Source organism: Cinclus cinclus, chromosome 4 (genome assembly GCF_963662255.1).
Source record: "Cinclus cinclus chromosome 4, bCinCin1.1, whole genome shotgun sequence".
Classification (NCBI taxonomy): Eukaryota; Metazoa; Chordata; class Aves; order Passeriformes; family Cinclidae; genus Cinclus; species Cinclus cinclus.
Window position 1 is genome coordinate 56,591,793 of NC_085049.1, and position 141,626 is coordinate 56,733,418.

Genomic DNA, 141,626 nt, shown 5'->3' on the forward strand with positions numbered 1-141,626 from the left:
TCTACATGAACCATGCAGGCAGTGTTCTGTGGGGAATCTGTGAGCTATCTACCATGTTACTGGCTGGTATAACTAATAATGCCAGCACAGAATTCCCCTTAGGATAACCTTTGTGCTGTCTCTCTGATGCCTCACATGGATCATGGCATTGAAGGACTTGTAGAGGGTATTATGGGAGAGGGCTGCCATCAGGTATCCTCTGTCTCGAAGCATACATGAACAGGTCTGAGACCACAGCTGGGAGACATAGACTTTTTTTACCTTTAGAGGTTAGTTTTATTTTTATGACAGCACTGGAATATTATCTTAGACACTGATGACAGTCAAGATCACCTGAAAAATGTCTGGAAGTACTCACCTCTCAAATGCAGTTCCATGTGTTTCCCAGGCCCTCTCTTAACCAGCACCAATGTTTCTTTACATTATCATATAGATTTCAACAGCAGCTGAATTCCCCCTATGACACCAATCCCCTGGACCACTGCCTCATCTGCAGAATCAGAAGCAAGAAAATTAAAGCCTCAAAAGAAAGTACATGCCAGACAAATGCATCTTGTTCTGTACCACAGGTGTACAGGGAAGGAGTAGAGGTGACAGTGGACACCTACGGCATAGTCAAGGACAGCAGTGAGGCTCCTGACCTTTCTATCCAATGCCTTATTTGTTAGGTTATTCTTTCACTTTCAAACATCTCACTATGGGATAAAACCTTCAGGCAGCTATAAGAAGAAGTTTTACTATTATGCGTTCTTTCAGGGCAGAACAGCTCTGCTTAATACATTTTTAAAGACTATTAATAATTAAGAAGAAAACAATATTATTATGGAAATTAAGGCACCTCTGGGTCTGTGAGAACATGATATTTCCTGATGACTTACTGGCATCCCTTCTAGCTCCTGGACAAACAGCATGAAGAACAGGAGACATCTGTACCCTAGAGGGACCACTCTGTTTAGTCAAGGTCAATGCACAGGGCTGATGCTCTAATTAAAGACAAGCTGTCAAATGATTTTTCACAATTTTTCAGTCTTTCTTTGCTGTTTGCATTAAGGCAGTGAGAGAACCTTCCTCCCTCCTTGTCCTGTCATTACAGGGTCACTAAAGAGGCACCAGCTGTGATGGACTAGCAGGAATGACACCAGCTCTCCCACCGTGGGCTGAAAGAAATTCCAGGCCTCTGCAGACCTCAACATGCAGGACTGCATTGTCAGACGTAGTTGTAGAAGTGAATATCTTGCTGGACATCAGTTCTGAACACGCTCTGCAAGTGCTAAATGGCCTGTACTGGACCTGAGAAATGGGGGACTGGCCCTTGCCTGTATTTTACAAGAACCACTGGCACAGTTAGGGTTACACACAGTCCTGCAGCCAGCATATGTGACTGTTCCTCCAACAGGAGTTGGCCCTACCCATCTGGAGAGATCTGTGCTGCAGGGATCACTGCATACCAGACAGAATTTGGCTGTTTTGGACATGAGTAGCTATGTAGCCTTGGCAACATCCGAGTTTCCCCGGGGCCTTCCTGGAGAGTACTTAGAGCTGATTTCCCTTTCATTGAGGGCCAGAGTGGTCCCTGGACATGCTGGGAGGTGCTAGTGACAGAAGAAGGTCATTGATGCTTTGATGCCCATAAGTGAAGGTTAAATATTAGGCAATGGAGCAATACCATAGGAAAAAGATGGCTTACTTCTCTGAAATTCTTAAAATCAGATAATTTTCTTTGGACTGAGCAGTGCTTATCAGATCTAAGAAGGAAAATGCCTTCTCCTTTTCCCAGTGAAGAACCACTGGTGAGCCAGTACCCCACTGCCCACAGGGATAAGGGGTACCAACAAACACTGCTTCCCCTCTTTCTTTCACATGTCCTGATTCCCTCTCCTTCAAAGGAGTGGTGGGATGAGCAGTATATCTGCAGTATGTCTGTGGCAGAGTGGCCACCAGAAATGAAATTGCTACTCATCAGCTGAATAGCAGGTTGGACTCAGGTATTCATTACTCAGTCCAGAAAGGAAATAAAATTTTTTGTCCTGGGTGACATCCATAAAGTCACTGAGCTACAGTGACTACAGTGAGCTACAGACTAAGCTACAACTCACTTGCCTATGCTCCCAGAGTTTGCAAGGATAAACTGTTTCAGCTTTTTGCCCATCTCTGCACCTACAGAAACTTTTCCTGGAGTCTCCTCTACCTGGAGAGCTACAAATAAGTTTAACAAGTTTTAGATAAAAAAAAAAAAATAAGACTTTCCTTTCCTCCAATGTTTTCATTAAACACCAGTGCCCTCAGCTCAGACTGGGAGAGGTTACTAAGTGACTCCAGTTTCAGCTCAGGCTCGTTTTCCTGTGAGCAAATAAGAATTAGTGTACAATACCCCCTTCTCTGCAGTGCACTGTGTGCTAGAGGGGTGCTTTATGGTCAGTGAGTGGCTTCAGCGCTACTCTCAGTGCTGCTTCATTTATTTGCTATCAGAAAGACAGAGAAACAAATTGTCTGTCAGTGCCTACCTATTCTTTAGGGTTCATCCTGGAGAGAGAAATCAATGACTCGATCTCTTCTTGAAGCATCTACATTAAAACATGGGGAGTGAAGTCTGGCACTGTGTGTGTGTGTGTGTGTGTGTGTCTGTGTCCATGGATGGTTCAGCATTGCCATTCATCTTCACTCTCCAAATCAACAATTATCTGGAGTCCCCCAGGAGGGAAATGCACTCCTCTCATAAGCCTGGAGTAATGACTAGGAAGCAGTGGTGTGTAACAGGATCCCCAGTGCTAAGCTTTCCCTGATAACCACATACACTAATAAAATAACCCTAAGTTGGTTCCAGTCCTTAGCGTTTCCTTATTACTATTCCATGGGGCCTGTGTTAGGAAGAGAAACATCACTTCCCTGCAAACTAATATCCAAATGTAAGTCGTGCTTAGCATCTTACATAGGTCCTCATAAATCTGAGTGAGTTCCCTGTGTCTTCCATCTCATTGACCTGACAGGATGAGCACTCCCTGCTAACGCACCGGCTGTGTCCCTTGTCAATAGCCTGTGAGGAAATATTCCACACTGATGTATTTCCTTCCTAATTTATTGGTCTATAACTTTCTTTCACCCTTCTTCCTTGCCTAACTCTGACCACTTTTGGAAGAAAAGATCAGTAACCCTTGAGATTTTTTCTATGAATGCCAGATCCAATTTTTGTCAGAAGGCCAGAGAAAAAGTTGAAGGAGGTTAACATAAGAAATCCATGAGAACTTTGCAATAAAAATTTCTTGACTTTGGGATGAGACGGTACAGTTCTGAAAACATACCTAAAAAAGAATGAGCTACTAAAATCTGGTTTACATGCAGCCCAGCCTGACATGGGCAGTCCTTTTCCATACCTCCTTGTTCTGTGTGTACAAGCTCACATAAATGGAGGGAGCAGGAGTTTGTGTAGTTGCTCCATGATATTATTCATATTGATAATGAACTCTTCACTCTACATAAAAAGTTATACTATTCATGCCAGTTTTTAGTTATATATTAAAATATGTCTGTCTCTCACTCAGGAGACCTTGACACTGGTTAAAATTGCAACCTACAAACACAGAACAGGTCCAGAGTATGAAGGATACAGAATTCATCATGTGGTCCAATAGGCTGTGGATTCTTATATGCCTGTGTGCATATGCCTTTGCTCTAGCCAGACCCTGCTTGGGTATGATAACAGCAGCAGAAGCCCAGATAAAGACAAGGGTTGAGAAGCAGGCAGAAGCAGAGAAGAGATTGTAGAGAAAGCAGGGGAGAAGAAGGGACAGCAGAAAGAAAAAAAGAAGACAAATAATATATTCATGTGTATCTGCTCTCATGTACAGACCACAGAGCTCCCTGCCAAGAAACGCCCCCCATTTTGCTTGCATCCAAGAGGGAAACACTTGTTCAGGGTTGCTCCCCAGGCACCAGGCAAAGCTGCCAGACACAATGTCACCTCCTGTGCCCCAGCATCCCAGCCACAGCAATGAGGAAATCCTTAGCTTTTGCCACCCACAGCTGGGATGCACTTCCCAGGAGCATGGCTCCACCAGAGACTCCAGCTCTGGTCCAAAAATCCCACACAGTGAAGAACAGGACCATGGTATGGAGCAGAAGAAAGGCATTGTGTGGGGCTGCTGGGAGCAAAGTGGGTAGTGTGCTCAAGAAATCAGGGCAACATTCCTGACTGTGTGTAATGACACCAGGGAGGCTGGGGGGCACCTTCTGAGTATGGCAGGTGGCAGGGAGTGAGGACCCAGCCTTGTCCTGCCCTGTGCTGCTTTGATTACAGCTACAGCTCTCTGTACTACAAAGGTTAATTTTCCGTTAACTCCTCAAGCAGCAGGGAATTTCCACAGGACTGACAGAGATCTTGTGTTGAGCTAATATTTTAAAAGGGTAAAGGAGACAACCCAGGTAATTATAGGCCTGTCAAGCTGACATCGATCCCAGGTAAAATAATGGAGCAGCTAATAGGGGAAATATAATTCATGCCCATCAGCAGGGGTTTATGGAAAACAGACCCTGTCAAATGAACTTAGTATCTTTCTTTGCTGTGATTACAAGTTTACTTGATGAGGTCAGTGGTGTTGATGGCAAAAAAAAAATTAAGATTTTCCAAAGCATTCAACGTGATGCCACACACTAGCCAGATTTAAATCCTAGAACAATACAAATCCAACAGAGTATGTAGTAAATTAATTAAATGACTGACTCTGAAAAACCTGACTGATGCTGACTCTGATGGAAACCAGAAAGCTGTCATCATGGCAATTGTCTTATGGATTGGATCCCACAAGGTGAGGTGGGTTGCATTATGGTATTTTACTTTCATACCTGTGATCTACTGAAATCTGTGACTAAAATCCATCATACTAAGATTGGAAGGCTAAGAAGTTGTGAGGAGATGTCACTGATACAAATAACTTTGTAATTTCTTGGTGATCTTGGAGGAACAAGTATGGTAGAACTATAAGTGTTTCAGTTGAGTCCAGTGTGAAGTATGCATATCTAAGAACAGAAAATGTAGGTGATATCTACAGGACAGAGAACAGGCAAGAATGCCTTCAAAAATGAGAGGTGAACCCCAGTTAGTCATACATAAATATCCAGTGTAATACTGTCAACAAAGGTCTGGTAGAGCACCTGATCAGGGCTACCTCAGACCAGTAAGAAGATGATTTCACTTTTTTCTTTGAAACTTGCAACCACACCAGGGACCCAGACTGTTCAGCTCAAGAAACAGTTTGATGAGGTAAAGATGCTCCAGAGAAGATCCAGGCCAATATTCCTGGAATTTGCAAACCTGCCTTTCTAGGCATGACTCCAAGAGCCAAACTGCTCAGTTGACCAGGGTGATGGCTGTGGGGGTGATCTGACCATCATCTTTTGACATCCAACAGAGAGGAAAGCATCAATAGCAAAAGTACCTTTGATTTTGGTGGGGTAGCTACTTGTTGAGTGATGCCTGCTCTGAAGCTGGTCCTTGATTAATAACTCTACTCCCAGTATTTATCTCTTCTATCTTTAAGTAAGGAACATTACTTGTCTGCTTGTCAGGACATTGCAACAACTGAGATAACAGCTGAAAAGCACTCCCTCAGTGCCAGCTCACAATATAGCTCCATACATTTCATTATTGAGTCTGCTCTGCACTGAGCAGACTGCAAAGTCTCTCTTTTGCCCCACATGGCTTCCTTTGCCTCAGAGGTACCAGGAAAGCCTCAAAATAGCCAGAGAGGCTCTCACAAAACCTTCCTGCTGGGAATACCAATGTGCACCATGCACTGCCTAAGTGCACAGCCTGTCCTGTGGTTTAAGCCATGATATTGAGTTGAGCTAGTACAGATGGCTGTGCACCATTAATTGATTGCTAACAGTAATAAATGGCTCCATAGTGTGGACTTGTAGTCTTATAAATAAAGTCCCTGGCATTTGTATTGACAGTAGGCAGCATGTGGAAATGTTCTGGAGAGAGGTGAGCTCCCAGCCCCTGTGGAATACAAGCTGCCACCCTGCATCTTGGCCAAGCAACTATTTATTTTTTATTTCAATTAGAAAAAAACTCATCAGATCCTTTTGGGGAAAAAAGAAATTAAAAATAAGGCTGATTTCTAAGATAACTCTGGGGGCTAGATTTTCTTGTTTGCTTAACATTTCCCAGGTCCAGAAATAGAAAGGGTGGCTGACTAATAGACTTAAGATCTCTGAGGTGAAATGATGCTACTGACTGAAGAATATGCATTAGCTGGCATCAGCACAGCCAGGAAAAAAAAAGGGGGTGGGGAAATCCACTTAGAGCTGCTTTTCCTGTAAGATTATCCCCAGGTCCACAGAGTGAGATGCCTTCTCCCTGCTGCAGCAGTGAATTAAGTTTGTCATTTGTTATTGTGTCTTGCCTGTGCACAAAATAGCAGCCCTGGGCTGTAATCTCCACTCATCTGAGTCTACACAGTAATTGCTGGCAGCCATGGAAACCAAACTTCCCACAGTCATTTATAAACTTGACCCTCCTTGCTTCCTTATTGCTGTATTCAGCCAAGCCCTTGATGGGGGTAAGTGAAGAGAGAGGAAACCGTGAACTGCTAGAAAATCCAAACGTTTGGCGGCAGAGCACAGAGAACTGGCCAAGAGCCCGTCGTGTGAGTGGGAGCCTTTCCAATGTCACTGCTGGCTTTGCAGCAGGCTCCTGGTGAAGAAGGTGGAGCAGTGCCATCTGCTGTGATAAGCTCCAGTGAATGACTAACGGGCCTTTATCTGCATCGTGTGGGATGTGAAGATATCTCCTGGCTTCCAAATCCCACCGCCAGCTTTCCAGGGAGCCTTGGCCATGCCCCATGACTTGCCTTCTCTCTGCAGCTGAGACATCCCAGCTGTAAACTGGGGATAGCCTATTTCACAAGATCATGATTAAGGTGAAATGATGAAGGCCTCTCAGTAGATCAAAGATGTGGACCATAGAAGGCCGAAGAACTCATGCTTCTCTTTTCTTCAAGGGTACAGCAAAGATTCTAAAACTTTATCCAGCTCAGATGAAGATGGAGAATCTTGCCTAGTTGACATCCCTCTGGAAAACTCAATCAGCCACTGAATACTCACTACACACACAGTCTTTGGATGGCTGAAGCCAGGTGAGACCTCTGGCATCACTGTTAATTACACAACTTTGCGGCCATCCGAAAACCCGATCATCTTATAATTGCTGTGAAATACCTATTGCAGCAGCAAAAAAAAAAAAGAAATCACTGAGTGGAGTTTCAAAAATGGCTAGATTTTATCTAGTTTAATTATTCAAGAATCCTCAACTGTCACAGTTCAGGAACAGCAATGACTGAATACTGGCAGGAGTTTCAGCACTACTGAAAAACACGTCATTGACCTTTGGGACCACCAGATTACACCACCTGACAAATAGCTACATCTCATTCCTACAATCCACTCGCAAGGGTTTCTTTTCTTTCCCCAGTACTTCTATGTCAATATTATTTGATCTAAAGCCCAGTCCAAAAGGATGACTTTTTCTTCTTGACATGCCACACCAGGTTATGATATCTTGTCAAAACATGTTAAGCCAGGCTTAGTTATGTTAAAAAGTGACACATCTATAACAGCTGCAGCATTCAAAGATGGTCTTTTCTTGCATGGTGAATTAAAAATATACCACCTCATTTAATTTTTTTTTTCCTTTGGGAAGAGGAAATCTAATTAAGATATGATTAGCTTGGTCATTTTTTTCCTAAAAGACGGACCTCTGTAACTATTTGGACCTTATTTAAAAGGAAAGGAATGTGCTTTGGTGTCATTTTTTACTCAAGAGCTGTGTGCTAGCCATAGGTTTTGGATCTAGAGGTTAAATTTTCTTGTGTTCAGATTTGTTTAGAGCCAAGATTTTCAGATTGAAAGTGTTACACCTCTTAGAAGGATTTAGTCTCTTCCTTCCTCTTTAAGTACTGCCTGATGCAACATGCTTCTCCTAATCATAGGAAAGAACAGCAGCTGCACAACACTCTTTTCTTTTCCTAAATCCTTGTAACCAGTTCATCTGTATCTTCCCACAACATCCTTATTTAAATTTCCCATCCCTCTGCATTGTTAAAAAGCCTACATGGAGCTTGTAGGAGATTTGCACCTCTGTGCTGTACATCACAGACTGGAAATATTGCAGGAGAGGAGTTCAAGCAGCAGAATTTGCTGTGCCCAGTTGCACCTGCTCAAATTTGTCCTATTAAAACCACTTGAATATCAACTTCTACCATCTATGCTTTCCTCTGCAGCTTGCTAGCAAGCAGCTGGTTACTAAACTTAGTAATGAGAAATGGTGCACAAAGGCATCTGTAAAAAATAGGTGATCATGATAATCAATAAGTGCACCATAATGAACTGACATGAAAGATTGGGCTTAAGCATGGAGAGAAATCTATTTCATATTTTCAGCATCCAGGGTATTTGCCTTAACATGCTGAGTGTATCTTTGGCATGATTTGCTTTAAAAGGAGACAAAGATCTAATTAGATAAGTCCACTACCCCTAAATCTCTGGGTAGTTATGAGTCTGCACTAAGTTAACCTGCTCTAAAGCTGCACACATGCAAGTCAAACTCATGGACCAGAAGTGCTTTCATAGCTGGAAGTCTTTAATGGGACAGCATGTGAGCAAGCTCATCAGGTCAAGAAACATACTTGCAGCACCTTTCTTACAGGTTCCAGACCCACCTAGACCCTCTCTGCCCAGGGTGAGGTCCTGCCTGCCCCTGGAATCAGCTCCACTTCACGTGGTCACCACCTCCTTATCTGCAGCACTGCCCACAGCCTGGGTAGTGATACCACCTGGGATTTGTCCTAACAAATGTACTTTCAGGGGCTTCAGGTGCAACACCAAACAAAACAGAATAAAACTACAACTTTCTCAGCACCCACTTAATTCAGCTGCTGTGATTTCTGTGTATTGACTTGACCTAAATTATTTAACAGGTGATGTTTATTAGAAAGAGCAGCACATACACTTGCCCTGCTCTTATTCTTCTCCAGAAGAATATGATTTCCAGAAGAAATGCTGCCACTGTCTTTGGCAGCAGTTTGGGGGGGAAGGAGAGGAAGGAACGGAAAGAAAGCTGCTGATTTTTGTTTGGAGTTGTTTTTTTCCAGGCTGACAAATTCTCTGGTGACTACAAAAGATATTTTGTGGGTGAGTTGGAAAAAGGCCCACTGAAATGTCCCGTTTGCTGTAGATTGTGGGATCTAGGCAGACAGCATTGCCCCACTGTTCTCCCTTTCCAGCCAGGCCCGTGAAGGTGCTGTTTGCCTGCTGGCTCTGCCAGTTCACCCCATTGTAGGGAGCTACAGGTGCACTGGTGCTCTGTGGCACAAAGGCTGGATGCAGTGGGAGGGAGCTACTCAGGCAGAAAGGCAGCAATATTCTTTTCAGACAAGAGGGGAGGAGCTGGGGGTCAGCACCAGTGTCATGGGGTCTCAGGCTTGAAGATCTGGAAGAGCACTGTCAGCCTCACAGCACCAGGCACAGACCCCACAACTACAGACAGCAAATAAGCAATATGAAGTCCTGACATTTTCTCCCAAAACTCTTCTAGTGATATTTTCACACATCCCAAACCACCAATCCCTTCCCCCAGAATCTAGCTATGGCAGGATCCTTGTACACTGGGAATAGTATGGTGTTTGTTGTTTTGCTCTCCTTGGAGGATTAGATACTTTACTGCCAGTCTTTATGCTGCCAGCTGCTCTAACCAAAAGTAGTACCTGGGATTTGACTTCTAAAAGCTGTTTCTGGGGGCACACAGCACTCTGGTGGCAATGCCTCCATGAGGTTTTTCACATGTACTGCTTCTGAAGTCCATCTATTCTCCTCAGAGGGGCTGGGCTGCACTGATGCTCACATCGAAGAATCAAGAGAAATGAAGGAAAATGCAATGACTCGTCTGGACCCATTCTTCAGTAGGAGGTAGGAAAGATGCAAGTGGGAAGCTGCTAGTTCTGTTTCCTCCAAAATCTAACTGCACATGACAAATTGGACAGGCAGAGCATGACTTGTTACATCCTGTAGGACAAACAGGATTAACAGCCCTGGTGGTAGCCAAACACAGAATTATAAAAAACAGGGATGGAAAGGCTCAAACAATATCTTGTCCACCCCAATTCCACAAGACACCATCTGCTGTTTGCCTAGTCAGCTCTTAAAAGCCTCCCACAATGGAGAGGTCACTGCCTTTCCAGGCAATTTTCTCTGCTTCTTTTTCTGCCATTGCTGTCAGGAAGTTTTGTTCTCATGCCAAACTTAAATCTCTCTTTCTACAATGCAAGGCCATTATTCCTTACGCTCACCAAAGCAGTCAGAGAAAAAAAAATAGAAAATATTGTGTTTCTTTACTGTGGCTTATTGTGGTTTTAGAAACCATTATCAGCTCTGTCTTTAGTCATCTCTCAGTTGAGCCTAGCTCTTTCACTCTTCTCCCCACAACATGTTTTCTACCATCTATGCTCTCTATATGTCACCAATTGGCTCAGGACTCTTGGAGCATGTCCAAAAGAGGACCTCGCAGTCTTCCAACTGGTGATGTTCATCTTTGAACCATAAACTACTTTTCAGGGCCACTTTTTCCATAAGGCATTTCAAATCCTGCCTTCCAGATGTATGTAGAGCCCTTTCCAGATGTGTGTAGAGCTCACCCTCAGCTGCAGATTTAATAATGCTGTAGCCCACCCACCAAGCTGTCTTAATGAAAACATGGTATTACAGAGCACCCACTCAAAAAGTCTTCACAGTCTGACAGATCATTGAAAACTTATCTCTAGATCTGTTTATCCTTTTTCCATTGGACTGTTCTCTAGTTTGTGTAGCCCCATGTCTATGGCAGACTGACTTCCTTGTTTTGCCCAGTTTGTACAGTGAAAGCACCAGCAGTGTAGCACCAGCATGAGTTTCCAAAGGGGGTCACGGTAGGTGCAGCCTCTAAGAGGTGGATTTTTCACTTGCAGGAGCTCCCAGCACAGCAATGTGACTATAGATGGTTGAGCCCCACTTATGGTAACTGCAGTAAATGAAAGACCGGCTCCACAATGTGTTTAGGAAGGGAAAGCTTTCCAGAGCCATTAAGTCACTAACGTCCGTGTAGTCAGACCTGAAAGAAAGGTGCTGCATTGATGGATGTACTTGTCATATTTATGGTTTGTAGCAGAGTGATGAATGTGCTTTGTGGTTTATAATGTGATGCTCATTTAACTCTCCATTTTAAGATCTGGCTGATTTATAGAAGCCAGTGTTACTATTGCATTTCAGTGGGTGACAGTAGAACACAGAGGTTTGTCAATTAGTCTCGTATGACAAAGCCAAGCTCCAAATGGCTGCCTCTGATTGGGAATATTTAACCCTGGAGAAAATGGATCTATTTTAAAGACCTCTCTGGTGCTGGAGTGACCCATTGATTTATGTTCTTACCCAGCATTTTCTGGAAGTCCTAATTTATGAGGCTACAGCTCCAGCTGCCTCAGTGAGGCAATTCACAGAGGTGTGTTCCAGCACACAGCACATCTCTGGCTGCAGCAGATGTCAGGTACCACTGCCCAGCTGCAACAGAACACCCCAGAGCCATCCCTTCCCTACTTTTCCTATCATGGCTACTGCTTTGGAATACATTTGTTTTTATTACCATGGAGAAGCACTTGATTTTCAGGAGTTGGGGGTTCAGCATGCACCAGAAAGGGTGGGTGTAAGATCTCTATCACGTGAGTCAAGGCAGGCATATAGTACTGCTGAGAGCTTTGATTTATCAGACTTAACACTCATCAGTATCCGTATTTTCAACCTCTACTCTGCCATGGACTCTCTGCTGACTTTTTTAGCAAGCCTCTTCCTCCATCAGCCTCATCTTTTCCCCATTTTAAAACTAATGGAAATACTTGGCTCACACATGTAATTTGCACTAAAGCAGCACTCTAAAACCACCAGGCACATATGTGTTTTAAGCTTTTTCACTCCAGGAAGGCAAATGCCTATGTGTAACACAAAATCACATCATAGTGTTTCTGGTAGGATCTTCCATGTTCATTTATCTCAAAATGCTTTGCCAGGCTACTGGAAATGCAGTTAGTTATCAAGCTAAATATAGCAAAACATCTGAGGTAGAGGCAAGACATTTAGAAAAGTGAAAATGTGTGCAGACAGAGAAGCCAAGATCACCCATTTAAATCAGTCAACCCACCTAGTTGTTTTTCATTTGCTGTCTTGGACCTTCTGGATTTTGTTTACTCCTGCAGAATTTTATGACAGCTGCCCCTTGGGAGTGCATTGCACACTGAATTTTGTCCCTGGGACAGAGACATTTTAAGCAGATGGTGCGAGAAACAAAAAGTTGGATACACAGGTGCTTGCTGCTGCACAGGTGCATGGAGGCCAGGATGAGAAGTGGGGACAGCTTTGTTCTGGTAGGGGAGGAGCAGACCTAAGCAGAGGTGCTGTCAGGGATGGGGTGGAGAGGTGCCTGCCTGCTGACAGGGGTTCCAGGGCCAGAACTGGTACAGGGCTGGTAATGTGAGGATATGGTTGGGTTTGGGGAGGAACCTCATCTGTTGGCTCAAATAAAACCAAGCCCTCATGACCTAGAGTGCTTCTGAAGGCTGCTGAGAGTACCTCAGCTCCAGCACCTCCTGAGACAGCCCTGGAAAAATGCCTCCCTCCCATGGAAAATGATCTCAGTAAACCATATGTTAGCAGTGATGTGTCAGTCAGGCTCTGTCACTAGAAAGGCCACAGACAGCATATATACTGCTCTGAAGTGGATCTCCTGCTGGTTAGTCCTTACTGCTATTTTTAGGCTGAGGCACTTTATGCCTTCAACTTTCCCCCCCCTTTTTTTTCACCATCAAATGGCCATGAACTCTCTCACAGTTGACAGAAATTTGTATCCTTCAGAAGTAATAGATCCATCAAGACTAGGCTGAGGTAACTGAATGCAGAAATGTATATTTGAGATGATGTTTATTTTAATGAACTACACTGCATGAGTGGAATAGATATTGAATTTAACATATACTGGCATGAAATAATTCTTACTAAGTGGTGTGTGGAGTCAGTTTTCAGTCTAATTTACCCTTTGTAGATTTTTTTTTTTTTGCATCAATAGATTTTATAAAGATCAGCAAATTAATTCTTGGTCATGTAGCAAGTTTTCCTTATGAGGAAGAGGACAAGTATGGTTAAGCATCCACCTGTACACTTAAGGGACTGAGATTGTTTGCTGGCTCCAATACACTGAAACTCATCTGAATGCATCTCATCAGAGAAAAAATTGAATTTTTCAGAGATGCAGCAGACTTTTGAAAAGCTAAGGCTTGTGTCAAGGTTAATTAGGAGATAACTTTGGAATGACACCAAGGTATCTGGCCCAACATGGAAGACAGAGCCATCAGGCTGGCCCTCACCCAACCCTGTGAGGCTCTGGAGACTGGATGCAGCCACGCAGCCAGAGAGGCTCCTGCCCATGCCTTGGGGTGAGCTGGTGGGAGGGATGGCTTTGCAAAGATGAAAGGCAGCTCTCCATGAAGAGAGCCCTCTACACCTCTGCCTTTGTCCCCACTGTGTCCTTCAAAATGGGGCTCAGGCTGGAAAGTAAGAGCTCCATACAGACATGGTTTATTTCTCCAGATATCATTATTATTATTATTGTTATTGTTATTGTTATTGTTATTGTTATTATTGTTGTCATTATTATTGTTATTGCCATAAATTGTACAGGTACAAAGCCAAGAGGAACCTCATCATTACCCAGCCTGCCTGAGATGGGCAGTAGGAACAAAGGTGATGTTCATCCTCATCACCAGCCTTCAGAGAGGAGGCCAGTGCACAGATGGACAGGTTTGGTAGATGTTTCCTATTAAAGCAGGGGGAGGACAATATAATATATTGCAGTCATTAAGAAGAGAAAGATGCTGATTTCCCCAAGGGCTTTACTGCAGGACTTCAGCTCAAAGTAGCTGGCACCTTGTGCCACATGACCATCATCTGTCATCTGTCATTTCACCCCTTCATTGGAGCCAGCCTATCTGAGCAAATTCCTCTTCCTGGCTGCTGCTTCTCCAGTGAAGTGGGAGCCAGCCTTTTGCTCCATGACAACATGATGAATCCAGCCCAGCTTCTCAGCAGCCAGAGCTCTTGCCATCTGGTGGGTGGTTTGCCTCAGCTTGGTTCCATGCTGGGGGAAAACAAGCACATCTCACCACTGGACTCCCCAGCTTTTGGCAGAGCCCTGAAGATGATACAGCATGTGGAGCACCACCTCATCCCCTGCAGATGTACCTCTAGGTCCAGACCACTGCAGGGATGCATCGTCCCACTCACCTCTGTGCAGAGAGCAAGGACACTCCAGCTCTGCCCACCAGCAGATTCCTCAAACTGACTCCTTCTATGAAGAATATGGGCATATTAGGCTTAATCCACTGCTCATGGGACTTATAGCACACCTAACCTTTCAGTCAAGGTATAGCCTTGACAGGTCAGAGCAGGCTCAAGTGAAAAAAGACCTCTACACTGCTCTAAATTCCTGCAGCTCCAAGCCAACCACACAGCCATGGTGAGCAGCAGAGACCAGGCTGCAGGCATGTTAGCAAATAACTGCTGTACAGACTGCTTATTGTCCACTTGGTGCCAGTCCTTGTCAGCATCAATATCCCAATTTCTCTTGCTACAAACAAAGGTTAAGTGAGTCCAATTACTCTAGTAAGGTAATATCAATAATGTTTCTAATTACAGCAATCGCCTTATGGATCATTAGTTGGTGATTATGACTTTGTCAAGTGCTTTGGCAATTTTATGCAAGAATCACTCACAATGTGTCATGGAAAAGAAATATCTTCTTGGCATTGCTAGGCTCCTCTCTGTATAAATGATCCTAAAAGTTTGTATGAAGTCTGCCAGAAGCTTCTTAGGAAAAGAGATGTCTGTTTAGTATTTGCAGCTCCACAGCACACAGTAGGAAGAGGGTAATGGCAAGAGAGGGGTGGAGGGGTTCTACCTTATGCAAATGGAAATTCATTGTTTTGAGTCCTGAAGAATTTCAGAAACAGGATCCCATGCAAATAAAATGGACCCAGGTTGTGTGAGATAATGACATGTTTTTCTAATAAGAGGCATTATTTTCCTTACAGCCTCCCTAGAGAGTCCTGGCATGTCTTATTTTATTTGAATAAATAATTAATTTAGTTTAATTAAGATCATCCAACAGGCTGGAGATAGGTTTTACTAATTCAAAATGCATGGGAGGGTCTAAGTATGTAGATGGTATCCACGGAAACTGATTTTTCTCTTTCAGTTCAAGGTGGTTGAAAGCTCTCTCTGTCCTGTACATTTTCCTTTGCCCATAGCTCTGCTGTCAGAGCAGTGGTGACCAGAGACAGGATGTTCTAGAAAACATCCAATAGGAACCCTTGTGTGACCCCTTCTTTGGTTGCAAACAAGTGAGCTCCTAGCCCACATCACATGGAGGAATTTTTGGTCATTTAACAGCTTTTCCAGGGCTTTTCCCAAGACCCTCTCCACATGATCATATTCCACATTTTCAACCCCTTGCTTAAGTGAGTAGCAAAATCATTGAAACACAACTTTAATTAAAAATAAAAGGGAAATAGTATTTAAAGTATTAAAAAGTATTTAAAAGTATTTAAAGATCATTATAATCCACTAACCTCACTCATGCACATGACAGATCATAAATTTCACCCTCTACTTCTTGCACCAATATGCAGTAGAATTAAAATTTTTGTTCTAGAAAAGGTCCTTGTCTGGAAGATGATAAGCTTCTTCAACTCATCATCCCATTAACAAATTCAAGGACTCTTTAGCATTTTAAAGGATCATATGAAGGTCTGAAAGCCTTATGAAGCTAAAGCAAACAGCTGGAAGTGAGATTTATTCACAGACAATCCCAGGGTGCTAGAATAGCCCTGGAACATGTAGGCATCTTGTCTACACTTGCTCTTCACTGTTGCTCTGGACCTGCTATAGGAGTCAAACTGGCGAAATAACCATTATGGAAGTCCAGCACACAAGAATGATAGAACCCACTGCTACTCACTAAATTTTCAGAAACTGGAAAAAGTCTTTCTTTACAGCTCCAGCTTTAACAGTGAAACTTATGGCTAAATGTCTGCCAAGTTGCACAGCTGGACAAATGGTTTCAAAATCCAGGGACCTCAAAGAGCATGAGAAGGTAAATCTCAGATGAACGTGACCATAGAAAAATGGCATCCAGAAAATGCAGCATCCCAGACTGATTTCTGCCACATTCTGCCAAAACTAGTTTGATAGGCACTAGAACTTTGTTGGCCATAAAGATGCAGTAAAAACAATGATATGCTTAAACTGCTTCTGTCAGGGTTAGAGCAAACCAAAGCAGTAGGTGGGAAAAGCATCTCCTCACGTATGTTGAACATACCACAATGAAAACTGAGAAGACAAGGACTTGACCTCATTTCTCACTGCATACCCTCTTAGACTTAGGAAGATGGCTCAGGCAAGGCTGAAAGCAATATTCAATCCATAATCATGTGAAATATTTAACAGAGAAAGCAGATGCTTAATAAGATTTTAAATTACTCATTAGAGGAAACCTTAAGCAAGAGACAATATACACAAGCACATTAAACAGGACAGCATCATGGTGTTTTCTATTCCGTTTTTAATGTACAAGCAGGCAACTGAAGAGAAAAAATCCTTTAAACTATTGTAATAATGCAGCTCCTGTCCACATTGCTGGGATACCAGCTGGAAAAAGATAGACAATTCACCTCCATTTTCATTTGGCAAGATGAAAAGATCAGCTGAATTGTGATGGTGCACAGCTTTGGGTCGCAAGAGTAAAATCTGCACTGTTTGTTCTCCATGGTTGGCATTGATTTACCCTCACTTGAACTGAGAGGTTATTTAAGCAGTAATTTCAGCTTTCCACAACCCAGAAGCAATAAATGGATTCTCTCACGCATTTGAGACATTTTTACTAAGCACATTCATGGGAAGACAACTGTTGATTATTCTCCAAAGACAACTGAAATAATAATTATTATAACAAAATGTCAGAGGAAAAGCACGGCTTCAAGCACACTTACCATTTGTGTATCCCTGACACGCTCATAAATATCCACCTTTCTTTTTTTTCTTAGGGCTTCAGGAAGAGAGGTGGCAGGGTGGGGAGAAGGGAGTGAGACGCAAGCAGCAAGGCTGTTTGTGGCATTCCTGGTGACTGAGGCCCTTGTCATTCATTAGTATATGTTGAGCAGCTTCATGGAAATGGGAAGTGATACCATACAAAATCATAGGGAGTTGATTACCTTTTCCTCATGAGAACATTTGGCCTGTCCTGAAGACCCTACATTGCTTGGCTATGCTTTCAGCAAATCAAGAAGCCCAGCCCAGACTTGATGTTCCTGTTTTCCTCTGCCTACAAGGGCACAGAAAGGACCATAGCCTAGTTCTAGTGTCAATGTGTCCGACTGCATGACAGGTGGCAGGAGACCACTGTTATCCCACCTCTTGCTTTGTGGTTTGTGCTACCTGATTTTTGCCAGTCCCATCAGCAGGGGTACAAGAGGGCTCATCCACCTGATCCATGAGAGTGCACCAAGGAGACATCAGCACCAACAATTCCCATCCAAGCAGTAAGGGCATGGTTTAGTGTCAAGCTTGGTAGTGTCAGGTTAATAGTTGGACTCAATGATCTTAAGGATCTTTTCCAAGATCCTTAAATGCACAAGGAGCAGCCCTTAGGCAGGAACAGACTCTTGCTCACTGGGCTGCAGCATTTCCATGACCTTATCCCCTTGGAAATGTGCTACATGGATACAGGGAGCTCAGTTAAATGCTGCCTCTGAGAGAAGAAAACTGACTCTCTTCACTCTGCTGCTCCCTGTGTGAGTACCCCATTACCTCAGTCAGACACAAAACAAGTGTCTGAGCACTGCACAAGTGTAGGATCCCCTTCCACCTACTCCCTCTAGTCCAAAAATGATGCCTTTTCCCAAGGAAGTCAAAATGTGCCTCATGTAGCTGATTTAGGGCTGTGAAAATTCACAAAGCTGCCACTCCATCCCCAGCATTAGGAGTATGCACCACACAGCTCAAAGAGGAGGTGCAGCTGACTGATTCCTGCTTCCTCAGTGCCTCCATTCCTGAGCAAAGCATCCTTTGCTCATACTGTGCTAGAATTAGTTCCCTGGCTGAATAAAACACTACAGCCTGCAGAGCTGTAATTTTGGCACTGCTCACCAGCACTAAAAACAACTTTGAGAAAGAGAAAACAAAAAGGAATAACATATCTGTCAGTTCTTGGCACTAATCAGTGAAAATGGCTTCACTTCAGTGGCACCAAATGAACGTAAAGGTAATTGAAATGCAACAGCCAGCAGGCTGACCACTTTTAACAATATAGTCTCTGTGCCAATTTAAGAATTATTTGGATTTTTCTCAGGGGATTTTCATATGTATAATTCCATTAACATATAGGACCCCTGTAATATGCCAAGCCAACAGCCCTAAAAATGTCTGTCCTCTCTTTACAAACAAACCAAATTCAATCCAGGGAACAGATGCTTCCCTCTCAGGGAGCCTCATCCTGTCCATCAGAGATGCAGTTACTCTAGATCATTGTACAGTTACTGACCAGCACTGGTACAGGCACTAGAGCAATCCAAACAAAGACATCTATCCCCATGTCTGTACCTCCGACCTTTAATCAGGAGCCACCAGCCTGTGGTTTTGAGTTAGGACTCAGAAACAATTCAAGTGCATCTCAAATGTAGGATCTGTCCCATGACCGAGGCACGGCAGTGCAGGAGCTGCAAGTAATCTAAATCCCCAGCTGTGATGGGAAATGGATTAAACCACCACAGTCCCATCCTCACATCTGAGTCAGAACAGTTCCTGTGGCTGAGTAGTGGAGAGAAGGCTCTCAGCTGGGTGTGAGAAGTAGGACACAGGGATTATATGGAAAATTATGATTAAATTAATTACTAACACAGTATCTAAATATTGCCAATGCAGTATCCAAACAACAGCTTTATCATCTATTACAATGGATTACAGTATTATCAGGTCATGGTCCCTCCTGTTGAGTCAAGAGCTTCATTGAGACCCCCATGTTGTCTAAACTTCTCAGAGAAATCTAGGTGCAGCTAGGCCCACTTAATGTCCAATTTGGTCAACAGTTTAAAGAGTTATACGCAGATTTGACTAGAAATGTACATGTTTACAGTCTTTGGCCCTGCAGAATTCCCAATTACAAAACAACAAAGCACCTATGTAGCTATTTTAGGATTTTATCTCTGTATTTGACCAGATATTAGTGCTTTTTAGTCATCTGTCCAAAAGTGAGTGTTCCCTGCCTTCAGACTGGATGGACCCTTCAGGCTGCAACTTCGGGAAACCAATTTGCCGAGTTTTCCCAGTCTCCACCGGTATTTTATGCCTTTCTGTAAGCCAGTTATGCTCCAAAGTCAAATGAAAACATCTCAACACCCCCATCACTGAAATGCATTAATTATGCAAGCAAGCAGAGAGTTCCTCCTGCAATACTCACCTGGTGCTCTTATCTTAGGACACATTACCATCAGAGAAAGGCATGTGTGAGGGGGGGAACAAATTCAAAGACCCAACTAGCTGTTCTTGCAGTCACAGTCCCCTCTCACCATGAAGAAACAGGATTTCTGGCCTGTCTTTGTCAATCCCTGCCTGTAAATCTCTCCCAAAATTCTCCCAGACTTGGCTTCAGGAAGCACATGGTGTCTGCTGACCCTTGGCTGTCAAAAGTTGTTGACATGATTTTGTTGGGTCAGGAAAGCTGGACACACCTATACCATAGGTAGTATTAGGTGGTCTGAAGTATTCCTAAAGAATAAAGTCCCTTGGAGGCAGGGGACTGCCCAGGCAGCAGTCCTCCTGCCTAGCTCTTGGCCACAGTGTCCAATCTGCTCCTACACAAGATGCAAGTGTTTCTCCCATGACTGAAGAGTTAACAAAGCACCTGCCCCAAACACAGAGGCTTATGGATCACAGATGATTTGCTGTGACTGTCTGTGATGAAGAGCAGTGCCAGCCTCACCCAGGTCACTGGTTCATCTCCTTCACACACATCTGGATGTGGCCTTTGTTGATTTGAACCAGCACATCTCACTGCTTCACACCAAGCCAGCCCAGGCCAAGTCATGTCTCCTTAGAAAAGAGCTGGGTGGAGTACAGATGCTGTGTGTGAAATGAGGAAACAAGGACCCAAGGGCTGACGAGACTGACTAGCAGCACCAGTGATGTAATTTCATAAAACCTTGGTCACCTCCAGTCTCCTCTGAATCCGAGCCAGTTTTGGTTTTCATTCTGCATTCCTCAGACCCTACCTTTCAGTGAGTCTCCATATGAGATTTCTTGCTTTGCAGACTGAAAAAACTGTCTTGTTAAAACATTTAGTTGGGGAGGGTTAAGACCATATCCTCTATCTGTAATTCAGGCACAGAACAGAGGGTGCAACCACATGGCACATCAGAGCACACTGATTATTCTGTCAGGAGCAACTTAAGATGGCAAATTTTAAGCTCTTATTTCTGATCATGAAATGCTTGCAAGCACATCAAGACTTTTGCACCTGCACTCATTATTCAAAATAATTTGATGAGCAGTATGTGCAAACATGTTTAACTGCACATGGATCATCTACAAATCACTTGATGTGACCTTCCTTCACTCAAGAGTTCAACATTCACATACTGCCAAGGGACCTGTCAGCCACACCATTCTCTTCAGCCTTGGCTTCTTAGGGCTGAAAAAGGGGAAACATTCTTTGCAAGAAGCATCAGAGAAGACCAGTGGGACATTTTATTTTTCTGTGAGGTAAAATTCAGACAATGAAAACAGGGTTCAAATTTAGAAATATTTTCATCATTTCCTGTCCAAAGTATCAAGAAAGGCATAAGCCTGATCAATGGACTGTTTGGAAAACTTCACGTCACGTTTTCTCTTCATGGTCTCAAAAAGTAATCGCATTTGCACACATGAGGGTGATTCTCTTTTCAGTGGAATATCTTTCTCCCTGATTTCACATCTGATAATTGCTTTAGCATTGCAGGCCTGGATAGAGCTATTCAGTGGCTGTAGTGTCACACGGTCCACTTTGTAACACAGGTAACACAGATGCACCAGTTCTCCTCTATTTGCCTGTTTTAAGTTTGCTCTCTTTCTCCTGCAGCCAAAAAGGGGGGAAAGAGGAAAGAACCAGTGACAGACACCACTGAATTGCTTGATAAAAGGAACTCCTACACTGCAGCGATGGGTGAGAAGAACCTAGGAAAAATCAAATTTGACTGACAGCCTCAGTTCTGGATCTCTTGCCTGAGGTATTGGCATGATAGTGCTAAAGGTCTTCTCTCTAACACAATAGTATTTCACATACCTGCCAAGAACGCTGATTTGAATGTATTCATCTCCCAGTTTCTGTCACCACCTATCATGGTTCATCACAATCACTGCTGCATTATGAATAATCCTTCCTCTATGAATATGTGTATGTTTGTAGCCCAGATGGAAAAGAGCTCCACCTGATCAACAGCAATCTCAGCGGAGGGCACCGTGTGGGGATTTGGAAAAAATTCACAAGTCTGCTCTTCTATGTCAGTTTAAGAAACACTCCATCACTGCTTAAAGCATCCTCTCCAACTGGCCAGGCAGGATACAGGTGAAGGATGAAGTGACAGGGAAGAGAACAAGGGCTTACTTATTTTAATGGAACTAATCAGGAAGCTATCCTGATAAGATCAGAATGTGAAGAGTGTACAGGTGAAGGGGGATTTCACCCCAAAACTCATCAGGAAACCATGAAGGTAACAGCTTTGCCTGGCTAAAGTCCTCACTGGGAGGACATCATGCAACATTTTAGTGAGCTGACAGCACTGTCAATATAATGACATTTCCCTATTTTAAATGATGAAGTAGGAAAACTGTGTCTGGTGGTACAGCAGAGCAATAAAGAACCTCATCTATTAGCCATGGCTCCTGTTGGAAAAAAAAAAAAGGAAATTACTGGCACAAAAAGGGCCAAGGGACACTGACATGTAATCCCTACTTCAGAAAATTCTGGGAAAGGGCATTAAGAGCCTTGTGTTTCCCATAGCACTAGAAATGTCTGATGACTCTCCAGGATGCAGGAAGGTGAGCACTGATATTTCCAGAGAAGGATCCTCTAATAAATGCTAATAAACCCTAATCTGTGTTTTGCCAGAGGGCAGCTCTCTTTCAAACAAACATGTATGTTCATCACCATCTTCCCTTGAAAACAGAATGGCAAACAAAACTCTATCCCAGGCCCAAAAGATAACACCCAGCCCATTATTTCCTCTATGTGAGCCATAATGGCACTTTAGAAGGCTCTAATTTTACCTGTAGGGCCCAGGTGGTGAAATGGGGAGTCCATCCTTGGCAGAATCACCCTGGGACTCATGTCACAGCAGATTTGCAGCTTTATCTGTCCTTTTTTCCCTAGTAGATGGAGTTCCATGGCCAATGAATAATGAAACCATCTCTTTCCAAAGTACTAAACATGATGGTTGGTATCTTCCTCAAGAAAAGACAAGGCCAAATGAGCCTGCGAGTTGAATCTGTCCTTCAGCACTGAACACAGTTACTCTGGAGAGCACTCAAAAGCCATGCACTGGGCTTGGCATATATTTATTTCTTTGACAGAAGGCTTATCTTGTCAGTCTGACAATAATGTTTGATTCTCACAAGCGCTTCTCAAAGCAGCATGTACATCATTAACATCCCTCCCATCCGGCCCTTCCCACCCTGCAGTGACTCTTCCTTGGCTGCAGAATTGCTGCTCCCCTGCATCTGCAACCTCCTGCAGCGTGGTGGAACTGGGGCGTGGGGTGCACTAATTCTTGGCTTGCAGCAGCTGAGAAGGTGAATCTTTGTTAAGATCCCATCCTGGGAATGAGAGAAGCTGAGCTGAGCTCCATGGTCCCTTCAAGTGCTTCCAGAGGGAGGCAGAAACCCCTCACAAGAGAGTGTGGCACAGAGTGAACATGTTTAAGCTCACTTCAGCTGCCCAACAAACAGATGTGCATCTTGCCTGAGGAGGAGGATTTTACAGGTTTAACCCCAAAACATGTGATCCAATACCTGCCCTTTTTGCCTTGCCTCAGGTATGTTGTAAAGGGTTTTGAAATTAGTGCAGCCTCTTTAAAATCCAGCCACAGCCTTTGCGTCCATGACCTCAGGGAGAGGGGCAATACATTACATGGATAAACTACATGCAGCGTTAAAAAAAGAAAATCGTCAGCTCTAAAGCTGCTGCCCTTTAATTTCAGTGAATGACCTCTTGTTCCCATGTTGCAGGACAGAGTTTAAAGAGAAAAAAAAAAGAGAGAGAGAGAGAAAGAAAGGAAGAAGCAATCAATTTCACTTTCCATCTTTAATCATTGTGAATGTCTCAGACAAGGCTCCCTCCACTAGTCATCATTTCTGGCTAAAGAGTCCCTGCAATCTCTCATCATCTGTAAATTCAATGACACTTGTATCTTCACTGACCTTCTCTGGACCTTTCAATATCTCCTACATTTTTCTTCACCTGACAAACAATGATTTCTGACCTCTCATCAGCTTGATCCTTCCTGTTGTCCTCTAAAAGGGAGCCTGTTGCATTATTCAGCCAGTCCCTGACTATTGCTTGCTTTCTGCTTATTTAAAGTGGTACTGGAGTTCCTGTTTCCAAAGCAAAGTTCTTTATTTTAGGCAGATTGTCAGTGCAAGAACACTTTGAAAAAATCTTTACACAAACCTCAGAAGAAAGCTTCCAAAGTGAGTTATCCACTTATTTCTACTCCTAACACACACAGAGCTGGATATTGCTGTTGACAAGCCTGGAGAGAACAACAGAAGCAGTTTTTATTGTTATGGTATCGACTTGCTTTGGAAGCTGCTTATAGTTTAGCTCTTTGGGGCTTTTTTTTCCCCTTAAAATAAGCTGTAGTTTTGGAGTAGGGCTCAAGATGGGTCTTGGAAAACACAGTGTCTGCTGCTAGCAGAAACTGTGAGTGCACTGGTCTGTGTACTCTCATGCCTCTTTGTCCCTCTCTATAAAACAGTCAGTGATGCTGTTGACCTGCTTTGCAAGAATGTTGATGGCTGCTAATGAAGAGCTCTAGGAAAGAGCTGGCTGTTATCCTACACCAGTAATTTCCCTTTGTTTTGGACTGGCCTGTTTGGGCATGCGAAGGGCCCCTCCTCCAGAACATTCCATCTCCTCATCCTCACAGGACGTGAAAGCAAGGACATGTTCTCCCCCAGCCATACCCACTGCTGTCCTACAGTCCAAAACATTCCCTAGGCCACTGGCTTGCCTGAGAAGAACACATGAATCTCTGTGAGCCCAGCTTTCTCCTTCTTATCCCCAGACCTCTTTGGGCATCAACAAAACTTTCCATGCTGAAGACACTGCAAGTGTCAGCCATGGCTTTGAGGAAACAAACCAAAACAAACCAGTGACATTCCCACACCACAGCTGGTCCTGCAGCTGTCTGCAAACTTCTTCAGTGCTGCAATACTAGGCCACTTCTTTCTTTCAAATTTTGCTGCAGAGCCCGCACCTTTTTTTTTTTTTTCTCTTTCTGAAACCTGAGATGCTGAAAAGCAGCTAGAGGCTTCTGCCAATCCTTCCCTTTCATCTTCTTGCTAAGGCTTCCTGCTTCCCACAATACTATTGCACTCATGCTCAAACTACCCCAGCTTAACTGGTTTCTGCTGCCAGCTCTCCAGAGGACAGGGTAGTGCAGGGATGGGATGAGAAGAAAAGGTTTATTTTCTATGCTGGGTTTCTTTCTTATGCTTGGTTTCTTTTCCACTTAGAAAAGTGACTGAAGTGATGATTATCAGGTGTGTGCTAGCAAAGGCTGGAAATCCTAGAAATCCTGTGCTCTATCCTTTTCATGCTGTGAATCACTGACCTTGAGTAGAAAATAATCTGCTGATGCCTTAAGTTTTAGTTTTCATATTTTTCAGATTCTGTACTGCCTTGATGTGTAACTCTGAACTTCATGTATAGTGTTGGCAAGTTCTCTTCAATATTTAGTTAGACAAAACAATCCTTTTCCAGCCTAAGATCCAAGGACATCACTGCAGCTTCAAGCCCAAAAGTGTAAACAATAACAAAGCAATCTCAGAGGATGTGACTTCATAACCTGAAGCTGTAATTGGACAATTAACCCAAATATATAAATGGACCAAAATTATAAAAGTGTAAAAATTCATGATTTGCATCCATCTTAGGTATAGCCACAGCCAGGCTCTTGTACTGCCCAAGGTGTGTCCTTTAAAGGTCTTTTAATAAACACCTACTTTATTCCTTTAACACTATCTAGCCTCTGTTCCAGGTCAGCCTCTCAAGGCATCACTGCTGTTGAGCCACATTATAATGGAGTACATGCAATGTGGACAGCTCTGCTGATATTTGTCTCTCTTTGTTTTACTATTTATATCTGTAATTGTCCTGAAGAGAGAAATTAATTACAGCCTGTCTCCTTATCCAGAGATTTTGTTCATATTACAAACCCCTGAAAGCACAACTCAAGCAGTTTCTGATTACCAGTGAAAGCCTCAAACTAGAACACAAGCTTCTTAATTAATCTCTCCCTCTTTCCCTCTTTTCAAATAATGATTTCATGGTGTTTATGGAAAAAAATGAGAAGAAGAAAAAAGCATGAGTTAGAGACTGAGAGCAGAGAAACCATTTTTCTTCCATATAGAAGATAATTGCAGGGGAGAAGCTGGAGGAAGATTCGGGCTTCATATGTGGCATTTCTCCTTCTCTAGAACAGTGATGGAAGCTGGACAATAAAAACTGAGCATCCCATTTGCACAGTCCTTCATGTCCCCAAGGCTCTTAGGGTCTTCCTCTTGCTGAAAAATCAGATATTTTCTACAGAAATGGGATTCAAACATTTATGCTTTGTGCAGATGAGTTAATGCACATGCGTCTGTCCAGTTGTCTGCCTTTCTTTTCCTCACTCCCCTGAGCTCACAGGGACATTTTAGCTGATTTTAACTGGAATGACAGGCATAAATGAAAGGCTTCATAGAAAAAAGAGGATGTCTGGGTAGAGGACACAGTCTCCATGTCCTAAATTATGGAAAGTTTGCAGGCTGAACTCACAGCTCATTAGACTCAAGACAGTCCGTATGGATAGGAAACTTTTTAAATGCCCCAACCACAGAAAAAGTTTCATTTGGAGTGACTTGACCCTGGTCTCATTAGTTCCACTTGTCATCAACTATTCACTTCTGTTCCTCTTACAGGCTTCCAGCAGGTTTGCAGTACCTTTTGGGCCATCAGCAGTCTCCTCTCCAGGCACTAAATCCCCTCCCTCTTTTCAATTCTTAATGGTGAATAGGGGAAGGAAAGAATTTCCACCTCTGCTTCTCCAACATCCACTTGTCCCTCTGGATGCTTAGGCAGAACAGAGGCTCTGTTTTCCCTATTTCTCTTGTAATGATTTAAAAGGAAGAAACTATTCTTTGCTCTCACCTTCCTCTAAACTGCCCTTGAGTGAGAGGATAACTATTTTTCTTTATGACTATTACTTCCCAGGTGACTTCCCTCTTCCTACGTTACTACTAATCCGCTGATCTACAGCCACTCACAGGGATGAGATCTTGTCAGGGCCCAAGGACAGCAATGGAGGTCATCAAGGGCCATTTATGGACTGCACAGCCAGCACAGGGGCCAGGGAGCACCATTACCAGAACTAAGCACATGCAGCTGGGGATGCTGGCAAAGGCAGCAGTCCTCAAGCCCCAGCTGACCATCAAGCCTGTGGAAGTGAGGCAGCACAGCAAGGGCAGGGAGTCCCTGTGTCAGAGCAGTGCCAACAGCCTAGAGAACCTGCCTAAGGCTGCTGGGGTGGCTAAGTAGAGTAGTTTATGCTGTATCAGTCTCTCTTGCTGGGGGGCTCACAATTTGACTGCTTGTTTTGGAAGGGAAGCCTGTGATGGAGTACCTCCTGAGGGGTTCCTGTACAAAGCCCTGCTCAGCATAGCAGCTTGTATCTGAAGGCAGTGTTTATGTCAGAGTTAATTCCTCTCCCTTAGAGGTTATGGAGGGATTTGAGCAGTTGATTCTCAGAAAAAGCAAGGGAGAGTCTCTCCCCATGGTGATACCTGTGGGAACCCTCTAAGAAGCTGGGTGGTTCCTGTCATGCACCTGTCTGATCTCCAAGTAAGAGAAAGCTGCACAGCTACAGGTAAGGAAAATTAATTTTCTGGTTTTGGAAAGTCAAGCTCACTGCCTCCTGGAGACCCCTCTTTTGACAACAGGGCTGAAGTCTCAGCATGTGTCCATCTGTGCCTGACTGCTGAAACAAGAGGAAAACCTCCACAAAAGGAGGGGAAAGAAAGGAGGACAGGTAGGAGTCAGCTATCTAGGAGAGCTAAATAAGACCCCGAAGGCCCAGTCAGTAACTACTGAAAAGGAATTAACAGGGCACAGCAGTGAAAGTGTGCTCAGCTTTTCTGACAGATGTTTCTGACAGATGTATTCAATACCCCACATCTCACTTCACTTGGCTTCCCTCTCATCTGTTAGCCAGGGATGTTGATTCATGCAGGCACAAGCAGATGTGCACCCTTTGGTGTCTGATGGTGCTTTTTATCCATCCCCAGGAGCCTAAGGCTGGACAGACCTTTGAGACCAGACACCAAAAGAAGGAGGCCATACCACAGCTACCTATGAGCTGCCTTACCTTGAAATGCAGCTCAACCTAAATGATGCTGGGCAGGGAAGGTATAGCTGGCTTATATAAAAAAGCAAATACTGTGGTGAATGCTCCAGCAGTAGAGCAGGTGAGATAACGAGGGCTGCCCAAACATAGTGGAAAACATGACATGAAATCTTTCATGTATCAGTTATCCTCTTTGAGTTGACATGGAAGAACAATCTATCTTTCTTCACTGAACCCATCTTGAGCTGAGAAACAGAAGGAAAAGGTCATCTTGCTTGAATAGAAGAAAGCATCCTTCCATTACAGTGCACACTTGCAGGCCAAGAAAGCCAACCTTATCTTGGGGCACATCAAGAGCAATGTGGCAGCAGGACAAGGGAGGAGTTTCTGCCCCTCTGCTCTGGTCTGTTGAGATCCCACCTGCATCCAACTCTAGGGCACCCAATGTAAGAAGGAACATGCACCTGTTGGAGCAAGTCCAGAGGAGGCTAAAGATGATCAGAGGGATGGAGCACTGCTCCTATGAAGACAGGCTGAGAAAGCTGGGGTTGTTCAGCCTGGGGAAGAGAAGGCTCTGGGGAGACCTTATTGCACCTGTATGTATTTAAAGGGGTTACAAGAGAGCTGAAGAGGGACTTTTTACAGGGTCATCTAGTGGTAGGACAAGGGCTAATGTCTTTCAATTTAAAGAGGATACAAATAAGATTAGACACTAGGAATAAATTACTGTGAGGGTGGTGAGGCAGTGGAACAGGCTGTCCAGAGAAACAGTGGATGCTCCATCCCTGGAGGTGTTCAAGGCCAGGTTGGATGGGGCTATAAACAACCTGGTCTAGTGGAAGAAGTGCCTGCCCATGGCAGGGAGGTTGGAATGAGATGAGCTTTAACACATACCCTTCTAACACATACCACTACAATTCTATGATCTTCTTTTAAGCACAATGATATGACAAGGACTAGAACAATTGAATAAACATAGAGCCACACAATGAGTTTCACAGCCTGCTTTTCAGAGCAGGATTGCATTTGAAGGCAAACCTCATGGAGTTCTGCAGACCTGACAGTGCAGCTATTTGAATGCAATGTGTGATGATGTTTACAACATGCAGAGTGGCTGAGTAGTGTGGTATTTGTTGCATTTGAATGCATTACTTTGCATTGCTAACTCATTCTTAATTTCTTTCTGATGTGTGGTCAGAAAATTATTTGTAAATGTACTATCAAAAATGCTATCATGAGCTATTCTATATGTTAAGTAAGTTGGGCTGAAGTGAACACAAATCATCCCTATGATCAAAGCTTTTAAAGTTCAAATAGTTATTTAACCATGTTTCCTAGGAAGCTCTTGCCTTCCCATAGATAATAAACTGTTATGCTGACGCCCTCAAGCAGCAGCAATCAGGCTTGAAATCATAGGCAATGTTTCTTTTTGTGTTGGTACATCCTGTACAGTGAGAAGATTTCAACTTGATGTGTGTGTTGCTTCACTCACTACTTCAGTGTCACTCCTCACCCTCTGCCTAGTTCCCTGTTCCAACAACCAACCTGGCATCCTGCTTCATATGGCACCATGTCTTAGGCCTGTCACCTTTTCCCACACATTGTGATATTTCCCTTCCTTCCCACAATACTGCTGCTCATGCCAGTGTTGTCTGCTTGACTGTATGAATTTGGAGAGACTATAACAGGTGATGACATATGCCAAACTCCAGAAAATTTGTCTGTGCTCTTTTAACCTCATTAGGAGGTTTTCAATCACATGCAAGATGGCAGATGCTCAAAGTTATTAATCCTCTGACACCTACTGTGGTATTTAAGCAGCTAAAAACCAATAAGGACCAGAAGCATTATCCTTTTGCACTCTTATAAATCCTTTTGTATGCTTACTCATGATGTGGGCTTCCAGGCTGTCCTGGACTCTCACCTTTTATAAATCAGTTCCCTGGTGGTTTGCAGAGCTAAAGACCTGAGTCAATGAATCAACAGCTTGTTTTTCTTAACCTAAAATTTCAGTTAGAATGAGGAGTCTACACAGACCCCTGCCTGAGTATCTTGTAAAGCTTTGGAATATTAAATCAAAAGCCCTTCTAAATTCAGCACTTCCCTTGTCTCTTTTCCCTTTGAGTGGACCAGGGACACATAATACAGCATAGTCCTGCAGCAGGAAGTTTGTGGCTAGCAGCTGGCTAAGCCTCCTCTAGCCACAAATTAAGGGGTCCAGGGCCTGATGCAGAGGGAATTAGTTTGACTTTTGAACATAGTCCAGCTTTGTTTTATCAAGAACTATTTGTACAAAGCTCACAGTTGAAGCAGCACAGGCATCAACAAAGTAGTTCAACCCCTGTTTTGATCCTGAGGCACTGACACAGGCAAAGCAGGAGGTACCAGCCTAGAGTTCGCCTTCAGGAGTGGCCTTTTGCACCATCCAGATGGGGCTCACCTGGGTGCTCTGTGTATGCCAGCCGAGTTGCCATTCTGGAGGGACTCCATGCAAAGGCTGTTTGTGAGGGGACTCTACCAGTCCTCTTCCAAGCTGGTCCTGCACAGCAGCACAAACCCCAGAAATTTCCACAGCCATGGGAGGTGAGGGTGTGGTGACAACGTGCAGCTGCTCAGGGGAAAGCACACTGGAGGTCTTCAAATTGTGGAAGACATGGAAAGAACTGGGCTGAGAAACACGGGCCATCACTGGAGTCATTGCAGTTCTTAAATGACATCCACATGAGGGCAAACACACCTGGAATCCTGTTAATCCTGGAAACACTGGAGATGCCACTGGGAATGCCACTGAGACAGCAGGATCACTGTGGTGCCAAATGTGATAGGGGCTTCATTTTTGCTTATGACAATATCCTGAGAGGTGAGATTCTTCTGGACCAGCACTCTCTGGAGACAGAAAGCTGACATCGTGCAAAATCCTCATGCCTCTCTCCGGCCAAAGTCCTTATTAGATGTGCCAGACCTGGCTGTTTCTGTGTTACACTTCTCCTTTTGTGGCTTGGTCCATGCAACTCAGTTCTCAGCTACGTCATCCCCTGTTTTATTCAAACCTGGTAGTATCTGCACAGCAGTGACAGTACTTCTAATTTTGCTCCCATATATTTTAATTCTGAGCACAGATTGCCACAAGCTATTGCCAGTCCTATCCTCCCTTTCTTTTTCCCTGCAAAACCAGATTATGCTGCAACAGAAAAGCATTCCACCTCAGTCTGAAGATCAACTTCTTGTCACAAAGGGAGTAACTGTGGTTGCAAGGCATCTCCCAAGGCCCTGGTTCAGCAGTTTGTCTCTGATCAGCAAAACATTTAAGCACATGTTTACCTGCAGGCTGATGATTATATCCCTTAGACTTGCCAGAGCCTTGCTTTTCTGTGTCTGGTTTATGCACCCCTAGAGACACATGAACTACTTCTAAGGGGGCCTGAAAGGTACTTAGGAAGAGCAAGCTTCTCACCAAGAGGCTTGTTTGCTACAGAGAAGGTCCAGACTTGTGCTTAGGGAATTTAGAGACCAAGGACCACTGCTTGAGAGCAGAACACGTCTGACAGGGTGAGGCCATGGGCCTGAACAAAGGGCTGAGATCCCACCACCTCTAGGTACATCTTCATGGTATCTTGCAAACCAACGCCAACTTGCTCTGGAGCCAGTCTGACAGGGTGCCATCAGCTCCAGACTGAACCTGGAGCAGAGGTGTTGAGCACAGGGCTGAGTCTGAGCTAAAACACTGATATGAGAGCCAGGCATTAACAAAAGCCTTCAGTTTGGGGCTTGTGTCAGCTGGTTTGGAGCAAAATCAGGGCATACGTGTGTCTGCCTGAAAAATATCTTACAGATACTTCCTTAGATTGAAAGCTGTGCAAAGCTTGGTGTTTCTTATCCTCTCCACCATCTGTACAAAAATGACATGAACTGCCCATTTTTTCTGGGACAAGACTGTCAGATTCTTTTCTCACAAAGCTGACCAGAAATAGGCGCCTGATTTCAGCCCAGGGGACATTTCTGCTCTTGCTTCATCACCCCACGCAGCCACAGCAAAATAAAGAAGCCTACAAGTGGTGAATAACCTGGGCCCATCCAATCTTACAAAGTAAATGTCCCATGTCTGCCCTTTATCGATCCATCTGCAAATGTGCATATGAAAGCAGGTAATTCATGCTGAGATTTACTAAAAATATCTCTAACTCACCTTGTGTTTTAACCAGCCATTCAAATTACTTTCAGAAATCTATTATGTGCATTATCATTTTTATTTTCAGCACAAAGGGGATTTTTTTCCCAGCCAGTCAAGTTACTGTCTACTTTTATACAATAAATTGCTATAAATTAAGTTAGCAGCAGTATAAACAGAGGAAAAAGATCCCTGTCTCTGTAATGGCAGCTGACAGCATTATGGAAATGTAGAATGTCTATTTCTGAGTTTATTCTAATGCTGATGAGTTTGCACTGATGTTCATCTCTCTCATTTCTCATTTTATCACCTCTAATGCAGTGATTTCCCCCCTGCAAGCTTCTCTTTCCTGAGGTTTGATTTAGTCAAATAAATCCTAAAGGCTAATTTAAAAATGAGCTGTAGAAAAATGCTTAGAGTTGGCATAGTAGGTACCACTTAGGCTTTTGTTTCAATAACAAAACTTTGTTTCAAAATAATAAAAGTTGCTGCAATTGAATGCATTCAGTCCAATAAAAATACAATCCTTTTTCCCCTTGAAATATGCTCATAATAAAACAGAGCATGTATTTTTGTTTTAAATCCATTTCAAAATTCCAACCCCTGCTGAAGGACAGCATGGAGCAAGTGAAGTGGGAAGGAGAATGAGAAAGTGAAAATCTGTAGCCCAAAATGTGTATTTGGGTGTGCAAACACATGAGATGGTCTCCTTTTCTACTTACCTTTCCACAACTCTGGCTGTGTAAAGAGGGCCTCAAAAATGCATGGATCAGCACCAGTTTGAAGGATTCTTTTCACCACCAAATTGTAATAGGAACTTGTGGGAATACGAATTAAGCCCTTAATCCTGTGAGAGTTTCCAGATGCACCAACCCCCAGTATCAATTTAGGAAAAGAAATCAGTACTTTCATAAATTACAGAGGAGGTGACCTTGGAAGAATCTCCATCCAGAATTATGTTTGATATCCCTCAGTTTTGAAACCCACATCTGCCTTTTTGCAGAGCACAGCAGCACTTTTTTGACTTTGTGAAAATTTGATGAAGGTGGTCTTAAAATCTGTGACAAGAGCCAAGAGCAATGTCCTTCCCAGTATGTTTGAACACAGTTGCTTTGGTTTGTTTCCAGACCTAAACCTCCATTGAAAATAGCTATTTTATGAGGAATAAAACTACGGGTTGGTTTTTGGTTCGGGGAGGGGGGTGGGGGGAGGATTGTTAAAGAAAAGCAAGCCAGAAGAATCACAATAACCTTTCATTCTTGCCCCTGCCCCAGAGTTCAGCTTGTCATTGAAGCAGACAGGGAAGGAGCTACTGAACCCACAAAGACCAGATTGAGACCACCAAAGGAAACTTCTCCTGTTTTTTTTACATGGAGATCTGAAGGATTCCTGGAGACTGCTTAAGTTTGGTGAGACTTTTTTGGAAAGCAAGCAAAACAACCACCAACCAGACTATGCACCCATTCATCACACTGCTATGGACCCTCAGAGTCTAATGGTTGTAGCTGGGGAACTGACTGGAATTATTCCTTCTCCCTGGAAATTCCTGAATTGGGAAACTTGAGGATTGTTCAATACCAAAATTATTCTGATTTTTTTAATTCTCCAGTGTATTTCTCTCCTTTTAGCACTTTGCTTTTAGCATTTTGTTGAGCAAAGCCAACTGCAACAGTGCAATAACAACAAACAGTGCAGTTAACAAATTCCTGTTGCCAGTTTCATACCTGAGCCATGGAGTCGACCTCTGTTGGTTCCAGGGATATTCTCTGCTCTCAGCCAAAGCTAAGTTAGTTACCTTGCACTACCTTGGAAGCATGTAACATATCATAACCACACAACCATTAGCATGTGCGCATACCAGCGTCTGCAAGCTACAAACTGGGGCAATTTCAGAGAAAAATAAGGAATCTGAGGAAAAAATAGGGAATCATCCATTAAAACTCAGTATTTGTGAAGGCACCAAATGGAGAACACAAATCTCTTGCTGAGGAAGAGGCAAGTATTTTCTTGGTAGGCATAGCTGCTCTTGCACACCCTGCAAAGCTGAGAACTGGCTACAAGGAGCACCCCAGAGCACACAGCTGTGACCAGGAGTTCAGGGCAACAGGAGACCAAAATGGCACTGCTGCCATCTAGTGATCTTTATAACCATTTGAGCTTAAGGGAAGATGCTGTAAATCTTGGCAGGTAGCGCTAGCTTAGCAGCGCAGAATAGTACAGCCATAAACTGTGAACTTACCTGTGGTAAAGAGAGGAATATGGTGAAAAATACAGTGCTGGATGTCTTCAGCACATAATGAAAATAATGTTGTGCAGATCCACATTCAGCCCAAAAGATATTGCTGAGACATGACCGCTAGCAATGACCAGAGCAAGAACATTTAAGAAATTATGCATTTGACATTTATGTGATAATTTTTCTCCCGTGAGCATTACTTGACAGATTCTCAGAATTCAAATTTGATTTCTGACCTGGAATATGGCAGGGCTCTGTTTCCCAGAATGGAAGAGTTTAAATAAAAATTGTATTTTCAACAAGAGTAATTACGCTAGAATTAACACAGAAATTTCCATCTTTGTTTAAAATTGTGCTCCTGTACTCCAAGAAACCTGAAAGCAGGGATTTCCACTGCCTCCTTTTTTCACAGCACAGAGCTTACATTAACCAGTCACTTCCCTCTCCACTAAATTCTCCTTTCTCCTTTCACAAAAAATCCTCAGTGATTACTGATCACATCTTCTGCACTCTGCCTTACATGGTGCACATTTTCCATCCCTTCTCCATCTTGTCACTGATGTTTCAATCTTTCTTCTTCTTTTTCCATGCATAGTCTCATCCCAGCGGTCAGACTAAAACACACTCTCCTCCTCCTTTGGAGTAGAACTAAATTGAACTGAAGACTTCTGCTGAAGACATAGCACCAATTTGCATAAATAGCACTGTAATATCCCACACACCATATTTGGTGCACTTTGTTTCTCTTTAGCCACTAATTTTGTCCAAGCACAGAACTATTCATTTGTTGAATGTGCTGAAAATATGCAAACACACATAATAGGAAGAATCTGTTACTTTTCTTCTTGTTAGAGCTTAGACCCTATCCTCATTCTCTCACCTATCAGAGCTTGTAATTTACCAGCACTGTTTCCAGGACAAATGTGTCTTAAAAGTCCTAAATTATAGCTCAGTAATAGGATTGCTAAATGCAAATATAGAATGATCCAAATAAATATATAGAGGTTTTGGCCCAGCCTCACTCATTTTACTAGAACACTGCTGTGGGGGTGTTTTGAGCTGTGCTAATTTGTAAATTTCTTGGTAATAATCATCTTTTCTTCCGGTTCCTTCAACTGGAAAGTAATGAATTTCAAGGAGGAAAATGTGAAGAAAACAGCAACAACTGAAATAGACTCAGTGGGGGAGGTTTCAGATTTGGTTTTTATTTGGTCATTTATTTCTTCAGAAAAAGCAAGCAGCTCAACTAAATAAAAAAAACCTCCTTGCTTATGAAATCTAGCAGACAATACAGTGCTCTCGAGTGATGTGGTAAACACTTCCATTACCTGAGACATTTAACCATGAATTGAATCCAGGACTGTAAAACATCCCATTCTTTCTGTGCTCCAAGTGCAGCACCAATACTCAATAGCCTTCCCTGGCTGGTACTGTTAACAAAAGAAATGAGTTATGACTGGGATATACACTGATATAATCTCTCAGCTTCTCTCTATATAAGTACACTGTTATATCTTACATAGGAACAAATAACAAGTTTTATGTAGGTTTTTTTTTATTTTTTACAATTCCCCCATTCTGAAATCATTATTGAAACCCACCAAACCCTTCCCTAGGTCTCTCACCAAAATAAATGTGGGGCACACAGATCCATGTGCCTTATTTGGGACCAGCACTTCTTGGGAGAACAATTTATCTCCCTTGTGCACAAATGATCAGTACACAGCCCAGGCACATGATAAGGATTTGAGAATCACTGGGAGGTTGGTCAAAACTGCTTCTCAGACTGTGACAGCTTCAGCATCCCCAGACAATACTGAAAACCCTCAACTTCCATCTGGAGAGAAATTGATGAAAGAAAAGAAGAAATTTCAAAATGTTGTTGCATGGTGCAGTGAGCAATGAGCTGAAGGATCTTCCACTCTGATTCATTTTGAAACACCTTAACTTCTTCTGAAGGTTTGTGATGTGCATTACAAAGAAAATGTTCTCATTTCAAGTGTATCCCATGTTTGTACTTACGCTTCAGACCGATACTGTATTCACAAAAAAATTTAAGCTCAGCTTTATGACTCTTCTGTCTGCTTGGTGCAAAGCACAACTAAAATTCATTTTATAGAGGACTTTCATTCCTCCATCTTTCCCAGCATGAGCTCAGCCACTGCCTAGACTGCAGAATTCCCCATTAGATAGTTCTCTTGTACCCAGTTGAGATGCCACAGGTCATTATTTTTAGATTCTCCTGTAACGCAGAAAAGTGAGCTTGATTTAATTTTATTTCAGATTGTGGCACAATGAGAGGTGAGGCTTCTTTAAGCAAGTTTGCAAACAAACAATAGTTCAATCACAAAAAACAGTCACTGTATTTCCTGACCAGCTATATTTACCTCCATACCAAGGGCTAACTGCTTTTACAAATTTGGGGAAAGAGGAGTTGATGTTTCCATGCAGTATAGTCTTTCTTTCCTTTGAGCAACATATTCTATTTGCAACATGAGAATGAGTGCAGGTATGACAGCTCTCTATAAATACTTCTGAGCAAAAACAGCAACACAAGGTAATAATTATATTAGCTAAAATAAGATGTTAGCACAAGAACAAATGAATGCAAGCTAACCATGTATACATTTAAGCTGGTAATTAGGACATGTTTCCTAACCATCAGACAAAAGAGCCTCTGGAACACTCTCCCAGTGAGCATTGTGGGGGAATGAGATTTGATTACTTTAAAGATTGATCAGTTTACAATAAGAGATTGAATGACAGTGGGCCTACAATAGCAGGGAACAGCTCTTGATGACCCAGATCATGTTGTCTTATCCAGTGACCCTGAAAGCATTGAAAATTACCTGTTATGTAAAACACATAAAATGTCCTGCAACACCACTAACTTCTCCCAAAACTCTGCAATTCACATTTCTTATTCCTCACCTCTCATCACATCAGTACCTCTCCTTGCCTTTACTGTGACTCCAGCCTTGGTGAGTCTGGAGCCCTTTCCACAGTCACCCCTTGCCCATATTTTTGCAGCACCTCCATAGACCATGGCACACTAGAGTCACAAGCTTGGCATTACCCCAGCTGGCATCTCAAGACTTTTGCAGGCAGCACTGTCCTGTTGCCAGCCTCTGCAAACTCAACTGCCACTTTCTAGCTGTTCAGGTAACAGTGAAATCTCCTGCTTTTCCCAAAAGTTCTGATCTCCAGCAATGGCTTCTGTAGCCAGAAGCAGAGGCAATATGCAGGCTTGGTCCACAGAAATAGCCATGAGCCATCTACATTATCTGGAGAGAAATATTACTAATATGGTCATTTCTGCTACCCAATACAGGATAGATTTCAACACTGTGGATCTGTCATAAACAGAAAACCGCAGGAAGGAAGCACTCCAGAGTTACAGGCTTTTTTTCCTAAAGGTGAAGGGTCATGTTACAATGTCTAAAAAGAGAAGAGCAGGTTAGTCTGACCTGTACAGAAGAGGACTGTAATGGAATCAAGGAATGAGAGGAGGGATTTAAATAAATTAACAGATTCAAGGGGGGGGGAAAGGAAAATGCAAACCAAGAATACAGATAGAGCTGAATTCCTACTGTTTTATGGGACCAGGGCTGTGAGCAGACACCAGCAAGGTTTCCAGGGAACAGGCATGGAAGATGACTTCAGTGCTGAAAGCAATGCAATAGGCCTTGCATGGCTCTTTGAAATTCAGATTAAACCAATTCTACCTCCCTAGCAGGTGATGAGAAGGGAGACAGCAAAATCAGTGAAAAGAAGCAAATTCAGTGCTGACTGATTGCCTGCATTTAGCCTTTCCTTTTTGTGTATCAGCCCGGTATAGTTCTTTCCTCTTTGCTTAACCACTTCCAGGAACAGGCTTTTCCTCCAGACCTCACAGATCCTACTGTAGCTCACTGTACTTTTCCCCTACCAGATGGACACTGAGCTCTCATCTCACCTTAGCTCTCTCAGCATGAATACAGAGGATGCAGCACGAGGAGCAGGGAGAGAAGCTGTGTTCCCACTGTGACAGATGCTGTGGCTTCATGGAACATTCAGGGTGCTGTGTTGACATTATAAATGAATGCACACACCTTTGTGGTTTCATTAATGACTGAACTGAAAGATGAAGAGGCATGAAAATGAATGCATCCTATAAATAAGCAAAGACAAATGGGAAGTAATTTAAATAAAGCCCCAACACTGAAACAAGGCACGTAACAATTTTTTTGAAGTTTTGATTCTCTAAGGAAGCAAGTCTTTGTATCCAAAGAGGAGTCACCAGCATTGTTTATAAATAAGATTATGGAAATTATATGGATGAAGCAATTGGCAAGCAAGCAAGCAACGTTCATTACACCTAAAGTCACTGTGACATTGTGGTCACTTCTTCCACTTTCCTGTTGAAGGGCGGCTTGGTGGCTGGTAACACACAAGTCTTGTAATGTGCACAGAGAAGAGTAACACTGTCTGCGCAAAACAAGCAACAAAACTAACATGTGCTGTAAGACTAGCCCTGCCTGTGTGCTGCTTTTCTTTGATAGGTAGAGAGCAGAGGTTTTATACCAGGTCCCATTCCAGTTAATGCCAAATCATCTCGGAATCTAGGGAAAAAAATATAAGAAACTGGGACAGGAGTGAAAAGAGATTTATGAGTTGCAAAACTATGATAGGTAAAATTGATAATTGTTCACACAGCTCTAAGTGCTGAATTTAATTCAGTACATAACTTGGTTGTAAGCTTGTGCTCATGTTATTATTCATTCCTCTTATACTCATTGCACTTCAGACACCACAAAACTAAGGACTAAACCCCAATGAAACGAAAGAGGACTACTAAATCCAGCAGCTTGGACTGTTGTTCAGTCAGGAGAAAATAAGCAGATGAGGATGCATGGTGGAAATAAAGAGAGAAAGGAAAGGCCAGATTGGGTGGCTTCATGGGCAGTAGGTCCCTAGTACACAGCTAATCTTGCATTAAGCACAGGGAACTATATACACATCCTAAAATGTTCTGCCCTGCCAAGAGCATTTTATACAATATGTAATTCACAGCCAAGAGGACACCTGAGGGAATGTATCCTTTTGCAGTTTCTTTCCCAGGGATGCAGGCAAACGAATGCAAGATGCTCTGAGCAAAAGGAATAAGCAATATTGTCACAACAGTCTGACACTGACTGAAGCTGCACTTCAGGTCTTAAAAGCTATAGGGACTGTTTGATTTTCTGATTCCTCCACTACAACCTCTCCTATTCCAGAGTACAAAGAAACAATTCTGTCAAGTATTAAGGATTTGAAGGGGTTGTGACTCTCTTGAATTTGCTGTCAGCATTCTAACATTTTTTGTACCTGACCTGTTTGATCTAGGTGTATACTCAAAAGAGATTCCTGGATTTTCTAGAAAAGCAAAAGGCTAAGCTGTCTGAAAGCACCCAATAAATGGCAGTGTTTTGTGCTGGCTGGTTCCCTTTATGAGCTCTGAAGAATGGGAATGATTGAAATTAGTTTTTCTGAGCATTTCTCTGCTGATGAGAAGTGCAGTAGAAGGGACTGTATGTTATTGTTGTTACTGTTACAATTCCTATTATTATTACTATTATGTTTGTTCTGTGGGAGGAAAGAAACTTGGATGGATCTCAACAGGGGAAGTCTGAATGATTGGTGCTTCAGTGCCTTTATATGCAAGTATCCTGCTAGATGCTAATTTTTGCAAATTCACCTCCAAATTCATTCTCTCTCATACACACAGAGCCATGGCACAATCCAATACCTACGAACCATACAGCACTAAAAACAAGAAACTGCAGGGGAGCTCAAATGCTTTCTCTTTCTAGGGTGCAGAATATTAAACATAACAACCCCACACATTTACTACCTATCATTACCAGATGCTTGTTATCATCAAATACCAGGCTAATTTAAGCTCTCAATTTTCAAAGTAATCTGAATCCCTGTTTCTTTGGGTTTCACATGGCCTGTCCCAGCCATGCTCACGGCTTCTTCTGACTTGCTCCCATTCTGCCTCCACCTGACCCATAGGCCAGGAGTTCCCAGGAATTTACTGATGTTTCTGTTATGTCCACAGATGTTTTTGTACAGTCTGTAATACGAGCAAGAAAGCTGAAGACCATAAAAATACAGAAACTGTGATTTTGTTGTGCTGTGCATTGTCAAATGGGGTATTAATTCACCCCACTGTGACCCTTAGAAACATCATCAATAAGCAGAAGTAAATGAGCAGGTCATGTCAGGTTCAGCTCTGGCAAGATCCTGGTCATAAATTTGCAGAGGCACTTGTCCACTTTGGTGACTCCCTCAGTTATGGTCTGGAGGACAAGGAGTGATTTTGGTTTCCCCAGTAGCACATGTGTACATGCATGAGAACATCTGCACAGGCTTTGTGCTTAACCTGGGGGCTGGTGAGTTTTTACCCTGATGTTTTACAACTGCTGCATTTGCAGACATTGATCTGTGTGTACAGGCTGTACCCCTCACTTTGGATCAAACTACACTTTCACACAGCATAACAGGCATAGGCCTCTATTATCTTCAAATTCCTCTAGGCCCTACTGGACTGCAAATAATTACTGTCATCATTCTGTACTTGTTAGGACACAAAAGCATCAGCAGGACCGGAAGGCACATCTGTAAGGGCTGGGAATGTCCTGCCTGTGATGGGTCAGGTCTAACCTCAGGCATGGCTGGGAATCGTAGTCTGCAGACAGCATGTGACTGTGAGCAGCCTCTGCCAAAAGTCATGGGCGTATCTGCTGGCACCTAAATAAAAAGACAGCTCTTGCATCAGTGGAGATTATGGGATTTAAGATAACAGTGAAATGAGGTTTGTTGTACCTCCCAGTAGGTGAGAGTGAAGAAGGACTAACCTAGTGGGGAAAAGGACTCTTTTCTGACATGGCTGTTTCCTGAGATTTTTTTTTTAACCTCTGTCCTGAAGCCTTTGCAATAACGAATGAGCCCTTTAGAAGATGCTGGGGGCGATTTGCATTTCTCTTGGCTGCCCCATTCGACAGTAAGAATGGGTGCGAGGGTTACGTGATGCCTTCACAGGCAGTAGTGCCGAGTGTGCTGTTCAGTCGTGCTTATCTCTGCCCCAGCTGGTCCCAGATCCCCAGCTGTGCGGTGCATCCCTCAGCTCCTCGGGGAACCTGGTAGTCTTGAGGGAGACGTGCCCATTCACGCGCGTGTGTGACTAATCTCACGGAAGCGTGCCGGCTCTGGAAACGTTTAATGACAGGATTTCACGCTTTCCCACCGACCCACCGCGGCGGCAACGAGCAGCCCGGGCAGCGATCCCAGCCAGCTCAGTCTCTTACAGACACGGCCGGCCAGAGAGGGGAAGCTGTGCCAGGACCGCGCAGCACCCGCGCACACGGAGAGGAGGCTGCGCCAAGCCAGGGGGTTCGCTGGGCACCCCTCCACTGGTGGCGGTCGGGATCAGAGCCGGGGCCGGGCACAGGAACCCCGTGGCTGCGTCACCCGCGTGTGGCACGGCTCCGCGGGGACACGCCGCCCACGGAGAGCCGCGCCGGCCATCGATGCGCTCGGCAAGCCGCAGCCCCGCCCCGCGGGTGCCGCGTTGGAGGCGCTCGGCGCTCGGCTGGCCGGCTCTGCCGCGGGTCCCTTGTCTCCCTGGGCAAGATGGCGGCCGCAGGCGGCGGCGCGGCGGGAAGCGGCGGGGCCGAGTGAGGTGGCCGCGGCTCGTCCCCACACGGCGGCCGCGGCTCGGCGCCGACGGGCCTTGTCGCCGCTGGGCGGCCCCGCACTCGGGGCACGCCCGGGCCTGCTGCAGGGGCGGAGCCGCGGGCTGGCGCGAGGCTGGAGCCCGCTCGGGTGAGGGGACGCGCGGGCGGGAGCGGGGCGGACGAGCTCGCTTTGAACGGAGGCGGTGGCGGGGCCCGGGCTCCGGGGGGTGTCGGGGCGCATGCGCAGGGCCCGCGGACGGGCCGGTGCCGGGGTTCGCGCCCTCGGCTGCGCGCGGAGTTCCCGGCGGTCCCGTGTGCCCTCACGGCCCCGGCTGGGAGCGATGGCGGAACATGGAGCTAGGGAAACACCTCCGCGGGCAGTCGGAGCGGGACCGAGGAGCGGGAGGCCGCGCGGGGCCCCGGGATTGCAGCGGAGCAAGGCTGGGCCTTGAAGCTGCAGGCATGTGCGCTGAGGAATGGGACGCGTGAAGGGAGAGCTTCCTCGCTGAGCCTGTGCCATCGCTGCTGAAACCCGGGAATTTGAAGCGGGAGAACCTAATTGAGGTTTGCAAGATGAGAGTAGTTAAGGGTATCTTTTGTATTTGCCGGATTGGAGGTCTGGGCTGTGAGTGCCTTTGAGCGTTTTCTACCATCTTTGTACCTGCCAAGCAGATAACATTTAAAAAGAGACTAAAAGGTATGCATGTCGGTGAAAACAAATCTTAGACTCTCCAAGTCATCCATTCATGCATGACCGTCTTAAACTTTGTTTTGCTGAGCAGTGTTTGGATTAGGCCCTTACCGTGTTGAGCACAATGCTCTGGTGTTGTGTGTCTTCCCACTTAAGTCTCTGACAAACAGCACAAAATGTCTGGTTTAAGATCACGAGCCGTAAGTGGCAAGATGCTTTTTTTTAATGTACATGCAGTGCTCTTGTGTGTAGGTAGAATCCTTGTGTTTTGCTACCATCAATATGTAGTGGTCAGAATACTGGCTTGTTGTTCTGCAGTGGCTGTTTTCCCAAAACCTGAGGGTATAACATGTATTCCTATGAATTTAAACAGAAACATCTCCTGTGTACCCACAAGCCTGATTTAGTTGTGACTTTGTTGTATCAGTTAAGTAACCACTATAGGATGAATAAATTGTACATTGTCAACATCAGCCCGTTGTTTATAAAATCGAGTTGCATGGGGAATGTACAAGCACAAGTTCCCTGCTCACAAAGTATTCTCATGTAGCTTCAGTGTGGCGAGCTTACCATGACAGCTGGGATGAGCAGAGTGCATGGTCTTTGTGGCTGGGTGTTTACACATGTGCATGTGTAACACACAAAGGCAGCTGTGAGCGATTGGATTAATCCCCATAGGAGCAGCACGTGGATTGTTTCTTGCTGAGCTGGCCACTGGCTGAGGAACAAAAGCTGTTTGCTCTGGGAGAAGCAGACTGTGGCCATTCCATGGCAGCACTGTCCTGCTCTATGCCCCGAGCTGGCACAGTGAGAGGACTGAAAGCTGGGCGACAGAGTTTGGGTTGCTGCAGGCCTAACTAAAAGGAGTGCTCTCTCTTCCATCCCCTCTCCCAGGCTGGCATTCACAATGGCTGCAGTGGGAAACACATCAGAAGGATACACACCTCTAATACAAAATGTGTGATCCTCTAGTAAAAGAGAAAAAGCAAACCAATAGTAATTATTTTGTAATTTAATTCCTTCTGCTTGGTCCCTTGTTTTCCTTCGCTTCATCTGAGTTGCAAGGGTTTGAAATCTCTTTAAACACCCCACTCTTTGCTACAGTGCCTCCTGACAAAAATGGCTTTGACACAGTTTGGGTACAGTTTTGTGTGTCATGAAAATCAGTTGTCTTCTCACCCTCTTTCTATTTTTGTAAATAAATTAGTTCAGTGATTCAGATGTTTTATTAGAAAAAGGTGGTATTTTCTATCTCTAAAATAATACAACATCCATTTTTATTAAAAAACCCAAATCTGTCAAGCCTGACGAGTGACCACTCATTGCCTCTCCCTTTCCCACTGTCTTCCAAAGAATCCTTATTTATTTCAGAAAAAGTTTCCCCACTTACATAGTCATTCTTCTTTATTGGAGCGTTATTGTCATTCTCTGTTTCTCAGACCTTTTCCTATAGATGGGAACGGGGGAAGGAGCCCAGACCTGGCAACTCATTCACAGGCTCCTGCAGGACCACCATGGCTTATGATGGCACCAAGAAGAAAGAAGGTATGACTGCTTCATAATCTCAGAGGGATTTGCACCAAAAAAAAAAAAAATTAAGGGTGCCCTTTGCGGCGCTTGCTAGGCCATGCAGTCAGAGTGGGAAAGAAGTTAGGGTGCTGTGGAACCCTTAAATTTAACCTGGCCAAATTATTGGAGGATCCCAAGATGTTGACTTCCAGGTGTAAAGTACTGGGATTAGAACTTGAGAGAAAGGGGTGGTGTTTCCTAGTGCAGACCCCCTGATTGGGAACTCTGCCACTGCAGCTGTTCTTCCTGCCAAGTCAGTGGGACAGGGGATGCAGGATAAAGATACATGTAGTCATGGTAACATTTCTAGGTCCACTTGTCTTCAGGAAGGAACATATTGGCATTAGAGATTAAATCTTGTGTTAGAACCTCTGGTCAGACAGAACAGACTGTTTATTACCTTTCAGACCTCTGGGCTTGTTGGATTTTGTGCATCACTCTGTGCCAATGTCCTCTGTTAGCTTATTTTATGAATGGTCCACTTGTCTTAATGTGGTATTTAATTTCCTCCCTTTTTTCCCATTTCACATGAATCACAGAGTTCCTAGAGAGTCACCGAAGTGTTGATGACGGGCTGGCACCTGGCAGGATACAGCGAGAGAAAAAGCGCTCGTACAAGGATCTTCTGCAAGAGGAAAACGAGATCACAACTCAGGTAGAAACCCTCAGAGGAATGGGATGGAATGGGTTTCTTGTCCTTTTTTTTTTATTTAGAAATGCATGTAAAAGACAGCAAGAGCAGCTAATGGTGTCCTGTATTGTTCAGTAACTTTCCCGGGGAAAAGGAAAGGGATCAATCCCTGATTCCAATTTTTCTGGTCTCAGAAAATGAGGTAGTAGGAGTGTTGTCCTAGTGTTGATGTAGAACCTTGTAAGAAAATGCTATGAGCAACTTCTTACACACATTTTAAAAAATAGCATTTACAGTTGTATAAATAGCCAGCATGGATGGATGGAAGTATTACCTGATGCACTGTTGTCTTCCTGATTCTGCAGACAGCCTCAAAAGATAGCTCTTGGGAAAAATGAACTTGCCCTTTTTACCTCTTTGGGGCCTTAACTCTTGAAATCATATTGTGGCAATTTAAGTTTCTTCAAAGCTTTACTCTTCGAGCTACAATTTCTGCTGTTAGGTCACAGGTGTTTTTCACCTTGAAAGCAAGTTCTTGTTTAAAATTAAAATATTCTGCCATGCAGTTGGAATTCTTTAGAAGAGTTTCAGATTTATAAATTGATCAAGACACACATAATAATTGGGTGACATGGCATATTAAGGACATATTTTTGTCCCATCATTCTAGTTGTCACCTCTTTTTATCTCCTGTTACTACTTTTTCAGCATAGTAAGAATGAAATGCTCTCCTTTGTTTTCAAGGCTTGACAGTCTATGCATCTGAAGTTATTTCTTAGCTGGTAGATGTCTTTTACCAACTTACCAGCTGATCTCCAAGTGATGGCTTTCACTGCCCATATTTCAACACTGCAAATGGGCTTTTTCTTTTAAGTTGCTCCTCTCACTTGGGGGTCTCCCTAGAGAGATCTGTCTTTCAGTTTTCTTGGAGCCCTGTTGTGCTGTAGTGCCTACAGAAAGCTTGATGTCAATTAGGTGACCATTGTGCTGAAACCAGTCCTGACTAATGATATTTGTTGTATTCTCACACCTATCTGTAAGATATGTTTTGTCTTAAACCTGCACTGTGTGGTCTTGGGGATAGAGTAGGTTTTGTTTTACCACCTAGAATAATGATCCTGGTTTATATGTACAGTTCCTTGATGTTACAGTAGTACAAATAACTTTTGGCACCTCGTACGAATTCTTATCTATGTTAATAGTCTGTGTGACTCTTACATTATTTCCCTCCTTTTTGTCAGCAACTTTTTTTTCTTATTCCAGGACAGTGAGTATTTTCCAGGGACAGAAGCTCACAAAAAGAAGAGAAAACACTCCTCCGATGAATTCTGCTACAGAGGTAAGGTAGTAATCAAGCAGGGGAAGGGGCTAACTGATCATGACTTTAAGGAAAGGATACACTTAAGCCAGCATCATCAGCTTTGTGGTTAGCATTTTATAGGAGGAGAGTACATCAACCTGCATTAGAACAGGTAATCAGAAACCTGACACTGATCAGCACCAGACAACAGAAGACTAGGGAATTATATTTTCAGAGCCTATTTTAACAAATTGCCATTGTAGGGGGTAGAGATCTTCCATCCCATTCTCACTGACAAGTTGTAGTTTTCTAATTCATGCCTTCACATTTGACATTTGCTTTTCTTGTTTTCCTGTTGCATTGCAAACTAATTATACTTACAGGTAGTGTAACTTTCTCTGAATTCATAAAAATAGAATGTCTGAGGTTGAAAAATAAATGATTTTCTGTTCAGTTATTCTCACAATTAATAAGTTGGCCAGAAAATGACAATTCAGCTCGTAGATGCTTAACACATTTATGATTTATTATTGGCACTATAGAAGGAGAAAATCAAGGTAAAATTTCATCTTTCAGCAAAATCTGTCTACAGAATGAAAAAGCTCATATTTTCACCTCATTGGTCTCACCTTGGCTAAAAATGTCCTGAAAACCTTGCACTTGAGATTCAGTTAGATGTATTTTTATCAAAACATTTTATTTCTCAACAAATGGAGTTTCACAAAACTTCAAGAACTTTGCTACTGTCTCTCCGTTCCTTTAATTATTGGAGCAGCTCAGGTGTCTCAGCCTCTGAATTGTATCAGTAAGGCTGTGCTGAGCTACTGTGGTTCTGTTTAAGCCAGGATGGAAATCTGTTACCTGTAATTTTCAGGTTCACAGGATTCTCACTTCCCTTCTTTGCTGTCTTTAAGGGAATCATCTCAATGTACGTTTCATTTGATCTTTTTCAGGTGTCTCACCTTTGGATCTACCATCAAAGAAGAAGAAAAAAGCATCTTCTAGCCCATCCTCAGCTGATACAACCATGGATTTAGTCAAGGCTATCAACTCACCTTTGGCCACAAGCTCAAAGTCTTCAAAAAGGACCTCTGAAAAATCATCTCATTCTTCTTCTGGCCATTCTGAAAGCAGAAAGGAGCATCCTAAGAAGAAGCCAAGTGGGAGCAGTGGGGAGCACTCAGTGGATGACAGCAGTTCCCACAAATCTAAAAAAATGAAACCTCTTTACGTGAACACAGAGACGCTTACGCTTCGTGAACCTGACGGCTTGAAGATGAAGCTCATCCTTTCACCAAAAGAGAAAAGTAGTGCAGCAGATGATGATTCTTTATCCTACTCTTCAGCACCAGCAGCTGCAAAGAAATCTTCAAAGAAATCAGCTCGAGATGAGCAAGGCTCATTCCTGCTGGGGCACGATCTGCAGAGCTTCCTGAAGTCATCCCGGAAAAAGCACAAAGCACCTCCAGACTCGCATGCACCTTCTGAGAGTTTTGGTGCTGACACCTCCCTTCATTCAGAGGGCCACGGAAGTGAGTACGAGGTGTCAGGTGTGGAGGCGCCGCCAGAATCCGGTTCTTCTTCTGGTGGAGAGTTGGAGGCTGGAGAGCTGGTGATAGACGACTCCTACCGGGAAATCAAGAAGAAGAAGAAGTCAAAAAAAAGTAAGAAAAAAAAGGACAAGGAGAAACACAGAGAGAAGAAGCACTCCAAGTCTAAAAAGACTTCTGGGCACTCTCCTGTGGCGGTAACAGAAGTAAGAGTGTCACCACCACCTTCCAGTACCCCCTATGTTGTCCCTCCACCTCCTCCTGCTGCTTTTCACTCAGATGGTCAAGGTGAGAAGAGGAGGAAAAAGGAAGACAAGGAGAAGGACAAGGCTGAAAAATGGGAAAAGGAAAAGGAAAGAGAGAAGGAAAAGGAAAGAGAGAAGGAAAAGGAAAGAGAGAAAGAAAAGGAAAGAGAGAAGGAGAAGGAAAGAGAAAAAGAAAAGGAAAGAGAGAAGGAGAAGGAAAAGGAAAAAGAAAAGGAAAGAGAGAAGGAGAAGGAAAGAGAAAAAGAAAAGGAAAGAGAAAAAGAAAAGGAAAGAGAAAGAGACAAAGTAAGGAGAAATTGGAGGGAAAATAGAAATTGGGTGGTGGGTAATGGTGAATTAGGCACTCCATTACAAAGTCATGTTAAATTGAAACAAAGGATAACTGTTACCAATTATCAATGGTTTAACTGAAGCTTGTTTGGAAAATGTGTCAGCTACTGTGATTTCTCTTTGTAGCAAAAGGAATATATGTTCTGGCTTTGTGGAACGGACAGTCCTTAGCCAGCAGAGGTTCTCTGGGAAAGTTATACTTAATTTTGCTTGGTGCAGGTCGTGTACCAAGCACATCTGCATCTTTTTCTAATGTTGACTGGCTCTAGCTATTCCCAGGCAGACTTTTGGACTAGCGATCAAAGTTCCTGTAACAAGGAATCAAGCTGTTACCTGAAAATTGAAGATATTTACCCATTTACTCCTGTGTTCAAATGAAAATCTAATTCTAAATAGACTACCATGTTCCCAGTTTTGTCCTGTCCTTTCGTATTCAGTTTTCCATGGTTACAGCATAAAGATACGAGTAGCAGAAACGGTAGCTAGCATATGAACAAGTTTACAAATGAGATAACTGTAGCTGTGTAAGTAAATGGGGGAAAGCAGCTTGTGCATGGTCAGATAGAGAAATAATGCTTTGTGTGAGGAAATGGGCAGACAGAGCCCAAATCTGTTCAGCCATTATCCTATTCTGTTGGGGAATTTTTCCCTGATCACAGCTCAGCAATTGCAATACCTTTGCTGTCAATGTACTACACAGTCTCTTTTCCTGCCAAATGGAAGTACTTTGTAAGGATGCAAGGAATGGAACAAAACATTGTCATGAGGACTAAATTGTTTTGACAGATCCGTAATAACTACTGTGAATAGTATAACAGATACTGGGTTTTATGATAGGTTTTGACACTGAGATACATTAACAAACTTGTATGTTGGTCATGAATTTAGAATAGCAACTTGTTAAGTTTTGCAAGATAAGCCTTGTACTAAGACTTATTCTTGCTGATTCCTGTGCTTTCATAAAGATTAAATTCAGCCAGAAGATCTAAAGGACTGCTTTTTGAGGTTCCTGATCTAATACCATATCTTTATTTAAGTCTTTAGTGAATGCCAAATTCTTATTAAATTGGAGAAGGTCTCATCATAATTAAAAATCTTTGTTTCCTTTCTTCTTCTGACTAGCCAAAGAAGAAAAACATGTCTGCTTATCAAGTGTTCTGTAAGGAATATCGTACAACTATTGTGTCTGAGCACCCTGGAATAGGTAAGGGAATAATCCAGCCTTCTTTTCTATTGATTTTACAACAGTCAGATTGATTAGCAGAACATATTGTCTCTGTTTCAGACCAACTTCTTAATTTTATATGAATTTATTTTTATATGTATATATTTTTATATAAATATAAATATTATTTTATTTATATATTATATCTATTCATTGATATTTTTATTATTTATATTTTTATTTATATCTTTTTATAAATTTATATTAAATAATGCAAAGAATCTGCCAATGTAATTTAGAGTAAGAGGTGGCAAAGGGGACAGGGTGGATTTCATGATTGTATTATAATTTAATTTTAAGCAAGTTGTGAATTTAGATAAAGAACTTGCTAGCTCTTTCTTTTCTTAAAGAGTTACCTTCATTGTGTTGCTTTCCTGTAGATGCACTGTGACTTCATCTTCCTGCTATCAGCTTTTTCTATTTCATTTTAAAGAGTAACAGGAATGCACATTTTCAGGATAGTGTGAAGAGTTCTAGTTGTAAGATGGTTTGCTTCCTAAATGTGTATGGATGGGCCAGTAAATTTCCTGTGTTCTCTCCAGGATTTTATGATTAAATTTGTTTGAAACATATTTCTTCTTTCTTTCTTTCTGCCAGATTTTGGAGAGCTAAGTAAAAAACTGGCAGAAGTGTGGAAGCAGCTACCTGAGAAGGATAAACTGGTGAGTGTTGATGTGAGATGTTCTGTAAAATGATTTCTGTGAACTAGGTGCTTTGATCAGAATGCGCTGGCAGCATTGCCACAATGCCTTGGAATATGTTACCTGTATCCTTAAAGCATGTAAAGGTGGAAAGTATGGAAATCTTGCCCTTGAGAACATAAAAGCATTCATTTTCTTCTCATGGGATTGCTTCACCTCCTAGCTATGTAACATCATTCTGCCTTCAGGTCCTGGGATCAGGTAACAATTAACTAATATTATGAATCTTTCTTTCTTACTGTGGCAACTACAGGTCTGGAAACAGAAAGCTCAGTATCTCCAACACAAGCAGAATAAAGCAGAGGCCACCACTGTGAAGAGAAAGGCATCATCTTCAGATAGTGCACCAAAAATGAAAGGTAACTGTTGCAGTTTATTTGTCTCATCTCTTTTCTTGTACAGGGAAGGTAATGCCACTGTGGAATAAAAAACAAAGGTCCTTACCTGCTTCACCTCCCTACCTGCTTTCTCACAAAGCATGACATTTAAATCCCTAGTCAAATCAACTTTTCTATGAGAGCAAGAGTGATGTCAGCATTTTTCACAAAGATTTCCTTATCTGATTTGTAGAATGGTATTGTTTTTAGGGATTGAAATGTAAAAGAAGAGGCAGAAAGGAGGTTCTGGTGGGATTAGTTTGCTGCTAGAGGGAAAATGGGTTGTTCCTGGTTTAGCATCTCTGATACCTGCACTCCCCAATTGCATTCAGCTGAGGTAGATATTCTGTACATGTCAAAACAAAGTTTCAACTCCAAAGACTATGGGACTGGGGCAACAGAACTATTTAAGCATCTCATACCTATGAGATTTGAACTTTAGTAAATAAATAGGCTTGTGAGTAAAAGAGGGAAAACAAGGAATATGGAATTTTGTGTATCTTCCAGCTTCTCCAACAGGAGTGATTTCTCCTCACAAAAAATCCCCCACCAGCACTGTGGTGGTGCCTTCCTCACCAGCCAAAGTCCCTGAGACAGATCCCATTGATGTAGCTGCACATTTACAGTTGCTGGGTGAATCTCTGAGCCTCATTGGACACCGACTGCAGGAAACAGAGGTGAGGTTGTTACCAACAATGTCACAGTGATGTCCTGTGATCGACACAATGCGTTCAGGGGGATGATTATTTTATTTTTTTTTAAAGTTTAACCAGTGGTTTTCTGTTAGGAAGAGAAACTAGAGGTGGCAGGCCTTGTTTCTTTGCTGCATCACTCTTTTATTTTCAGTGAAATAAAAAGACTCAGTAAACAGTAGGCATCAAAGAGAGACAGGTGCAGTCTTTGGTCCTTGAAAGCAACTGTAGTTCAGCAGACTCTTCACTCTTTTCTTAGTGTATGTTCACCTTGGACTTGGTACTTCGTTGCTATTTTGTCAGTCTCTGGACCTTTCCCAATAATTTTTTTGCATGTCCTCTAGTTTTCTGTCAGTATCATATTGCCAGTGCTTTGGGTTGGGGCTACAATTGTTTCAACTTACCTGGTAACATGTCACATTTTAATGTTTTCCTGCTGTTAAATGACAGTGACTCTGAATTCACATGTGTTCACTCTGAGAACTCAGCCCAGCCTCTGAGGAGAGACATATTTGTCTCAAATAATATCACTGTGTTTTATGAGTAGCATGATAATCTCACCCCACTATGCTTGCTTATTTTATCAACAATGAGATAAATGTTCTTGCATTTTGTTTTTTGTATGACTGATTGAGATCATGAGAGGAACAACCAGAGCCCAGAATAGCACACAGACGAATTCCCTTTTCTGAAAGTATATAAATGACTAAAGCATTTGTTATAGGCCTAGCATTTCATAACTTCAAAAATAAAACTACTATTGTCATTAGGACTCCTGTAGTTAACAAATAGATGGTACAAAATTGCACAGAAAATATATTACAAAACTTTGTGGAATCAGTTTTTTTATACAACTGACAAGTTTTTGATGTTTTTTGTCAATTCCTATCTTTATCTTGCACCAGTTCATTGCCTACTGAACTCTCAATTTTTTGAGCCAGCAGTCTCTCAAGGCACAGTTCTGCTACTGTGTAAATAATGAAAGTGGACTGGAGGAGATGAAGATACAATGTCTGCATGACAGTGGATACAGTTGAGAAAGGAGCACAATTTCCAGTAGTCATCCCAGTCCAATTTTTTTTTCTTTCCTCACTACCAGGGAATGGTGGCTGTTTCAGGAAGTTTGTCAGTACTCCTAGATTCAATCATCTGTGCTTTGGGCCCGTTGGCATGTCTGACCACACAACTGCCTGAGTTGAATGGCTGCCCAAGGCATGTTTTGGTGAGTTCGTTGTGGTTATTTTCTTTCTAGCCCTGTTAATTTCAGTAGAGTCCAAATAGAGCCTTTTTTATTAACCAATGTAGCATTATTATAATTCCAATGCAATAAGAAAGTTTGTCTTGGTCATGGGCTTTTATAGAGGAATATTTACTGAAATTCTTACAGATGTTATCAGTGTACAACATTGTGCAACCTTTTTTTCTCCCACTGGCATCTGACCTAATAATTGTAGCATTGATTGCAGTGTGGGTAGTGTTTTAGTCATGATGGGAGTCAATCAATCTGAATCAAATAAAAGTATACCAGTATTTTTGAAAGTTCTAATTTTCCATAAAAATAAAACCAACCTTCTAGCTGCTGTGTATCACACAAGCTGTTTTTCCTTCAGTAGCATAAAAAACAACATGTGATCTCAGGATTCCTAATGTGATTAGGTAGGACCTTTGGCAAGTGGCTGAAACCTCCTCTGAGGAAAGAAAAATAGTCTGTTTTAAGGAGCTGCAGTTTCTTTTCCACTTTAAGCTACTCTTAATATTGAGCCCTGATTTAGCAGCAGCTCGTGACATCCATGTAGCCTGATGTGGACATAGGTTACGATGGCAGCAGCCACGAGGGGTCATACTTCCTACAGGAGACATGAATAAAGCAACTAAGGAGAGGAACAAAAATAAAAAAATACAGTCTTTAAGGGACTAAAGCCAAATCTGGCAGAGGGGGCAACAAAAATGGAGTATGAATTGACATGTCATAATAGGACAGCCCAAACGTTTATTCGAGAATGGACTGTCAACAACAGGAACAAAGTTGACAGTTTAGTCTGTGAACACCCACAAGCTGGCTCTGTGCACAAAAGCTGAGTCAGTGGGGTGTTCCCATCTTAAGCCATTGAAAAACTCGGATGCTTTTTTTCCTTCCTGCTTGCCAAGTTTATTCAGAGCAGTGACGTGACATGACCAGTGGTGCATTTATTAGAAACTCGATCAACTTATTGTTATAAGGAGTAGTGGAGCTTTAGGTGAATTATGGCAGCTACCTTTCACTTCTGGAAACCAGTGTTCAGGAGCTGATGATAAATCTGATTTTCACAGTCAGATACATAACGACAGTGGTGTTCTAAGAGACTGATAAACCCCAGTGGTTGTGCTGCAATTTATATTTGAGACAGTAGGTGGCATTGCTAAATCCCAGAATCGCAACTGGTGCCCGTCCAGCTCCTCCATCTCTCAGTTAAAGGTGCTGTTCCTAAGGCCTCCTTCAGCTATCCAGCCACGGGATAGTTGGAGCTTACTGAAACACTGCATCTGAAAAACGTCCAGCTGGGTCTGTTTTTCTGATGTGCATGAGAAGGATTCCTATGCTCAGAATTCTGTTATGTTTTCCAAGAAAATATGAAGGGCACTTCTTTTTGACTGACACCCTATTAGAGGTGATCGATAGGCAGATTTGGTTGTCTCATCCTATGATAACTTGTAACACAAGTGACTGTGCTTAGTACCCTCACCTGTGCCATTTTTTAAGGACTTTGAGTCATTGCCTGACACTAAAAAACACCGAATTTCTTTTCCCAGTCAAACACACTAGACAACATTGCCTACATCATGCCTGGACTTTGATGGGAAAGGATCCTGGGATGTATTCAACTTCTGTGCAACTGGCCTACGTACATGCACTACACTGGCGCCCATGTGGAGGCTTTTTAAGTTTTATATATGTATAGTGTATACATAGGATTGTAACTATTTGACTTCTGTTTTATGAAAAGTTGTGAAGTTAAGCTGAGAAGACCCTTTTGTGTTGGTGGTTGAAATGTCCTCCAATCTGAAAGTGTTTTGTATGAAGAATTTAGAAAGCTTTTGAGATATTCGCCTTAAATTCAAATTTAGTGGGGGAAGCAAACAGAGAATGGACTTGTTGATATAAAGAAGAAAGCTGTCACCATGAGAGAGGTCATTGAAACAGGTGGCCCAGAGAGGTTCTTGACTCTGCTTCCTTGATGATATTCAAAAACTGAATGAGCAGCCTTCTCTAGCTGGACTTGCTTTTAGCAGGGAGATGGACCAGATGATCATCTGATATCCCTGCCTCAACTAAAGCATTCTGATATTCTGTGGGCAGGTAGAGATGATAATATATTTTGGACCAAGGAATAGAACTGAATTCTTCACCAGCCCTATTTGTAACTCTTTTTCTGTTTAAAACCCACTTTCTGAGGGGAAAGCTGAATAGCTTTTTGCCTCTTGGTCACTTTCTCCAACCCCTACTCCTCAATCAGTTACTACTGAAAGTTGTCAGTGTTGGCTGGCTGGTCTGGTAGCTGGCATTTGAAGTGAAGGTGACAAGTTAAATTTTTCCTTGTGGACTCATGTTGAAATCATCATTAGCACAATGTATCAACCCATTGCATTGGCTTGAGAGAATGATCCTCCTGCTGCATGGTCAGCCTGCTTTGATGGAAAGGAGTAGAGAAGCAGATGGGAAAAACTTGGATTGTTTCTGCCCATCTTGCACCTGTTTTGTGAAATGGCTCATCCCCCATCTCTCTCACCAGCACTATTGCAGTAGCTGTGGTACTGCTGCAAGTCAGTGACCAGTGGCCAGTTTGAAGCAGTTATGGCCAAGTAAGGCACATGTGGGTTGATTGGACTGGTTTCCCTTCCTTCCAGCCACATACTTGGGAGTTTGGTTTTCCTCTGGAAGAGGAGCAGCAGGAGAACACTTGATTCCTGTTTAGGCTTTTGTCTGTGTGTATGTATGTGTATGTGGTGTTCATATCACATGTATTTAACTTTTACCAATATCTATAGCAGATTTTAATTTATCCTGTATATTTCTCTCTGTGTGTGTGTATATATTTATATATATATACATAATTTAAAAGCAAAAATTCCTCCCTCAGCCAACAGTGTGTGGAAAATGTGAATCAAGTTTGCCTCACCTCACTTCCTGCAGGAATCAACTCTATATATAGTAGTAAGCGTGGGCATTGTGTAAGGAAACACCAGGAAGATTCTAAGTGTTTGTTAGAAGCAGGATATCTTGTGAAGGTAGGCAGAACAACTGACATACCATTTGACTCAGGCCTTATTAGCTCTGTAACAGAAAAGTTTTAAAATTACAGAAGAGGCATTTTTTACTTCCAAGTAAGTCTAGCTTCTGTTTTTTAGGACAGCTGTCCTTCATTGTGGCTGAGCCCCAAATCAGAAGTAAATTAAATCCTGGGGTGTGGAGGAGGGTTTTTCTCCCCACACCTCTTTGCCACGTATTCCCCAGATGTGCCTGTACAAGGTAATCTGTCTCTTAGAGATCTTTTTTCTCAGCAGAGGAGGCGCAGAAGGTTCTCAGACCACCAGGCCAGAACACGTTTTAACAGCTTAGGACAAATCCCAGTGAGCCTGGAAACAGGAGGGGCCCAGGAGGGAGGCAGTTCAATCCTGCTTCAGATCCTGGCCCGTATTAAAGCCTCTGCTGCTGTGAGCAGCGCAAAATAACTGGCTCTTTGCAACCCTTCACAGTTGAGAACACATTGTGGTGAAGGGGTAGATCTGCATTTGAAGAAACAGAAGGGGATCAGCTTTAGCTTTGTCCTCTGTACAACAGAAAACTCTTGAAGAGTGAAAAACTTAAATGACCCTGGTGTATTGTATTTTTATTAAAATTTGTACACTTTGTATAATCTGTATCTTGTGGTATTTGGTACTATAGGGAAAACTTTGCCAAGACTTAGCAGGTTTTATATTTTTGTTATTTCTTTGCTGTTTGGTCCTGATTACATTACAATTATGCACAGACTTTTTTGTACTGTACTTACAATATATTTTTTTTTTAACTTCTGGAGTATTGTCGTTCATTTCTGGCATGTGCTATTTTCTGCAGCTGTCGTTACCACTTGTATTTAGTGTTTCTCAGCAAAACACATGCAATCTTAACCCTGCTAAATTCACTCACTTGGCAGGCAAGCTGTACTTTTTCCAGCAGCACCAGTCACCCAAATTATCGCTCAGGTTCCTGACTGCTTGGGACCCCCCCAGAAGGGAGCTGCAGCATGGAGCACTGCAGCTAACACCAGGGCATTTGCCTTCCCTGCTGCCTCACCGCAGTTGAGGTTCGTGGCGTTCAGGTGACACCAATACCCAGGACTCGAGCGTGCTGTGCAGGACCTCAGGCGTGGCAGCGTTAGAGCGGGATTTGTGCTGGTATTAACACGTCCCTATTTTTCGGGTATGGGTGTTGGTTGATAGCAGCCTCAGATTGGGCAGGGCAGTTGCTTAGGCTGGGAGCATGTCCCAGAACGTGCCTACCACCCTGTCTAGAATCACAGGTTTGGGTTGGAAGGGATCTTAAAGATCATTTCCTACCTTCCCCCCCCCCCCCCCGCCCACAGACAGGGACACCTTCCACAAAAGATTTGCTCAAAGCCCCATCCAACCTGGCCTAGAACACTTGCAAGGATAGGGCATCCACAATTTTTGGCAACCTGTCCCAGTGCTTCACCGTCACAGTAAAGAATTTCTTCCTAACTCCTACGAGTACGCTCCCACACCGGGCTATGGAAAACTAAAAACCCATCGCCACGGTCTTTCCAGGGTTTGAGCACCGCTCAGGCTCGCGGGTGCTCGGCGTGGCTGCAGAAAGGGGCGGAGGCTCCCGGCGGCGGGAACCGTTCGGTTCGTGCGGCCGCGGCCGAAGGGCCAGCGGGACCAGGGACCGGTCGGCTTGCACAGCGCCCTGTCCCGGCAGCCGCCGCCCCTCCGCGGCCGCTCCGCGCGTCCCTCAGCCCGCGGCGCGGCGGGGCCGGTCCGGGCGGCGGCCGGTGGCGTCACAGCGGGGCCCGGCGGGGCCCGCCCCGGCCGGCGCGCGGGTCACGTGGGCGGCGGCGGCGTCAGCTGATCGCGGCGCGGCGGCGGCGGCGGCGATGGACTTTCTGCTGGGGAACCCCTTCAGCTCCCCCGTGGGGCAGCGCATCGGTGAGAGCCGCACCCGCGCCCCCCGACCCTCCCCGTGTCCCCGCTCGCCCGTTCGGCCCCGCGCCCCCGGAGGCGTCCGCCGGACCCTTCCTCGGGGAAACGGCGGCCCCCGCCTCCGCGGCGGGACCAGCAGCGCGCCGACCAATCAGGGGAGAGTTTTTCTCTGACTGACGGGTGCCGCTGGCCAATAGTGGGCGCGCAGCCCGAGGCGGCTCCGTCGGGGGGCCCCGGCAGCCAATCCGGGCGCAAGGGGGTCTTGGGGTAGCGAGGTGAAGTTTGCTCACTTAAAGGGGCAGCGTGCCGGTGGTCCGCGCCACGCCCCCCGGCTCCGCCGAGCCCCGTGATTGGCTTGGGGCCATTCCCGCCCGCGCCTCTTCGGGGGCTTCAGGAGCTGCTGATTGGCTGGGCTCCAGCCAGGGCGGCCTATCGTGTCTGGGGGAGAATGGGGTGCGTGACCCGCGGTGGCACGGGGGGCGGCCGCGAGACCCCGGGGTGTGGGATGGGGTCAGCGAGAGCTGCGGGGTCAGCAGCATCAGGCTGGGCTGGCTCTGGGGCACACGGGTCGCCCCGTCAGACCAGTGTTCCCTACCCGAAGGACTCGCATTGGGCAGCTGGGGGTGTTTCCCGCACTGAGCTGTGCCACAAGCGGTGCCTGGCAGGGCCATGCCCTGGCTCCTGCAGCAGGAGCTGGCTCACAGCACGGAGCAATGAACAGCACCCACACTGTGACCTGGCAGGCCCACGGACACGTGGTGTCCCGCAGTCCCTGTGCTCAGGGCAGCTTGGGGAACATGGGAGAAGGATGTGGCCTGAGAAAGTGGAGCAGAGATGCCACGGCTAGAGAGAAGACCGCCACAGCTGCACTGGTGTCAGAACAGGGATGCAGTTCTTAAAATGCTTAGAATGAAGACTCACTTCCCACGTTGTGTTATCTAAGGGCCTTGAAGTTGTGCTTGCAGACTGATGCCCATTTAAACTCTCTACTTGTAGGTTTATGCACCTTCTCGTTATTGCTGTTCATTGCTTGTCAGACCTTTGCTCTTTGCTGTGAGCATCCAGTCCCCCATTCAGACTTTTTGGTGTCCTTGAGTGGGTGAATAGGAGGCTATGCCTGGGGTGAAGAGAACAAGCAACTGCTTTAAGTAATGCTTTTATTATAATGATTTTAGAGGGTACCCTAATACTGTCCCAAAATATGTCAGGAACATTTTGATGTCCCCTGGTTTTGGAACAGGTCGGTGAGATGCAATACAGCCAGGTAGTAGAAGGATCATCAGGGAAGACTTTGTGTTACCAAAATCCTCCAGATGATCTTCGACATATCCCCAGAAGAACATCACGTTTCATCACACGTTCCGGGAGAAGCCATCTCCTGCCCTTTGCTGAATGAATGCCCTTTGTTCCCTCAGTGAGTGCATCAGATATGTCCTTGTGTTTGGGTAGAGGCAATCTGAAGGTTGCCTCACAGATCTTCTGGTCAGTTTAGTAACCAGATTGTAAATGGGTTATACCTCTAGCCTTTGTTTCAATTAAATAAGGGATTCCCAAGCAACAAACCAACAGCAAAGAGGAAAAAAGAAAAGGTATTTCAGAAATGTTATCAGAGAGGAGTTGAGAAGCAGAGGTGTGATACTAGGGAGATCTTACTGACTGGGATTGATTTGGGTTATGGGAGTCCAAAGAGATGGAGGAATTACAGCATGTGAGAAAAGAACTCTGGAGGACTTGAAAGGGCTGGCGATTGAAAATACGAATATGTTCTCCTTTTGAACATTACCTATCAACATCCTGGGGGGCATGGATAAATGCTATCTTCACTGCTTAATTTAGGACGCAAACATGACTTCCCCAAACTCGTTTGGTTAGGTCTGTGGCATCTTCGTGTCCAACCCATGAGCCTGATCACCAAACCTGCACAGTGCTGCTGCCCTGGGCTGTCTGCAGAAAGATAATGCTGCATCCTTGTAAATTGTTTGGGCAAAGTCATGTATGCTTGATATAGCTTATGAAGTCTAAAATAGCTTTAGATGAAGGCTAAGGAATTAAAAAGAAATCCTTTGTGGCACACTGCAGCAGCATTCTCAAATTCCTTCATTAATGTTAATCTTGTAAGACCCATTTATTTTGCTGACTAGGAAAGCAATGCTCAGATAACCTCAGTGATCTGTAACAGAATGAGTCAGTTGCAGAGGAGTAGGTTTTCTAGTTTCTTACTCACAGTTATGAAATTTAGTCACGAAAGTTGCCTCTGTCCTGGTTTTGCACTGTGATGTTTCTTCCCAAGAAAGAGGAATACAGACTTACTTGTTTGGGGTTTTTTTGTATTTGTTTCTGTTGTGTGGTGGGGTTTTTTAAACATCAGTGGGAACATTTCCAAAAAGTGATGAAGCATCATAGTTCAGATTCCCCCCTCGAAAGGGAAATCCACTACACCTCCATCTAGGAGCAAAGAGAAGCTTTTTTCCCACTTTCAAAATGTAAAATCTACTTTCAAGGAGGTGAGTTCTCTCTGAGTGAGAGAATGGAGAAGAAGCCACCAATGCTCTCTCCTCACCCTGGAAGTTTAAAATAACTAGTAATTATAGCAATACCAAAAAGAGAGGCAGGTTATTTCAGTGAGTGAGGGCAGGCAAGAGATAGAAGTAACGGTGTAGCACAGAGATGACACAGATTTTTTTTTATGGATGGGGGTTATTTTAAGCATGAGGACCAGGAAAAGTTGAGACTGTAAAGATGGCTTTCCTGTAACAAAGGTTCCTGGGTGAGGAAGAGAGGCAGATGCAAAACAGTATGCCAGAAAAATCCCCAAAATCTTTTTGATCCCATCATGTGGGTGTTCCTGCACTCTTCTGTGGGTCCCTGCAACGCTGTGCTTCTCAAAAAGGCATTGCTTTGTCTTCTGTGGCTCCTCTGTCTGGAGGAAAAGGAGCAAAGGAAGCAGTTGAAGAGTCACTTGATCCCCGAGAATTTGAGCTGGTTAACAGGAAAGGAGCAGAATTCAGAGACACAAATATCCACACCACTATGTCAGCGCAGTTTGTGTCCATCACCATCCTTGAATTAGGTTTGGAGTTGTAGTTCTGGTCTCTCTAGAATGCACATTGTCCTCTCAGGCTCTGGGGGAAAGATACAGCTAAATGGTGAAGTCCTGACAGGGGGATGATGCTGAAGTTTCCTCAAAGGAAGTAAAAGCATGAGGCTTGTACAGGATGCTGATTTGGGCCTGTGAGTTTGTGAACTGAAGTTGGGAGAAGGGGCATCTTGCATTGCCTTCTGCTGAACCTAAGCTGTCTCATGCAATAAACTGCTGGTGCCCTCAAATGCCTGTTGAAATGGGTAAGAAGGTGCTTGATGCTTTGCTGAGGAATTTAGAGCCAACAAGAAGCACTACAGGGAGCACTTTTTGAAGGCTTCACTTGGAGGAGGGGAAGAACATATCACAGGCAAAGGATTTCTGAGTAGCATCTGGCTGGTTATGGGTGCTTCAGGTCTGGAATGGGGAGCAAAGGGGACAGAAGCCTGCACAGGACCTTCTGTCCCTGGCTCCTGACACTACTGACTGCAGTGCTGGTGTGCAGGGACAGATGAGTGGGATCCCCAGCCCCACAGGGAGCTCTCCCCTGCCACCAGGGCAGAGACAATAACCTTGTAAAGAAGCAAAGTTGTGAAATGTGCTCATAGCACAAAACAATGTACAGCTCCTTTGTGCCAAGTGTTTGGATTTCTTTGTTATCTGCTGATTCCAAATAATTTTTATCACCTACTACAGTCAGCAGCACATCCAGTGCCATGAAGGAGAGGAGCTGATGCCCTGGTCCAACCCATACCACAGTTCTGTGCGCTTCTGAGCAATTTGTGAGCCAGCAGACTGGAATCACACGAGCCCCAATGCTGTCACACTCGAGGAGCTGGACTGGCTGCCAAAACAATGTGGTTTTGGAGCAGCCCCATGAAGGGCCTCCTGTATATTCAGCAGCCAGTTGGTTTGGGGCTTGGAGGGGGATGGCATTCGCAGGCTCACAATAACCTCTGCCAGGGAATTCTCTGCTGCAGGTCAGGCTCAGCTGGTAACACACAGAAGTAGATGCTGCCTGATGAGTCCCAGGTCTGTGGCAGTGCCCTGCCTCCTGTGCTTGCTCTTTTTAGGGACTTGTTGCTGTCCCCAGCCATCCCAGGCTCAGATTTCATGCGGAGCAGACAGCTCATGTGCTAATTACAGCTCATGAAATGGGGCCAGCCACCCTGATCCTTCATGTGACTAATTAGACTTTGTTTCCTTCCCTTCTGCAGGCTTTACAAAAGGGCAAATTCAGGATTTTGGAGAAAACTCCATATTTTACTAGGCTTGGACAGTCCCTTACAGCTTAGATGAGAGCAAGGAGGATTAGAAGGGCATTCAATCCAGCTTTCCCAATGCCAGCTAGGCCAGGTCTTAATTTGTACTGGGTAAATTCAAGCATTTTGTCCTTGGAATTGCCTCAGGGTCACATTCCTGTTTTCCATATGGTCTAATACTGCTCTTCCAGCTTTGCATTTTGTGATCCTGTGTTTTGTTTACGGCAGGTTTGCTGCTTTCCTGCAGCTCTCCCTTGATGAGTGTGTGAACTGGGGTGACAGTAGCAGGATGACCCCCATATTGTGGGGTAACAGGGCGGGGTGTATCACTTCTGAGGAAGTCCATTTTTCCCCTAAATGGCCAGCCAGGTGAAGGAGCACACATGATTTATTTACATTCCTTTTTGAAAAGCAAACCTGCTGCTCGACCTTGGCACGATTGGTGCACTTGGAGAGAAAGGGTGGTGGAAAGCAGGTTACAGTGTGCCACCAAACATTGGGAAGCAAGGAAGGGGTGTTTGCAGATTCAATTCAAGTTTGTGTACAATGTGAAGGAAGGTTAGGGAGATTTAAACAGCAAGGATTGATGGTTAAATGAAGGTTTTATTTTGTCCTTTGTTTCTTCTGTAGCTCAGAGCTTCCAAGCAGGCTCAGCCCTGTTCCTAAGTTGTGGATTTTTCCTTCAATGTGCAGAGAGAAGAGTGGATGTAGGCTTTCCTGTCAGCAGAGCAATCCCTGTGTAGTGGATTTCTGTGATTCATTGACAGTGGCAGCAAATAGTGCAGGGAAACTTCTGGCTTGTTCAAACCATTATGTGTCGTGAGCAAGGAATCCCAGAGGAGAGCACAAGTGAGGGGGGCTTTGTGACCACATGAGCCAAACCCATCAGACTGACCTGAGCTGCAACCTACCTGCCAGCAAGGCTGGTGTCCCAGAGCAGGAGGAAACCTGGAGCTCTGACATTGTACTGAGTCCTGATCCCATAGGAGCCTCAATGGAACCCATTTTCCCTCATGTGTTCCCAGTTTCCCCCATTGACTGGTACATGCCCTGGTGCACCAGACACGCCTATTACCCCAGATGTATTCTCCACCACATCACCCAGTGCAATCCTTCCTCCTGTGCCTCACTGAGGAAGCTTGGATCTGCCAGAGATCAGGATCCCTATGTAAAATTAATAGTCAAAGTGACAAAAGTTTATCTGAATCAAGGAGCCTTAAGGTTATTCCAGTAATAGCCAGCCCTTTAGAAAGGTGGAAGAGTATCATGAACATTCTGCCACTCTCCTTCCCTGTCTGCTGTCTTCCATCTGGCTGTGGCTACAATGTCATCAGCATAATCACTGTGTAATCAATGCATTCTGTAGCCAACAGAAAAGGTGGTGGCTGGATTGTGATAAGGTGCAGATAACTTCACACTGTGGTGTGCAGTCTGTGGGAGGGACACGTGTATAAGAGGCTGCATTGCCCAGTAATGTGAATAGCTCTGTGCCTGATCCTTAGCAGGACATGATGGATGTGCTTACCCAGGCAGGAGTTAAAAAATAATCTTCTTCCTGTATTATGGTCTTATCCCATTACTGCATGAACAGGCATTTAATTTCATTCCCACACAGTGATCATTAACTGCTGGGTCAAGAGAAAAAGGCAGCTCTGCAGAGGCAGGACCTCTCAAAAGGGGTAGAGGACCCACAGCAGCTAGGGACAGCCATAGATTTTGCAGGGACAGAAGTTTTAAAAAATGCAGTCACTTCTGTAAATGCCTTGCTGGGACTGAGCTCTCCTGAAGGGCATCAGTCCTGATGTGCTAAACCGGTCTGGCCAGTTTTAATTCTCTCACTCCAGTGCTAAGTCAAGTGTTTTGTAGGATGAGAGAGTTGAAAAGGATGGTTCTTGCCCTCTGCTTGCCATTTGCTATGTCCCTGTGTTTCCCTGTAGTCTCGGGAGTGCCTGGGTCCTGCTGGCCCCACTGGCAGTTCTCTTTCCCCCAGCTACCGGTGGTGTCCCTGAAGGCATGAGTCAGTGGCATGGCTACCACTGAGACATGGATGATTATAGGGTGGAGACACTGGTGTTCCCAGTAATAGCTGCTCGTTTCCCAAATCTCTGCCTTGAATAAATAACATCAAGGCTGACTGAGGAATTCCTAATTAAAGGGGAGACAATCAAAGCTGGAACAATATTGCTTTGACTTCAGCCTGCAGTTTGCTTCTGCCCACACTCCCTAGAGGCCAGAAGTTCAGGGGAGATGTGTAAATGTTAAACAAGAGAAATCCTGCTTTGGTATTCTATGTTTGCTTGTTTGTTTTTACAGAGCTGGTGTAAAAAAAAAAAAAAGAGCGGGGGAGTTGATTCTTTTGTCTCTTTAGGTAGTACAAAAACAAGAATTGGAGTTATTGGCGTTAGATCCGTATCAGTGTGAGCAGGCTGATCTCACGTTTTCTGGCCTTGCAGTAACAAAGCAAATAAGCCCCCTTTTCCTTAGCTGTGGAACTGAAGTCATGCTGAGCCCCTTCCCTTCGTGTGCAGGACACCAGAGGTGACATACAGTGTGTTTGTGTGTCAGTAGTGTTGGTGGCGTGGGCGAAGCTGGGTACCCACCACTCCAGCAGTGTGCTCTGCCATGGTGACACCTAGTGGGGGACGCCTGGTGACCCGGAATTCACATTTGGATTTGCCTCCTTGCATGTTGTAGTGGCAGCCAGGGAGAAGCAGGGGCTGGGGTCTGGGGTCCTGTGAGATCTTAACTTAATAATGCCAGGGCTGCTCTTAACCTTATCTTGGTTTCTGTTTTCCAGAGAGAGCTACTGATGGGTCCCTGCGGAGTGAGGACTGGGCTCTCAACATGGAGATCTGTGACATCATTAACGAGACTGAAGAAGGGTAAGGGGGCTGGCAAGGGCCCATATCCAACAGCAAGTCCCTGCATTCCCTGTAACACCTCATCTCTAGGTTGCAGTGGCAGCATGCACTGGTGGAGGTAATAAGCTAGGCTTCCCTGCAATCCCTGAGACAAGGCTCTGCTGGGAGATCTAGAGACATAGCAAAGCTCTCAGAGCATTTATTAGATGCTTCTCTATAATCTTGGTGAGTGCTAGAAGCCATTCAAACAGGCCTTCAAGGTCCCCAGACAATCCTCTGTTCAAGCCAGGCTGCCTCCCATCTCCAGAAGGCATATTTGCATTTCTTCCACTTTGATTTATTCCCCCTTCATACCCTTCTCTTTCTCTCCTCTGGGAATGTAAAAATCTAAAGGCTGGTGACTGAGAAGAGGGGAAGATCTCAGGCTGCTATTCAGTCCTCTCACTGTGCCAGTCTTTCTTGGGTTTCTTCTGAAGTATTTTCATGTACAGTCACTCAACACACACATAGTGGCTGGAGGAGCTCTTGTCTCCCTCTTCCTGCAGAGAGATGTTCATCAATCTGTCATCAATTGTTAGCTCAGGAGCTGGGGATTTGCCAGTGAATTCAATGCTCCTTCTCACAGTGGAGATGTCAAGAGCAGCATATAAAAAAGAAGGTGCTACATGGAATAAAACATATAGGTTTCACTCCTGCTGTCCTCCCCACAGTGATGTTGACAGAGGATTAGCAAGCCCAGTTTTCAGCTTCACAGTTGTATGGAAACAAAGTCAAACATATCTACTTAGAGGTCTGTCACCACTCCTTTTCCACTATTCCCACATGCGAATACACCTGTCTCTGTCCGCAGTGCTCAGGCCTGAGTCATGGCCACTTCTTTCAGGTCTGGGCACCTCTAACACAGCTGGACAGGCTCTCCCATTGCCCTGCTAATGCCCATCCATTGACACCATGCTGCCCCACAGGCCAGTACACTTCTGCCCTCCTCACTGCCTCAGTGTCTCCACCCCACTTTTCTCCTCTGGCACTGCTGCTCTGCCAGCTCAGTTTCTTTTCCTGTGCTCTGCAGGAGCATGTTGGTTCATTTGTGTCCCCTTAAGGCCACAGTGGTCTGAGACCATGGTGTTTCTCCTCTGAGAATGGTTAATGAGGCCCTGCTATGCTGTTGCTCCCTTACCCACCTGCAGTATAGGCAAGATTTTGCCACTGTGTCTCCCCTGCAGCTTTTGAACCTCCTTCTCCCCAGGGAAATGTTAAACAGCTCCTCTTTGAGTAACAGAGGATTTTCTGCAGCTTGGTCTCTTCTTCCTGTTTCTAACCCATGCCAAGCTTTTCTATCATCTCCTCTTCAGTCTCTCTGCCATGGGATTTTACTCTACCCCCCAGGTGTGTGTTTCTAACATTGTTGTTAATCTATTCTCTGTTGCATCCTGAACACCTTGAGCTGTTGCAGACATAAGAACAGAGGCATCTAATTTCAGTAACAGCACTCGAGGACATGATTTAAAGGTGGACTTCACAGTGTTAGGTTTATGGTTGGACTCAATGACCTTAAGAGGTCTTTTCCAACCTGAATGGTTCTATGATCAGCCAACCTCACTCCTCTTGCAGAACCACAAGCAAAAGCTGCTTTACCAGTCACTGCTTCAAGCCATCCTGAAAACATGGTGAGGAGGGACACCCGCTGAGTATGAGGCATCCAGAACCCGTGGCTGTTTTGCTTTGTCTCAACCTCCTGATGGTCTTCCTTCATCTAATTTCTCCTTCAGGCCCAAAGATGCCTTCCGAGCCATTAAGAAGAGAATTGTAGGGAATAAGAACTTCCATGAAGTTATGCTGGCTTTGACGGTGAGTGGTCAGGGCTCTCTCTCTGCTCTGTGATACTGTGCTGTAAAGCTGAGTGCTGAACACAATTTTTAGTACACATGCTGAACAGACACATGTACCTAAAGCCAACAAGGCTAACACATGAGGGCAGAGAAGGCTACACCTAATGCTTTATTGCCCTTGAAGGTCCTGGAAACCTGCGTCAAGAACTGCGGCCATCGCTTCCACGTCCTTGTGTCCAGCCAGGACTTTGTAGAAGGTGTCCTGGTGAGAACAATCCTGCCAAAGAACAATCCACCTGCCATAGTGCATGACAAGGTGCTGACCCTCATCCAGGTGAGCCAAGAAGTGTGAGCATCTGCAGCAGTCCAGAGTATATGTCTTTGGGTGTTTGTACAGAAGGCTGTCATATGTGGTGATGGGCTGTACTGTCTCCTTCTCCCCAGTCCTGGGCAGACGCCTTCCGCAGCTCTCCAGACTTGACTGGTGTCGTTGCTGTCTATGAAGACCTGAGACGGAAGGGTTTGGAGTTCCCCATGACTGATCTGGACATGCTGTCACCCATCCACACACCACAGAGGGTATGGAAGTATTGCTGAAGAGAAGAATGTTGGGCAGCTGCCATTCTGGAGCAGTGAGGAGATTTCAGGAACTCTTTCCTGAATTTAGAGGGTTTTCGGTTGGTGAGAAGCTCCAGGACAGCCAAGAGCTGTTGAAACCAGATGGGGAGTTGCCATCAATATTTCTCCTCTAGTTGCACTGCCCTGTCAAGTGTGAGTGTCTAACATCTCCTTCTCTCTGTCACTTTCCCCATCTTTGTCTGTAGACTGTTTATAGCTCCAACTCTCAATCTGGACAGAACTCACCTGCAGTCAACTCCCCTCAGCAGATGGAGTCCATCCTCCACCCTGTCACCCTGCCCCCCAGGAGAGGCACATCCAGCGACGTGCCCATCACACCCACACCAGAACAGGTGAGTTGGACACAAGTCCCAGGATGTTCTTGACTCTTCCTGTGTTTGAGGCTATTTTAAAAACACTGTTCTAGGACTGCAATATGGGGCCTTTCCTGGCCCCTGTCTTCAAGGAGCTGTTCCTCTAAAGCACAGTCCTTCAAGAACTCCCTAGAGCTCCATTGTGGTCACAGTAATGAACTGGGATACTGCAACCATGGAGTGGTTATGTACCCCCTAAGACAGGGGTGCTTGCAGGGGAGCTGAGACATGATGCCTCCTTTATCATCTTTGTTTATATTGCCTCACTGCTTATTTTCTATGAATCAACCCTGTTTGGCTATGTGGTTTCCAAAGGCTAGTGCTTCCTCACTTGTTACCCCAACTCTTTTCTCCTTCCTTGCCCTGACTTCATATGACACCATGTTCAGCACCAAACTCCTAGCTGTCCGTATTTTGTATTCCCTTGCAGAACAGAGGGTAGAAACTGTTCTAAAGAGGCTCATTAGCAGCTTGTAAACTAGAGGGCTAAAGCTTCAACTGCACAATTAGCTGAGGCCCTCCTGTTGAATGGGAATTAATTGTTTTCCCCTCTTACACCACTGTGGAAATTAAATAATTTAAATGGCTACCACATGGGAGCTGTTAGCTGAGGAGAGATTTGAATCATACCAGCAGCCTGTGCTGGCTATTAAAAATCAAGGCTTGACTAGTGGCCAAAGATCCCACATGAGGCCCTAGCATATGCTACCAGCAAATGAATTTGATGGTAAGTAATGGAGGGGTTTTCTGCTGGGAGCTCCTGAGAGCTAAAATGAGTTGTGACAATGAAGTTACCAGTGGCTGTTCACTCCAGCTCTGTGAACAGGCATGCACACGTGGTGCCATTCCCTGCCATTCAGAGCTCCCCCAGCTATGCCCCAAGCCTCCCCTGGCAGAGCTGTCACTTCACTTCACTTTTGCAGATCGGGAAGCTGCGCAGTGAGCTGGAAGTGGTGAATGGGAACACAAAGGTTATGTCGGAAATGTTGACGGAACTGGTGCCGTCCCAGGCTGAGCCTTCTGACCTGGAGCTGCTGCAAGTAAGGAACATGGGGCAGGGTGGAGGGCTGGCACGTGGCAGCACAATTTAGCAGTGACTTCATGGACTAAGGCCCAATGCATGCCAGGTGTGGGGAACGACTAGACAGTTTAGTGTGGGGCTTATCAGGGAGTGCAGGGATAAGGGAGAGACAAGGAAGGTAGAGTTTCAATGGTGGATGGAAATCGCATTATCAAGGCTGGAATTATCTCATAAGGGAACTTTTAGTCCCCAAGGGCCTTTCTTTCTGAGTGATGTGTTATATAAAAAGTATACAATTATTCCATGTAAAGCTCAGACTCAATTTACCTCTCACACCAATATTTGTTGCCCATCAACAGTTCCTGATAGATCCCAGTAGCCTCTGGAGTCTGTGTTCCAGTCAGAATTCCAATTTTGTGAGTGCTCAGCCATAGTGTGACCTTTGTGGTGACTTGCCCTGCTTTGAACAGGAGTTGAATCGGACATGCAGAGCTATGCAGCAGCGAGTCCTGGAGCTGATTCCCCGTGTCCTCCATGAGCAACTCACCGAGGAGCTGCTCCTCATCAATGACAACCTCAATAACGTGTTTCTGCGCCATGAAAGGTACCTGTCTCCTCCCTTTTCTTCCCTGCTCTCCCACAAGACTTTACTGCCCTTGAAGGTTGCCTATCCCACCTTTTGGATCTGCCCATGAGTATCAGTCCAAGATGTATCAGTCTGTATCATCCATCTTTGAGAACAAAGCCTGTTCTCAGTTTTTGCTGACTAATGCCTGTCTCTTCAAAGCTGCTGTGTTAAGTTCCTGATAGGATATAAAGATGTCTCCGTGGCATAACCCAAAAGAAGGAGGCAAGTGCCTTTTCTAGCTCTGAGGCAGAAAGGAACAAAATAAATAGCCCTGCTTTTTTTTTCCTTCCATTTCAACAAGTACGTCTTTGCCAGTTCATCCCCAGATGAACTGTAAGGAGAGCTGTTGGTTACAAGTAACTGTGGAAGATCCTAAGGAGCTTTCTCACACCACCTCTCAGGAGACATGAACTCTGTGGGTCTTGCTGGGATGTCTTGAGGGGAAATAGGGCCCTGAGCCATAGCTCCCTTTCTTGTGAGTAGGAAAGTGCAGACTGTTCCAAGTCTTATAAAAAAACTCTTTGGGTGAATGAGCCCACCCTACTGCATCCTCTCACCTTTCTTGCAGGTTCGAGCGACTTCGAACAGGACAGCCTGTTAAGGTAACTTGGAGCAACTGCCCCTCTGTGCAGCTTGGTTTGCATTCTGCAGTGCCCTGCTGACTTGGAGGGAGGTTCTGTCTGCCCACCCCCCCCCCCCCCCCGAGGAATGGTGGGCTTTGCTGTCCCAGCCAAGCTGCATCAGAGCACCTGGTGTGCAGGACACCTCATTTCCCACTGCAAACCTCTCCTGCCCTGCCCAAAGAGCAAGAGCAGAGTAGCAGCAGTTATAGTTATTGAATAGCAAGAGTCCAATTCCCATATAAGCCTTCTCTGAGCACTACCCTGTCCTCTGAACCAGTATCTAGCCTATCTACTGACATCTAGCAGAGCTGGGAGGATGGCTACCAAGGCATATGCTGCCCTGGGACACTATTCCCAGCCAGTTCTCTGATCACTGTCCCTCTTTTCTTCACTGCTGATACCTTTCGATGGGTGCAGAAGGGCTTTCCTCTCCAGTATCAGTGAGCTAGGATTGTAGGATCAGGGTGTCCAAGTTTCAGAAGCTCTCTACCATCTTCTTTTTTCTTCTTCCAAAGGCAACAAATGAGGCAGAGAACAGCTTGATTGATCTGGGACCCAGTACTCCTTCAGCACTGAGACAGCCTGAAGTCACTAGCAGCCTTTCCTCTCAGCTGGCTGGAATGAGTACGTTGCCATGTGGTTTTCCCCTCAGTCTTTCTCCTGTGCTGCTTTGAAAATCCTTTCCTGCCCTTGAATCATCTCCCAAAATTATTTAGTCAGGTTCCTAGAGTAACCTAGACAAATGCCATGTGTTTTCAACTAATAAACTCATGAAGAAACTTGTATATGTCCCAAGGCACTCAAGCATATGTCTTGGTGTCCTCACCTCACGTTATGCAGGAGGTGACCATGTCTTAAGAAGGACCTCAGCGTTAGTCTGTGGCTAAGCACCTGGCCTTCCAGCAGGATTGGGAATAAAGTTGCTCCCTCTGCAATGCCTGGCAGCATTGCCTACTTGCCTCTCTTGCTGTGTGTTGTCAGGCCAACCACTGATGTCTGGGAGAAGCAGAGCAGCTGAAGCTATGCTGCAAAGGCAGCCATAAGCATCTTGGGCTCAGGACCCAGGATGTGACAACAGAACCTGAGGTGTCCTGGGGGTTCTTCAAGACATACTGACAGCCTACATAGCACTGCCTGGATGCAGTTGCAGAAAATTGGCACCACACTGGTTTTGTAGATGAGCCAGCTGAGATATTTTTCAAGTCAAGTTTTTTTTTTTATGATGCCTGAGTCATGAAAATCCACTTATCTGTCTCAGAGGTGCTTGCCCAGAAGTACAGGTTATTTTCTTCCACAGGTTATGGAGCAATTCCCTCCAGAGTTGTCTAAGATGGTGAGAAACATCTAGCCTTCAGCATCAGTAAATTGATGCTGCTGCTTCTGCCTGAAGCTGAGCCAAAAATATCTACTGAGTGGGCAAAGGAACAGCTTCTGTTACTTCACCCACAACTGCACACATGCATAGACTGTGCTGCAGCTGAGGAGCAGGATGGAGAGGTGGGCCTAGAGTAGTTTAGCCTGTTCTGACAGTAGTTTTCTATCTAGCACTCTCCAAGCCCATAATCCTCTATTTACTGTTCTGTGCTGCTTGCTCACCCTGCTGTCTCTCCCACAGACCTGGGCTCAGGCAGTGTAAGTGCAGGACTGCACTCCCTCGACACTTCTGGCAAGCTGGAAGAAGACTTTGACATGTTTGCCCTGACCCGTGGCAGCTCACTGGCTGAGCAGCGCAGAGGGTGAGTGGAGCAGCTCACTCTGTCCTGTCCTGCCTTCTTGCAAAGGACGAGGTCTAAGGGAAAATGGGGCCATGACCCGACCAGCAGCAGTTCCTGGGAGACAGTAGGACGAAACAGAAATGCACTCTTCACATGCACGGTGTTTGTAGGATGAGCTCCATGCTCCCAGTCCTTTTTCCTGCTGCCATAATCTCCCCTTCAGAGCATCCTCCTGGGTATGGGGAGAAGGAATTGGTCTTGCATGTGAGCATTGCAGTGTCATATGTTCTGGGAGATTCAGTGTCTGGGGATGAAGGTGTGAAGTGGGACTGGCTGAGTTTTCTTGTCTGCTACTGAAGTCATGTGCTCTGATGGGGATGATGGTGAATTTGGGAATTGCTGAGTACTGATTCAGCCTAACAGACAGAGTACTGAGCTGGACTGCAGGAAGAGTGCAGTCAGTTGTGGCTTGCAAGAAAGTACTGCTCTGTGCCTCAGCTTCCCTGTTGGCAAGTGGGTCTGATGTTTCTTCCTCCCTGGTGTGTTTGAGACCTCCTGGTATAAAGCAGTAAGAGTTGGGTCTCCGTAGTACTGGCTGAACTGAAGAGGCCTTCTCCACTGCAGAGTGGATTCCTGAATCCTTGTTCTGGAGGATCTGCCAAGAGCTGTGCTGACCAGATGCCCTGGGTTTAGAGACTGTGGCTGATCTCATGCTGCTTTGCCTGGAAAAGCCATTTGCTGCTCTCCATAGAGTACCAAGCAGTTGAGCCCACGGACACATCACTGCCTCCAGCCCTCCAAGGCCTGTGCTCCTGCATTCCTTCAGACACTGGAGTGGCTTGTTCTGCAGCTGACCAGTAGCAAGTTAAGGTCTCTTACACATATCATGTTAAGGTCTCCTAACAATATCTCCTTCCATTCCTCTGCCTCAGACTGCTTCTGGAAAATGTGGTGGGGAAACCCATGGCCTACGCATGACTTCATGTTTTTTATCCTGGGTTTCCCCACTGCTTTTACTGTGGGTTGTGCTGCCTGAGGACAGAGGCAGTCCAGCACAAAAACAGTTGTGTCCAATCTGGGGCTGAAACCAGAGCCACTGGTATGTGCTCAGTGCTGGAGTTCTGGACAGAGGTGGAATTGTATCCTCTCTGCTGTAGCACAGTCCTTAACAGGCTGAGGCTTATGATCTCTGCACAAGTAACAAGACATCTTCTATTTATTCCTCACTGCCCTTCATCTGCCTGCACTTGCACTCCTGCCAAGTAACCTCTAGTGGCTCAGGCTTCACATTTCACTCACAAGCCTCTGCTCTCAGTGTCTCCCTCCACTTCAACAGACCCATTCCTCTACAGCTCCCGAACAGGACGTGCTGCCAGAGCCTCTGGGGTTTGTTCCTGACCCCCATGCTTCATTTGTGCCTTGATGAGGCAGTGCTTGAGGCACTTCAAGCCTTTCCTGCCATTCTTCCTCATCAGTGGCATGATAGCAGTGCTGTACTTCATCCTGGATGCCATTATCCACAGCGGCCCCTTCACTGATGAGCACTTCTTTGAGAAGTTTGAGCAGCGGTGGCCCAAGCCCCTGGCCCCCAACAAAAACGGCTCCACTTGATGGTCTGCTGGATCTGTGGGAATGGGCCTGGGAGCAGCTGGAGAGGAAACTTGTGGAGAGTTTATGTGAAAGGCTTCATTTTCCTAGCATGGAGAGTTTTCCCCATTCGGCATGGATCAAATGGTGACGTGTGGCATTGTCAAGTGTGGTAGCAGCCTAGAGGGGACACAGGATTGGGATGAGGGAAATTATGGATGAGACATGTCTGTGTGTGGAACAAGGTTGCTGTAATGGTGCATTTGGAGACCTGGAAGCAACCCTAGGCTCTTCTGGTCATCCAGCATAGGCCAGTAAGCCTCTCCCACCATCACTTCTTGTATGGTATTAGTTAAAGAAATGTTTTTGAGCTGTATGTGTCTGCAAAGATAGGTGAGTATGTAGGGGTTTGTTGCTCAAATCCTTTCTAAAATGTCTGTAATATTCTGGTCATTCTGTGTTAGTTTTCTCTCTTTATAGTCCACCCCAAAGAAGGTGAGTGTCGTGGTTAATACACCTAGCTCTATAAGTCTGTGTCTTAGTTTTCCTATAAGTCCTTGTCATCATTCTGTGTCAGGGCTGTCCTGGTGCATCCCACAATGTTCCAGCTGTTTTGTGGTGGGCTACACCTTTAATAAAGGCTTTGCACACCTTTCTAGAAGCTCTTGGTAGCAGAATGACAAGGCATGAAAAGTTGTGCAGTCAGAAGAACTGAGTATGTGGTTAGGAGCTCCTGCTCTTCACTCTCAGGCATCTCATCAGCCTGCTGTCTCTCTTTCTGCTTCCAGGGTAAAGTATGAAGACCCCCAAGCTACCAAGGGCCTTGCTGGTGCCCTGGATGCCCGGCAGCAGAACACAGGAGCGGTAAGTGGCCACAGCTTTTACTGCATCACCAGGAATGGGAGTAATCTCCTGGCTCACCAAGGCAGTAAGGGTGCTGTCTGTTTGGAGATGGTAACTTCCAGTCTCCACCAACCTGCATTTCCTGGCTGGGCTGCATACCTCATTCTTTAAAGCCCAGGTGAGGAGCTGTGGATAATCTGGGGTTGCCTCAGGCAACTTGAGGATGTCCCTCCCTAGGGAAATTTCCACCTGGAAATATATGTTTTATTCCTCTCCAGCAAATTTCCAAGTCCAGTCACCTTCTCTCTGCAATCAGAGCAGTAGGCCACCAGAATTAGTATATTCTTTCCCTCACCTTAAACCCACTGCCTCCCCTCTCCCTTACACTGCAATGCAGACTCTTCTGTCATCCAGGGGGAGTCTGATGCCTCTAGTGATGGAGCCCAGCTGACAAAGTGGATGATGCGTCAAGGAATGGTGAGATCTGAGGTCGTGGAGCACCAGCAGGGAGGAAGGAGGCTGGGGCTGCTGAAACAGAGTGTCACTGCCACAGCACGTGAGGATGCACAGCAGACATCAGCAGACACTGCTGAAATAGAGCAACCCTGGGCTGGGCCAGTAGTGGAAACCAGCTTTGGGAAGGAAGCGGGCAGTGTGCCAGCCTTTCCTCAAGTAAACATATGTGTAGAAAAAAAAATCCTAGGAACTCTGAGGCCAAGAGCCTAAGCCACTCTGAGCTAGAGGATGGCCTGTTTTGGGGTGGGTGTCTGAGGCAGAGGGAATAGCTGGTGACATCATAGAGGCAGCTTCTGCCATTCATTCTCCTTACAGTCTCTCCTCCTTACCATGAGGTGCCTCATTTAAAGGAAGACACATTCTGACTTTAACCCTGTTGAAGGCCTCCTCCTGTAGCTAGTTTAGTGATTGAGCTTTCAGGCTCTGTTAATTTGGTCTTTCAACTTTGCAGGCATTCCTGCTATCACATTCCCTCAGGCACACAGAGGCTTTGACAGCTTGTGGGTCTGAAGCTTGTTAGCTTGTCTTCCTGTAATGGGCACAGCCAGGCTGATGTCTGCTCTAGGAAGTTTCCCCACATGCTGTACAGTTAGCACTTCTACCCCAAAGAGAGCCTCTCTGGGTAGGCAAGGCCAGCTTGCTTTGAAACTTCCCTAATCTCACACATCCTCTTCCATTCCCATTCATCCATTTGCCAGCTGTGATAACTGTCTGTGTTTGCTCCCTGGTTTGAGGAAATCTGCCTGTCTTTGGTACAAAGATGTTGCTCCTTTTCCTGGTCTTGGTGTTTTCCTGAGGGCAAGAAAGATATATATATATAGATATAGATATATATAGATATAGATATAGATATATATATGTTAGAAAACTAATAAGTAAGTTCCCACAAATGCTCTCTCATTCTTCAGCTTGGGGAGCCCCTAGCAAGGGCTGCTTCTTGCTCAGCTTTGTCCAGGAGCTCATGACTTGAGAAAAGGATCTGGGATTTTAAATCAGACTTTGTTTCTTTCAAGGTTATCTCTGATCACTAGGAATATGTCGCTTTGGTGTTTAAATTGACCATGGCCATGAATTCTTCTGAGCTAGCCTCATTCTTCCTGGAAGTAAAATTTAATTGTAGATGACTTTCTCTTTGATGCGTCTGTTTCAGTAGTTTGGTGTGATATCAAATCCTGCTGTGCTCCATAGTCATACCAGAGAATCTATTCTTGGCAGATGTCTTTCCCCCTTACTGTGCTGTCAGACCAGGCACCTCCAATATCTTCAGCATTGCAGATTTTGACATCAGACTGTCACTGGTTTGTAGAGGGAGAAGGTGTAGGGAAATGCATATCTCTTGTTTTCTGGCTGCCTACACAAGCAGCCAACTTCCACCTAGTGGGTCCTCACCAAAAAGCAAAGTCTGGTCCAGTCCTAATACCCCAAAGCCAACCACCAAACCACAGATGCTTTTAATGGCATGTATCCTGGAAACTGCATGTCTGGGCATGGATGGGACAGAGGAAGTAGGTAAGCAATGGCTAATGCTAAAATCCTCTACATAGATTAGTGCATTAGCCAAGAAATATCAAATTGGCAAACCAAAACCACTACACACTGGTAGCTGGAAGGGTTTTGCAGTGGCACTAGCTGGATTTGGATGGGCCTGAGCTGACCGAACAGTGGAATGAGAGGCTGAGCTTCTGGGTTAGGCTTTCTTTTTGCATAGTGGATTTACTGGAACATCCTCTATTTTCTTGGCCTCACTGACCTTTTTTTGTGTCACAGGTACCAGTTCCTCAGGGCAATTTCATGGAAGACATAGAAAAGTGGCTCTCCACTGATGTGGTAAGTGAGAGGCTGCCTTTTTGGAGCCAGCAGTCCTGCCAGAGTTGTCTGTGGGGCTGGACTTCAGGCAGTGTATAACAGTGCTGGCATCACTGAATGTGTGACACAGGCTGCTGGGAGGGACCAGGGAAGGCAAAGCCAGGAACACAGGCTTTGGGATACCACAACAGTATCATCAGCCTTCTGGGAGCCCTAGCTAATGAACCTAGCCCCTCTAACAAGTCAGTACTGTGGAAGAAGAGGGAACACTATCCTGTCTCTCTGTGTGCAAAGAATCACATCTGTGAGATGCCTTTTCCTACCTTCCTTCTAACCAAGCCCTTCCCTTTCTTTGCTAGGGAGAATCAGAGGATCCAAAAGGTGTCACTAGTGAAGGTGAGACGTGCCAACCAGTCCTTTTCTTTAACTGCTCCTGGCAGCACCTTGGCTCTTCCACAGACTTCCCTCTTTGGTAATGCTCTGCTCTTCTCTTCCTCTCAGAGTTTGACAAATTTCTGGAAGAGCGAGCGAAAGTTGCAGACCGCCTCCCCACTTTGTCCAGCTCCTCAGCAGGGATGTCTGTCTCCCCTCCTGCTGCCAGCCATCATCAGAAGCAAGCAAAGGAAGATGATGCCATGTTTGCCTTGTGAATGCTATGGACCCGTGTGCTGTGGAGCAAGAGGCTGTGTGTGCTGTTTTGCTTGCCTCCAACCAGGGGCCAGCAGAGGAAGGACTCTGTCCCCTTCCTCCACTCCCTTTCTGTTTATCCTTTGAATTGTTTTTATTTTTAAGCTGCTTTCAGACTTCAGACAATCTTTGTTGTGTTTAGGGATATCATACAGTAGAATTGTGAAGGGGGGTTTCAAAGCTGCTAGAGAATGTGGGAGTTCAGTGGGCTTTTCTTTTCATGGTACATTGTGGGCAAAGCAGAAGAAGCTCTGGAAGAAGCACCCCCATCCTACTCTCCAGAGAGGTAGTTAGGAGATCTTGCCCAAGAAACAGTAGAGGTTGCAGTCTGCACCTGAAATCATTCCTGCCTGCCTCTTTCCTCACCCCTCCCCTAGAATGTATCTCTCAGCCCTCTGCCTGCCAGTGTTAGACTGGAAAGCACTGGGATGTGAAGCATTACTGGTGGCTGAGGAGGAACACTAATGGTAGAGGAATCCCGTTGCTCTAATCTCTCTTACACAAGTGCTTGTGGTATGCAACACCTTCCCACTCACAACCGCTTCTCTTCCTCTGCTCCCTTTCCCCATCAGTTTATCTAGAATCCTACCCCCAGCCCCGATGTTTCCATTGCATGACAGCCAGTCGTCCAAGCCCGTGGCAGCACACAGGACTGCAAGCGGTACTCCAGGCTGAAGGGGCTGTCTCCCATGGGGTAGGATGTGCCTTGAGCAAACTATTTGCAGTTAATTTAATTCTCCATTATCATGCTTTTCTCCCAAGGTGATCCTACCTCCCTCTCTCACTTCCAATGATGCCTTCCACCATATCATGCTGTGGTGTGGGGAGTCCCCCTGAGCTAGGCCAATGTCACAGGGTGGCTGTGCAGGCCGGGGCTACAGAGCTGCGTCCCCCTAAAGCAGGTGGCCCTTCCATCAGCACTGTTACACCAGTGGAAATGTGCTGTTGCTGCAGAAGCTTGTTCTGCTGGTGAGCACAGAGGGGAAACCAAGTTTCAGTCATCTCGTGCTGGTAAAGCAGCCCTGCGGCAGTCAAAAGTTCCTCTGCACACAGGGAGAAAAACCCTTCAGAGCAAACTGCACATGCTGCCCACTTGTAAATGAAAGCCAGGGAGGAGGGTGCCAAGCTCAGGGCTCCTGCTTGTGGGATTTCTTGTTGAGTGTGGAAGAGTTGCCTTTTTTTACTGCACATTAAAAGAGCAAAGACTTGAGCCTCCCTTGAAGATATGGTGTGTGCTGTCAGTGCTGGTGTGGGGAGGGGAGGATGCTGTGAGGAGAAGAGGGATGAAACCATACAGCCACATTTTCTCTCCATGAAAATGCCAGGGCACTGGTGCTGAGAGGAAAAGAGCATGGGGGCTGAGGGTGCTAGGAGCCAAGGCAGGTGTTCTCTGCTTTTTATTACAGTCTTGGGGGGAGGTGATTACAGGCCATCTCAAAATAGCAAGAGAGTGAGCTGCTTCCTCTTCTTTCCCTCTCTGCCCTGTGACCAGATCTGAATACCCACCTTGTAGCCCTTAAGCCACTTAAAGGCATGCAAGAAATACAGTTTCTACTAAAGGGCCCTCTGCTATCCACAAGACATTCATAAAGTTGTCTTTATACCATCTCTCCAGTCTCTGAGTGGGAGCTGTGGGAAGGATTCTTAAAATTAGGTTGAGTGGATTTGGAAATGTCATCCAAAGCAGGCAAAAGGACCAAGTGGCTGAGCTTCCCCTGCTGGAGCACATGCAAGAGAGGAAGCAAGAACAGGGTCATGATGGAACACAGGCTGGTAACTGTGGCCTCCAGAACAAGCAAGGCCAAGTCCTCTGGCCAGTGCCTGGCCTTGGGCTGCCTGACTCACCTGGGAAGGAAGGGCTTCTGCTGCCCCATCAGCATTTATGAAGGGTACCAGCCCCTTCACACTGGTGATAGTTTAACACTGGTTCATGCCTCAGCTGGCAATTAAAGTTCTCAGCGCCTCCAGCTCCCTCAGAGCCCTGCCTGCAAATTCCCCAAAAGGAGAAACTAAGACATCCCTGAATGAATATCTGGAGTAGAGGGAGTTCAATCTCCTTGTTACTGCCTCTGGGATGCCCCGGGCCCACCTCAAGATAAAGATCCCATCTTCACCCTCACCTTGTTTTTCTAAGTCCCTGAACGGCTGGCCTAGGACCTGGCAAAGCCAAGAGGGAACTGTCCCCAAGGAAGACTTGAGTGCAGCAGAAATGAGTTGCCTCTATTTTCGTCAAGGCACAAACAGATGGAAAGCATTTTTGGTGTCTGCCAAGTGAGGTCAGTTTGAATCCATGGCCAACAGGTGAAAATTCAGAGAGCTGCTCACCCTGGGGTGAGCCTGTCCCTTCCTGACCATGCAGCCAGGCATGGTCACAGTGCTTTTCACTGAGATCTATCCAACAGTGACAAGGTATCTCCTTTCCAAATAACTGAAAATATGAAGAATGGGGATGAAGGCATGGAAAGATCCCAAATCAGTACTGTTGTACTTGTTATAGACTATACCGGTAATAGCTTGAATAATTTTGTAAGGTTTCTTTTGAGAAGAAACTTGGTGGAAAAGAATCCTGCTAGTTCCGTGAGGGATCATTTTAAGTAGAGGCACTTCACATTGGCAAACAACTGCTTCATGGTTGCAAAAAAAAAGCAAACAAAAAAACCCAAACAAACAAACAAAAAACCACAACGCTGTGGGGAATTCTTTTAAATGCTTTTCCCTTTTAAAAATTTTTCTGGTGTTGTTTTAAAAAGAACAGCGCTGCGTGCTCGCTCTGACCACCAGATGGCTGTGGTCCCTCGCACACTCAGCCCAGGCTTCTTGAGGGCAGAGGACGGCCCCTTCCTTAACAGTGACCTGCTTAGCAGGCTCTGCCACCCCCGGGGACAGAAACAAAACAAAGTTTTTCAGTTTTTCCTTTTTCTAGTATTAGGCTGCAGCCATCAGCCCTGTGCAGCCCCGCACAGCCACCATTCCGGGAAATGCATTCATTCACACTTTGTGACTGTACGGAGCACGGGAAGGAGTGCTTGTGCTCTGCCTAGGCACCCATTAATAAGTTCCCACACTGGGAACAGGATCCTGATCTGGACAGGTATTTTGCGTGATCCAGAAGCACTGTTGCTATGGCAGATGAAGAAAGACAACTTCCTTGTACTGGGTCAGAGTTGCTTGACATCTTTAAAAACTAAATATACACGAAAAGTTAATGAGAATTTCCATGATGTTTGGGTAGTGTGATACTTGGCACACCAGCATTACATTCATACAGGCAAAAATTACATGTCTCTCTTTTACCAACCACTAACCTCCAAATAGTACATGAATTTTTTTTAAAGGGTGATAACAAAAATATATCCTGATTTCCTACAGCACTGTCTCACAAAGGCAGCACAGAAGTGTCCTGAACCAGTACACTGAGAAGGCTGTTCTCCATTCCACAGGACTTTCACATTGCTTTGCCCTGTCAAAACTTCCTCAAAGCTTATTTTGAGAATAATAGCAAAATTCTCCCTCCCTTCACAAAATGAGAATAAAGCCACTTCGCCTTTCCTCTAGATTACTGTTGTTGTTGCTAAGGGTGGATGAAGACTACATAAACAAATGAGAGGAAAGGTAGATGCTCCAGTGCTCAGGAGCAAGGGAATGGAGATGGCCATTGACAGGATCACTCCCCATGAGTACAAGTTTGCTGCAGTGCTGTCTCCAGCAACCTTCCTGCAAGACTGGACATTGGCCCTTGCCAGGAATTCTTAGATGGGGTATGCAGGGGTGCTGTACTGTGCAACAGAGAGGTTGGGGGCTCAGCCCTGCCAAGAAGACTCCTGGGGACTGCAGCAAGGATTTTCTTGGGGGGGAACAGAAATTCCCTTGCAGCACAGAGAAGCTACACGTACCTGTATCCAGGCACTTGTTTTCCTGGCCAGTCTAGGCAGAAAAGCATGGATCAGGCACAAAGCAAATTTGACAGCTGGGTGAGGCTAGAGAAGAAAAGGAAAAAAAATTAAAAAGCCAAGGTGTGGTGATCTGCCAGCAGTGCCCCGCTGCCCCTGGGCAGGGAGATGTTTTGTGCTGGCACGAGCACCATGAACCACCAGCTCCAGCAGGGCAGTCAGGAGCTGGCTCACCCCACACCAGGCACCTTCAGTCTCACCACCTGCCGAGTACCTTTGGTCCCGCTCGGCCTCTGCCAGACACACCCGGCAATCGAACACTTCAATTCAAAGCCCACGTCGCCTTGTTAATGATTACTTAGCTAAAGAGGTCCTGCTATGCCCAGCACTGCTCAGGGGAAGAGCTGAGCCCAAAGCCCTGATTCCTCGGTGCTGGGCTGCTAGGGAATGCATGCCCCGAAAAAGGGGGGTGTTCTGGCTCCTTTGCTGTGCCGGCTGCAGTCCGTAAGCTTCAAAGTGCACAGGGCTCTCCAATGCTGAGCCCACTCTGCCCTGAACTAAGATCTTTGAAGTAACATCTGCCCTTTCTAATCCTTCTTTGGTTTATTTCTGCTCGTCAGTGTGTACCTGACACCCTCTCACAACAGACAGCAGCTCGGTGGGGTAAATAAGGTCCTGCCTGCCTGCCTGCCTGCCCTGGAGCACCTGGATCTTTGGTAGCGAGTGAGGGAGGGAGCACACTCTAAGCCATAGACACCCTGTGTGTGTCTGGAGTAAGTCACTTACATTTGGCACATCCTGAATGCCAGGATCTATAATGGATTCATTCCCACACACTGTTCCTGGGTTTGCTGTTTTCCACCAGCACAGGTGAAAGCTGGGTGCCCATCCGAGCACCCCAATGTTCCCATGCCTTGATTCCCCCGTATGGAGCAGAGAGACTGTCCCGGTCCCACAGCAGACGGACACAGCAATCCTCCTCGGCCCCGGGTCAGAGAGGCGCTCAGCTTTCCCAGCTTGGAACTCCAGCTTTTCCACCCTTTCCTGCCTCACCGGGTGTGGCTCTGGGAAGGACAGCTGAAAGGGGAACATTTTGTGACTGCAAGTGATGCCGCACGTTCCGCCAGGGCATGAGCCCCAAAACCCGCAGCCGCCTCCCGTTAGTGCTAAGTCACCCTTTTCCCAGCGTGGGCGTCCTGCTGAGTCAGGGTCAGGCCGGGACGCAGGAACTGCTGAGTAAAGGCTGTGAGAGAGGCTTTTTGCTGAGTCACGGCGGAGCGGGCTCCACGTGAGCCCGTTTATGGCAGGGCGGTCCCTGCGCAGCGCTGAGATTCCAGCTGCTGCTCTTGGCCCCCGTCCCAGTGCTCCGCACAACTGGAGAAATCTCCAGAAACAGCCTCTTCCTTCGGCCCAGCCTTTCTCCTGTACCCTGGACCAGGGAACCGCGCAGAGGCGATTTGGAAACTTTGCGGGGAGGGGGGATTTGGGTCTCACTTTCTGCGCAAAACTTGGCTTCCCCTTCCTCCTTCTCGTCAGAAAAGGATGTGAGCCGTGCGGTTCAAGGTCCTCTTTGTTGCATACGTGTGATTTTTCGAATCCAAATATTCATGGTTTGTTCCATCTCGCAGTCAGGGCACACTTTGTTTTCCACGGTTATGGCGCTGAAACAAAGGAGGCGCCGGCTCTGACAAACATTTGTGCAAATGGGGTTTTTACTTTGTAGCTCTGCCCCATTCCCTTCCACATCTTCCTTTGGCTGCCACAGCAGCTCCTAGCTGGACACAGGATTGATTCCCATAACCACCAAGACTCTAGGAAGCATGGTGGGCTCTATGCACCCTCTCCCGAAATTTCAGCCCAGTGTACCTATAACCTGCTGTGTTCTCCTTCCCTCTCTCTGCCCTGTTTCCAGACAGTCCAGGCTCTCTCCTTGCTCATAGCTATGTGCTGGAGATACCAATGTGCTGCAGCACACATATACCCATACACCTATGAAAATATTTATTGCAATCTGCATTTCCCATTTTTGTCATGCTCCAAAGGTACTAGCAATTCCAGCCCCATGCACAGCTGCAGTGCCTGAGCTCTCCATAGGGATTTCCAGTGCATTGGACATTTGACCTCCTTTTTTTTCCACCTGTATCTTTGATCTAGACTGGGATTTTTGGCTGCTGAGAGCAGTGAGTCAGTTCTGCAAGGTGGGGCTGGGAGAGGTAATCTCACAAATTAACACACAGGTTATCCCTGTACACTCAGGCACAGATTCTTTTCTCCAGCAAGTCATTTTAAGCAATTACTGTAACGCCTTTTCCCCTACCATTACACAGCAAATCCTGGTCACTGAATCAGCTTTTCCAGTGCAAACCAGGCAGCCGCATTTTGCTGTGTCACGGTTTGAGAGAGCCCATTAACCCCTCTGAGCTGGCTAAGGCTGGTTTTCCCCACAGAAGCCAAGCTGAGCTGCTGGGGGCTGCCTGCCAGAGCCCAGTGTGGAACAGTGCTGCCCACAAGGGACTCAGGAGAGCTGACTTTGCATCCCATGACTGCCTGTGTAACTAGACATTTCTGGCCATAAATCTACTGGCAAAATAGGCTGTTAATGTACAAAGAAGAGAAAATTCCCCTTTCCACATGGAAACACTGACCCCTCAATAACTTTCTGTTGTTTTTAACCATTCATCTCCCATCTCGTGACTAAGCATTTTCTCAGGTGTTGGGATTTGCAGACAAGCTTTTAAGCCCAGCAGGAACTTCTACAAATATCTTGCCTGAGGCTACTTTATTCATCTTTCCTAGAAATCCCCTGGGCAGTTTTGCTGGTGTCCTCAGAGTGAGTAGCTCATGCACCACCAGACACAGCTCACTGGAAGGGCAGGAGACATCAAGGGCTTCTGGCAAGCACAGTGCAGACCACAGCTCTGATACTTTAGTGGTATTCAAGCAGAATTTCCTAGTGACCTGGATGCAGGCTGGGCTCTGATTTCCCATGGCCCGCTGTGCTCTGGGAACCAGTTTGCTCCTTCCACTAAATGCACCCACCTCCCACCCCCTTCATTGCTCCCAAGTGCTGACTTCCAAAGTTCTCTTTGAGGAAGAGATAGTACCTCACAAATCCCTGCTGGCACATTGGCTTGCTCAGTGTCACTGACCTCCCACCCACCATTAAGCAACAGCACAGCAGAAGCAATTCAAGCCTTTGCTGCAGAACACTGGAGGGACCAGAAATGCTCCAGACCAGCAACTGCAAAGATGATGACACCCCACTTTCAGTTCTCCTTCCATCTTGCTGCGGGGCATTTGGGCCTTTCCAGAGAGCCAGGCTCAGTCTCACAACTGCTCCATCCCAAGAAACCCAAATCAGAGGGCAATCAGACAGCATAAATCACTCATGTGGTGTGGCTTGCTTGTCTGCACCTTTGCAAATCCCCTGGCAGAGGTGAGCTGTATCTCTTGTGGCCTGCTCAGGGGAAGGTAAATCCCCAAGAGCCAGAGAAGGTACTTCTCCATGTCCTGGGGCAGTATGGTTACAAGCCAGAAAACCTAACTGCAATGATAGCAACATGACTAGAGACCCTCTCTTTCTTCCCCCCAGTCTCATTCAGACCTACTACAATCCTGGATGGAAGGGGAAAGCCTTTTGGATAGATCTTTTATAGGGCCTCCAAGCATGCAGCTTCTTGGAAGAAGGCAGGCTGGGGACAAAATCATTGGCTTGAAAGCACCCAGAAAGTCTTTGGGAAGAACTGGGTGCATTTCCAGGGCAGCAGGTGAAAGGAGGGGCAGGGATTGAGAACTGGATTTTCTTCAAATTATTTCACAAAATATACTCTCATAATATAACTCCTCATATAATTTTCCTATAATTCTCATATATTTCCTACCCCCCTCCACTAGAACTAAAGGTTCAATTTGTGCCCCAGCTTCCCCTCTCAGAATAGAACACACTGAAAATGACAGAAGAAGAGAACTTTAAGGAGTTATGCCAGAGGGAAACATTGATTTTGGGGCCATTCCTCTGGCAAACTGGTATCAATGTTTTCAGGAGGGACTGGCCATGGGGCTGCCTGCTCTACAAGTGGACTCTGCACTCTCAGGAGATGTCTGGGGCTTTGTCACACTTGCTTTGAAGATTCAGACATCCTGATAAATTTATTTTACCTTCCAGAAAAGCCAGCAAGCTGTCTGCAGCAGCATGGGGGTAAGAATGGGACGTGTCAGCTTTTGCCAGCGTGCACTGTTGCTTTAAAAGACAAAAGCAAGACAGGAAAAGTCTGGCTGAGTCAGGATGGAAATGCTGACTAATCCTTCCTGAACGCTGCATGCCAGATGTCTGCTGGAATTAAAAAAAAAAAAAAAAAAAAAAAAGCATTTTTCTAGAATAGCTTTTTAACCTACAGCCCCCAACCCTGCTGGGGCTGGTGTGGGTGCAGTGACAGGGAGACAGGCAGGGTGCTGGCTTGGATGGCAGCATCCACAGAGAGGGCTGGCTGCAGTGGGACAGCAGATGCCACAGTCCTTCCTTCTCTTTTCTCCCAGGCTCTGCCTCCCCAGAACCCCCTGCACGAGTCTACCAGGAATTTCTCACACCCACAGCAGCAGGGGAATCATGGCTCTAAGTGCCCTGCTCTTTTGTGCTCAGCACAAATGTGTGCTTTTCCAAAGTACAGCCAGCCAGTGCATCATCTGTCCCTGCTAGCCTAGCTTCATCTGTTGGCTACTTCACTGACCACTTTATTAAAAAAATAAAAACAAAAAACCCCCAAAAAAACAAAACAAAACAAAAATACCAACAACAACAAAAAACCCCACTAACAATAACAGAGAAAAAGAAAAAAAAAAAACAACAGCAGAGCACCAGCTACTGGCAGAAGCACCATGTCCAACTCTTTTCCCAAATCAAAGAAATTATTGCCTTTGAAAGTCTCTGCAGACTTCCTCAGTTTCCCTCAAGTCTTGTATGGTATCTTTTGAGCTACCTCAGCCTTCTGGATATCTAGGAGATGGAGTGATATTTTCCTAAATTGCCCTGCACACTGCTGTGGTGACAACAGGAGCCAGCTGTCAAACAAATCAGATGCCATTGTTTCCATGAGCAAGAGAGCATGGAATGGATTTCTCTGCACATCGGTGCTGGCACACCTGTGTTAGCTCTGTGCAAAGTGTCAGGGTTTGCTGCCCAGTGCCAGGGGAATGGGGGAGCTGCACGAGGGCAGGTTTGGCACCTGCAGGCCACAGCTGGTGCATGCAGGAGCACAGACACGGGAGATGGGATGTTTACACCTGAGCTGTGCTGGAGCAGGTGATGCCGAGTGCTGGATTAGCTCTCCCGGCAGGGTGCTAGGCACACAGACTGGGATGTAGGGCAAGGAGGCTGCCCTCTGTGCCCCAGGAATCAGCCCTGTAAATCCACCCTCCTCATCCAACCCTGCTGTCCCCAGGACAACGAGCACCTCAGTGAGCACCGGGCTGTGCCTGCCACAGGCAAGGCACTGAAAGGGTTACAGAGCCAGGCACCCTTAAAAGAGAAGTTTCTGGACATCCTCTTGTTTTTGCTTAGCTATCAAGATACATCAGGTGACTTCCTTCTGGCTCCTTGGGGCTGCAGGGAGGCGAGGGTGGCAGCCAGGCTGGGAAGGGAAGTGCTGTTGTGTTGCAAGAAGTTTGTACTCACACTGAGGTCAGCTGCTCACGTGGCCTGGCAGTATAAAGCTGGATGTGCGAGTCAGGCTGCCCAGCTCTGAGCTTCACTGTCCTGGGAGCTGAAAGGACGGAGGGAAGCAGGAACAACAACAGCTGGGAAGCAGAGGAGCGAAAGACGTGGAGAAACATGGAAACTTCCCAGTCACAAAACTCCGAAAGGTGAGAGTAGGACGGGAATGAGAGAGAAGCGTTTTGTCAGAGGAGTGTTGTGTTTCTCCCCTTGCTTTTAGACACGCTGTTGCTGTTGCTGTTCCTGCTCTGCGGGGAAAGGCACGCTGCTGCCTCCACCTCTGGATGGAGTCTGTCAGTCTTCCCTGCTCGGGACAGTGTTTGGAAAGCTGGTGCTCTCTGCTTACCATCCACATCTCTCGGGAATGCTCTGCTCCTTTTTCTGCCATCCCAGGCTCCCTCTTTTGCCCTAGAGAGCTAAGATCCGTTTTGTCAGAGGAGATGGCACTAATACCTGTTTCACTGTTCTTGCCCAGAATGTCCACAGACCTGTCAGAGCTGTTGAAGGAAGCTACCAAGGAGGTGCACGAGCAGGCAGAGAACACACCGTTCATGAGGAATTTCCAAAAGGGACAGGTGTCACTCCAGGAGTTTAAGGTACTTCATAGCAGCATTGCTCAGGGATGGGATTTCCTCACCAGTTAGATCAGATGGGCTGTGAGAGGACTAAAGGGGGGAGGATGGGGACACGATGTATCAGCATCTCCTACAAAAAACATGAAAAGCATCAAACTTCTGTGCTCCTGCACCATTCACATCCTACTTGCTCCTCCTGCAGAAGGTGGGGAAGGACTGTGCATACCACAGTGGGCAGCCAAGCTGAAACGGGAGAAAAAGGACAAAGAGGTTGATGGGACTAATGCTATTGTTTTTCTCTTTCTTCATAAACGCCTGCATGTTAATTATTGCCATACAGTTAATGGAGATAGAACTATCAGATAGTTAAGATACTTGAGCAGCTGAAATGCCCAAAAGAGGGGGAATTCTATATTTAAAATGCTCCAGGCAGCTGCAGGTAGAAATAATGATGGGATGGTGAGAAAGTGAGGATGTGGGATCATTGCTGGCACTGAGCTTTGCATTGTCACTTGAGTTATACCACAGCTGAGATCATAAGCAATAACTCAAAAGCAGACTGAGTTTGAACAATCTGTGTCTGCTGCTAACAAGCAGGAGCCTGCTGCTTTTTTTGAGATAAAAAGAGATATATTTCCACATATTAGCCTAACCTGGCTAGATACAATTCCTGGGGTCTGAGCCACATAACAAAGCCATGAGCAAAATCAAAGCAAACACCTGGGCAAGAAATTCCTGAGAGGCTATAGGATGTGACGCATGGACTTGCAAATAACAGCAACCAATTCAACCTGTGGCTTAATTACTTTGTTGTTGAATTGTTCCTTGGTAAATAAATCCAGCGAAGTAGAAAGAGACTACTTATTTCTGACAGGTGGCATTCAGAATCCTTAGCCAAGCATAAATTCAGTCTCAGGTGCTGACTTTCTGCGTTTAGAAATACGGCATTGGTTAGGCAATGGACTTTGAGACAGGTAAGTGTGTAAAAAGACCTTCAGGAATAAAACTCCATTTCTTAGATGATTTTTACATGCTGTCAGGCAAATGAGATGGGGCATGTATTTTAAAAATTAACAAGTTTTTTAAAAACATGTTGTTCATTAAACCACTACCTGCCTCTGAAAACAATTGACCTATAATTTTGCTTAATTTGTAAGGCAGTTTTCCCGTATTTTGTTCCTTTTCCAGTAAGCTGGGTAACAGGTTACTCTTTAAAAAACTGTTTTTGTTTACTCCCTTGGCAGACCTATATATCTGGCCTGCTACGTGACTCCCCAGATGGTGGATATTTGTTTCCACAACCAGTCACTGCCCGTGTGCTTATCAAAGTCCTATTTGCTGGCACGGTGGGGAAAGGTTGAACAGGAACTCTCTCACTTCAGAACTGATTGCTTTGTGAGAAAGTAAACTATTTTCTCTCCTGTGAGCAGCATAATCCCCCTACCCAAACCTGACTCACCTCTACTGCAACACCTTCATCCCTTACCACTGGCTTCTCTCAAGGGGTGCCAGGGTAAGGAAGGGGTGGTGTAGGCGTGACAGCCTCTGAAAACAGAATGCCTGGGGAAGGAAAGAACACAGCTATATTGTCTCAGACCACGTGGAAAAGCTGGCAGATAGAAGAAAGTATCACATAAGCTGGGAAAAACAACAATAACAATGGTTTCAAAAGAGAGGGGGGAACACAGCTTCACAAGAACTCCTTCACAAAGGCATCTTTCAGAGGCAGGCTGTGCTTCCAGATCCCTTTTATCTTGTCTCCCTGGGGCAACCGAGGAGGCAACCCCACTTGCATGCCTGAGTGAGCAGAGTGGTGGTGCCTTGGTTCCCAGGATGGTGGGATGCTGACAGGATGAATATGTTGAAAAATAACCAGTGTGTGTCATCATCTCACAGGGCCCCACAGAGGGAAGCCACATTTTGGAGTATTCAAATTTGAACAATGTACCAAAAAGGATACCTTTGGGAATACCCTCTCTATTGACTCAGGGAATCGGAAGAAACCAGGAATGCTTAAATAGGGCTCCAGTTTACATTACATCAAGATGCGGGACTTTAACTTGAAGGCAAGGCAGTGACTTTAGGAGCAAGTAAGACCAATACCTGCTGGAAAGGACACATCTGATTGCTGTCTCAAGCAGAAGGGAAAGGGCTAAACAGTGTCTGCCTGTACCTAGCACTGTTTTCCACCTGGGAAAGCTGCAACATCACAGAAATTCGTGACTCATAGTGGGTGTGCCCACGAGTACCTTTTTTCTTAGTACAGTTTGTCCCACAGACTTGAAAAAGACAAGCAGATACCCCTATAGCTCATGCTCTTTCTTCTCTTTCAGCTGGTTACAGCATCCCTGTACTTTGTCTACTCTGCTCTGGAGGAAGAGATTGAACGGAACAAGAACAATCCAGTTTATGCCCCTGTGTATTTCCCGGCGGAGCTGCACCGCAAAGCTGCCCTGGAGGAAGACTTGAAGTACTTCTATGGCAGAAACTGGAGGGAAGAGATCCCATGTCCTGAGGCTACTCGGAAATATGTCGAGAGGCTCCACTACGTAGGCAAGAACGAGCCAGAGCTCCTGGTGGCCCATGCCTACACTCGGTATTTGGGAGACCTGTCTGGGGGGCAGGTGCTGAAGAAAATTGCCCAGAAGGCTCTCCAGCTGCCCAGCACTGGGGAAGGGCTGGCTTTCTTCACCTTTGATGGGGTGTCCAATGCCACCAAGTTCAAGCAGCTCTATCGTTCCCGCATGAATGCTCTCGAGATGGACCTTGCCACCAAGAAAAGAGTCATGGAGGAGGCCAAGAAAGCATTCCAGTTAAATATACAGGTGAGTAACAACCAGCCAGCACTGCCAGCCCACACCCTCTCTCAAACAAGAAAATAGCTACAGGGGAAATACAAGGCCAGTATTTCCACTGGGGAGTTATTGAGAAGTTGTGGATCAGGGCGAGCTCACAGAGGTGGATGGCCGTGCTTCTTCAACCTGGGAGCTGAATAAAACAATGGTCTCTGAAGAGCTCTTCTCCCTCCCTTAGTGTTTGAATCCAGTCTCTTCCATGTGCCGCCATTCAGATATGAATGAGGGTTAATGCTGGCAGTGGGGATTACCATCTGGTATCTGTCCTGCTTCTGTGGTGAAGTTCCACAGGTCCCCCATGCATTCTGACTAGGTGACAGGTACCTTGCTTTCCTTCCCATCAGAAGATGGGGAATAGTCTTCTCCTTAGCTGAAATCTTCAGGGAGAACCTGTAAAACAAACAAGGAGTTTGAAAGACATCCTCTTGACCTTACAGGCAACTTTTGTTCTATGCAAAATGTGCCAGGAGACTTAGACTGAAGCCTCATGTTTTCCTCTGGTTCCTAAAGTGCCTGGGGAAGGGGCAAGTGGTCCAGTGAAAGAACAAGAGGAGGCCACACACTGAGACAGTGTTCCTTCTTCTCAGGTGTTTGAGGCACTGCAGGAGCTGGTGTCCAAAAGCCAGGAGAATGGTCACCCTGTGCAGCCAAAGGCAGAACTTCTTCGCACGAGGAACATCAACAAATCACACGAGCATGGTGAGACACTTCTAAGGGCGGGTGCTTCACAGGGCTCCTTCCTTTCCTCCTCCTCCCTTCCTCTGTTTGTGTTTGTAAAAGCCATTGGGAAACAAGCTTGCCCCATGTCCTCTCTAGCCATCAGCAGGTAGTGCAAGGAGAGGCACTGCAGTGTGCAAAGCTTCTTCTCGACGTGACAGAGCAAGGGTAACACACGTGGGCTCTCCAGAAAGTGTGTCAGCGAGGAAGCTTTTAAAAAAGAGACTCTTCTCTAGGGCTTTAACAAATGTAAAGTTCAGTCAACACAGGGAAAGCTGACCTTGAATTCACAGAAGCAAAGGCATCAGTTTTGGGTGCTACAGATCAGCTGTGGTGCTGTGATGCTGACAAAGTTCTTCTGGACACAGTCCTATCCAGCAGCCTCTCCTTTTGGACTGTACACCCCTCTGATAATTTTCCTGCCTTCCAAAAGTATTTACTGAAAACAGTCCAGAGAGTGTGCTGGTTTGTAGTGAGGACTGCTCTGGATGGTGGAATGTAATCAGCTTTTAAGACAGGCTTGTACCTTAGTGAGGAGCAAGCTCAGATGTTCACAGAGCAGAGTGGTTTCCATGATGCAATTCAAATAAAAAAACCCTTACAGCCTATCCATTCTGAAACCAAAATGGAGATTTGTATTCAGGCATCCTGGATTGAACCACAGTTTTTCCATGGCAAATATGAAAAGCAAAGCTTGCCTTAAGCATCTCTAGATAGTGAAGCTTAAAGCAGTTTCTGTGGGAAAGGCATTAAAAGTTCTCTGTGAAACTTTGCCAGTCCTCTCCCAATACATGCATGCAAGTAAGATTTTCAGAAAAATTTGGTGTTGGATGAGAAAACCCATCCTGAAGTTGTACTGTGAAAACTGCTTAGAGTGCTGAAGACTGTTCAAGGTCTTTAGATGCCTAACTAATTAAATCAGTGAGAAGTACGAGACAAAATGCCTTTTAAGATTCTATCTTCAGTATTTGTCTTCTGCACACATCAGGGGTTTGATGGAGCTGGGCAGTGCACGTATAAGCTGTAAGGAGACAAGGGGAGAGGCTGGTAGTCATCTACAGGCAGAGGGGCTGTGGGCCTTTGTGATTCCCAGATCAAGTGTGCTGCTTCCCTTCTCCACCGGGAGAGCAGAACCTGCTGCCCCTGTTTCTCCCAGCTGGGCTCTGGACCTTCTCCTTCTTCGCTGGACAACTCCAGCAGGGTGTGCTCTGGCACTGCTGAGAGCAAGCACGGCACATTAACAGCTTCTTGCCAGAGCCTCCTCTCACTTGTCTTTATTTGCTTTTTCTCTATTTGCTCTAGGTCCAGCAGCTGGGAAGGAAAGTGAGAGGACAAAGATGATAAACACAGCCACGACACCCACCACTTCCCTGGTGAGGTGGATCGTGGCTCTCAGCTTCCTCGCCATGACAGTCGCCGTGGGCTTATTTGCCATGTGAGAAAGCAGGATCTTCACCTTCTCTTTGTGACTTCCCTCACCCTGAACTAATCCACCTTCCCCAGTCCTTGTGAGAGAAACTCCTGACTGGGTACCATGATCTTGGTTCTGCCACTAATACTAGGAGACTTTTCTCCCCAGAAATCAAAGAGTGCTGTAAGTGGGTTCAGGCAAAGTCTCTCCTATGCTCAGTGTGCGCTCTTCTCAGAGAATGACTTTATCACCAAAAGCCAAGGGTAGAAAAGGCTAAAAACTATGGCCAAGAGTTGCCATTGCTTTACAGAGTGCCTACAAAAATCTTACAGGATCAGAAACACAGATTTGACATCTGTCTTTCCGCAGAAAGATGGAGCTCATTGGAGCTGTTTGCTCAGTTTTTTTATACTGCTGGATAATACTGTGATCATTTTCTCTGTGGAGCCACATAGCTCCCATGGGTTACAGACAGTTTTACATGACACTAGTAGTCTTTGTTATTTCTTTTTCCAATCATTTTTGGTCTTTGAAAAACAAAAGACAGAAGTTGCTGAAGATAGAGTGTCATTCTTGTCTGGTTGTATAATTTATGCACATAATAAATTTCAATGTAAAGCCTTCAGGCCTGGTGTTTCCTATTGTTAAAGCCTTACATGGGGAGAAGGGAGGTGTCTTTCTTCCTCCTGGTTATATGTATTTTGGAGCTGCTGCCTGCATAGACATGACAATAGACAGAAGTGGGAGCTATCATCAGAGCCAGACTCTGCTCCCACTCAGTGCTAACAATAACCTGTTATAAGCTGAGGCAGGTTCCTTGGGCTCCTACACACTGCTCTCTATTTCTAGAAACAGCCTGAAATTCAGTGAGGGTGCAAAGGATTCTTAAGGGGTGGAAGTGGTACATAAGAGCTGGTTGCTATTCCATCACAAGCAAAAGGTGATGGGACCCTCAGCTGGTCAAAACCAGGACAGCTCTCCCTGAACTGCCAGCAAAGGGCTTCATTACTAGGCTGCCTTTGCAAGAATTTTCAGCGTGAATCAGAACTGCAAGTATGTTTTCACCACCCAAAAGTTAAAGGCATCCTAGGTTTTGGTCCAGGCAGCTGAATGGGAGGCATCAAGCACACAACCACTGCCCTCAGCAAGTGACAAACCAACCCTCTGCTCCCAGGACACAGCACACGTGTGGCATTGCTAAAGGCACTCCAAACACACAGCACTGCTGCAGCAGCCCGTGCACACAGCTTGCTTTCCTTGTCTTTTGCTGAGGCGCAGCTGGAGGGCTGGCTTTGTGTCCAGCCACAGCCCTGCCTGCTCCGGGGGCTCTCCCAGCACAGGAGAGACTGCAGTTCGGGTATGGCATTGCAGGTACTGACAAAACTGCCGAGTTACCACCTCAGAGTCCTCTCTTTCCACCAGAAAGCCTCTGTGATCAGTGTGTCTCCACGGTCTGCCTGTTCTGGCTGTGACCTTAATCCCAAAGACGTGTGTTCCTACCAGTCTGTTTTAATGGCCTTCACTGAACCTGCTCAAAGAACAAGAATCAGAAGGCAGGTCCCGCTGAGAATGAGCAGGACTGTCATCATTCTCAGGCTCTTTTCTACTCTGCATCCCTTCCCCAACCCTCTTTAATAATTCTCTCTTTGGATCTACCTGCCAGAAAAAAAAAAAAAAAACCCAGTTAATTCTTGAAAAAGACAGTTGGGTGTTTGAAAAGCTGGGATATGAGGCTTAATAGCTATTTAAATGCAATAACTTGTTCATTCAGATTTAAGTTCCAATGTGGAGTTCCTCTAAACCACCCCAACTAAACAATTTTGTTCATTCAAACACGTTGAGGTAACTAAGATCCCAAAGAGACAAACAAATGCCCAGGAGCTCAGAATCATACTGCACTACACTCAGCCCCTCTCCACTGCTCAGAGAGCCTGACTGCAAGCTCAAAGTTGGAAAATATGAGTCCTGACAGGTATCTTACCATCCCTGCTCATGGCAGGAGAGAGATGGTGCTTTGGGTATCTCACAGCCACTGTGGTCACACACTGAACACCCCAGCCTCAAGTCCGCAGAGGTGGAGACTAAGGCTTTGTTTATACCTGTCTGTGATCAATATGAATACATCTGTGTTATAAATGAGAAACAAAAGTCTTGATATTTAGCAAAATTTAGATTGCTTTATTTGATGTAGATGGAGCAAGCAGCGCTGGGGAACGTGAGCTGTCACCAACCACTCCAGGCTCCGTCCAACCTTGGTTTGCAGCTCCTTTTTATAGCACGGTTTTCCTTGTAGTAATCAATAATTTTTATTTTTTCGTTGTTATAATTTTGCTAGGTAAGCAGTGGTGGTCAAAAAACATCCGCGGGACTGCTGTGTGAAATCTCCGGACAGTTTGTCAAGTGACCATCTGATTTGGTAGATAAAGAACAGCAGGAGTGGGAAGTCTGGTCTTAGCAGATAGGTTGCAATTGGCAGGAAATCTGATTTTGCAAAATCTCTCAGGCCGTGGGAAACCCTCGTTTTACAAACTGGTATCAAATACAATTTTCTTTAAAAAAACACAATAGGCATAACAGGGGGATTTAAACAGAATTGTTGAATCATATATATTTTTTTCTATCTAACACCCATACTTCATTTCAGACCTTAGCATTCTGGTTTATACAAACCCCAACACTTTTATGATTAACACGAATCTTTTATCAACCATCCCATCTGGTTTCTCTGCAACAACGACACCAGCTTTATATCCCACGGGCTGCAGCTGAAACCTCCCTCTCCACGCACGGCGCTTCCCGGCACACTCTTCAGCTATTACCACGCCTTAAAAGGGCCAGAAAGCACACCTGACTGCCTGCCCCCTAAATACCCTAATGGCCAGGACGAAGCATCCCGGAGAACTCGTGTCCCGAAGCCCTGCAGCAGGAACGGGCTCCGCCGCCCCAGCACCTTACACCAGACAATTCATTCACTTCTCCCCCTGCCTGCAGTGGTATCACCCTCTCCCCCTCTGCCCGCCGCCGCAATGGTGCGGCCCGCCCGCCATTTCGCCTCCCCCGCCCTTCGCTCCCTGATTTCGCGCCACAGAGCTCGGGGCGGAGCGCCGCGGCCAATCAGCGGGCTGCGCGCGCCGGGTGGGCCAATCGGAGCGCGCGGCGGCGGAGGCGGTGCGTGCGCCCTGCCCAGGTTCGGTTTCCGCCGCGCGCCGCTTTTGCCGCGAAAAAAAGTTGTCAGCGGGTTCTGGTGGGGAGAGAGGTGCGGAGCGGCGGGGGACCGGGACCGGGACCGGGATTGGGATTGGGATTGGGATTGGGATTGGGATTGGGATTGGGACCAGGATTGTGACCGGGATTGGGACTGGGATTGAGATTGAGACTGGGACCGGGATGGGGATTTGGATTGGGACCGGGATGCCCCTGGGGCATTGCGAGGAAAGAAGGCGGCCGGTGCGTGCGGTGCGGGGCACTCGGCGAGGGGCGATCCCGCTGGGCCTTTGTTGCGGGGCGGGGGAAGGAGGCGGCTGGGGCTGACCGAGCGCTCTCGCCCCCGCAGCGGAGCAGCAGCAGCCGCGATGTCCGGCTTCGACGACCCCGGCATTTATTACAGCGACAGTTTTGGGGGAGACGTGTCCGTGGACGAGGGGCAGGTTCGGAAGTCGCAGCTGCAGAAGCGGTTCAAGGAGTTCCTGCGGCAGTACCGGGTGGGCACGGACCGGACGGGCTTCACTTTCAAATACAGGTGCTGCTGGGGCACTTTTCTCCTTCTGAGCCTCACCCACCGCCATCTGCACATCCAGTCTGCTCTTAACCTCCCTCCTGCAGCGCACACCCCGCATGCACCATAGCCACTTTGTCTCTTCTCGTAGGCCATAAAAAGCTCGGTATTAAGAGATGTTCATATTTAACCTGATAAAAAAAGCAGAGGTTTGGTGTTCTCACAAATTTTTAGCCGGCCAGCCAGTGCAAAAGGTAGCAGTAGAGGGATCCACACTGCCAGGCTTGCACTGAGTTCTGAGATTCAAGGTCTGTCTTTGAAACTGTAGTGCTTTCTGGTCTGGAGAATTGTCTGTATCCATTAAATCGCTGTGCCATTATCCCTGTGTGCCTTCCAAATCTATGAAGTTCCTTTGGCCACCCTTTCCCTATGCAGTTTGGAGACACAATGTTAAGGGATCATGGAGATACATCATAATCAAGGGCTAGAACAGCCTTTCACCTCTAAATTTCATTAAGCCTGGTATTTTTAAGGAAAATGTCAGTTCTGTGATTACTTCCTTGTTTTAAACCACATCTTACATACAGTAGTTATTATCCTACACAGAAATTTTCTCCTTGTTTATGTGGTCATGTAACTCCAGTAAATACTGTATGTTGCTGCTGCCAGCACTGGTGTTCCTGGTCTTACGTCACCTTTCAAAGTGGGCTTGGGTGAAAGATTGCTCAGGTTCCCCTGCACTTCTCCTGGAACTCACCTAATTTGCCCTACTTGCATTCCAAACCAAGGCCTTCCCTGCAGAGCCTGCCTTTTCCTATCCCTGCTTGTTCTAAGGCCACTGTGGGTGACTGGTGCTTTCTGCCCTGCAAACCTTGGCTGCTTCCTGCCTTCCAGGGATGAGCTCAAACGGCACTACAACCTGGGGCAGTACTGGGTGGAGGTGGAGATGGAAGACTTGGCCAGCTTTGATGAAGACCTCGCAGACTATCTGTACAAGCAGCCAGCAGAGCACCTGCAGCTGGTAAGGATGGAGGTTGGCAACCTAGAACATTGTCTAGAGAACAGCTCTGATGTTCTGCTGTAACAGACCCACTGATAGCCCACTGTTCCCTCTCTAGTTGGAGGAAGCAGCAAAAGAAGTCGCAGATGAGGTCACTCGTCCTCGTCCCTCAGGGGAGGAGACTCTCCAAGACATCCAAGTGATGCTGAGGTCGGATGCCAACACAGCCAACATCCGCAGCCTGAAGGTGAGGTGAAGTGAATCAGCTGTCACCCAGAGAGTGACTGTGTGGGTGTGATTGCAGGGGAGCTTTTGGTACCTGGTCACATGGTTCAGGATGCAGGTCACTCACTAATTTACAAGCAGTGTTACTCTGCAGCTTAAGTCTGGCTGCAAAGGGCTGTTACTGCTGGATCCTGCTGCAGGGACATTATTGCTGCTCGTGGGTTCTGCATAGTGTTCTGTCCTTTGCTCTCATGCTTTGTATCCATCTTTCATTCATGGCTTTGTCACCTTCCCTTTGCCTTTCCCTTTTCAGTCTGACCAGATGTCCCACCTCGTGAAGATCCCTGGGATTGTAATTGCAGCAACCCCTGTGAGAGCCAAAGCCACCAGAATCACCATCCAGTGCCGCAGCTGCCGCAACACCATCAGCAACATCGCGGTGCGCCCGGGCCTGGAGGGCTATGCTCTGCCCAGGAAATGCAATACGTAAGGACTGGAAAAGGCACACACCAGCAGGCTGGAGGGCAAGAAAAGCCTGCTTTCCCTCTTCCTGCTCCTGCTATATCCCATGCGTTGCAGAATCTGCTCCCTGTTCCATGAGGCAGCAGCATCTGCACTGCTCTGCCTCCACCTTTTGTGCTGCCCCTGTGCCAGTGTGCAGTTCTAGCTGGCAAGTTCTAGCTGTCCATCTGCGGTCGTGCTGGCTGTGACCCTGCATGGTCAGTGCTGCATGCAGTGTTGAGTGACCGTGTCCAGGGAGTTCTTTTTATTCATAAGGAATTTCACCTGTCGTACCTAAAGGTTCATTCCTGCCTCCCATAATGCTGTGTTAAGTTTCTCTCCTCTTTCCCAAACAAGCTCCTTGCTTTCACGTTCCCACTCCTGAGTGGCCTGTTTTGTGTTACCTTCCTTAGGGATGCTTTTTTCCTAGCCTTTTTATTCTGCTTTACATCTCTTGGTGCCTCTGAGAACTATGAGCGTTAGGTTGCCATTATGCTGCATCTCTCAGGGCAGCCAGTCCTGGTGGGTTGTGTCTTTGGGCTTATACCTGCCAGCATTTATTTTCTGCACCTGAGCTCTAATGCAGCTTGAGAGGGGTTTGGGCTGTGGATCATTCTTGTATGTGGTCTGTACAGCACCTTGCTTCTGATCCCTGACTGCGTGAGTGCATTTGCACTCTGGTGCTGCCCTCCCTGAAAACCCTGCATGGAGTCAGGCATCAGTCGTGCCCCTCTGAGACAGCAGCAGTATGTGGAGCTGCTCTTTGTCTCACAGAGCTTGTAATCTAGCAAGGCAGATATGTCTTGAGAGACTGGGAGGTGGATGTCAGCCTTGTCACATTGCTAATTGCTTTCTCACCAGAAACCACTTAACATTTGCTTCGTGCATGAGGTTGGAAAGAAAAATGCCCTGCCGTGTCACTGAGTCTGTGCTGCTACCTTCCGTGTAATTAATGAATTACCTTCCCTACTTACAGCTAGCAGAGGAGGTGTGGGAGGCAGGCAGTGCTCAGACAAATGTCACCCCGCCTCTGGTTTGTTCTCACATACTCGTTTGGCACTTGTTGAAGACGAGACAGAGGGCTTGGTAGCCTTCAATCTGGCCCCATCTGTCTGCCCTTACCTGCTGATGTGGCACTGCTTGGAAGGGGCAGCTGCCCCTTGCTATTGCTGCTGTCCCCTCCACAGGTGCCCTCCAAGGGGTGGCTCCTCAGTGCTAACAGCCTTCCCTGATTGATCTCTCTGCACAGAGAACAAGCTGGCCGCCCAAGGTGCCCTCTGGACCCTTATTTTATCATACCAGATAAGTGCAAGTGTGTGGATTTCCAGGTCCTGAAACTCCAGGAATCCCCAGATGCTGTGCCACACGGGGAGATGCCCCGGCACCTGCAGCTCTACTGTGACAGGTACTGGCACAACCTTCCCACCCTGCCCCTGCTGGCTGTTGCTGGTGCCATCTTTTCCCACCACCATCCTCTGCTTTCCCCTGTCTCCTCGTAGGTACCTGTGTGACAAAGTTGTCCCAGGGAACAGAGTCACTATCATGGGGATCTACTCCATCAAGAAATCTGCGCAGAGCAAGAACAAAAGCCGTTACAGTGTGGGGGTGGGCATCCGGAGCGCTTACATCCGTGTGGTGGGCATCCAGGTGGATACAGAGGGCTCAGGTGAGGGCTGCTTTTGGTGTGCATTTGGTCCGTGTTGGTAACCTGGTGCTAGGAGACACTCCCCCCTTGATCCTGAACTAGGTGATCTCTCAGTAAGAACTGTTTGAAATCACATCCTTGGTCCTTCTATGCTGTTTATATAACAGAAGGTTCAAGCCATTCCGGGGTCTGACTTGCCCTGGGCTTTCTGTAGTCACGTCCTGTAAGGCTTTTTCTCAGTCATATTAAATGAGGAGGTCTCAGCTGGAGTCCTCCAGGATGTTTAAGTGCGAATCTGCTAAGCCATCCCTGAGGATCCCAGCTGAAGTCCATGGTTAAAATTGTATTTAAAACATGGTCCTGACTGTAATTCTCCCTCTGGTTCCAGAAGAGCTGTTTTGCCCAAGATCCTTGGTTTTTCTTACCATCCTCTAAGGGCACAGCCTGCCTTGTTGAGCTGGCAGACGCTTGCCCTCTCCACCCTTCCTACCTGGTGGCACTTGGCATGATCTTCAAGAAGGGATTTTTGTTGTAGTGTGCACAGGGGGGAGTGCTATAACGTCCTTTGAAACTTCCATTTGTTCACTCTTGTATCATTCCCCTCATCCCTGTACAGGACATAGCTTCACTGGCTCGGTGACCCCTCAAGAAGAGGAGGAACTTCGTCGCCTCGCTGCCCTGCCCAACATCTACGAGACCATTGCCAAGAGCATCGCGCCCTCCATCTACGGCAGCACGGACATCAAGAAGGCCATCGCCTGCCTCTTATTTGGAGGCTCCCGCAAGAGGTGGGGGAGGAAGAGTCTGCTGCCTTTGTTATCAAAGTCAGTGCTTCGTTATCAAAATAAAGGCTCACCATCTCTCCTCCCTCTCTTCTTCCCAACCCCATCGCTCCAGGCTCCCGGATGGGCTGACCCGCAGAGGGGACATCAACTTGCTGATGCTGGGGGACCCTGGCACGGCCAAATCCCAACTGCTGAAGTTTGTTGAGAAGTGTTCGCCCATTGGGGTACGTGGCAATAGGTGCCTACTTGTAGTGCACCCCTTTTCTCCCTTCTCCTTGTGTAGCCCCAGCGACAAGACTGTGGTCACAGCAGACACCTGCCTGTGCAGCCACAGGTGGACTTGCTGGCAGAGGCATGACCTGCCATTTTCAGTACTAGCCTAGAAGGGACAGGGAATGAGAAAAGGAAGGGGAAGAAGGTCATGCCTTTTATTACGCTGTGAGCCAAGCTGTTTGCAGACGTCCAAGGATGTGCCTGGTGCTGCTGTTTATTGTTGAGACTTGATCAGCAGAGGGTCTAGCTGGTCAGGACAAATTAAGTTGACTGCATCTCAGGCACGGACCTCCAGCCTGAGCCTAGGCACAAAATTATGTTTTCAGCTGTGTTTTTTTGTAGTCTCTATTAAACTCAGCCTCTGACTGTATTGTTCCCTCAAGGGGCAAACAAAGCCAATGCAGCAGCCCACAAAACAATGAATCACTCCCTCTTCTGTACTTAATATCTGTGTTTGTGTCTGCATGCCCTCTGGTGTGTCACAGCTGCTTTGTCTGAGGCTTGGGATGAGGCAATAGCCCTGCTCTTTACCCAGCACATCTGCTTTTTGCATGTGCTGAGGGCTTCTCCTGGAGGTTCTTCCTGCAGGAGCTCTGGATTTTGCAGTGCCAGGAGTGCTTTGTCTCTCAGCTAGAGCAGTGGGCTCCTGGCTGCTGCTGCAGCTGATGTGCTGTCCCTTTCCTTGTCCCACATGCCGCTAGGTGTACACCTCAGGAAAAGGCAGCAGCGCTGCTGGCTTGACAGCCTCAGTGATCCGGGACCCTGCCTCCAGGAATTTCTTCATGGAGGGAGGAGCCATGGTGCTGGCAGATGGAGGAGTGGTGTGCATCGATGAGTTTGACAAGGTACTTGTGGGGCTGCCTGTGTGGGAGTGGGAAGGAGAGCCCTTGGGATGCCAGCCTGTCCCAGGAGAGCCCAGAGCTGCAGGAGGAAGGGCAACTTCTCTGAGACTCCCTCGACTCCTTTCAGGGAAGGTCAGGGGGATGGGGCTGCAAGGGAATTCCATTACATCCTGCCCTCTTGGGCAGAGGTCTTCACAGAACTTTGTGTCAGGGGTCACTTCAGTAGGTGTGTAGCAGAGGTGACTGATGGTGACTTTTTCTCCTTGCCTGGTTTCTCTCACGTGGGATGAAAAGATGCGGGAGGATGACCGTGTGGCCATCCACGAGGCGATGGAGCAGCAGACCATCTCCATTGCCAAGGTGAGCTGTGGATTGATGCATTCTGCCCTGAGGTGGGGATCTGAGAGCCCAGCAACCAGTGGTCACACATCTTTTGCCAGAACTGCCCATTTTAGAGTCCAGGCAGTGGAATTGATGGTTGCTGGTGTCTCTGGTCTGAGACCAGTCAGCCCTGCCTCGAGGCTGTGGGCAGCCTGAACTTCATGGCTTCTCCTTGATGGTGGCTGTCAGGCTGCACCTGCAAACCCATGGTTTGTGCCAGAGCTGCCCAGGAGGACTTGGCCCTGTCTGCCCAGTGTTTGTCTCAGATGACAAACCTGGGGTGAGGTCTTCTGGGTCTTCGCTCTTGACAGGAGGTTTTAAATGAAATTCCTCAGTGCTTATGTTTCAGCTGAAGCTAGTCTCCCTCCAAAAGGACGTGTGTGTCTGGCCCCACCATTACAGAGCAATTGGTTGCTACTTACGAGGCTTTATTTAAATGCAAGTGATTGACAGTGAGTCCTTGAAAATGGCTTTCACTGAATGGATTACCTGCTCCGATGTGGAGGTGGTCTTGACACCATCCTTTTTTTTTGCCTTTGACCACAGGCCGGAATCACAACCACACTCAACTCGCGCTGCTCAGTTCTGGCAGCTGCCAACTCAGTCTTTGGGCGCTGGGATGAGACCAAGGGCGAGGAGAACATCGATTTTATGCCCACCATCCTGTCCCGATTTGACATGATCTTCATCGTTAAGGATGAGCACAACGAGGAGCGAGACATGGTGCGTTCAGCTGCGCGGGTGCAGCCGGGACTCACGGCACCCCTTTCCTTGGGAGGGGGAGGCAGGGCTGTTCCTGCTGTCTCACTGCCTTCTGCTTCCCCAGACGCTGGCCAAGCACGTGATGTCCTTACATGTGAGTGCCTTGACGCAGACCCAGGCCGTGGAGGGCGAGATCGAGCTGAACAAGCTGAAGAAGCTCATCTCCTTCTGTCGGACGTGAGTGGCAGGAGTATCTTTTTGGCAGCGCCCGGGCTGCACTGTGGGAGGCAGCAGGAGAGGCAAAGCACCCAGCGCTCTGGGAGACCTTTCTGTTAATTCCTGTCTTGAAAAATGGGTGCAAGAGGAGCTCGCAGTGGTGCTGCAGCACCCAAGGAAGGGAGGGGTGCCCAGGGGACCCTCCCCAGTGGCACTGCTCCGGCTCCTGTCCCCCCTGCAGGAAGTGTGGCCCCCGGCTGTCAGCAGGGGCGGCGGAGAAGCTGAAGAATCGCTACATCCTGATGCGCAGCGGCACCCGGCAGCACGAGCAGGAGAGCGACCGCCGCTCCAGCATCCCCATCACTGTCCGGTGAGCAGCAACCCCTCCTCTGGGGGGGAACCTCTGGGGTTAGGGCTGCACTGCTGGGCTAATCCAGGAAGGGGGCTGTCATAGTGTGAGGGTGGGAGCTTGAACGCTGGAAGTGCTGTGGGGGGAGGCAGGAGGCACCTGGAGTGGGTTAGGTGGGGATGGCAGGAGTCGGGGGGAAGAAAACGCCCTTGTAGCTGCAGTAGAAAGCAGGGAGTGTTTCCTGTGGCTGCAGGCAGCTGGAGGCCATCGTGCGCATTGCCGAGTCCTTGGCGAAGATGAGGCTTCAGCCCTTTGCCACCGAGGCAGATGTTGAGGAGGCCTTGCGGCTCTTCCACGTGTCCACGCTCGATGCGGCTATGTCAGGCAACCTGTCAGGTGAGGGGGAGATGTTCTCTGCTGGGGTAGGAGAGAGAGACATGCTGGACCTGGCTGCTCAGGGCAGGGAGAGATTAGCTCCTCTCCCAGGACCTGACTGTCAGGGGCAGGTGCTGGACCTCCTTCCTGAGCAAAGACAAAGCGGTGCTTGTGGCAGCAAGGGGCCCTTGTGGCTGTGGGGCTGTGCCTCGCAGGGAGGGCAATGGCAGATCACACTGAGGGTCTCCTGTGCTGCTCAGGGGAGGGCTGGGCTGGCCCCTTGTGGTCCCAAGGGCAGAGTCTGGTGCAGGATGTGGTTCTCCAACCTGTTAATCCTCTAACATCTTTCTCTGTGGAGGTGAAGAAAATGTTTCCTTGGGCAACAGCATGGAACAAAGGGTTTGAAGGAAGCTCCAGCAGTCAGGTCCACATTCAGTTGTGTGGTTTGAGTTCCACAGCCTTTTACAGTGAAATAGTTCGTGGGTTCCCTAAAGTCTCTTAAGCTGTGCAGGTGTGGTGGGAGACACAGGAGATGAGCACTGTGCCCTGGAGAGTGATACCTGGGCAGCACAGAGAGCTCAGACAGTGCCTCCCTGCAGGGGCAGAAGGCTTCACGACACAGGAGGACCAGGAGATGCTGTCCCGCATTGAGAAGCAGCTCAAGCGCCGCTTTGCCATTGGCTCCCAGGTGTCCGAGCACAGCATCATCCAGGATTTCATGCGGCAGGTGGGTCAGGGACCCTGTAGAGGCCTGGGCTGTGAAACCAGGGACCCCAGGCTGCTGCTGGGGGCATGAAACCCCTTCCTCAAGAGCAGACTGGTGAGCCTTTTGGTCATGCTTTTGAAGCTGTTCATAGTGAATGGTGTGCATTGTGATTGCAGAGCTTAAGGGGACTGAGGTGAGTTTAAGCAAAAGGTCTGAGGTCTGGGGCTGGTTTGGGGGATCCTACCCTTCAAACCACAACTGTTTGATTTGTGACACTGGCTGCAGTCAGATCTAAAGTAGTGAAAGGGGAAGGGAACATTAGTGTCTCGGACTATTGGGTTTGCTCCTTCTAGAGGGTCCTAGCCATGCTGTAGTAGAGGTTGCAGGTTCCTGCTGAGCTCCTGTCTGCCATTCAATGCTGGTACATCTTGCTCTGCTCTCCCCTTTTGCAGAAATACCCAGAACATGCCATCTACAAGGTGCTGCAGCTGATGATGCGGCGGGGCGAGATCCAGCACCGCATGCAGCGCAAGGTCCTGTACCGCATCAAGTGACCTCCCTGTCCCAGGCTCCAGGAAGGAACTGCTGCTGCCTGACACCTGCCCAGGAGCAGGCAGAGTGCCCCTGGGAGTTGGTGCCTGCTCCTGAATGAAGCTCTTCCTTGGGGAGCCAAAAGCCCCAGGCCTCTCTCTTGAACCAGGGTTTGGGGTGGTCAGGGTGTCCCTTGTGTGTGCTGTTGCTGCGTCATGTCCATGTTTCTTTGAACTCCAAAAGCTTTTAGTTTGTCTTAAAATAAAACCTGATTATTGGTAGCTTGGGATTTTTGGCCCTGAGGGGCAGAGGGGATGGGTCCCCTTCCTCCTTTGAAGTGGGTGCAGGATTTTGGATAGAAAGATGTCCCTCTTGCCTGCCCTCTTATGCACTTACTCTAATTCATGTTTCAGCCTCATGGGCAGCAGCAGCAGCCCTGAAGGCAGAAACTCATTTCTCACTCAGGGTTTGTCTGTTAAGGCATAAAGCCTGTTGTCACAGGCTGTCCAGTTGGGCTCAGCAGTGCAGGAGGCACTTTACCCCACTCCCTGTGTGCCATCTGCTGCTTTCCTCCCCCTTGGCCAGTGGCAGTGAAGAAAATTATTTTCTGTTTGTTCCCTGCTCTTTGCTAATCCCTCTTTGCCTTCTCCCAGGGCCTGCAGCAGGGAAACCCTTTACCCTGCAGTGTTAAAGGCTTGTGTGAAAGCCTTGCTTGCTCCAGTGAGAATGTGGATGCAGGATAATCCCCATGAGCTATGTGCTGTCCTCCAAGTAGTCCCTGCCACCTTTATGCCAATGACTTTGGGGAGGATTGTCCCACACATGGGGAGTCTCTCCTGGACACTGCCCCAGAGTGCCCTTGGGCAGCTATTCACCCTTAGCATTTGCAGCACAACCTTGCACTTAAGAACTCTGCAGATTTTTGTTACTTCTAGCAAATCAGTACTGGCTCTTGCGTTCTCACAAAGATGTATGGTGCTGGTAGATCCCTGCTCTGGGGACCTTTGTAGACAGCAGAGTGTTGGATAAGCAAAGCTGCTGTGTTTGGTGGACAGGCTGGTGCCTGTGTCTGCTTTCAGGCTCAAAAAATCCAGGAGAGGTTTCAATAGCAAAAGAAACGTTCAGGGCCAGCAGAGGGTACCAGAGTCTTGAGGATGCCAAGCTGTGGTCCTGCTGGTGGCACTGCCTTCTAGAGGGGAAACCAAGGGGTCCCAATGAGCTGTGGTATGGTGTGCACTCTGGAAACTGCCACACCAGGGCTGGGCCCCACTGCAACACTTGTGGGCTCAACAACATCGCTCTGCTTCTGGGTTTTCAGAGGCACATGGTGCACTCCTTGTGTGGTTGTGGAGTTGGAACTCTGGAGGGGCTGGATGGTGGTGTCATGGGAAAGACTGGCTACAAATTAGAGAAATAGCCTTCTGCTCTTCATTCTCCAATTTTTATTTTTTTTTTTTGGAGGGAGGGAAAAGCCTTTGTGGAGGGCTAGAAGGAAGAGAAGGCTGGCCCAGACTCCCAGAGAATAGGCAGGGATAGGTCTCATTTTAGTGAGTTTATTGCCCCATGTTTTTACATGGGACAAGCACTTCACAGTGCTTGGAGTGAGCAATGCTGGGGCAAAAGGAGGCCTCTTTTCCCCTTAGGAAAAAAAAAAAAAGGCACCTTCTGTCCTCACAATGTTCTCTGGATGGAAAAATAAGAGAAGGATGTTGCTGCTCCATGGATGTTCAAGAAGAGGAGTAAGTAAACGTGGGGTAACAGCTGCATCCTGCCCTAGAAACCAAAGTTCTCAAAACTACCAATGTCTCTTAGAAAGCACCCTGCCCTCCTCACAAGCTTACAGCACCAGGAGTGGCTCTTAGAGCAGCGTCAACACAGGCCTGAGGCAGCAGCATGATGTTGTGGCTGTTTTTGTGCCATGTGTCACAGCCCCTGCAGAGCTGTAGTAATGGGTCCTGCAGGTCTCAGCCCCGTGCCATCATCCCACAGGTACCTCTGTCCTTGCTTTGAGGTGCAGGCAGTATCTGTGGTCCTTTCAGAGGTGCACAAGAGCACAGCAAATAGGGAAGTGAGTGTGGGAGTATGGGATCATACTGCTGTTAATGCTGCCTGTGGAGGAGACTGAGCTGTTCCCTGTTGAAAAGAACACCCAGTGATGGGACTGTGTGGGGAGAGAAACAGGGATAGGGTAAGGGAACACAGTGCCAAGGGCTCTATTTCCATCCTGTACCTTCCTTCCACTCCTTGCCTTCTTTCTTCTCTCAGACACATCATCATCACAATTTTTTTTCTGTGCTGGAGCAATAGGACATGGTTGGATTTTGGCTGCTGCTGGCTGGTGGTCATGTGTCATTCATCGGTTTTAAATGAGCCATCATCTCAAGGAACATCAAGCTATGCTGGGCGTTGGCAGGTGTGGAGGTTGGAAATTCTAATTTTTTAATGTTGTTTTCGTGACATGATAGAGAGCTGAGGTAGATTTCTGTGATGGGGATCAGAATGATTGATCTCTTCGTGCCAAGAAATGTGTTGATTATATGGTATGAGGTTATGTAAGTGTACGTACGACTTGAAACAGCATTGTTTAGCAATTAAAGCATGCAGTGGTATCACAAGGAGTGGAGCTGGATGTGCACAACTGGTATTGTTCGGAACTTGAGATCACTGGTTCCTGTGTTGAGCATAGCACTGCAGGTGGAAATTTTGTGAGGAATAGCAGTTCTCAAGTGGGTAGGTGCATGGTGGTATTTACTTGATAAGGGATTGCTGGTCCTGCTGGTGAAGATGGCCAGATTATTCCTCAAATCAAATGATAGCTACTTGATAAAGAACCATCATCCTCCTGGTGAAGGTGTCTTTTTGGTCTCATCTGAAGTTCTGGCTTGCTGGGATTCGGGATAAAGTCCCTATCCAGGTGTTGTTAAATGACCAAAAATACTGTTTTCCAATGCAGTACTAACAGGGAGAGCAAAACCAGTCAGGCTTAGCCAGCAGCACAGCATTCCCTTACCTAGCCTGCTGACCTGACCTTGACCCTTCCTCACATCACTGCTGTCTCTGGCACAGGAAGCCCCTTCCCTACCCCTGGCTTGTCTCCTTGGGAAGCACATTTGGATGAATGTAATCACCCCAAACCAGGCGGTCACCAACAATGCTCAGGTGCCTTTGATTCAAAGCTTGGGCTATTGTAGAAGACACCAGCCTCTTGCCACAATGAATTAGTACCCAAAGAACTTGCAGACTACATCTAATAATGCATGAGATGGGTGAATCTGTGTGAGTGGATCACTCCAAAGAGATCCAGTCCACTGGGCTCCTGCCAGCATTTTTGCTTGTCTGAGGATGTAGCCTTAAGCTGTACCAGGGAACCTTTAGGCTCGACATTAGGAGGAATTTCTTCAGAGAAAAGGTGATTGGAATGGGCTGCCCAGAGAGGTGCTTAAGGGGAGGCTGGACGTGGTGCTTAGTGCCATAGTCATTGACATGGTGGTATTAGGTCATAGGTCAGACTTGATGATCTCAAAGGTCTTTTCCAATCTAGTTGACTTGTGATTCTGTGAAGCTCATCAGAATACTTCTGTGAAATGTCAGTGGAGCTCCACTACTGTAAAATCCAGCAAAGCTGAGTCATCACATCTGCACCACTCAGATTTCTTCCATCTCTGTGTAGGATGAGAGCTGTTGCAATGCAGCAACATAACCTCTGAGCATGTTGTGAGTGTTACTTCCTCCATAAAATAAAACAGAACCAAACTGCAGAGTCCTGAGGGCTGTTGCTTAAGGATGTGAGATAAACACTCACAGATAATCACTCGCAAGTGAGATATGATGATATGGACAATGTGAGAAATAATCTCAGCTGGTCCAGCAAGTACCAGTCTCAGACAAATGAAGCTGGGACTCCTTCCCTCTTTCTGCTGCTAACTTACTGGACTAGTTGAGCAAGTGACTTTATCTCCTTGCCTGTTCTGGATAACCTTTTTGGAGCACAGATCACTTCTTACCATGATTTTGTGCAGTGCCTGCCAGAATCAGTAGCCCAATCTCAGTGGCAGAATTTACCTGCTGGCTTAAGTAACACTGACACGTTCTAGGGCTTCTCCAGCCCTTGTTAGGATAAGAAATTGTCTCCTGCAGGCAAAGAAATTCCTGTGACTTGCTCTGGACAATGCCAGAAAAGATCAAGAAACCAAGGAAGACCATGGAACAGCAATGCCATGTGGAACAGCACACATGTCATGGGTCGGGGTGCCTGAGAAGTGCTCTGCTGAGTCTCAAGTCCTCTAAGTTTGGTTAACAGCCTGTATCCCCTAATTCTGGGCTAGGTTCCTTCAAAATCCCAAACAACTCCTTCTCCCACAGCAGCGATGTACCAATGTCTGCTAGTGCTCTTTGTCATGTTTTGCCATCCTTTTGCAACATCCTTTGCTTTTTCCCGGACATGTCCACTCCAGGTCTCTCCCAGCAATCCCAGGCAGTCCACTTACTCCTCCCCTCCACTTCATGCCTCATGCCTGCTCTCTCTTCTCATCTGCATGGTCATCCCCTCCTCTTTCCCTTCCTGGCCATTGTGGTCTGTCCCATGCCACCTTACAGAGTGCTTAGCAAAAGCCTCCCTGCTTCACAGGCAGGCAGGACATCAGGGATCAACTTGCTGGATCAACTCTCAGCACTGCCCATTAGGAACAGGACACCAAGGGACATTCTTCAGAGAGCACCCCCTGGACCATCTGCTGCTTCCTGGCCATTCCTCTTCTTGCCCTTCAGCTTTCACCCAGCCAAGGTGCTCCACCTCATGTCCCCATTATTTATCTTCACCTTATCTTGTCTCCCCTCTTAATTTTTTCACAGAGCTTTTTTTGTTTTGTCTTGTTTTGTTTTCCTCAGAGTAGTCTGTGCAATTTGGCCAGAAATCCCACAGATCTCTGGCCAAGAAAGCCAGGCAGCACCAGTTTATAAGCCTTTTGGACCCTCGGAACAAAAGCAGGAGCACTATCCTGCTTGCCTTGATCCCAGTACCCATGGACTGCTTGTTGAGTGGGAAGCAGGTCTGTCCATAGCTGAACACACACTGTGTGCCCTTCAGCACCTAGCACCTCTGCAGCGTAAATATGCATCTATAAATAGATGCACAGGCATCCTTCCTTGCTGAAAATCCTTCACCTGATAGAGTCTGTCAGGTTTCAAACTGCACCTCGTACTTTTTAGACTCTAAAACAAATTATCAAAGAGGTGAATTTCAGTACTTCATTAGGACTTGAGCTAAGTGCATAATGTTAGAGATATTTATAAGGTTTTTAGAGAAATGGTTGGCAGCTCATCTAGCTTACAGGTAATATCAGTGTCCTAGACACTTGCACCAGAATAAGGTGTACATTCTACATTATGAGTTATCTTCCATTTGTGTTTTGTAATGAGGAGGTGTTTGGTGGTCTGCCCAGGAGTGCAGAGACTGTCACCAGTCTGGGAGGTTTGCCATTCATGTGGGTCCAGCAGGTGAAGGGTGAGGGCATGAGCTGGGGAGAACCAAAGACACAGAGGAAAACAGCTTTGCCAGCACCACATGGCTCTAACAAACTGCTCAGTGTCAGAGTCCTACATACCTGATGCTCAGTCCAGATCTTTTGCCAGTGTAGCTGCTGCAATGGGGGAGCTACAATGTCTGATTTACCTGGCTTCTCCTGAGTTGGGCAATTCAAATATCATGGTTTCCACAGTAACATCACTACTGCCACGCTGCACCAACATCACTTTACCTTATCCTATTCAGGTACAAATGCAGCTTACAGTAATAGATAAATCACATGCAAAGAGGGTGAGTCTTCTGCTGTTGCATCTCTTGCACTGGAGAAAAGGGTAATGTTAGATCAGAGAACCAGGTCAGAAGGAGAGGCCCGGCATTTGAGTCCCTCCTCTATGAGAAAAAACAGTAGACCTATGTGTTTGTGGCTCATGCTGCATGCCCAAAACCCAGAGACACAATTTACAGACGTGACCCCTTTACCCTTCTTGCTCCTCAGAGGATAAAATGGTTTCCTGTTTATTCCAATGGGCAGCTGTTGTATCCACAGGGGAGAGCAGCACTCATGTTAATATGGCTGATGTCCAGACACGTTTTGCAGAAGTTCTTGTTTGTTTGCTGGGCTGTCCAGCAGCTGCTGAATGTCCTGCCTTTGGGAATAGGAGACTCACAGGCAATTTGCAGATGCTAGAGCATGGGAGAGGACTTGTTCCCCCCGCACACAGGAAAGAGGTCCTGAGGTCTTCTTCAACATCTGCCATGTGCTGAAGTATTTTAGGAGGTATTAGGTCCTCCTTTGACTTCTTCACCTGGCTGCTGTGTGCCCCAGAGATGTTCTGTGTTACTCATGGGAGAGCAGATGCAATGTTCTGCCTTGGGGTCTCATAACCTCACAGCAAATGCTACATGTGAGCTGGGTTTTGTAGCCAAGGATGTGAGACATCCAGGACCAGTGAGGGAAAATTCCTGGAATCAGTGCCCAGGCAAGAGAAGTCTTGGAGTGTAGACAGTCCCTGAAAATGTTATCCCCATGCGAGTCACTCCTCAGGCTGCTTTTGTGGTCGTTTGTACCAAAGAAAACATCCCAGGATGTGGAGGATGCAGCTCCCAGAAGGTTCTCTGCCAGACATGCCATCACCATAGGCCATTTTTGATCTCCATCAGCTTGGAAGAGGCCATTAAAATTGAATGCCCATGGGAAGGAAGCAACAAAGACAATTAAATGCAAGAGAAAGACAAAGCCTTATGCTCTCTGCCGGTTTGTCTGTTGACATCAAGGGCACTTCTCATGTTTACTTTTCTTCTTTGCATCTGCCTGCCAGAGCTGTGTTGGCTGTTTATGTTTTTTAATGCTACATTGACCCAGATTTGGAGCAGGCAGGTGGTGATCCAGGCAGTGGGTTTGTATCTGACTCTGCTTATGCAGTCAGCTATGAAATGCTGAAATGGAAAGAAATCAAAGCCTAATCTCCAGTGACCCATGCACAGGCATGAGAGTCACCATCAGTCTGGAACTGGGGCACTGAGATACAGGCTGGCAAGAGCTGGCCTAATGAATCAGTTGTGCCCTCTGGTCAAGCCTTTGCTGGTACCAACCCAATATATTTACTCATTGGCTTTACTTTTCAGCAGCACATCCTGTGTGCACCTCCGGGCTGGAAAAGATGCTGGCTCACGGGCATTGCAATAGCCAAGGGCTTTGGAGAACTCCTACTGAAGTGGTAACTTGTTTCAAGAACTTCATCCACCTGCATGTGACATAAAAAAGAATCTGAATGGTTCTGTTCTGGGTTGCAGCAAGCAGCAAGAGGTAGGTGAAACCTGTACAGTCCAAACGAGTGTTAACTTCTCAGCTAGCTAATTTCTCTGCTTTTTCTGGCCACTTTTGTGGGCTCCCTCATGTGACAGCAGAGCAAAAGGAGCAGTGAGAGGCTGCCCAAGGCACCGCTGGGTGCTGGTGGAGGCAAGGGAAACTCGGGGCTAGTGGGAGCTGGTGGGAGGGGAGATCTTGTGTAAAGCATTCCAGGGCAATCCCACTTTCCAGTGCTAAACTGGTTCCCAAACTGTTGCCCAGCTCTGTTATGATAATTTGTGGTGATCACGTTTATTGCAGCAGGATGTCAGGAAGAGCCCAGATCCAGGCCTTGCTATCTGGAAAGAAAGTAATCCCTGCTTCAGTGCATTTCAGCCAAATACATTGACACATAGCAGAGGTGAGGACTGTAATATGTTAGTGAGAGAAAAAGGGATTGCAGCACTTCTCTGCAGAAGGAAAATGGGTTTCTGTTTAAGCATAAGTTAAATATCAGAGGAATGATGATCTTACAAATGAAACATAGCACCCCCAGGGGCTTATTCCTATATCAGCTACTAATTTACTCTGTGACCTTCAGTAGTTCATTCAAGCTCTCTCTGCCTCCATCACTTTTCTTGTCAGACAAGCCCAGTGACAAATTCCTTTCTTGCAGAGGTCTTGTGAGGACTATGCATCTCCATGAGATCCTCACGGGATATATCAAAGGCAAAGTGTTTTCTCAGCGAGATCTCATTTAATCTCCTCAGTGATGTAATGTGGCACATTAGCTCGTTGTGCTAAGCCTGGAGCCTCCCACTCAGAGCCCATCCCACCTGCCTCACAGGAAGGTGTGTTGCCCTTCTCAGCACACTTCCTTCCCTGCTTCCTTGGATACCTTTTTAGCTTCCCCAGCACCTCCGCCCTTGCTGTAGCACGCCGGTCTTCACAGAAGAGCCCTTGCCTTGGCCCAGATAGACAGAATCAATCACTTCTCTTTAAAGAGAGATGTTGCCTCAGCAACCAAAGTTTTGAAGTTGGGTAAAGTTCTGAAGAAAAATCCCAACCAATTGTGATAGGAAATGACACTCGGGAACAAATGTACCACGTTGCCATGGCAGCCTGGATACTTGCACAGAACTTGGTGTTTTGAAAATATAAAAAGACTTGTGCTTTGAATGAGTCCAACTAACTTAATGCCTTTGTCAGGTAGCTGCACAATGCCAAGGGTCTGACATTTGTGTTTTATACGGGGCATGTGAATGACTTCATCACTTCTGAAATGAAAGTAACTTCTGCTCTCAGTCTGGCAGACGAGTATTTGAGACCACAGGTTCTTCCAGGCTGTCCTGTCTGGTATTGATCTGTTAGGGTTATTTCTATCATTTGAACTCTGTCAGTTCTTGGTTGTCTTGGTTTCCACATGTGTTTTTCATCTGTTATTTCATTTGGTGCACTTCTATTGTCTCAGTGTCTGGACTAAAAGCAGAAGGTGATTTGTTCAAAAACACGAGTCCTCTTGCTAGTCCCACAGTCTTTTTTTTGAGTCAGGAGGTGCATGAGTGGCTTTCAGGGGACACAGGCATTTTAATTCAGGTCTGTGAGCTGAACCAAACATGAATTTACTCCACCAGCTAGATGCCTTCCCCTAATTACAGTGAGGAAGAGGAATAAGCAGCCTGAAGGTATTCCTCTGCCTGTTAGACTGGTTTTGCAAACCCAAATGTGAAATTAATTCCTCTGAGAGTCTGTAAGACCATCCATCTGTAAGATCTGGAGTTCATCACCATTTGCCCTAGAAAGGCTTGGTTCTCGTTTGGCAACTTTTTGTTAGGGCTTCCTGTGATCTGGGAAGTGAGAGCACAAGTAGGATGAGAAATTGAATTTTGGTGATCTGCTGCTGTTATTCTTCACTGTCACAGGCAGCCAGCCCACTGGTAAAAGCAGTGTGGGTAGGAAAAGGACTGTGAGATGCAGCAGGGAAACAGGCACTGGTCCAGTGCTGAGAAGACTGAATCCCAGATGGCTCATAGAAGGAGGCAGATTCTCAGTATTTAGCTGAGAAATCACCTGGGTCCCTGACATTTCATTCCTTGCTGGTGGAAAGCTAAGCATAGGGACAACTCTCTCAGCTGGCCAGAGCAAATATGACTTTGGCAAAGTCAACTCTCCTCTGCTGGCAGAGAAACACCTCAGCTGAGGATCCACCATCCTACATCCCACAGATGAACCCCCATGTGCCAGCTTGGGCTGAGTGCATGCACAGAGCACGGTGACGTGAGGACTTCCCCCCTAGGCTGGGCCACAGCTCAGAGATCACATTCCATCATCATCTGGGACTTTTCTTTGCCCCTTGTCTACTGGAGTGTGTTTCCAATTGCCCAACCCTCCCTTGCCTCATATCATCTGGGGTTCTGCTTCACCATCCTCAGCATCCTCCCCATTGCTCTGGGTGGTCTAATGCTGGCTGCTCTTACTTGTAGGCTGTGTGGGAGTGACCTAATTTGGAGAAACTGGGAGAAGCATCAGGAAGCCCACAGGGAAGTGGGAATTTCTGTGCTCCTTGGCAGGAGCTCAAGCCATGTATCCATCCCCTGCAGCTCCTGGGAACTCTTCCCTGGGTCATCTACTCCCCTGGTCCATGTGTGCATCTCACCCCAAATGCTCCTCTCCAAGGAGACAGTTCATCTCAAGTGCTTTGGAGAGAGGAGTTGCTGTTCCTAATTACTTGGCAGTACAGAGATTTCTAGCCTCTCATGTTCCCTTGACAGTTTTATTATGGAAATATTTTTTACTCTGGGCTCTCTCCTTTGTATTTTTCTGTGGCTTTTACAATAGGGGCTCTTCAGTGCCTGCTCTCAAGCAGCTCCAGTGAGAGTTTGGCTTCAGACAAAATACACAGCTGCCTCTGAGGAGGCAAGCAGATAAATACTGGCTATTCTGTAAGAGCACACTGTGCACAGTCCCAGTTCCCCTGCCTCCACTTCTACACCTGCCTTTTCTTCTCTTGGCCTCCACAACTGCAGCAGACTGGGGGCAGGGAGTCAGTCCCATGCCCAGTGCCAGGATCCTCCTTGCAGCAGTGCTCTGCCCATGATATTTGGGACTGCAGGGCTGTGAGCTTCATCCCTCATGGAACTCCTGTCTGCCACTCCCCCTAATTACTCTTTAGCTGCTGTTTGTACAGAGCCATGCCAATAGATGCAAAGGTATGGTACGTACTCAGCAGATGAAGATGGGATCTAGAAAATAAATGGAAAGAACGTGAGGTCACTCAAAATATTCACTTCAAATGGATCCCTTGATCTGAGCCTGTTGAAGTCTGAGACAGTTTTGCTGGAGATTAATTCCACAATAATTTAATTTAAAAATTGTATAAAATCCATAATCATTAGTACATTTGAGATTGTTCCAGTTAACAAGACAAGTAAGTGCTCAAGCCTACAGCAACCCCCATTTAGGTGGTTTATTTTGTGCCAGGAGGGTAAATATTTTTCTGAGCCATACACTTTACAGACTTAGACAGAAACTTCGTCTTAATCTGTGTAAGGAAAAGCATAGAGAAGCATCATTCACCAAAATTATTGTCCTGCCCATCATCCTGTTCACCACATTTTGTTATTTTTCACGGAGTGGGTCTGTCTCATCTTTGTCTACAAGGTATAAGGGTATCACAGTCACCATATGAGAACAGAGCACTGAAAGTAGGTTGTGTGTGCCCCACCCCAAGCCAGTCAGCCTGCCCCAGCAGTGGAGGCTTTCAGGGAGTGGATCTGTGAAGGATGTTCAGATAAGGAGTGAAGGTCTGTCTCATGTTATGTTAGTATTTTTCACTTGTGTTGTTTCTATTAGTAGGGCTGAGTAAAGTTGAATTGGTGGGAACGAAGCAGAACTGGTTTTCTAGAGAAGTCCCAGTGGATCCGTGGTGGTTGCTTTGCTAATATTTTATTGCTCAGAGTTGACTCACTCTGTCTGGAGGGGACCTGATCAGCAGTGGCAGAAGCTGCCTTGGGGGGCAGAGCATGGTGATGTGGACTTTTCCAAGGATGATAAAGATGGCCACATGACATTACCTCTGACAGTTCCTCACAAGACCTGTCAGGAAGGTTTCTGCAGTTTTGGTGCTTGGGGTTTGATATGTGTACAAGTTTTTGTGTGTGTGCACTCATCTGTAAGTTGTAAATTACTGTGCTGTTCAACCAAAAGACACTGTAGCTCCTTCTCAACACCCTTGAGAATTGCTGTCTGGAAACACTACTAGCATAAATAACCAGGGAGACCTGCAATTTCTCACCACAATTAATTATTTTTTTTAAAAAAAGGAGGGGGGGTGGGGTGGGTGGTCCTTGTGACTGAATGAATCCCAGCTTTCTGGCCTCAGCAATTGGCAGAAAGCAGTTTATAGTGTGTGCACAGATGTGCAGAACCAGCCCCCGTGCCAGGGCTGGAACAAGACCCTGCCACCCCTGGTCTGCTGAACTGTAACTGCAGGAATTTGTTATAAAGTCAGGGAAGGAGCAGCTGAAGGTCACACAGGATTTTGGTACGTGTGTGACAGAGCAGAGAGGGTGGCATCACTGACAGTACCAGAAAGAAGGAAAAGGGGTAGATGAGGGAGGAGAGATTAGGTGCTGGTTAGTAGGAGCTTCTCTGGAAATTTGCTCTCTGCCTAAAAGCTATCTGTCCTCCAACAAGGTGTGCTGTGACATCCCCAAGGCAGTAGGGCTGGATACACCCCAGCTTCTTGCAAACCAGAGCAGAGCTGTTCTTGTGCCCTAGGAGTGGCAGGGCTGTACTCTGCCTTCCCTTCTTGTGTGCATCCCTGGGGGCCACTGGCTTGGCTGTGCATTGATCTGGGCTTCACCTGTGCCCATTTGCTAACACCCAGAGTGAGATGCAATGGTAAAATGGGTTTCTCCAGTAACATTCCTTAGCAGATGTCTCACATCTCATACCAAGAGGGCCAGCATCTCCTCTCTGGTTTGTGTCCAGCCCAAAGCCTGAAGACACTGCTGCTTTGAAGAGACTGTGGCAGCATATACCTTCCACATCCAGAGGAATGTGCAGAAGACAGCAGAAGGAGATGAAAGCATGTTGATTAACACCCAGGACCACCTGAAATCAGACAGGAACAAGAAACGTTATCTCTGTGTATTGAGGCCATCAGGCTGGAGTTGGAGTAGCCCCGAGTGGAGCAGGCAATGACAGGTACACAGAAGGAAATTACTTACTCAAAAAAAGGTCAGCCACACTTGATTTGCCAGAGCCAATTTGTGGTGAGTGTGCAAGCCGTGACATGCAGCAGTGACCACTTTCAGATGATTCGTTTTGAGGCTGCCCTGAATCTCCCTTCTTGGAAAACATTGCCCTGAGTGCTTTCAGCCAGAGGCATCTCACCCTGAGCAAAGTGGATTTCAGCAGAAATGGGATAGAGGAGGACACAGGCAGAGGTCTTTATTGGCAGGCAGACCTGGTCAGCAAATGGAATATTTTAGTGAAATCAAAAAAATTAGGATTTTTCTTTTTTGTGATCATGTTAGTACTGTTTGCTTTCTTACAGAGAAAAGAAAAATGCTGGGATTTCAGAAGGAAAATAAAATAAAAAAACTTTTTTTAATTTTTAGTACTTCATTTTCTACCAAATCCTGGACTGGAAATTGGTGAAAATGGCTTTACGGAGATGGATTGAATGAAGATTCATATTGGAAGGAATAAAATAGGTAATTTCCAAACACATTGAGGGAAAAGTGAGATATTTCCACAGTAGTGTTTTGTCATGCTGTGTTCCATGTCTCTCTCAGTTTGCACAGAGGGTTATTCCATAAGCACCCACTTAGGACACCCTTTGGTAACAACATCCTCAGCAGGGTTGTCCTGGGACAGCTCAGATAACAGAACAAAACATTTCTTCTTCTAAAAACAGCTCCCAGGCAGTCTCTGGGCACTCTCAATCCGATTATTTAAGTGGAGTTTGAGTACAAGATGTGATTTGGTCATTACAAACCCCCATCCTTAAGTAAATTTACATTGGTGTTTCACAGCAATGTTTACTCCTGCTTCCCTGAGTTCCAGACATTAAACAAATGGGCTTTGCTTAATTAAAAGCACTCTGCAGGGGTGCTCCCTTAGCTGGGAGATGAGAGATGAGGAAAGGATACAAATGAGGAAAAATAAGATGTACTTCTTCTTCTCTTGGAACTGCAGATCTGTGTCAGGATCTCCCATTCCACAATTTTTTTAATACATGGGGTTGTTTGGCTTAAGAGTTAGATGTCCATAAGGCAAACCAATTCATTTTAAGTTTCCCATATGGATCTCAAAAAGAACAAGATATTCCTTTGTACAGCAGCACAGTTGGGAGTCTTCTGTTATTTCCTTTTTTGTTTTTTTTTTCCTCTTTTTTCTTTCCCTAGTCTGTCAGGGTGGGATGTGTTTCTGAAGGGTGTTGTACCTCTCTTTCCTGAGCAGGACTCTTTGTTCCATGGCAGAGAACAAGCCCAGTTGAGAAGGGTCAGGACATTTAGGGACAAGGGTAGTGTACATACTGTACTCCTGGAAGAGTACTGTCTGGAATCCTGGATCCTGCAAGGATGGGAGACCTTACAACTCCATAATTTCCAAGGTAGGTTGATGTGATTCATGCCAATGGATGGATCAAAGGTGAATGTGCAGTAAAGAAAAATGTGGTGGTACTAGCTTGGGATGCAACTTTCTTTAGCCTCTTCCAGCAGGTAGTTTTGCGTAAGGAAGAGTGGAGCATGCAGGTCAAGTCTTCAATGGTGTTGCCTCAGAAGAACCTTTCTGAAAATCAGTAGTTAGAGGAATTCCTGAGACAGGAGGTGCTTCTGGGTGACTGTGTTTAATTATCACCAAAGATGCCAGTTACAGCTACCACAACACCTCATCAAAAAATTCCACTGGAGCAATAACGAGCATTTTTGCCAAGATCCAGAGAGCTCTTAGTGCTGTTATTTTAACTACATTTTTATACTTGACAGTTTTCAAAACACTATAAAATTATACAAGGGGGAACTGAATGCTGTTCTGCCTGTGTTGGATTGTGAGCTGGAGATGAATTTGGTGTTTCAGCTTAGCCTCTGTATTGTTAGAGAGATAAATACTCCCAGCACCCTGAAGCTGAGCAAAAAAAGAAATTGAGAAAACAAATAACTCTCAACTCTATTATTAATTATAAGATGAGAATATTTCCTATTCTTATGAAATAGTGTGCAAAGCTATTTTCATAGAAAACTTTTGCAGAGCATCTCAGTGCTGAATTCTATGACCAAAAAAGGGTTTCTTGGTGTTTCTGAACTGCTTTTCCTAAATCTAGGTAGTATATAGGATTTTTCACTGATCTTAGACACTTATTTGGCTCCAAAACACATGGCAAGTCACAGTGTTCTGGAGCCAAATGGTGTTCCTAGAACCTCTCCTGGTACTGAGCTCACCCTTCCATATGCAAGCATTACTGTGGAGCATTCACCTTATGAAAATGCTCCTAGAGTGATAGAAGAGGAAAACGTTTAAACAGCTGTTGAGAAAAGAGGGTTATGCAGTAGTGAAATATTTCACATAATAAGCAAAACTTAAGAAGTAAGCCAAACACTAGGAATAACAAAACAACAAAAAGAAAAGCAGAAATACTTTGAAATACATCAGTGCATACTCATAGAGATACCCTTTAATCAAGCTAGTGCCATTGGATTTGTTCTCTCCTCACCATTTAAGGAGCTCCTTGCATTTCTGTGCACCCCTGTGACATTGATCCTAGCGTGCAATGAGTAATTGTGTTTTCTTTTAGTGAAAATTTCCAGCCCCCAGCTTGGTTTCTATAGCCATGTTCATGTAACCATTCTTGAGAGGGTGCCTGATATTGTTCCACTTATTCATTAATAACATGTGTTGTGGCTTTTTCTGATGTAAACATTACCCAGGCTTTCATTAAGTTTTTAATAAACTTGTCCACCATCACATACATTAAAATGAAAAATTATCAATGACCCTTTTGTAAGTCATTAATGATGGCACGCAATTGGCTGATGAATCACAAGTTTGCTGTAGATTTAGGCTATGTTTGTGTCCACCTCAGTGAAATCTGTCCCCTTCTCCATGGTAACTGCTCTGCCTCTGACATCACTAGCCAAAATAGAGCATGGAGGTTATAAAATCCTGAGGGGATGTGGGGTGGGGAAGAGTAGAGACAGACAGAATGAAAATACAATTCAGCAAAGGAAACTTCCTTAATGCTTCAGTCACTGGACAGTGCCCCATGCATCCATCAGGCAAAAGATGTCTGAAATCTGAGAAATGGATATATCAGGATTCCAGAGCTTTTGATTTGCCTGAGGTTATTGAAACAACTTGGAAAGCAAAACAATCTGTGACTTCTTTTTGGACTGAGTCATGAAACACTTTATCCATGTGATTTTCTCTTCTAGCAATTAAGAATCCTCTTCATCACAAGGAGGGTAAAGAGCCTGATGTTGGGAGTCAAAAAAGCTCTTTGACAGCTAGAGACAGACACAAGAGCAGGAACCACAGAATAAATGCCAGTGCCACTCAATCTTTATCACAACTTTTATCTGTGGCCTAGTGTGCTTTTTTTCTAAAACACATACCCCAGAAGCCATGAACTGAAGGGAAGGGAAGGGAAGGGAAGGGAAGGGAAGGGAAGGGAAGGGAAGGGAAGGGAAGGGAAGGGAAGGGAAGGGAAGGGAAGGGAAGGGAAGGGAAGGGAAGGGAAGGGAAGGGAAGGGAAGGGAAGGGAAGGGAAGGGAAGGGAAGGGAAGGGAAGGGAAGGGAAGGGAAGGGAAGACTTTTTAGCTTCGAAGAGACAAATATAACAAAAATGACCAACATGGAAATTCAAAACCAGAAGGGAAAAACAATGAACCCAAGGTTTCTCAGCCATTGACATTTCATAGTTCAAAGTACAGCTGGGAATTTCCTAGGCCCCAGTTTAGTGTCCTGGAGCCATCAGTGCTGCCATTTGGATGCCACTGGAGGACAGGATTGCTTAGGAGGTTACTGTGGGCTGGGGGAGGCACTGGGCATGGGGAAAGTCAAGAGAATGGGAGGAAGTTTAGGCTGATTTCTGTTCATCTGAACTGGGCTGTTGGTCTTGGGAGGGTTGAATGTTTCCAGGGGAGTGGAAACTCAGCTCGAGCCTTGTCAGAGCTCTGACATGACAACACATATAAAATAAACACCAGTGGAGTGTTAAGATAATGCACGCACCAGGCCTGTGCAATGTTGGGATCATTTTAGATCACTTCACAAAGCTATTATCCCTTTTTTGACTTGTATTTTTAACCAGTTTTAAATGTCCTGATAACTGCTTCATTTAGCAGAAAAAAAAAAAAGCTAATAATAGAGCCATTTATTTTCTTCTTGCAGCCCTGCTTTATTTACACTGAAGGCATATGAAATCCTCTTTGGACAAAACAGGAATGAAATAGCAGGATACAGTTTCTGTTTTCACAACTCTGAGGCAGCATTAAAGCCTTTTTCTCTATGTTCTCTCATTCCTATGTTTTCCCCTTCTCTGTACCAGCATTCCCTCCCCCCCCCATAAACCAGATGTAGCAGAAGTTTTGTTTATTTTTACTGTAATAAAATGTCTTCTAGGAAATTCAGAAAGCAAGTTATGCAGTGGACAGCAGAAAGAATGCAATGTGAGTTCCTATAAATTTTTACCCAGTCACTGTCTCTATATCCACTCGAGCTCAAACAACACAGTGACCATGTGTCTGATCCTCATTTGCAGTTTGGCTTGACTGGATACTGAACAGGAAAAATAACTGTTAAATTTATTCTCTGGCCTCCCCCTCAGCACATTCCTAGCTTGAATGTCTTCACTTGGTCATTAGTTTTCATGCAGCTTGTAAGAATTTGTTATGTTTGAGGATTTCACTGTAGAAACCAGGGAGACTGATGGTCAGACTGCATTGTCTCATGTCCTATTTCAATGAAAGAAAGAAAGAAAGAAAGAAAGAAAGAAAGAAAGAAAAGAAAGAAAAGAAAGAAAAGAAAGAGAAAGAACAAGTGAAGAAGGGAAGGAAGGAAGGAAGGAAGGAAGGAAGGAAGGAAGGAAGGAAGGAAGGAAGGAAGGAAGGAAGGAAGGAAGGAAGGAAGGAAGGAAGGAAGGAAGGGAAAGTGTGGTGATCAAAGGAAAAATTACATTTTAAGATAATGTGAGAGAGGGAAAGAAGACAAGTTATTGAGAAGAAACAAAAGTAATGTACAGATAATTTAGATAAAAGAATTTTACACTGTTTATTTTATGAAATTAATTTAAACTGTCTTGCAAATACAGGTGCAATTAAATCATGTTTCTCTATTAAAGACAAACATTAAAGAATAAGAAAATTTGGTTATGTCACCTGCAGAAACAGCTGTCAAATATGAGCTGTTTCTGTTTATTTTGAGGAATTGGAGTGAGTTTGGACTATTGAATGTATGCACACCATATATATTAAAGTATATAAAGAGGATGGGTGACATGATTTGGTTCTTTGCCAGGATGGTTGTATCCAGGTGCTTAAACATACATATTGCAAAATGTTTTTGGCTGCAAGGATGAATATTACACTGTGGTCAAAGACCCAGAGCTGAGGGTTGGGCTGGTGCCCAGGACCCAGGGCAGTAGCAGAGGGCTGTCCAAGAGAGGCAGGAGGTCCCAGCCTGGGCTCATAGCTCAGCCCCAGCTCCATGGGCTGCAGGGCCAAGGCACCTCCAATCACCAATTTGGTCCCTCTTGCCCCTCGAGATGAGGGTCCCCCAGATCATGCGGAGTATCTGCTGCCACATGGCTTCACACCCAAGACAGGGAGGTACAGTGGGGCCAGCCACCCTCCCAGCCTCCTGTCCTAATCCATGCAGTGAGGACCATCCTTTCCTGCCTCTGTCCCTCTCTGTTCTCCCTCTGACATGGTGGCTGGCCCTGGTCAGCAGAGAGCCTTCATCACCTTCTGATGGAAACACTCTGCTTCCCTCACAGTCGTGCACCTGTGAGACAAAGGCTGCACTGGCACTGGCAATGACGGGCAGAGATGTCATAGGTGGTCACTGGTGTGTGCCCACATGTGACAATGTATCCAAAGCCCAGGAGAGAACCTGGCAGAGAGCAGGAAGGGGAATGCAAGCAAACATCATGGGGTGATTCAGATGTGAACAAGGCAAGCCCAGAGGCACAGACATTATCTCAGGGGCGATGAAGAAATGTCACCATCCCTTTCCAGATCGCTGTGTTTCACGGGTGGGCAAATGCTGCAAATGCCAAGTGTAGAACTCCTGCCTCATCTTCTCCCCCACCTTGCACTTTCACCACCCTGTGATGTGCAGTTCATCACCATGCTGGAACCATTCCGTGGGCTTACAGAAAAATGCACCTAGCAAAGAGTAATGGAGTATACCACTATTTCTAAATTAGTGACGAGGAATGGCACAGGTGGCAAGAATCAGCCTGAGAGCCTAGCCCCAGTTAACCCTGCAGGTGGATCCAGGTAAAGGAGCAGAGAGGGTTTATGGGTGCACCTACAGCAGTGAGCAGGGAGATGGTGACCCTTTCAAGGTGGAGATGGATCTCTTTTTCCTAGACTGATCAGAGAGTCTTGCTGCCCATTTCAGATGAGGGGCAGAAAATGTTTTTCTCTTTGGATTCAACTGTCCTGTTACTCTTCTGTGTTTCAGATAAAGCATTTTCCAGGATGCTCAATTTTGTGCTGATGTGGCTGGCACACTCATTGGCTACAGAGCTTCCTGGAGGCCTGAGCAGCTTTATCAGGTCCCCATGTCCCATGAGAGCTTCTAGAGAGGGAGCTTCCAAGTGCTGCCTAAACTGTCAGTCTCTCTGTTGTCCTGGGTTAAGCTGCAGATATGTCAAATGATGAGTGTGGGTTTTCCCCAGCCATGTGACAATGAATAAACCCTGCCTGTGTGATTCAGATCGTGCAGATGCTGTGTGATCTGAGCAAGGATGCAGAGGCTGATGCGTAGGTTGTAAGAATGTGGAAGAACCTACAAACTGGTGTCCTCCTAATCAGGCAGAGAGTCTGGCGCTGGTTAAAAAACAATGTTTGTTTTCTCCAGAAGTGGTTTTCTGTCATATTGCCTGTGCCCAGAAGTTCGATTAAAGAGACATAGGGTGATTCAGGTTTCACAGCATTTGCATTTGATTTCAGCACTGTGGGCCAGGCGAGAAAGATTGGGTGGGTCCTGACTAAGTCCTACAGGATTCAGATCTAACAAGGACATGACAAGGAAGGAGGTGAAATTATCTTAACTGTGAAGTTAAAAGATTCCCTGGTGATTTTTAGCAGCTGTACTCAATCATCCCCTGTAGCAGCAGACACACTTGTGAGCGTGGTGTGGAAACGGAGCTGCTGCCTGCTTGTGATGAGCACTCCTTGCTGTGGAGGGCCAAGTGCTGCGTGGTTGTGAGGAAGGGGCTTTGGGAGGCAGGGGACATCTGCTTGCTCATAGGCAGAGGATGTGATACAGCAGGATAATGTGGCTCCCTGCCACTGGACCCAGGTTGTAGCTATTACTGCAGATAATTGCAGGTGTTTCAAGTTTGTCAGTGTGCTTTTTCCAGAACTTCGTGCCTTAGCACATTTCAGAAGAAGCAAGCAACCCACAATAAGCATGCTAATTAGCCAGTGGCAGTGATGAGAGACACCAAAGAGATGCTGGAGTAAAAGAAATGCCACAAATGGTTCACAGGACTGCGCGTTTTGCTCCGAGCCAGATTCAGACCCTGCAGTCAGACTCCTGGCTTAGTGAGGGGCATTTCCAGCCTTGGAAGTCACATTTTCTGCTGACACCCATGTGTGGTGAAGATGAGCCCATGGTGCAATCCCTGATGTGCAGAGTGGGGTGCAGATGGGATAGCTGTGGCAGAGCAGAGCAGTGACAGCCTGCGAGCCCTGGGGTGGGCAGGCAGCGGCTGGGGCACCCGGGGTATGGCTGTGCCTCTGGGTGCTGCTTCATTTAGCCCTTTGTCACCCTTGCTTTGACCAACAATGCCCTTGGTGAAGCCAGGTCACCTGCACAGCAGGTCCAGGTTAGAAACATGACTCCTTGGAATGCCAGGAGGCTGCAAGGATTGTTCCAGGCTGGAGGAAGTGGCACTGAACTTCAGAAATGAATCATAGAGCCTTCTCTTTCAAATTCCTATAAACCACTTAAAATCCATCCTCCTTTGCCTTCTTTTTCTGGGCTCTCTCCCAAGTGATTTCTCAGAATTTCCATGAAAATTAACTCACAGCATAATGGAAACAGAATTAAGAAATACATCCCATCTTTTTTCTTGATGACCGAAGCTTTTTTAAAGTGAGGGTGTCATGATGGATGAGTGAGGAAGTTAATTTCCATTTTAATTTCTAACTTCAATGGGGTGGGTCAGCTGCTTCATTTTCTGAGTGAGGCATTGTGCTGTTACCTCCATTTAACATTGGAGCTGTTACCTCCAGGCTTGGCTGCATTAAAAGTGCATTACTTTAACTTCAAATCTCTTCACATTATATTTAAACTCTAGGTGTGCCTACTGGGTGGATTATCAAAGGCTACTGCTAGCCTAGCAAAGCCAATCTGTTTTGAGGAGCTGCCCCGTTCCCAAAGATGAAAGAAGCTGTACAAAATTCTATTTAAAATGGTAGAAATCAAGGCCACAGCTTGGACGGAGTCAAAGAGGATCCTCCTTAGCGTGTCTTTTCACTGGATAAATACTGGAGAGGCAGAGGGGATTGTTTGGGTCAAATTGAAGTGGAAAGTTTTACGTATATTTTTCTCAAAATAAAAAAAGGTGAAAATGCAAAAGTAAAGATGTTTCAGGTCATCCTGAGACCTTTTTGCTCAGACCAAGAGAAAACATTGTCTTCAGAATCTTCTGCAAATATTTTTTTTAATACAAAACTGCTAGTCAACTATCAAAACCCACTGTTTTGGAACCCGGTGGTTGGAATACTGTTTGTAAGTCTGAAGTCAGTCAGAAAATCTTTGATGTGATTTAAGCTTTTCCAAAAGGCAACATCTCATTTTGCACGTGTCTATGTGACATTGCATGGCATTTTCAAAATTCCTCCTTCTCTTCACAATTTTTTTTTTCTCCAGCCAAAATTATTTCTTGATTTTGACCAAGTAGTTCCATTTAGTGCTTGCCAAAACATTTTCCAGATGATCTAGTTGTGCTGGGGTGAGAGGCCAGGAGGAGACATGGGATGCAGCAAGGGCTTTGTGAGGAAGAAACAGGGCAGAGGTGGGAATGGTTGAGCACAGCTGGTTCTGGCCACTGTCCTCCTTGTAGATGGTTAAATTCAGCAAATGGGGTGTCACAACCACTCAGGGAAGAAGTTGGAGGAAAACCTGGATTGTAGAAGGCTCCAGGAGAAGAGCTGAAGTGAAAGAGAGAAAGAGTTATTTGAAACAACCAAAGTAACCTGTGAATGTAGTCTCTGGTGATAGTAAAGCCACACCAATTCATCTTAGCTCAGTTATGAACTGAATGCAACAGAAGGGATTTAAAGCAGACCCAGAGTCCATGCAGATGGGCATGCAGAAGGTAAGGCTCAGCCAGCTGAACAACATCTTTGTCTGAAGCTGATTGAAATAGGAATGAGGAGGGGCTGAAGTCCAAAATGCTGGCTCAAATTTTTTTGCCAGTTAGACTGCCAGTAGAATGTGAGCTCTTGATCTCACTCGCAATAAAGCAGTCTGTGTTTGCACTGCAGTGCCTATGGTGGGTACAGAAGCCAAGCCCCTCAATGCCCAGACACAGCCTGGAGTGGGAGATGGGAAGTGCTGTGTACCCTCTGTGGTTCTGCGTGAACAACGCACTGATGAAAGCACAGACCATACCCCTCAAATTCACTTCTGCCCTTGGATAACACCATGCTTCTTGAAGGTGAAGCTTCTGCGTTCAGACCCTGTCTGGGTTTCTTCGCAGCCCAGGGTTTGAGCAGCTCCCTGTGGCCAGGTGGCAGTGCCAGGCCCATGGCATGAAAGAGAGCTGAACTGTGGAAGAGAACAGGAGCTGCCTCTGCAGGCAGCAAAGGGAAACTGAGGCAGGTGCACACTAAAACATAAAGATCTGGAAATCTAGGAAAGGGTTTCAGGAAAAACGTTTTAAAAACCTGCACTCAGTTTTCCCCTCCTGCCTTTTTCAGTGGTGTCCTGGTTACAGAACTAGAGTGCCAATTTAGCACTTTGGGAGTGTAACAAAACTGTGTGTTCTACTCCCCTCTAGGTCATTTCCGATGAACCGTTGATGATGGATGGTTTGCAGGAGCTGCCCAGTGCACACCTGGCACCTCAGGCTACAAGTTGGGTGTTAAATGAGATAAGGAAAAAGCGGCAAGGCAGGGTAGTGTTTCCTTTTTTTCACAAATGACTCAGCTGTGATATCTCCCTCTGGGGAAGCACCATTACACCCATCCTGAGGGGATCATCTCTTCTAATGGGCCATAATGGACTCAATGGCACCATCAGAATAGACAGCTACAAGGACTTGGGCCATCAAGGACTCACAAAGTACCCCATGACTCACAGGATTTCATCATTCCATTGTGAAACTCCCTGCCCTGGGGGAGGTACTGAGCATCTCCCCCACCTGAACCTGAGGGTATATAATCTTTGGGTCTGGAGACCTGGAACATCACCACCACCACTCGACAGATCCAGAGGAGGGCTAGAAATTTTACAGGACTGTTGCTTTCGGCAGGACTGCAACCACCATTTGGTAGGACTGGGGCCACCACCCTGACCAACAGGTTGCACTCTGACTTGGTGGGTTTAAGCCACTTTTTCTCTGTATTTTTGCATTTATTGTAATCTCTCTAGTAAACTGTAAACCTGACCTGAAATCTCTCTTAAGGTAGTTGAGTGGGGTTCATTTATCCTGCCAGTTTACTTTCAAACCAGGACGAATGGCTGTCCATCCCTCTAATACTGCTCAGGGACAGCAGCATCAGATGGAGGTCCATAGCACTGGGATGTCACAGCAGTCTGAGCCAGGCAGATCTTCTGGGCCCATGGGGACCTGTGCTCCCTCCCTTGGGCTGGCTTCTATGGTAAACTACTACAGACTTGTTTCTGTTCATGTCTATGCTTTTCTGTGATATTTAAGGAGAAGAGACATCCACGGGAAAGAGTATTCAGCCCCAGAGCTCAGGGAAGACCACATATTTTAGATATTCCTCAAGAACACAGAAAATACTTAGGGATAAAGGAAGCCTGGCAGATTTGGACTTTTGCAAGCAGTGGTGGTGGGAGGCATGATAATAGAGGCTGGTGATTAAAATGTGAAACTCGGATTGCCTCACTCTTCCTTGCAGAAGGCCAGCTGTCCCATACCTTGTGTGTAGGACACAGTATTCTGGCTATCTCCTTCCCAAAAGCCCTCCTGGGCCAGATGGAGCTGAATGTCCTGAGTGTCTCCTGATCCACGGTGCCTGGCTGGGAAAGGCACTGCAGTAGCACTGCCACAGCAAGTACACGGGCTTCCACAGATGCTGCTTCCCACTGCAGCCCCTTCCCCATCCTCTCTGATATGGGGCATGGATATATATTTGTCATCACATAACAGGATTGCTCTTGCATTTCACAGGAGAATGCTTGAGCAATCTGGGCAAGGAAGACGGGAAATTTCAGAAAGAAGGGGGAACAAATAATACTCATCTCTTCAGAGCTATTGGAGAGAGTTATTGCAAGCTCTTGTTTCTCCTCTGCATCGAGAAATAATTGTGTAGATCCTGAGCTAGGATCAGCATTGCTGCTCAGAACACACAGTGAGTTGTTCTCATGTTCTTTGTCAGTAAACTGAGAGCATTCTTCTCAGTTCAACATGAGATCAAAATCCTTAAATCCCTGATGGTACCATCAATCCAGCCGCTCTCTCTGCGTCCTATATACTCTGTCTTTAGTTCCCTGTTCCTTGTGGGTGCCCTTTCATTTTATTAATGCTTTTCCAGTGAAAAAAACAAAACTGGTAGAGAGCTCTTGGGTATGCTCAAAAAGGAAGAATGACTCCACAGTGAAGGCCATACCATGTTCAAGTCTTTGCTCTAGGCTTCCCCAGGCTCCTAAGCCATGAAAATAGGGTTAATAAAATAAGCATCTAAGCTCTCCTAGCTTTTAACCCATGAAAATTATTTCCTTGTAAAAATATCAACTAGGAGCACAAGAATACCAGTTCTAGGTAATGTTGGAGAGTCTCAACATCTTCATGAAATTTCCACCTAATCCTGCAAGTATTTAAGTGTGATTCTGTCCTGCCTGTGTGGTGCAGGCAGAAGGAGAAGGCTCCCTCAAGCAGCAGCTGGAGTGAGGGGTCAGGCTGTGCAGAGGTTGGTGTTGTACAAAGCTGATCTCTTAAGTGGGAGGGGGGAGCACTTGGCAGGCTCTTGGTTTAGGGTGATCACAGAGCAGTATTGCTTCAGGATAGGATAAGGGGACAGTATAGACCCCAGCTTGACCAACAATTGCTTGGAAATGTAGAACTGAAGAAGGACTAGATAACACTGTGCTCTGTATTTACAAGCAGGGAAATACAGGCAGAAAAAAAAAAGCTGACAGAAACGTGTTAAGGTTAAAATGAAATAGCAATGTATTTTTAAACTAAAGATCTGGTGCAAAATGTAGAAAAATGTTAATTCTAAGAAAACAGCGCTGCACTCTATGTTTCCTGATTCTTTGTCTAATCCCTTAGTTTAAATTCACAAAAGCACTCTGTGTCATGGCAGCAGCTGCAGGCATATAAGACCAGCACTGCCATGGATTGGTATCACTTTCAGTAAAGGAAAGAAGTCACAATCCTCAGCAGCTTCTCATGGGGTTCATCTGACATTCATTGGACTCCTTGGTTTGCAGATTTGACTCGCTAAGTTGGAGGAAAATCAGTTCAACCACAAAATAAAAATGGTTAGTCTGTACCAAGGTACTGAGCTGATCTGAGCTCTAGCATGGGAAGGACAAGAACTTGTGAATGGTCTAGTTTGGCTCAGAAGAGGATGAGATGAGGGCACTAAAGATCGCAGGGTCCTCTGGAGCACAAATTTTAGGGGGAAGATGAGTGATCAGAGGTCCAATGTACCAGAGATTCGATTCATTCAACCCCTGTAGCCAGGACTTTCATGTGTAAAAGCACATATACTTAAGTCCCTCTTCCCATGTCCCCACAAGGTTTCTGCTCTGTTTCACATTCCTTCCACCTTGGGATATGGTACATGGCTTTGAGTTATTCTGCCAAACTTAGTTGTATCCCTTCCAGGTGTATCCTCTGCCATCCTGGGATATTTTTGCTGCCATCAGGGAGTATTGAACCCTGTTTTCAATGTTGGACTGAAGGAGTTTTTCTGCCAGACACAGACTTATTACCTGTTGTTGGCATGGAGCTTTCCATTCCTCTTACCTGGGCATCTACATGATGCTCTCACTTTACTCAGAGTAACAAAGAAACGACTCTGCTGACTTATTGTTTAGAACTGTCAGACCTAAACTTCTCAAACAGAAATGTATTTAGAGTGGTTTCACAAGCTTTTAGAATCCAAGGAACAACTTTCCTTTCTGAAAGGACTCCAAGGGCAATCTATGTTCTGTCTCCATGGAGGTTTTAATTCACAAGCCATTAACAATTAATCCATTAGAAATAAATCTGTTAATTCCATCTGCATATGTATTTCCCAACATCTATATCAGAAGCATGCTGAGTGAGAGTAAGTTAGGAAACAAAGGGTTTTGCAGGCATTTTCCTGGTCCCAGTCTGAGGTAGCTCAACCATGTTCTGATGATATCATTGTTTAAGGGAGGTTTCTCTCCCTTGCTCTGCTACTGTGGGTAATCAAGGTGCAAGAGGTGTGGAGGGAGCAATGTTTGGGCAGTGCCATGTTCCCCTTGGCATGACTTTTGCACTTCTGCTATCCCTGGAGCTCCAGGCTTTGTAGCTTTTTAAATCCTAACCCTTTCCCAAACCCTAATTACAGCCTTTGGCTGAGACTCATGTGGCCACCACCATTAACTGTTCAGATGAGAAAGGTGTGTGACAGATACCATTACCCCTCCCCTCCTTCCTGATGGAACTGGCGCTCATTTGACCCCTTCAGTACACTGGTTTAGAGAAAAAAACTTCTTGAGAATTAATATATATATATTTTATTATCACTATTATTATTATTATTATTATTATTATTATTATTATTATTATTATTATTATTATTATTATTATTATTTTAACCTAACCCTGTTATCCTGCAGGAAAAATCATCAGTATAAGGGTGAAGGAGAGGATTAGGAACCTGGCTGTGGACAGAGTGCAGGACAAACCTGCCAGAGGCAAGTGGCCATTGTATTTGAAACTGCATGTTTCAGACCATACTGGTCCAGCAGGTGGGAAATGCTTGCCAGGATGTTGTTGCTGTCTAGGTGCTGAGCTGCTGCTATCTTCTGTTCACCTAAAACTGCTGGGCCTCACTGACATATTTCTTCTCTCACTATAGATATTTGCTAAAAATAGTCATATTAAGACCTGAAGTATTTTCTTTTTAGAAAGTAGTAGTAATCAAACCCTCAACAATGCAAGGGAATTACAGGTTTAAGAGGGTCCTTACAAAATAGGCTGAATTTAGGGAGTGCTAATACTTTCCTCTGCCAGCCACTCATTCAAACATAGCCTTGGTCCTTAGTAACTGGAAGTGGTTCCTGCCTGATGGATTTTTCATTGAGTGACAATAAATAGAGGTGAAATGAAGAAGATCCTTGACACAATGGCCAGATGCCAACATCACAGCCCCCAGTAAAATCTCAGTGGAATTGAATGGTTCAAATGTATTATGAACACCTTTTTCACCTGGTCTAAGCATTTTCCTCCATGGTCCTCTCCTGGTGGTAAACAGATTGCTTTCCCACTATAACAGCTGTAGCTTTTTGTGGGTAAGTGGAAGACTTCACTCTTGTGGGCTGACAATTAGGTGGCTTTCACTACCAGCTAGAGAGTCAGAGAGATGATTAAAATAAAGTGCTTTTTGCCCTGTCCTTTGCAAAGGGAACTATCAGACATTTCAGAGGAGAATAAAGACTTATCCCACCTCCTGCAGTCCAAAAGATGAACAAAATAACTCTCAAAATGTTAGAAATATATATTGATTTACTACAGTTCTTATTTCCCATTTAAAGAGACAATTTGCCTGTTTTTTTTAACCCTGTAATTTTATTTAAGTGTTTTGGCTGTCTCCTGGACTCCTGTTTACAGTGTAAGTGCAAGCTAGTGACCAGTTTTAGCCTAGCTTTTACAAAATAGACAATTCTTTTCCTGCTGCTTGGCATAACTCTACTATTTTCTTTCCTCAGAAATGTAATAATATCTTTAATAGGAAGCTGACAGGTATAAAAATGTGACCTTCTAAATTCTGATCAGACAGAAACTCAGGCTACTCATTATTTGTGGTCATTTGCAAGTACCTCCTCAAAGAGCAGTGGTCAGGCTGTTCATGTCCTGGTCATATTCCAGTCTGACAAACTTCGACTGCAGTTTGGGATTTTTTTTTTTTTTTCTTTTTTTTTTTTTTTTACTCTGGAGAACTTTAAAGCTCTTTCCAGACTGTTACACAGATGTCACATTTCATACCAGATGTGAATTTCCTAAAGTAAATCCTGCTGTGTATAGAGAGGACTAATGTAAAGCCTTTTGAAGTCAATAGCAAAACCTGCTATTGACTCTGGATCATCACATTTCTATGGGCTGTAAAGATATTTGCAAGTTCTTTGGGTTAAGAAGACCACATAGATGCAGAACATCCCTGCAGGCCAGCACAAGTGTCTGTGATTCATTTGAGATGGAAGTCAGCCTGCAGTCTTGAATGGGAAATATATTTCAGAATAAGTATGTATAGTAAATATATTTTTCCATCCTTAGAAGTTTTTTGAAGGGAAAATATTCTTGAATTCCTGCATTGATATGAATCTGCTGGGGGAGGGGTCTCTCTCTTCAGTTTCGAGAATGGCAACCAATATATACAGCAAAGTGCTGAATGACAACCAACCTCCCCCAAGCACAAGTTTCAATGCAGATGGTTTATCCCTGAAAAAAAATCCTCAGTTTCAGTGGATGGGCATGAAAACTTTAAAAAAAACCCACCTTCTTTGGAAAGTTCCTGACCAGGAATTTTGTTAGAGAGAATTCTAAGCACAGGCTGATATTGAGAAGGAGACTGGGAGGTATTTGGCTCCTGTCAGGCATTGTTTCTTAGTTTGATTAAGCTCTTAATCTTGTGTTTCCTCTGTGAGTATCAAGCTCCAGAAAACTGCCTTATTCAGATGCCTAAAGGGAAATAAGATTCAACTTCAAACAAACAACAGTCACCGCTCCATTTTTGATGATAATCTGGGGGGAAATGTATCATGAAGTATCGTGGCTTGATACCTCAAAAAATCAAGTTTGGGAGTCAGAATTTAAGAATCTGTCAAAGCTAATCACTTTGAATAATGCTGCAATAGAAGACTGGACTCACCACAAGAAGCATTTGCAGCAGGAGATAAAAAGATTACATGCTGAATGGTGTGATGTGAATAGTAAAGATGCTATTCTTAAAGCCCTGAGCTCCCATGATGCAGTATTACAGCTTTGGAATGAAATGGTAAAGCTAAACTAGAACTGTGCACTGATAACGTCAGAGCAATCAGCCTCTGGGATAACAGCAGAATTCCTACTTCAAAACCAGTTTTTTTTGTTGAATTGTGATTATTGGTATTTAAAACGGCAGCAATTAGTCACTGAAAGCAAGAGGCATTGTGCTGGGCTTTATTCTGTGCTTTGTAGTGAAGAGCTGGTGCCCCAAGGACTGTACATGTGTGAACAGACAAAACAGAAATATGGATAGAGGGTATACAGAGAAGGAATGACCTGCTGGTTGCTTAATACCAGATCAGCATCACAGCCAAAAATAAAACACAGGGCTGTAATCTGCTGCCTGCCTCAGCCAAAACTGCCCAAAGCTGCCTTCCCTGAGAATTTACTTTATACCAAAAGAATCTCATCTCAGTGAGACTTTATCCTGGAGGGAATAGGGAAACCTGTGACAGCAGCTGTAATAAGGTAAATTCCATGGGTTAATCACCTGTTCTGCATTCACCTCTGAAATGAAAAGCCTTTGGAAGGAAGCCTTTGGAAAGAGTCATTCCTAAAGAAGCAGGAAGTGAGTCGAGGTCTTCTGAGGATACATGTGAGTACTTTTCAGGGAATTAAAAGAAAACCTCTTCAGATGCTCTGACATCTAAAGAATAGTGGGTATCACCTGCAGTGAAACTCAGGCTGGCAGGCTTCATTCAAGCCACGTTCAGGAAAGGTGACTCCAACAGGCAGAGTTTCCTGGGGAGTTTAAGGAGATGCTGCCATACAAGGAGAGACCACAACATCCTGTCCCTTGAGTCTGGCTTCAGCTAAACACAGCAGGAGGAAAATACCAGGTCGGGAGAGCAGCTGTTCCAGACACAGGACAGTGTTGAAAAGGGATAAATGAGCAGAAGTTTTCTACAAATGCATTTAACCTTTCGGCAACCTCTGCTGAGAGGAGTAGTGAGGCAAAAACTAGCAATGCTTTTAAAATGGAACTTGTGAACTGGGTATTGCAATGCACTTTGCTATGGAAAAGGGAATAGACTTAACTGGTCCTCCCAGGCCTTTGTTCTAAGAAGATACTGCTGTCCTTCATAAGACACTTTTCTAGAAAAAAGCAATTATTTTTTTTAAAAAGCTCTGCGTTCCATAGAAATCTTGTAAAGCCTCTTTGCTATTGCAACATCATGGCATATTTTATAAATGTGGGAATATCTGATAACTTCTTGAAGAGACTCTTGTGATCATTGAGTCATTTAGTCTTTGCCCAAAAAAAAACCCCCGAGTTCCCCTAAAATTCAGGAAACTGGAATAACAAAGCTCCCCACCTGAAAAGCAAGCCAGTGAACTGCAGATATCCTAAAGTTCATAACAGACATATTTACAGCGGTCTTTTGACCCACACATCTCAAGATGACTCATTTTTGAGAACATTTAAAGCCTGCCTTTAAAGGATGTCTTCACTACCACATACACCCATATCTGTTGCCTCTGGGGAAAAAAAAAATTGATTATAATACATTGCGTTGGTATTGATATATTAATCACACATATGTGATGATAATTCTTGATAATGCAGCTTAACAATACAATGCAGCATTAAGGTAGAGGTCTGGTTACATGCCATTCAGCAAGGGTTGAGCCACTATATTTAGATGCTGACTAATTTGGGAGAGCTCTTATCCATCTTCCTGAGGAATTTCTTCAGCTCCTCTTCCTGTGGGATCTGAAGACTTCACGCCAGCTGGGCTTTTCACTCCCAGGGTTTCTGCAAGACTGGAACATGCTGATCTCCCTATTCCACACCTACCTCCTAGGGCACCTTCTCTCTGCTTGCCACAACATCTTGCAGGTACCAACACTTCTCCTGGCTCTCCCAGGGGTGGCAAAGACCTGGTGTCACCTGGACAGGGGTGAACTGAAGGACATGTCCCAGGAAAATTGCGTCTGTGATGATCTGGTATCCATGGTACAGCATCATCCAGATGTACACTTTCACCTTAAATATGGGTTTGATTTAACTGAACCAGATTAATAGTTAAAATAAGGGCACTTAATTTTTTTGTATGGTGTATGTAGGAGGGGAGGAGTAAAGAGTTCTTGAACAGGTGTAAATGTTCCCCTTAAAGTGTATTTCTAGTGTATTTCCAGTACAGGGCACTGTGTTTATCTGCAAGGTATCTAAGGTATTCTTACCTAGGAGACATGGGCTCCCCACATCTGCAGTGCTGCTGAGACACATTTTCTGGGGGCTAGAAGAAAACATTGCTCACATCTAAGATGAGGAGCCATGCTTACAAAGTCCACAGGGACAGCAGAAGTCAACTCAGCAGTGACTTTCTGAGATTGAAAAAGATCCATATCCTGGACAGATCCAGGGATTTGCAGCAAAAGCCTTTTCAGGAGCTTGTGAACTGAGCATGGAGACAGACCCACCAGTGGCAAAAGCTGGAGGAGGCATCAAAGGGCTGACAGAGAGGTTGGCAAGGAGAAGCTGTGAGAGTGAAGCTGGACCAAGAGAGCAAGCAGTCACCCATCATCCAGCCCAGAGCTACAGCAACATGAAAAGACAAGGCAATCAATCTTTCTAACTTACTTGGCTACATGATCAAGGAACATTAAGCACTGTACCACAAGACTGCTGTACTTGGAAAGGTATTTCAGGTCCACCATGTACTGAAGCAGAGCGTTCTGAGCAAGGCTGGGTGGGAGGTTAGTGGATGATTCTTACAGAGACAGCAAACTCCTCAGCATGGGAGGAAAGGACCACACATAAAGATGGCACATGTGAGCTATACAATTCTTTCACTCCTTTATGCAGACCCCAGGATCCAGGCAATGAAGCACACTTGAATGCCTCTGGCAAGAGCACGATCCCACAGAGTACAAAGACAGCATGGTGCACACAAGGTTAGAGATAGCTGAGCCAGAGAACACAGGAACTCAATCTCATATCAGCACAGGGACCTGTCTATGCCTGCTTTGTAACACGTGGACAAACAAATAACAGGATCATATCTGATTGAAATGTCAGGTCAGAAATGTCAGGTCATCATTGCAAGGGCGGCTGGCTGAAATGAACGTTTTTGAAATCACTGCATTTAGCTGTGACTAAAGCCACCAAACAAGAAAGTTTAATCTATTATTGTTATTCATGGGTTTGAGGTTTTTTGTTTTTTTTTACTTTTCCTTTTAATTTTTCTTTTAAATTGTTTCTCTGGAAAAAAGACGTAGTTTTTCTTCCCCCCCTGCTACTTGACTATCTGATTTGCAACTAGTTACACCCTGGAGAATAAATAAGGTTTTTTTTTTGCAAATCAAGAGAACAACTTGGCCGCATGTTTAGACATCCTAGCATAGCAGAACAACCATTCACCCATTTCTAAAATAGTTGCATTTTTAAAATTTGTAATCTATGTGAATAACATTAGGAAACAACTTAGACTCCAGAAAAGTAGCATTTAAACTGATAATATAAGCTTAGTCAACATTATATGTGCTGGACAGAAGGAGGAGCATTGTTCAGCTGCAAAAGGGATCTCAGTTGTCAAAGTGATCCACCATTTGGGTAAACTCTCACTCTTGGCAAATAGCCGGTTCAGCCAATTTTTTAAATTTATAGCAATTAATCTCTCCTGAGAACTGTTAATTTTAAACCTTGCTCCAGAGGAAGCAATTTGGATCCTTAAGGCTAAGAGAAGCCTGTCCCATCTATGTCCCCCTGCTCCCCCTCAGTCTGTGGAGGCAGTTGGATAGGGTGCAGCCAGGCATAGCAGGTGCCTCTTGCATGGAGAGAGGAAAGGGGAAAAAGGCAGAAGATGCTACAGGCAGATGCTATAGAGGAGGAGGAGATGGGTGCCTAGGTGGCCCGCTGTGAGTTAGATGCCTAAGCAATTAATTGGGAGAATTAGGGTTTGCAATTGGTTTCCTTGTAGACTAAGACAGTGCTTCAACTAGCTAATGCATGTCTGGAAAGGGAGTTACGGCTACATCCCATCTTTCCCAGGTGCTTTGCTGACTGAGTTGCTGGGTAAATACCACAAAAGATCAAGGTACTTGAATACCACTGCAAGCAGCAGACAGGGACTGACTGTCTTTTAAGGTATGTACATAACCACAACTTATTTTTATTCTGGAAGCAACTTACGTTCTTCCCATGTGGGTGTTTTTGAATGCAGCTCCAAAATAACAACTTCCAGTTGGTTGGGAGTGAGAGTACAGAAGAATGAGGAAAGCTGTAAACAGCCACATTCTCCAGAGAAATAAGTAGCAGTTAGGAGTTCTTAATCAAAGGCTATTTCATGTCTTTATAAGCATTATTAAACTCCTGAATGGGAAAGTTAGACTTGGAAATTCCCAATCTAAGAAATTTGCTCCAGAAGGTTCTGGATGGAAGTTACATGCCACCTCACCATCATGTCTCAGGTCCTGAGGAAGCACGGATTAGCAGTTGCTGAGGACATCATCCCAAAACCAGTTCCCATAGATCTGAAGGTGCATGAAACTCCTGTGTTTGCTGGGCAGAGTGCCCAGGGATTACTCCAAGGCTCACACCAGACAGCCAGCACTCTGGGCCAGGGAAAGAGCCAGAAAAGCAGCAAAGCACCCCTGGCAGATGATGTAAGAAGTCTGTGCCTGGGGGTACAATGCTGAAGGGCTGTATATGGCCAAGGAAGCCATGTCTGGTGGGGACTCCACTATTCTGCTGGAGCATGAAGCTGAATACCCATAGAAGAACACACAGCTTTTGACTCATTTATCTGTTCCAGCAGAGACTAGGAGCAAGCTAACATACATGTAGGTGGATGTTCCCATGCCCACGCTCTACAGTGAGAGAGCTAACCCAGAATCAGATCAGCCCTGTCCTGCTGGGGTTTAGGACAGACAAAATTCATGGCCAAAGCAGCAGACTATTCGCCTGCCCAAGTATTGGAATGTCTTGAACTGCCTCTTAACATTAAAAACTGATTTTTCTCCCACTGCCTCTGATGCTGACTGGGGTGCAGTTGGGGAGGGGGCTCAGTCTGTTCCCAGCACAGGATTGTTATTAGCACCTACACCAGTGCAGACTGACTGGGGAACCATCAGTCCACCACCTTGCAGGTGGCAACAGCAGCACAGTGCTGCCCTAGCCCATGATTTCCCTGCTCCTCTCTCAGGTAGGCTGTGTGCTGGAGCACCCTTTGCACAAAGCTGGCATGATGTGCAGTGCTCAGGAGATGTCCAGGCCCATCTTCCCCCACAGCTTTCTGAACTACGCCAGTACTGAACAGAGGTGTTCCACCCGCCAGCCTCTCGTATTTGTTTTCATCTGTCAAAAAACAAATCTGAGTCTGAAGGCTTGCAGGAAAATCCTGCAGTCTAGATCCAGGCTTCAAATAGAAGGAGTAAAAAGTCAGAGCTATTTATATTAACGTGTACAGTTTTTTACATGTTGAAAACATGTTACGGCCAGTATTGTCAGCTATATAGCAGATTTTTACTGTATATTTAATATTTAACTCTACATCTCTGTTCATGTTCAGACTGGCTAATATGTTACAGAGATGCCATATTTTGGACCTGGTGTAAAAAACATGGCATCAGTAAAATGCCATATTTCAGTTAAAAAGAAAAGTCTTGAAAGAAGAGTCTGATCTACCAGTAATGTATACAAACAGGAGAAATTGCACCAAGGTGGCTTTATCAGTAAAGAAGAGTGGAAACTGGAGAGAACTGGCTGATCCCCATGTCCCATTTAAGACTAGGCTCTTAGTGGCTACTTTGAATCATCTCTAAATTCTCCCTGGGCAAGTGGAAAAGGCATTCTCCAAAACTGACTCTAACCAGTGCATCCAATGGTTCCAGGTATCTGTGATACATCTCTTCCCACTTTTTTTTTTTTTTTTTTTTTTGCTTAAAATCTTCCTTTGGAAGAATATGGAAGTGTCCTTTTTCTGGATTGCCAAGTATGCTGATGCAGAGACCACTCATGAGCCAGACTGTGACAGTGGTGCCAGGCTGTCATTCAATGCTTAGACTATGGATATGGTTTATCCTGAAGGAAACCACAGCAGTCTTTCACCACTAAGCAGCTAATTACCCATAATGTGCTGAGATGCTTTGCAGTTACAGAAGGGGACAGAACTGGCTTCTAGAAGTAAACTGCCTGTGAGCCCTGCATCCTTGCTCTAACAGTAAATAGACAACCTCTCAGTCTCTTATGGCTAAGGTTTAATGTAAACTCTGACTTAGAAGATGGAATATCTTTTCTAGAGTGGATTTACAGGCTTTGACTTTACCCTCTTCTTTTAACTCAGATGGGGATTTGCAGCTGTGTAAACGAAATGAGAATTGCATCTGTGTCTGTGCCAAGAAAATGTGCTAAATATACAAATAGGCCTCAATGAATAGGATTTAATCCTCAAAGCAGACACATTTTGAAGCATTTGATTTCCTTTCCCTTCTAGAAGTCAAACTCTTGCTGTGAGCCTGTATCTACAGAAAAATTCTGTTTATGGAGACTGATGTTTCTTCCTTTGGTTTAGGAACTACCAGAACAGCTCTGGCAGCCTCTTTCTCAAGACCCTTTTAAAGAATGGGGAAAGCTGGGTGGGATGACAGGAGGAAATCCCTTCAGTGGCCAACAGAGTGTGAAGGGATGTTGCCATTTTGGAAGAAAACTCCTAAACAAATCTTTGTAAGCCAATATTTCTCAGATGAATCACCCAGAGGGAGGCTTAGGACAAGGTGTCTCTTGCCCAGCCCGGATTAGCTCCGTGACAAGGACTCCTGTTTCTCTGCACTGTGGCATTTTGCTTTCAAGAAGCCAGAGAGGCCAAGGCTCGTTCATCCATGTGCTGGTGGCCTTTCCAGAGTCACGTCGAAGCTGGGCTTGGGGCCATTCTGGCAGCGTTGCTGGCTTGGGTTAAATCTGCCTGTTTATTAAGGTAATGTGCCCTTAACTCCCCCTGTGCTGAGAGTTTCCTGTGAGTGTACAGACAGGTGTGGGTGTGTATGCAGGTGCAGTGCAGCAAGATTAAGAGGAGAGAAGCAGGGAATGTTATATCCATGTGTTATATTCCTTTGTGGTGGTAACTCAGTCTGGGGAGGTGGGATGAGCAGGCAGATGAGGGCACTCCTACCACAGAAAATGGGAGCCCCTGCCCATCTGGGACATTTAGGGGAGTTTCTGCTACGCCTGTGTTTGCCCTGGGACTGTTTCACAGCAGGTGTATGGTTTAATAAAAGGGATCTACCTTCCCCTGAGCCTGGGACACTCGCTGGCTGAGCTGGGAGGACTGGGATGCAGAGCCGTGGGGAAACAATTATTTATCATGAGCTACCCAGACTCTGGTGTGAACAATGGGTCCAGCTGGAGACAGCAGATCTCTATTGCTTAAAGAGAAAAAAGGAAGCAAGAAAAGAGGTTAATGCTGCTTACCCTTGATAAAGCTTTTAGCTGCAAAATGTCAAATTCTTCAAAACCCAATCAGCCAGTCATGCCTTGGGCTTTAGCAGCTGTAACTCTAATTGGACCAAGAAAATTAGTTGCTCTGCAACATGAAAGCACAAAACACAGCAAAAAAAAAAAAAAAACAAACCAAAAAAACCACAAAGCACATGCTAATTGAGTTAACGTGGTGAGAGGGTCTGTATGACATGGGTGTTCACTTCATTGCCAGTGTGGCCTTTACAGCCCCCTCCAGATGACAAAGCTCATTCTGAACTCTGCCTCCAAAGTGCCTGAGCTCCTGAGATGTGGCAACCACACTAAATTGCCCCACAAAGAAATGCAGTTTTAATCACTGGTATCGGTCAGCCTTGGAACAGTGGAACAAGCAGCTCACCCAGATGATCAACATTCCTGATGCTGGAAGAGCAGGAGTCCAGCCTCGTTGGGAGTGCAAATGTTGACGGAGACAACAGCACAACGAGTGTGGGAAGGTGCCCGGGGAGAAGGGCATGCTCTCCTTTGTCCATGTCTGACAGCACTATACATCACCTCTCTGTTTCCTGCAATATTAATCCAGTGACACTAGCAAGAATAGCTCCAGAGCTCAGGGCAGGGAGGGAGCTGCCCAGGGTCCAAGTGTGGAAGCAAAGAAAATTATTCCAGGAGCCAGTCAGATGGATAGTTTCCCATTTTAAGCTGTGCATTCCAGGTTTATTTATGTGAACTGCCTCCAAGCAATCTTCATAATGTCAGATTAGACCTGGATTCTGATTGTGAGAGTTCCCTGCCCTGCTGTGTCCGAAGGTTGAAATGTGTTGCAGCCTGTCCTGGAGTACTCCTGGGACTTTTGTTCACGAAAGGAAGGGCTGTGCATCTGCTTGGGTTATTTAGGGGTAAGAAAGACTGGTGTTTATTGCGATGGTAGCTCCTTGCCAGAAGAACACTGCTCACTACAGGGCACCTCCCAGAATCTGAGTCAGTCAAGCTTAATACAAACAAGAAAAAGCAAAGTGGCTTTCACCACTTTCCCTGAAGATTATTCCAAAA

At 45.8% G+C, this 141,626-nt stretch overlaps 4 protein-coding genes across 7 annotated transcripts; all 4 read left to right on the top strand.

Moving 5' to 3' along the window:
* The first annotated feature begins 43,700 nt into the window (after positions 1 to 43,700).
* HMGXB4 (HMG-box containing 4) lies at positions 43,701 to 56,291 on the top strand. The gene is made up of 10 exons (XM_062492128.1): positions 43,701 to 44,095; positions 44,659 to 44,774; positions 46,014 to 46,089; positions 47,004 to 48,151; positions 49,319 to 49,400; positions 50,019 to 50,083; positions 50,376 to 50,481; positions 51,007 to 51,176; positions 52,291 to 52,413; positions 53,982 to 56,291. Exons 1-10 carry the CDS (start codon positions 44,065 to 44,067, stop codon positions 54,024 to 54,026), a joined length of 1,962 nt encoding a protein of 653 aa, XP_062348112.1. The 5' UTR covers positions 43,701 to 44,064; the 3' UTR covers positions 54,027 to 56,291.
* Positions 56,292 to 57,325: 1,034 nt separating this feature from the next.
* On the top strand, positions 57,326 to 78,040 carry TOM1 (target of myb1 membrane trafficking protein). Of its 3 annotated transcripts, none has more exons than XM_062491293.1 (15): positions 57,326 to 57,377; positions 64,510 to 64,594; positions 66,343 to 66,421; positions 66,587 to 66,736; positions 66,847 to 66,981; positions 67,227 to 67,373; positions 68,318 to 68,434; positions 68,886 to 69,019; positions 69,612 to 69,645; positions 70,182 to 70,290; positions 71,282 to 71,402; positions 73,757 to 73,832; positions 76,095 to 76,154; positions 76,493 to 76,546; positions 76,637 to 78,040. In XM_062491293.1, the coding sequence occupies exons 1-15, from the start codon at positions 57,326 to 57,328 to the stop codon at positions 76,781 to 76,783; spliced, it is 1,500 nt and encodes a 499-aa protein (XP_062347277.1). In that variant the 3' UTR covers positions 76,784 to 78,040. The 3 variants fall into 3 exon arrangements, with proteins under 3 accessions (XP_062347277.1, XP_062347276.1, XP_062347279.1); XM_062491292.1 differs by having other exon boundaries at positions 76,493 to 76,529; positions 76,635 to 78,040; XM_062491295.1 differs by lacking the exon at positions 66,847 to 66,981 and having other exon boundaries at positions 76,493 to 76,529; positions 76,635 to 78,040.
* An 8,429-nt stretch (positions 78,041 to 86,469) lies between these two features.
* HMOX1 (heme oxygenase 1) lies at positions 86,470 to 92,599 on the top strand. 2 transcript variants are annotated; one of them, XM_062491297.1, is made up of 5 exons: positions 86,470 to 86,569; positions 86,896 to 87,016; positions 89,329 to 89,820; positions 90,438 to 90,549; positions 91,870 to 92,599. In XM_062491297.1, the coding sequence occupies exons 1-5, from the start codon at positions 86,538 to 86,540 to the stop codon at positions 92,004 to 92,006; spliced, it is 894 nt and encodes a 297-aa protein (XP_062347281.1). In that variant the 5' UTR covers positions 86,470 to 86,537; the 3' UTR covers positions 92,007 to 92,599. The 2 variants fall into 2 exon arrangements, with proteins under 2 accessions (XP_062347281.1, XP_062347280.1); XM_062491296.1 differs by lacking the exon at positions 86,470 to 86,569 and having other exon boundaries at positions 86,705 to 87,016.
* Positions 92,600 to 95,217: 2,618 nt separating this feature from the next.
* MCM5 (minichromosome maintenance complex component 5) lies at positions 95,218 to 104,439 on the top strand. The gene is made up of 17 exons (XM_062491298.1): positions 95,218 to 95,234; positions 95,532 to 95,717; positions 96,588 to 96,714; positions 96,812 to 96,940; positions 97,232 to 97,404; positions 98,669 to 98,824; positions 98,919 to 99,085; positions 99,681 to 99,852; positions 99,962 to 100,073; positions 100,824 to 100,967; positions 101,259 to 101,324; positions 101,892 to 102,068; positions 102,172 to 102,284; positions 102,505 to 102,633; positions 102,866 to 103,008; positions 103,587 to 103,714; positions 104,146 to 104,439. Exons 2-17 carry the CDS (start codon positions 95,551 to 95,553, stop codon positions 104,245 to 104,247), a joined length of 2,205 nt encoding a protein of 734 aa, XP_062347282.1. The 5' UTR covers positions 95,218 to 95,234; positions 95,532 to 95,550; the 3' UTR covers positions 104,248 to 104,439.
* Positions 104,440 to 141,626: the final 37,187 nt, after the last annotated feature.

Bases quoted from the DNA above. Each gene is read 5' to 3' on its own strand.
- TOM1 (XM_062491293.1), top strand. From the start codon at position 57,326: ATGGACTTTCTGCTGGGGAACCCCTTCAGCTCCCCCGTGGGGCAGCGC. The intron at 64,595-66,342 runs GTAAGGGGGCTG...TTTCTCCTTCAG, and splicing joins ATTAACGAGACTGAAGAAGG to GCCCAAAGATGCCTTCCGAG. The intron at 66,737-66,846 runs GTGAGCCAAGAA...CCTTCTCCCCAG, and splicing joins AGGTGCTGACCCTCATCCAG to TCCTGGGCAGACGCCTTCCG.
- MCM5 (XM_062491298.1), top strand. From the start codon at position 95,551: ATGTCCGGCTTCGACGACCCCGGCATTTATTACAGCGACAGTTTTGGG. The intron at 95,718-96,587 runs GTGCTGCTGGGG...CCTGCCTTCCAG, and splicing joins GGCTTCACTTTCAAATACAG to GGATGAGCTCAAACGGCACT. The intron at 99,086-99,680 runs GTGAGGGCTGCT...ATCCCTGTACAG, and splicing joins GGTGGATACAGAGGGCTCAG to GACATAGCTTCACTGGCTCG.
- HMGXB4 (XM_062492128.1), top strand. From the start codon at position 44,065: ATGGCTTATGATGGCACCAAGAAGAAAGAAG. The intron at 50,084-50,375 runs GTGAGTGTTGAT...TGGCAACTACAG, and splicing joins TACCTGAGAAGGATAAACTG to GTCTGGAAACAGAAAGCTCA. The intron at 51,177-52,290 runs GTGAGGTTGTTA...CCTCACTACCAG, and splicing joins ACCGACTGCAGGAAACAGAG to GGAATGGTGGCTGTTTCAGG.
- HMOX1 (XM_062491296.1), top strand. From the start codon at position 86,705: ATGGAGTCTGTCAGTCTTCCCTGCTCGGGACAGTGTTTGGAAAGCTGG. The intron at 87,017-89,328 runs GTACTTCATAGC...CTTCTCTTTCAG, and splicing joins TGTCACTCCAGGAGTTTAAG to CTGGTTACAGCATCCCTGTA. The intron at 89,821-90,437 runs GTGAGTAACAAC...CCTTCTTCTCAG, and splicing joins CATTCCAGTTAAATATACAG to GTGTTTGAGGCACTGCAGGA.